This window comes from Labrus mixtus, chromosome 17 (assembly GCF_963584025.1).
Source record: "Labrus mixtus chromosome 17, fLabMix1.1, whole genome shotgun sequence".
NCBI lineage: Eukaryota > Metazoa > Chordata > Actinopteri > Labriformes > Labridae > Labrus > Labrus mixtus.
Genome location: NC_083628.1, coordinates 11,787,949 through 11,932,127, shown reverse-complemented (window position 1 = coordinate 11,932,127; position 144,179 = coordinate 11,787,949). Strand labels below are relative to the sequence as shown.

Genomic DNA, 144,179 nt, shown 5'->3' with positions numbered 1-144,179 from the left:
GTGTACATTATCTTTTTTGCACATTAGCTGATCTGCTACCACTGTTAAGTGTGATTCTCCTTATTTTTCTCACCTCCCCCCCTCGTTTCCTCCCTCATCCTGTCAGCCCACTCTGGCCTGGAGTGGGAGAGGTGAAAAAGGCACTGAATGGACAAATCTGCCCAGGACAGGGATAACACAGACAAGTGCTCATGGTTACAAAAGGCCATTTGACACACACCTCCATACAGAAAACCAACACAGACTCAAGCATATTTATTAACCCTTGTGTGCACATACTCACATGATTGTGCACACAGTAGTGCTAATTAAAGCCCTCAGTGTGAGAAGAGAAATATGTAATCCTGACATTTAGTCAAGGGAGATTTGGGGAGACGAGGAGAAATTCTAGCGCTCGGCTTGAGCTGGGCCTGGGGCAAGCTGGCAGACAAAAGGACAGCGGCAGGCAGAGAGGCTGGGATAGGGAGCGGCGGAAAGGTCATCTCCGTGAAAAGGCTAACGTGTCAGTGCTTTTGTTCCTGGCCCTCGGAACATATGTTTGGCCCTCCTCCACGACTGCCCCTGCTATCAGGATGAAATCTAACCCCCAGCCCCCAAACCCAAGAAAGAAACACACTTACACAGACTGACAACGGAAACACACACACACACAAATACACATACACACAGTGGACAGTGATTCTGCTACTACCACAGTTGTTTTGGAAAAATGGATAAAGTACTTCCGAAGGTGTTGTCTTACCACTCTCAGTGATGGAAAGAAACAACAACCTCGAACACCTGTCTGCCTCTGTGCACAGAAGTCAAGATAAGCAAGAGGTGTCAACGAGAAGAAATCAACAAGTGCATTAGAGACTATTACATTGACAAAGTGGCTTACGGCACTTTCACACAGATTTACAGATGTAAAAACAGAACAAAACAGATGGGCAGTTATTGCACAGATTGATCGATAGATTGACAGATCGACAGGTAAAAATAAAACCGATAAAACCCCTTCGCCATCCAGCTCCACAACAGCTTTAAGGTACACCAGTGTCGTGCACATGTAAACATGAACCTTTAAGATGCAACTGTGCTTATGTCATATTCAAGAAGTTCAACATTTAAGTGTCCAAAAGAAAAAGCTGTCTCTGTGAAAAAGGGGTGTCCCAAGGGGGCTCTGGCTAAAGACCAAGAAGATGGTGGGTGGATGTGGTTGGGTCAGTCGAGTGGTTTCCATGCCAGCTGTCAACCTGCTGATTTCACCCAAATCGCTGTGTTCCTTGCGTGGGGGGAAGGACATGTATAAGAGTATGAGCCTGAATGTCAACAGAAAATTGAAGCGGGCTTTACTGTGCCGGGGTAGCAGCCCATATCTGTTCATGTGCTTTGTGTAAAATAACATAAACATTTCTTAAATATTGTATTCTATTAATTCCTCTCATATGGTAGAAAAAGGTTTTACACTTGGTTGAGGTGACTCTTCTGAAGTGACATTTGAAGCTAAATACAATTCTCTTGAGGGAAGTATTCTTTTGTATATTCAAGTAATCACAATGTCAAGTACCCTTAGATACACTGATGATACACAATTACTTATCTTTGCATCACCGACAATCACCATTCCACATCTGCTTTCTCCAGCATCCTTTCAATTCAGCAACCTGCACCCTGTCCTCCACGGAAGTGATCCCTAAAACAAGGTGGATACATAAACTCTGAGGTCAAATGATACATACAGTGTATACAATTTCCTTGTATGTGCATGCCACATAGATAGGATTAAAGGTAACGTTTGAGGTCACTCATTAGTGAGAGCCACTGTCACTCAATGATTGTCAAATCCTCCCCTTAGCTCCAGTCTCAAGTTGTGCCTCCATAGCATACATATCCCCCTCCCTTGCTGCTTGCTTTGTCATATTGCCCCTTCACACCACTTGCATGTGCCAATGTGCCAAGCATGATGACCTACATTTGCGTAAAGTCTCTGTTGGCAGATTGGATTGGTCAACAAATCATAGCCTGGTGGTCAACAAACACACCTGTCAAAAGAGATCATATTAAGTGGGGCATTTATGGCTAAAGATGTGGTGTGACTACAGACAGGGCTGCCGTTTGTTCTTGAACGTACTCTTGAGTATGTTGCGTTTGTAGGTTTCCATTTTGCATGTCTAAGACCTCACATGTGGTGCCATCTGGGTCCTTTTTCCTCACAAATCGGAAAAAATCAGAGTACTGAAAGGAAAACAACACTGGAAAAAGTATAAATAAATAAATGATGGTGTGGGGACAGAGTGCAAATGCGAATGGCAGCCCTAGATGCTAAAGGGAAAGAGGAGAGAGAAAGACAGTGATTAGGCAACAGCAGCACTGGTGATAGGCCTCTCTTCACAGTCTCTATGGACCCCCGAGATGAGCTTGAGAGGGGGTAGACAGCAGACATGGCAACCTCTCAGCCCACATCAAGCTGTCGCTGACTGTGATGCCCACCCATGAGACCACACTATGCTCTCTGAGAGAGGGAACAAACTCATAAAAGCTATTATTGTGCAGATGGTTTGTGCTTTTTTCTACTCTAAAGCTGTCAGTGAGAAAACTCACCATTTGGTGGCAACTGTGGAGATGATGGTGAAAGACAAAAAAAGGAGGATACATCTCGGGAGTTATGAAGCAGAGAATGTTCAAGTTCAAATCCATTCAGGCTCAACTTGACCGTAACATGTCACACCACTGCCTGAAAGTGTGTACGTGTTTGTTTGTCCTTACGAGGGGTTAGGTATGGTTCTTTGAATGACCAGGAGTGTATACATTAAATCCTTGGGGCAAATTCTCAGGACATTGTGCTCTATGCTGACCAAAGTAGCTGTCTCACAATCAGGGCGTGAAATGCTAAAGAGCTTCCAGCCAACGCGCCTGCATGGTGTTTTTTCCCGACTACTGTTCATTTGACATTTAGTAAATCATTACTGCAGCCATGCCCTAAAGGAAAACAACTCACACACACAAAACACTGCATATAATTAATGGACACGCACCAACACACCCTAGATGATAACTGTTTATTACCAAGTTAGGTGACCTGATTTCATCCTGCTGCCAAAATCACGACACATCCATCCAGAGGTGTGTTGAGCATGTTGTCATTTCATAGAGCTGGTTGTTAAACTTGAGAAGAAAAATCTATATTAAGTCAATTTAATAAAAAATGAGAACGTGTTCTTTTAAGTATATCAAGGGACCAAATGTATTTAATGTTTGATTACATATGAGTCATGCAAGTCTACTTAGTTCCATAAATGTGTCTCAATAAATGTATTAAGTATTTTTTCTTCCATTGCCAGCGCTGGGTCTCGGGGCCTATGTGGACAAGTATGCCCTGTCAGGCTTTCGCACATCCCAGACGTGTGCTAAACTTCCTCCTAGCTGTGTAATCATCACCAGGACGGGGGGTTGAAAGATGATAAAAACCCAAGTCATATAACGGCCACACATCTGTCCACTCGCCTCTCATCTTCTCTTGTCCACACGCTGTCAACGGCTGATGGACAGTTGGTGGCCAGAGAACATTTTGAGAGATTGACAGGTGACCGAGAGAAATGTCTCACATTGTAAATGCCCATTTGAGCCTCATAACAACACTACTTTAGAGAGCATTAAAACATTTACTGATCCTAATTTCCAACCTATTGTGTGGGGACATATTCATTTGTATACTGTAGTAGCACTTTACACTTTACAGCTTCATGCTGTTTGGCCCTTTATCCCTTAGGATATTAAGCTTTGATATTAAGAGAAAAAGATTGTACAGCCATGCAAGCGGCTCTGCAAGGTGGCTACAAGAAAAGTCAGCCATCCACCAAAGTTTTCAGGATTTGTCATCTGGACACTATGAATTTCAAGTGGGTATTTTTTTCTGGGTACAACATTTCAGTGTATTCCAGTAAATAGTTGAAGAGACATTTACAACCAAAAAAATGATGTATCTTATTTGGCACTAGATGAAAATTCTGGCATTCAGCAAAGTTCTTGAGATAATAGTCTGGGGACCCTGAGAATATACAAAAATCCACAGCAATCCTTCAAACATTGCTGAGATGTTTTCTTTGGTTAAAATGTTGAACAGATACTTAAATTAATCAAAACACATGTCAAATTAAACAGTTTCCTTTGACAGTTTGCATGTCTTACCTATTTTGGTTTCAGCTGTATATGGAAGTCATGTCCTTAATCTACCAGATTTTTTTGCACTAATATCATCTGTTTCTTCAAGCCCCACCTTCAGTTTATCAGCAACACCCTTATTTGCTGTAATACAGATCACCACCCTCTTGCCTAGTTGATGCAAATGGCAGGAGATCATTGTTTTTTGCATATAGTCCTCTGCCCTTGTCATGATGTTGTTTCATAGAAGTGCTTTAAGCCCATTGTCTGTGTGATTAGCTAATAAAGAGCTCCTAATGTCTTGTGTTGCACTCATGGAGAACATCCTCCTTTTAATCCATAAGCTCTTAAGGTGGCCGTAACTGTCTTATTCATAAAACCAGTAAGGAGTTTAAAAGCAACCTTTGCAGTCCATACACATTCACACACACTTAATACCATGGAGTGAAGCTGAGGATTGAGTGTGTGAGGGTAAGAGCAATATCCACCATCAATTAAAGATGGAGATAGGAAGCAAGATGTTTAATGTTGGCCTTGAGAGGCTTGAGTGGGCAGATACATGGGATCAATAGCATTAGAAAATAAAATGTATTCTCCACATGAGCATTTCATTTAAATGGCAAAACACGCTCTGAAATGTAATGTGTCAACACTATTGTTTACAAAAAAATATGCAAATGAGCCTTTAATTTTCCCATGATACAAGACACAGAAAGTGAAAAATGCTTAATCCGACATTCAACACTAAGACACGATAAGATATGATACAATATTAAACGATAAAGCACGATACAATACCACACCAAACCACTTGTGAGATACAATGTACAAGCCAATATGATTCCAATGATATTTGTTAAGAAACAATATGACGTAAAACTGTATGAGGAAATATGTTGCTTTATGATAACATATGCTAAGATAAAATAGGAAAAGATGATATAATGGGATACTATATGATGCGATACGATTCACTTTCATGTCCCCATAGGAAAATTGAATTTGATTTTAATACTGTCTCCAATGTATTACTTAAATCTATAGAAAAAAGCAACTATCATGTCCACAAAGTTGAACAAACCAACGACAACCAAAAATGAAAAACATTGCAATAACCCTATCTTGCCTCATAATACACAGATATTTCATTGAGGTAGGCAAATGATCTTGTTTTTGTCCTTATTTTTCTTATGCACTTGGGCTTTTGTTGCCTTGCCTTGAGCGTATCTTAAGTTCCATCAATGAAGATGCGATACATTGGAATGCTCTGCTACCCAGGTCTACCTTGTTTCCAGCCCCAACAAACTGCCCCAACACCTCATCATCACTTTCGCTCAGCGATAAAATCCAAGACAATGCTAGCAGTGGGCAAGCTGCTCATCGTCTTCTCAGTGACAGCAAAAATGCATATTATACCTTGGTTTCCCATTGCCCTGTCCGACACATACGGTTATGTGGACTGCAGAAAAGGGAAAGGGAGCTGTGTCCATATTCGTGCCCCAGAGGCAGGATGAAGAAACACGCTGAGGTGGGGAAACGAGAGGGGAGATGCTACGACTCACGCGCAGAAGGACCTATTGGGTTCACCCTCAGGGTGTGTATGACTGTGTGTGGATAGGGTGTGTTTAGCCGTATCCGTTGTGGTGGAAGTAACCTGGGTTAGAGGACTGCGTGAATGGACGGAGGGAGGGGAGGGGTCAGGGGTGGAGGAAGCGAGGAAATAGGAAAAAGAATAGGGTAGAGGGTCATTAAGATTATTGCTATTGAGTGTGTGGGGGTTTGAGGAGGCAATATTGCTTGTGCCTCAAGCATTAGGTCATTTTTATTTCTGTTATTTTTCTCAAAATACAAGAAAATGTATTGTGGAGCATCACACCACAAAGGGTAGACAATATCTTATTTGAACATTTAAAAACACTGCCACTACCAATGTCTTTGACATATCTTTATTACAATTTACCTTGAGGGCAGAGGGGAAATCCCACTGACCCATACTCCTCTCCATGAAAGAAGTTCAGAGTCCGTGTTTCCCCTCCTGTCCTCCAATCCTTGTTCTCAATCACCTCTGGAGATAACAAGTTCTCTCCAACTAAAGAAAATGATAAAATCATAATCGTATTAAATCAAAACTCTTCAACTGGACTCAATTTTTATTGATCAAGGTGAATGTATAACCCTGTTTACCATTCTGCAAGTTTTATCTGTGGTAGCTGGTTCGAGGGATTATAATGTCAGTGTATCAGTTGTTGGATTTACTCATTCCGTCCAAATTGAAATATCTCAATTACTACTGGATTTGTGGTACAGGCAGCCAATGTGCCGAGCTAATGAATACGTATGATTTTCATGATCTCTCATCTTCTTCTCAAGCATCATGCAACAGCAAGCTGAGATTTATTGATTTTAATGAACTTACTCTGAATTTTGTTGGATGGACCATGAATCTACAATCTGCAACAAAAATGTAACATCTGCGTTACATTTCTAAGGCCAGCTGTGAACACAACATCCTCATCTTTAAACACCCCATGCTATGCTGTGTAAGTCCTTCTTGTTACAATCCATCGGGTCAGGAGTTCACAGTCCATCCATCAATTGTCACAGAGGCTTGGTTACTTTTTTTTAGAAAGACTGTAAAGGAATAGAAATAGAAGAAGCAATGAAACAGGTCTGTTGTCAGCTGGGATATGTATCATTGGATCACTCATGTCACCTGGATCTGGTTTCTAGCCTTTTTTTTTTACTTGACTAAGACTCCATATACTGGTGTCCAATCTAAGGAGTTAAAAAAACTCTCCTGTGAGTTTCAATACCATTCTACATTTCAACTCAGCTGTTTTTGGTCTCAAACATGGAATTATTATTTCACAAGCCACTCACTGCAGATTGTGCAGCACTAGCCGATACTGGGCTTACGCATTATGTCAAAGTAGACACATAATGAAAATAGGTTAGGTGATTCTTAAAAATAAGCAAAATATGCCAAATGAAGTACAAAATCTGAATTCAGTTTGGACCTTACTTTCATCTCGACTTCTGGGGAAAGAATAAAACCTGTCCTGTAAGGATATACACATTACAGCAACATACACACAGATTATACAATGTAATATTTTAAGGGGATTAATGCAGCAAATGAGACCAGCAAATGCTCTCTAACAATCACATGTGGCGGGGAAGGTTGTTTTTTTTATAAAGAAAAAAAGCCATAATCCTCTTCAATATCACAGTGCAGATTTGTACATTTATATTAAGGACTACTGCTCAGTAAATTGGTTTCATGTGCAATCCCTTTTTTAAAAAAAACTATGATTTGTTTTGAAATAATTCCATCATCATTTAAAGAGTACAGGTTGGCTACATTAATTTCCCAAATGAAATGAAATAAAGACGAGATAGAGAGGGTTTTTCTCCTTAAAACAGACATGAGCTCATTTTAATAGACTCTTAGTTATTACTTAGGTTCTTTTTGCAACATGGTAAAGAAACATGATATACTGTTCAGTTTGGAGTGTATAAGACATGACAAAATGTTTCACATAAAATACTGTAAAGCACTTCGATTGTGTGTATTGTTGACGTTGTTTTTAGCTGTTCTTGTTTTTGTGTACATATCAATTTACTTAAAGGTAGTATTTTTCTCCAGGACTGTTTTGCCAATAGTGGAGTCAATACATGCACTAACCTGGGGGGATAAAGAGTCTAATGCAGCAAATGGAAGGAGCTCTGTGCAGTAACTTTTGTCAATAACAGAGATGGGAATCAGGGATTGGCTCTCTGACGAAAGCAAGAGGTTCTCCAGACATGGAAACATCTATCATGACATTGGAGTAATTATCATATTTACCTGAGAAACTCATACACGAATCACATCCATACAACCTAATATATAATACAAGCACATGCATTTTCCAAAGCATAAACAGAGAGTGAGACATGCATTCAAAAGCATGTTATTGCACACAGGGACTCACACAGAGAGAGGCTAAGGAGAGGAAAGCACACTATCCCTGTATTAATTTTTCATAACATCATGCTCAATACAAAATGCAATAAGTGTTTCTTGTAAGACGACTCCCTGGCACTTATAGCACTTGAGCATGCGTCAAGGTTCTCCTCAGAGGTCCGGTCTGCGTGTTTGTCTGACTTACTTTGTCTCTGGCAGGAGGACATTAGATGCTGAAGAGATGCAGTGGGTTGTGGGAGAGGAGAGTTCCTGTATACCAACACAAGAGAAGAGAAACATGTAGTGGACAGTGAAATGAATGCACTATATCCCCTTCACTTAAAGATGCTGAGGACAACTGAGGAGGAAATGTGTCCATCCTTTAGTCCAATACAAATACAGATTCTGTAAGTTTGAGTTCTTTTTACTGCTCCCCCTGCCTCGTTGAGCCTCCTGTTCTCAACACCTGGGCCTGGTCAGCCTGCTTTGACCTCCTGTGAGGATTTGGTGTTCTTATAAACCACGCCGACCTCCCTCGAGAGATGATCTTCACAACAATAATCCCTCCAACTGCCTCTCTCACAAATTAGTCCTACCCATACTTATGTACGGTCATGATATTGCATGATTCAATAACGTTTGGTAATGTTGCTCTGTTTCCAAGGAAGAGAAATGAAAAAATGCATGATAAGGATAATGGATTGATGACAGGCGAAAGGCTGCAGCTTTGAAACAATTTCGGACAATAGTTAGTGGAGCAACAGAATGAGGGTGTAGTAGGAGCGTGTGTGCTGACAATCCGCACCCGGATTTAAACTCTTTGGAATTGTATTTGGAAAATAGCATGTTTTACTGTGATTTGTTCTACGCAGCCTAACATTAATGTCTAATTAGTGTGGATTATTCCTTAGTATGTTATATTTCCAAAACATTTTTAAAACAATAAATTGGGGAAAGTCTTCAACATTTATCCTCTGATGTTGATAAATCCTCTGGGGGCGACGATACATTTTTTAGGGCTTGGGATAAGACTTAAAGGGTACCTGAGTCAAGACTGCTTTTTCCTTGCAACGTACATTGTAAACAGCCTGGCTAAAGGTTTTGATGCAATTATGGGTTTTTCTGGGAGGAACACACATCTACAAATTGAATACAGTCTGCACAGTTGTCCTTTATAGAGTTAGAGAAAATGCTAAATCTTTATAGGATGCTAGATTCCATTGTAACTGATGTGGTCAGCCTCTTTTGCTCTCCTTACAGACTTTTTTTCTGTGCACAACCAAAGCCTGCTGAAATGTAATTGTACAATACCACTTGGGGTACAAACAGCTTGGGACCACCCTCAAGTTGCAACAACAATCTTGTCCCTCACCTGAGGACACTACAGTACATTCTGATGCAGAAATCTTTTATTTTTTTCAGAGTTTACGTAAGATGTAACAGAGGTTTTTCCACATTTCTCCGCATCACTTGAATGTGTCTTTTTTGATGGAGAAAGTTTCCTGTCTATTTTGTTTTGTTGAGTGCAACACTTCTCTCACAATTAACCCTTGTTTCTCTTAGCAATTAGCTTTCTGGCTAATTGGTATTAGTGCAGCGGACTCACACTTATCCCAGGATTTGCATGAGTCAGCTGTATGTTTGGGAAGGCCTTGAGAGTGAAAAAAAGAGACATTGACATGCAAATGATTGTCTTGAACTTTATTGAGCGGGTACATTTAAGTTAATTTGCCGTGGGGAGTGGCTAATGGAAGTAGGCTCCTCCAGTAACTCTTAAGGAGTCAATCCACCTGATTTAGAGGAAGCATGCATATAGATCTTTTGATTGACAGAGCTGTTACTCTGCGTGTGACATAACTGACGGAAACAGAGAAAGGGGGGGGGGGGGGGGGGACGGAGACGGACGTTTGGGGAGGTCCAGCACAGCTCTTGCATTTCCTGCATCATATTAAGACGCCCTGTTGTACAGTATGTTCCAGATGTTTGGCTTAGCCTGGTGGGAGAAGCAGTCAAGTATTGTTTTAAAGCCTTCAGGGTGAATCATAAATGTTGCACGGGGGACCTCATGAAAAATGCAACACATACGACCCCTTAGCTAAAACAGAGCGCTGATGGACCTCTGGGAATGAGGCATGTTAGTGTAGCATCGTGCTATGATTACTATCATGACAAGGAAGGAGCTTTATGGAGATGACAACGGAAATACAGGAAGTTTGTTAACCTCAGAGTAATTAAAGTGGGCCTCGCTGTAAAGGCTTTCACTCTGTAAAATGCATTCAGCATTATGGAACTCAAAAGTAGATTAAGTACGCATGCGGGAAAAAAAAAACATGTGATGCTACTGTGGTTGATACATTGTGACTTTAGGTGAATTGTAACTGTTGTGCATTGTAAAATGAAGATTTAGCTTTTTTTGTTAAATGTTCTTCTCTGTTGATGCTCGTACACTGTTGTTAAAGTATGTGTGTGTGTGTGTGTGCGTGCACGTGTGTGTATGTATGCCCTTTTATAGATGTGTGTGAAGGACCCGGCAGAGGAGCTAAAAGTAAAGCGTCAGGCCATAATTGGGTTATAGGGACCTGTGATGGATTAAAGCACGGCTAGGGAGACGCTGCAGCAACATTAGGGTGTCTGAGATGTCAGGGGCAGAGCGCTCTCATTAATCGCCTCGGCCCTTACATTACTGCATTAGTTGTATTAGCAGCTACGAGTCGGCAAGCACTTTGGGATTTCTCGCTGAGGCAGGCGACATTTCTCTCTTTTCCTTTCTGGTGACTGCAGAGAAATGGCATGGTCTCACACTTGTAGATGGTAAGAAAGAGGTCTCAAAGAAATGTAAAATCAAATGGGAAAGGATCATTATTTCATTTAAAATCTATTTGTCTTTTTTATGCTTCAAAAAGTGTGTCTTGCATTTTGAACATGGTGTCTTGAATACAAATTGTTTGCCAGGTAAAAGTGATTATACGCTTTGCTTACTCTTTTTTTTTTAAACTTGTTAAGTAATATACAGTAAGTACATGTGCACTCACACACACACACACATTCACACACACCCACATGGTACCCAATTCATCATCCCACTTCTCAATAACCTAATAGACCTCCTGTGAAAATTGATTTTTAGGAGCATGTTTCATGACCCCAACCTCCCCACCATCACAATCTCGGTCCTCTTTTTCTTCTTTCAATTCCATCCATCTCCCCTGCTGTACAGTTATTTACACTAGATGTTATTAATAAGCAGAAATTGATTTTGTTGTGTATTCAAAATATTATGTGAGCAGTCGAGGGGGTGTTTGAGATCAGGTCTTGCTGCCTATATGGTAGGAAAGTGTTTTGTCTTTTTTCCCCCCCGTTTCTGCCTGATAGGGATGGGTGGGGCAGAGGTCAGGAGGGAAACCTAGATGAGGATGTATAGACTAACATTAGTGATCGTGAACGTTCAACCCTCTCTGGGAAGTGAGAGCTTCATCACTCATCCCCTCCCTCGCTGCCATTCTCCAGAGGCTGAAGTATGTGACTTAATAACAGCTGAAGTGTCCCTGATTGCCTCAGAGCTGCTGGTGGCCTAAGCAAACCCCATAATGTCCACGCAAGCAGACTGTCTGATCATATTATTAATCAGTCACATTCAGTACAATTACATTACAGTTACTAATCACAGCAAACAGCCACTATGTCAACATCGGGGGGTCGACTTTTTAGCCATCTTTGACAGCTGCCGTGCCAGGAAATTGTGAATACAGCGGTAATGCTGCTTCTCATTTTTGACCATGAAGATCAGAAAAAAACCTCTGTAATACTCTCCAATGCTAAAATATGTGAAAGCACATATTAAAAAGTAAGAACAACAACAACAGCGAAGAATCAAAATCATAGAAAAAGTAACAACTTTTACTAGCTACTGTAGCAGCTGCCTGCTCGCTGTGGCTAACGTTAGCCTGTGGCGCACAGCACATGACAGAACCTTCAGCCAACAATACTAACTTACCATAAAAAATGCAGATCATACAGTCTTCTTTTTCATCCACCTCTTTATACTTGTGTGCTACATATTAACAATTTGTATCCGTATTGCTTGGTGAAACTGGTTAAAAAAAAACGGCTTTAAAGACTCCATTGTACCGCTTGTCTGCTGAGGAAATAGTCCTCCTGAAAGCTGTTGACTGCTGACCAACCATCTGTGTAATCCGTGCCCCTTGTAAAAGAGCATGAAAGACTCATGATATGGATTTACATGGATCACTTTCTCATGTCAGTATGAATGGCGAGGGGGCTGAGGGCAACGTGTGTAAGAAGGTGGGCACAGGAAGGATTGTCATTGGATCACACTCGCATAGAGCACAGTTTCCCATGAGTGTCCTTGGGTACCTGATCTATGCGAGGAAATACTGGACCCCTTTTCTATTGTTCCTCACAACTTTAGTACAAACGCACATTGCACACACACGCACATAGCACACACACACACACACACGTACAGGTATCTGTTTGTCTTGCTGTTCACATGGAAGGGGTTGTCCTCCCACTCTAGGACAAGGTATTAGCTTTCCCCTGAGGGAGAGTTCTAATTAGGTAATTGACTGATGTATAAAGCAGGTGTATGTATCTGTTACAGCCGGCTCGACCTGTTCATTATTAAACAGTGACCCTCTCTGCCACTCGTGCCAGAACCTTCCATGCAGGGGAGAAAGTGGTGGGGAAGAGCTTTCACTGGGATCAGGCATACTCATAATTACATTTGCTGGTTACCTGAGTCTTTAGTGTTGCATGTTGAACCCCGGTGCTCCGTTTCCCACTGATTGAGCTTGTTTCATTTCAGTCCTTGAAAAAGGCTTTATTTGGAGCAAATTGTTTCAGTTTTCTTTGCAGAGAATCGATGAGATTAGGTTATTGTGGAAACTGCATGATCACTGACTTACTGAAAATAGCATCTGATATGACAGGTCACCAAACTTTTCATCCTCACACGTTCGTACATCGACAGGCCAATGAAACTTGAGCTACACTTGGCCAGAGAGGATAGGATGAATTTGCCAAGTGCCAGCAAGCAGCACTTCATTCTGACACTTTGACACGGGTGAAATATATAAAATATTGGGTTGCTGTTAGGCCGATGGCTCGGTTTATTCACATCATGAGGCGCAATGATCGAGATATGGATTGATAGTGGAGACGAGAATTGATTCAAATTGTGTGTGTGTTGTTGTTGTTGCGTGTGTGTGTGTGACAGCAGCCTCTGGATGTGAGTTGGCTGGTCCCATTTTAATTCAGCAAGTTACACATTTCATTTCCGACCGTGCAGGTTACAGAGGCCAACGAGACGGGTGGCAAACAGCTTTTGATCCAACACTTTTCTGATTGAACTGGACCTGGACACTTGCCAGCTTATAAAATGTTAGCATGAAAAGCAGTAAATGACATCACTTTTTCAAATTGACTAGTCAATCTTTTTCAATCATCTTTTTCTGGGTTCTTGAGCAAATAATGATAACCCGATGGAAATGTGCAGTGACAATACAGGACAAGGGGTGCTGAAGCTATTATGTTAGGCTGTCTAATTATTTGTTTTAAATATCGTCCCTGAAACAAGTCTTGACTTTGTATTCCTCTCTGTTGCCAAATGAAAAATAAATGATTAGCATATTATTCACTAAGTTATTTTCCTCTTTAGTCCTTGATATACTTCTCAAATAGCCAGATGTATGAATATCCGAAAAATAGTGGTTGATTTTGTCATTTACTGTGTCCTTCTCAAAAAATATGTTTTTCTTTATCCTTGCCATTTTCACACAGGTTGCTCAGAAAGTTGATGTCAGTATGAAGTCAGTATGATTGGGTGGTTTTCTTCATATACTTTTACAGCCAAAAGAAGAAAAATACAGACTTATTGTCTCAAGCTTGTATTCCCTGTATCTGTTTTTGTTCACATCCTTAATCACAATATTTTGGAAACAACTGCACATGCAGTTATCAATATCACTTTTGAAAAGATAAAAAAGCAATATTTGTTACAATATTTGATCCAAATCCACCTCAGCTTGGTCCTCTGATAAGTAAAAGAAGCAAGATCAAGATTCTACCCATAGTTACAATGTGACCCATGAACCCACATGTTTCACACATATTTATTTTTGCCTTATGTGCAAACATTGTGTGTTATAATACAATATACCCTTTTTGATTTTTAGATTTTAAACTGTTAATTCATTCTTGTATAGTATGGTTTTATCCTCCCTCTAACAAGCTACAATTCAATAATGTAATGATGAAATCCCCATTTCTATAAGCACCCATTTGCCCTACCTGAGCAGTGCAAGGAAATGTGCATTTCTTTAACACAATGGATACAATTATCACCTTTTAAATGGCTCATTAGGTTTGGTGGAATAATAGAAAAACAAACATTTCATGCACCTGATACAATGCAGCATAATCTGATATTTCACCAATCTGGTCCCAGATCGTGTAACTGGAGCTTTTACAAGTGGACACAAGCCCCATTGAATCCCGCTGCTCCCCTACCACTGCTTCAGAAGGAGGTATTTGGATCATACCATCCAAAAGACACATATCCATAACCATCCAAACTGAAGTGAAGAATAAAGACTTACATGGAAGGAAGTACCATTACTCTTTCTATTATGCAGTGAAGTCTAGGAACCTTTATACAAATTCAAATCTTAAACACTTGCCACATCCTGTAGGATGTAAAGATGGGACACTTTGTAGGATGGCATTCCAGCTAAATATGGCCACCCCTCTCATGTCCTCCTCTGCCCACCAACAGATTACAGGGCTCTTGTTCAAAGATTAGTTTCAGAGTCATATTGAATGTTTATTCCCAAACAGCCCCTAATCTGATCTAGCCTAACCTAATCTCATCTACAGTGATCACTGACAGGAGGATCGACTCACTATAACCTCAGCCTGACACTACCTAAGCTTAGGAAGGGATCATTTTTTGACTTTTTATTTTTATTATTGTTTAGCTGAGGTTTGGTCTTAATAGAAAAACAGGAAAAAAATCCAGAATTTAAAAATGTATGGTGCCATTATTAATTTTGTCAGAATAATGTGATATGCAATGTGTTGTAGCACATTCCCCAGTTATCCGTTATTTGTAACATAAATCTACTTCTGATTAAAATGTACACATACATTTTAAATGTCCTCCTAGCAATGCAATAGATTGAAATGCCAATATAATCTAATTTGCACAGATTTGGGGGCAGAAAAGAATGTTGCTTTGATATCAAATCCTTAAATATCCCCAGCAGAAAATGATCATTTTCAGTCCCCTTTGTGCCCTAATCTCCTCTTTCTTCATCTGATACCAAAATCCAATCCGACTTGTACTTTTTGTGTGATACAGTATGTATAGTTGTCGAAGCTGGTGCGCATCGTTTTTGATTCCCAGATCCAATCCAAAAGGCTTAGCAGTTATGAGATGCTATTCATCACAGATGTAGCCACTCCAGGTCACACAGATGATCAACCTGGGATCCTGATATCTGAGACAATCAACTCCCCCTAAAACCCACATTAAAGCAGCGGTACGGCTTGTGGATTTGATTGGATTGGTACTGATCACAATTTCCAAAATAGTAAATAGAAACCTTTCTGAAATAGCAACATTAAGTGTCTTTTAGTTGACAAGCAAGGTATACCTATAATCCATTCAAGCATGTCTGGAGATTTTTCTGGCCAAGATTAAAATGTTATGTGGTTTTGCATCGGCTGGCATTTTATTAATTTAGTCTTTTGATCTTTTTTTTTTCAACAGTGTTTCACTTCTGCCTGGCTTGAGAGATGGCAGTTTGTCCTTCAGTTGCTCAGCCATGGCACTTGATCCTAAAAAATCTCAACAACTACAGGATTAATTGCTATGAAATTCTGTGCAGACATTCATCATTGTTGTAATATTTATAGTTTATTGCTGAAATATCTCGCCAATTAGTTATGGATTGTCTTCAAACTTGGTACAGACATTAATGTCCCCCCTAGGAGGAATTGTGAGAATTTAGGTGACTTCCTGACCTATCTATTTGTTAAACAGGAAATAACTCAACATGCGCTCCATGGATTGGCAGAAAATAGTGCACAGATGTTAACGCTGCCCTTATGTTTCAAGTGACTACTGTGAAAACATAAATTGTCCTGCAGTGCCAACCTAAGGGCCAACATTTGTTTCTCTGAGAGAACTTCTAAGTGTGGCCTAAGTTTGTTCATTTGGATTTGAAACAAACAAGACACGCTAAATCAAAACTGTACTCACTGCACTATTGCTGGTTGTTAACATCAGCAGAATTCAACCAAGTCTAACTTCATTCACTTGTAAGGCTCCTTCATCTACAATGACTTCCACCCCTCTTTTCACCCTCGCCACTATCTCTGTTTCAAACACTAAATAAAAAGAAGTCCTTAAAACTCCAAACAGCCCAACTCCATCCCCTCTGAACCTGATCTTTGACCTTTTGGAAAGTCTGAACTCCCTTGAACTCACTCATAACCCCTTCCTCTTGGAACCTCTGTATCCTCCTATCCCCCATAAGAAAGAGCCTATTTCGCTCCTTCCTGCTGCTTTCAAACGCCTGCCTGTACACGCGGAGACGTCTGTAAAAGAGGAAAAAGTGCATATAAAAATCATTTTTACGAGATGAAAGAAGGAAGAAGAAGCTTTAACGGCCTTGTCATGTATGGATCTGACCTCGTTGTACCCCCTTATTTTCTGCTAAGATGCATTCCTAAGTAAAGAAGACTTGCTCAGAAATCTTATTCCACGCTGTCATTCAGTTTCCAACCACACATGAAGAGTCAAAGTTATAAAGTCATCTGCACCAACAGCAGTAGACACCTCCGCCTATGATTAAAACAATGAATCTGATTAGCCTTCTCCTTCTTCCATTTACAAGTAGTCTACGATGTGTGGGAGTTTTGGGAGCCTGTTTATTTCATTCCCTCCCCCCAGGTGTGCCCGTGCTTAACGTGAAACCTGAGAGTGGATTAAAGTGCCAACCCCAGAGAGCAAAAATGCTTTTAGGAACTTTTAACTGTGTTTAACAGTGTGTTTTTAGTGCCCACTAAAACCAACACGCTGCAGCACATGGCCAAGATGGAGGGATGCAGGCATCCTGAAGCGTGCAAGAGAGGAAGGGAGGGAAATAAAGAAAGGGAGGAGGGACTTTGTTGCTCTTCATCAGGAAATAGCTTCATTCTGGTGCCCTTTTCTTGACACCAGGACTGCGTTGTCTTGGTTTTAATCAAAGAGAAGCACTGCACGACCAGCCCCAATTCTGGCTGGTCATGCTGTCAATGTATTCATCCAAACCTCTGGTCCAGACTCTGACATCTTGATTGGAACAGATCAGATTTATATCATATCTGCACTCTGGTGATGCTTTTGAATGTTTGATGCTTAAAAAATGTATTTATTATTCTTATGACGCTGAGCCTTATGTTACAGTCAGCTTTTTTATTTACCAGAACTTTGGTCCATTTGGGTGCATGTAACCTGAAAACTATTTGCAGTATAATCCTCAACTGTGCTGTGGATGTTCTTGATTTTCAAGTGCCATTATTCAAGCTTTGACTGGTTTTCGAGGAAATCTGTTCATCCGCTTAAGGCTCCAAGGTCACATCAAGCTCTACCTGCAAGTAGCAAGGCATTTCAGTCCTGTTTTTATCTGTTTTAGTGGTGCTTCTTTATTTGTTGTAAAGACAAAAAAAATATTTCAACAACAACAACAACAACAACAACAACAACAAAAAGAAGAAGAACTAGCAAGATGATAAAGACATACTATATGAATCTTAGAGGGAAAATTCTGTTTTTAAATTCTGTTTTCGAACACATGAGTGCCCGAGCTGTTCTGTGGTCTATGTGCCTTGCTCAAGGTCACCTCGGCAGTGCTCGGGAAGTGAGCTGGCATCTCTCCAGCTACTAAACTCAGTTCCACAGTGTGGTACCGACTGGTACTTGAACCATGAAATTGGATTTGGTTTGGAAAGATGGTTATCTAGTTGAATTGATCTATTAAACAACATAACACACTTAAACTAACAGGCTAACTCTACTAATGTGTAAATACACCAGTATGTACTTTAATGTTATTGACATGAAAATGAAAGTCATTAAAAATAGCTTTCAAAATGTAAATATGTATGATTTTTCAAAAGGATGGATCGTGGATTTTGCCTTGCGAGGTTTGTCTCATATGGTTGCATGAACCGCGGCTAAACCCAACACTTCAGTCATTTGTTATCCTTTAAAAATTCCCAAAAATTCAATAGAATATTTTTTTTTTATTTGAGTGGATTGGTAAAGCTGACTTTAATTGATTTCAAAACAAAAAAAAGCTGTCTTCATGTAGGTAAGTGAAAAAACCCACTAGACCACGACTCTAGTAGTTCTAGTATTTTGATTTACTGCAATGAAGAAATTTCATCATATAATGTCTAAGGAACATGTTCATCATAGTCACCTTACTGCCTTATGAGAGTGAAACTGTATCTGGTTTCATTTTGTTATTTGACCTGTAAAAAGTAACTACAAAGAAAAAACGTTATATGAATAATATTGTACTTTTTAGTGCTGGCGGGGGATTTAAGCCTTTATTTTAGACACAGGACAGAGGATAGAGTCAGAAACCGGGGAAAAAAGGGTGTGTGGTGTGACGTGCGGGAAAGGAACCATAGGTTGGATTCGAACCTGGGCCGCCCACAATAACCGCTAGGCTATCGGCATCCTAATAAAGTAATACTTTGACAACTATAAAACACTTGTAACTGCATTACTGTGGGATTTTTCTGGAGTCATCTGATGTTCATTTGAAACCAAAGAGGTTTTGAAATTGCGTAATTTTGAGTAAAGTGATGATTAATTTGGATTTTTCATTGGATTTAAAATGCATTACATCAAGAGTATCCTCTTATCTACTCTCAGTCCAGTCCACTGACAAGGTTTTTGCTCCTGACCTCTTCATACCTGTGCTTGTAAAAGCAGCCACAGGGGGTCCCAACAAGTGAAGAAATGGAAGCCATGTGACACAAGACAGTGCCTATAAATATGGCCAAGATCACAGAGGCACTTAATGCCGGGGTGGGCAGACTGCTTTTTTTACCAGCGCGTCTACAACATCTTAAAAAGGTTCTGTCGTGTCATATGAAACCAATAAAAGCCAAACACTTCCTCCCTGCAGGGAAAGGTCTCCTAACCTACCACAACTCACCGTCGGCTGTCCTGCCAGAATGCCCTTTTGCTTTCACGGCTTGTTCAGTCTTGCATATTGCTTTTTTGTTTTTAATTGTATTTATTTGGTGCAATTGGTCATCATGGCTTTGATGTATTATTTTTATTATTTTCTCTGGGCCCTTTGAATGACATCATTTACTCTTTCTTTCAACCTTACTTCTTTGATTGCAAACAAAGGAGAATATTCTACATTTGTGGCAGGAAATGGGTGTGAATTCTTGACTTGAGAGGATTACAGTAAAAAGGAATGGCCAGCTCTCATTTGAGGAACTACAGGAGAGCCAAAGCAGGAGATATTTTCCTTTGTTTATTTACGGGTTTTTTATGCTTAAGAATTACAGAGTCTGCAAGTCTGCTACCCACAATGAGTTGTGGGCTAATCCTCTATAGCTTACCCAGCACAACTTTCCTATGCTCACACACACTAATCACGCACGCACATGCCTCAACATATGAATATACATTTGTGTGCTAAGAAACATGGTTGTTCAGGCCCAGTGATGTGCATTGAAAAAACAGTGTAGCAGTATGTATTTTTACATTGCTTACATCAAGTATTGATTGTAATGTCTTGCTTGCAATGACTCATGTAACTCTGAACTACTTCCTGTCATATCCAGTAAGAAAAACAAAAAACTAAAGTGATAATAATTTTAAAAAAAGATTAATCAAATGTCATGTTTTCATAATGATATGCCTCCCCATAAACCCCATAAAAGGCATGTAAGTAGAGATATTACTCTATCATAATTATAATTAATTCATTTTCATAAATCAATTCATTTCAAAAAGACCTTCAGATTGTTTGTATTTAAATGTATTACACTGAGAACATTATATATATATATATATATCCTCTAACTGTAAATGCATCAATATAACTGAGGGGAGAGTTTACTGATTGTGGCGTCAAATAAAAACACAAACACTGCTGCTTGCTTTTTAGAATGCATGTTGTGTTATCTGATGAGATCATACTCATTTCTGGATCTGTATTGTCTCACCATTTAGGCCTGACACATGATAACATGCATGTAAAATTAAGATATTTTGACATCTGCAGTTTATGCTAATTATATTCTGTTTGAGTACGTTTGCATTTGAACCATAATACAATCCGAAATACTATCACAAAAAAAATTGTGTACATAAGGATTGAATTAACAATATCGGGCTTGGTTGGTTTGTTGGCACATGCTTATTGCTGTACAAACTTCTCACCTGAAATAAAAACACAGCAGGGCCTGGATTGTGTTGTGTGGACACAAGACGCGCCTGACGAAGCGCTCGATATGAGAGAGGAGGATTAAAGATCTTTTATCATGACCCTTTGGGACAATGAAAATATTTAATCAGACAGCCTTCTAATGACAAGAGGCAAGTTCACGTCCAGAGAGAGGAGATGCAAAGAGGAAAGCAATTTCTGGAAATGATTACAGACTCATTTCCTTGTTTATCCTTCCTTTGAAAAGAGAATGAGAGACCCCCCCCCCCCCCCCCCACCGCTTTAGGTCCTCCACTTATTGAGTCACAACTGTTGACCCCCCTCCCCACCACACCGACCTCTTCCAGCACCAGTCTAAGGCCCTCATTGGTCCGTCCTTAATCACTCTCACTCTGTACTCTTTCACTTTTGCTCCAGTGCTTTGGCAGATTTGTTTCACTCTTTCAATGAACTATTTCCTCCGTTCCTCTTTCCTCTCTCTCCGTCCCTCTTTCTTGTGCTCGGCTCTATTGTGGAATCAAGAGTGCCCACTTGTAAACAATTTCCCCCATACGAGATCAAGCTGGGTCCTGTCCCCCTTTTCATATCCAAGCTCCGGCCTGCCTCGGTCCCCCTTGTCTGCTTCAAGTGGGCGAGCTGGCTCTGGCTGAAGTTAATGGCTGAAAATCTCTAACTACCCTCAACAACAGCTGTCTCCGGAGTACCCTCTTTCTCTTCCTCTTTTTTTTTAACCATGTTTCCCTTGCGTTTTTCCCCTCCCTCGCTCTTTTGCCCTCTACTTCGCTGATTGGGATTAAAAAAGAAACTTGAGGAATTTCTCAGACATTTGCCTTTTCCTCCAACAAGTGGCTCAAGGCCGGAAGGAAACGAAATAGTCAGAGCAGGAGTGAAAATTAGGCTCTAAGGCTGCTTCCCCCCCCCCCCCTCTATATCTCCCTTTCTCTCCATTCCTTTCAAGCAAAAGAAGAAGAAGAAAAGACCCTCCATGGGGCATGTCTTTCATTTTGAAACCGGTTCAAAAGCACAGAGAGTTCTGGGTTCTTTGTGAGGGTTTGAGGGTAATGACGAGAGGGGAGCAACAATGTCCAATTCCAAACAGCTTCCTGGCCTATTCTGCACACAGTCTCTCCAAACCCTCGGCTGCAGAGCAGAGGCCCTAATCCACACAAATCTACACGAGCTGGAGAAAAGCTGTTTCCAGTCTTCAAGTGGCTGAAAGTAAGGCTGGAGTGGAAGCTGCTGGCTGACTGCTGAATCCTGCCTGTTTAGCTTTCAAGCAAACACATAAAAGGAAGGTCAACAGCCCCTTTGGATTTATCAAATAATTTGTATAATCATTAAGGACAACAATGAGTGATAAAAGATGATTAATAGCTGAAGGGATAAGACACAACGGTTTTACATTTTAAAAACAGATTTTGAAAATGCTCTTCAAATGACGAAGTCAGATGAATAATAGTTTATGACTGCTTAATTCCAGAAGAAATTGAGAAAGATGTCTTCGAACAGTAGACATTGGAGAACATTGCCTAACAAAATCAATATAATTCAAAGTAAATTACATATACTGTTTGTATGTTTTTTATCCTCCAAGTTGAATTCAGAACTGGCATTAAATGTCCATCCATTTATCTATTATGTGTAGCGTTTATCCTGTTTCAGGTCAAGAGGGGGTGGAGCTGATCCCAGATGTCATTGTGTGAGTGGTGGTACACACATTGCTGATGTAGAAAGACAAGACTCCAGAGAGAAAGCTCCCCGTCTGTGCAAACAACAGTTCAAACAACTGAGCAGCCCTGAACATGTCAAAGATCCATGATATACGAAAATAATAATAAAATTGCCTTTTTTAATTGAGGAAAATTAGAACTACAGATATACCAGTGACACTATCTTTATCGTTTTCAGTATCAGCATCAGCATTCCTATCAGCCTAATGTATTAATGCAGGGAATATAAAAAAATAATATAAAAAAACTGGGTATCTGTGACTATGCCAGTTCATGCAACAATCCAATACCATTTCCAATAACCCATTATTAATTGGTCCTCTAAAAAATGCACCGGTTTGGTTTCAGGTCAATGATCATGTTAACTAATAACAAACATCAAAAGTGCACTGCTAGCAAAGTGTAATGTCAGCCAAAGCTAGCAACATCAGCAAGCAGTGTTGCTTATGGCTGCTTGTAATTTTTGATATAACCCTAGCACGGCCAATACTGATAACAAACAGGTACTTTTTTCAATATCAAAATCTATAGCAAAAAGAAAAAAAATAATAATCTAAGGCAAAAAAGAAAAAATCAGAACATCTCTAATTTGAACTCAATAAATGCTTAGAGTTATTGATCTAATATTTCTGTTTGGCTAACACTTTTGACATGACAAACAGCAGAAAACAAAACCAATCATATTTTTTTAATGATTTGTTCAATGTATTGATAACATGATAATAACTAATTATGAGCACACCGTTTAAGCTATTCTTCTTAGGGAACTCCGTGTTTCAGGGTGTATGTATTTTGTTTTGTCTTGTTTCTGTTACGAGACTTTTTATTTATTCATCGCCTCGCTGTGTGATGCGAGTGGACTCTGCCATCCTCAGACACACAGATGCCCTAAAGAGACAGGTGACAACCGGCCATCATGCCACATCACGCCCTCTCTGTGCTGGTGACACGCTTAATTTGGCCTGGCAACTAAGCGTTTAACCTAATCTTACTTTAACAAACATTCAGAGTGGGCCAGCTGGCACACAAAGACGACCAAAGCACCCACATGCTGTCAAAGCGGAACACAGAAACAACTAATAGAAATACAGACATAAGGGTAGTGACATAAGATTAAGTCATGGCTCTCCATTCATCATGTAGATTTTTTATTTTCTTCATTCAGAAATATCAAAGGGATAAATGTTTTGGTTCCACTAAGTTCTGCATAGAAAATGCATGTGCAAACACAAGTATCCCACGTGCACATGTTCAAGGCTTCAAGCGTACTGTGGCACCTACCTTAATATCAAGAATAACAAAAAACACCTTCCATTAAAATGTATTAATACATAGACACACAAACACATGCATGCATACTCACACACAACACACACACCCTGTGTCAGAGCAATGGTGGTCACAGGCCATGAGCGCTGATGAGCAAGATCTTGGCCGACATGCCCCGAAAGAAAGGATTTTTTGTCCTCCTTCATCACACCTACCTGTTTTTTTCACACTTGGCTTCCTCAACCTCTCTCTCTCTCGCTCTCTCTCTCTCTCTCTCCGACTCCTTCAATCTTTTTTTTCCCCTTGCAGAGCAGATATTTCTGTGCCACAGGACCCTTAACTACCCCCCCCCCCTTCATCCGTCATCAAACACACGAGCACCAGCTCACAATGCCACCCTCTTCCCACCTGCAAAATAAAAACAAACCCTCCTCCTCCTTCATCTGTCCTCAAACAAAGCCCCCCCCCACTCCCATCTCCCCCCCCCTGCACTGTCAGGGCTGTCCAGCTTTTCACTTACAATTAGCCGCCGCGGCCTTCGTATTCATCAACTGTCGTGAGTTTAGCACCCAGTCATGAGGGGGGCATTGACAGATCAAGCTAAGGCGCCCTGACACCACTGGTGTGAAAGAAGATTCTAATTCTGGATAATTAGCTGACGAGAGCATGTTAGAGGGGAGGGGAGGAGGGGTAATGGGGGAGGGATGGTGGGGGGGGCTGAGGCAAAGTGGCAGTGCGTCGTAAGCACTTTCTGTCAACTTACTGTTGATCTCTATTCTCTCTCGCTGTCTGTCCATTCATTTCCCTGTCCGTCTCCCTCGCTCCTTCACCTGACCTCATTTACACTTCTCTCTCTGGGAGCAAAAGATGAAACACTTTTTCCTAAAAGAAAGCCAACAATGTCTTAACAGCTCAGATATAGGTCATCTTAAATGATATAACTTTTCAAACTACTTGTGTAGTATTACACAATACTACATCCATGTTACAGAACCCATACTTAGCGTGACCTATTTCTTATTACTCTAACGTCTGAGTACTGTTTTGATTATTCTGTTTGCACAACATCATATAGAATTCATCTATATTAAAGAAGAACACAGTAATGTTCACATGAAAGACGTTCAGACAATCAATAAACAAAAGAGGAAAATGGTTAATCATATTGCTAAATCACAAGACAGGACTGCTACAGTTAAGAAACTTACTTGGAATTGAATACCATGGCAGGTTCCTGAAAAAATATCTAAATTCAGGATTTGGATTGCTTCAAATTCTTCTGGTAAAGACTGTGGCTGGTTCCACTGAGCTAAATATTCTAAATAACCATAAAGGGCAGACCTTACAATATATTATGAATGAATTTCAAATGGAACCTCATATTGTAGTATAATTCACAATATATCTTATTGCACTACAATATTGAGTACGCAACTGAAGCAGGGGTCCCGTAGTCCAGCCATTTCTCTGCAGACTTTACATTTGACTTTAATCCAGCAACATTTTTTATTTTACAATGAGTTGGAAAAATGAATTTGTTCTATACGAAAGGGACTAGACGTGTTGGTGTGTATGTGTAATCAAGCACAGCGTAACACTGGATACTCTGTGTACCCTATGTTCATCAAAATATAAGCACTCAACTAATGAATGACCTTTTTATTTGCTTGTGGCATACTGTCACTTGGCAATTCTGCAAGCAGAGGGTGTCATGTGCTGTTTGGATGCCCTAGATTCGCTCGTAAAGCTAACAAATAGAACAGATGATGCTGGTGAAATAGAGTGAGAGAGAGACACCAGCTACTACAAGAAACTTGTCAAAGGGTTGGATCTATGTGTAGGAAATATACAGTGTGGAAGAATAACAGTAGCTTGAATTTAGCCGTGCATGATAGAAACATGCTGCAACGGAGAAGATGGGACCAAACAGACACACAACATTCTTGAATACAGATAATACAGATTGAAAATGTAAAAGTAAAGATGTAAAAAAGCTATACTATATATATATATATATATATAGATACACACACACATACACATACACAGTGGTAGAGTGCCAAGCTGTCTTGGAGGGAGTCTTGACGTAATGACGGCCTAATGCAGAGTGACACTTGTGATGTCAGATTCTTTGCACCACCGGCTTGGTAGTTAATAGCCATTAGTGGCTGAACAGAGGCTCTGATTGGTGGAGGAGGACAGTGTGACCCTGTTTGTGTGTGCATCAATGACACCTCCATGTGCTGGCCTGCCTGAAACAGCGACCCAACAAATCAAGACACGGACCATATAAGATGTCAGTGTGTTTATCCCGAAATCTCCTAAATCTCTTCCACACATGTAAACCCCCCCCCCCCACATGGCAGACCTTGTGCCTGAACATATTCTCAAACATCCACTCAACGCAGCTCTATGGCCATATCAACACATTTACTGAGTTAACCATCCATGAATGTCTACATATCAGACCATGACCCAACAGTTAAGCCCGGCGCCGAGGCCCCTGTGTGCTGCACGCAGAGTACAGGCCCATCCAACCGTGGCCAAGGTGGGCCCCAGCCACTGGCTGGAGCCAGACACAATGGGCAGGACGGATGGTTTTTGAAATGATATCTATTACTGTTAGTGACAGCAGTCCCAGACAAGCGCACTTTGATGCTCCTACAGACTGACAAGCCAAGCAGAGTGACGCTGATGGCTGTGGGCATAAATCAGAATCGCTTTACTGCATCTCCGCTATGCTCTCCCCTAACCCCAGCCCCAAACCTCTGCTCTGCTCTGCTCTGCTCCAATATCCCCCATAAACTGAGGGGGAGAAGGAAAACGGATCAGGAAGCAAGAGAAAGAACCCCAGTCCCAAACCTCTGCTCTGCTCCGCTCCAGTATCCCCCAAAAACTGAGGATGAGAAGGAAGAAGGATCAGGAAGCAAGAGGAAGAAACAGAGTGCTAGGAACAGAAAGTACAGGGAAAAAAATACATATTATTTGTATAATGTTAGGAATAGGAGTGACAAACTTCTCAGCACCCGTCATACTTTTTTTTTGTTTTATCTCTGTCTCCACTTTCAATAAACTTTTACCCAAACCCCCACTCATTTCAACACCCTTTTATTACTGTTAATGTAAGAAACATATTTCTATTATGTTACGTGAGGGATAGAGGTTTAGCAGGAATAAGGCATGTGTTCAGTAGCAAAGGTAACGAAAACAAAATAAAGAAGAAAAAAAAGGCAGAAATTTGTCAAGACGTGGAAATGATCTTTTAATGCCTCAAGAATAAGTACTGTGTGCTACAGGGATGGATTCCTCTGTGGGTAAAAGTTTATCCAGCAACTTTCATTACCAGACTGACTTAAAAACATGTCACAGTGCTGCAAATGACCTGCTGATCTCCGTTACATATCCAGCATCGGTTTTTGAAAGATTCAACAAAAAGTATCCTCACTATTTTTGGAGGGTATGGTTTGCTTAAAGATAAGGCTACAGATTTTTAAAGAACAATAAGCACAATTACATTTTTATGTTTCATCTGAACAACAGCAATGCGTAAAATGTATGAAACAATAATATCAAACAATATCAAACAATCCTGCTCAAGCCACAGATGCATCAGTTGTTTACAAAATGATTCAGCTATGAGCAAGAAAGGCTGAAGCACTCGCTAAAGTTAAATATGGTAAAGCAGATTAATCGTACCTCACTATGGAGAGATCAGCCTTTTTTCACAGATTCCACAACAGCGCTGTGATTAAGCTCCGCCATCACATCATCATTTTACACTGAACAACGCAACATTATTCATTATTTTGTTGCAACACTGGGAGATTTTACACAGTGAAAGAGTGTTGTACAGGTAAGATATGCTAAAGATGTAGACACAGGAGCTTTGATTGCACACACACACACACACACACACACACAGGGTCTGTTTCATCCTGCCAGCACTGCTGTTTAAATGGACGTTGTTACACCTCTGTAATACCTCTGTTACATCTGCTGCCTCTGCTTTCGACACCAGTCCCCCTTCTTATTTTGTATCAAAACAGGAAGGCGAAAAAGTCCCATCTTGAACCGGCTATGTAGGAGGGGCTACTAAAAAAAAACTCTTGCTAGCTAGCAGCTACCTGCTAGCCAAAACTAATGTTTGCCTGAGACATACAGCCTATGACAGAAGTAGCTTACTATCAGCACAAGATGCATATTTGAAGAAGGAATAGGCTTTTTTTTTTCAGAAATTCCTCTTCTTTATTACCATCCTTGTTCTCTTCATAGTCGTACATCTGTGGCAACAAAATGTCTTCACTATGTTAGCGTCCGTTGAAATGCGTTGAAAAGCGTTGAAATGATGTGCTTTATTGTCAGAAATAGTAAAGTGGCCCATATTTGGATAATTATTACAGACCAAATGCGGAAATGGTTCGACGAGGGAAGAAACTGAAACAAGAAACTGTTGAATTAGTGTATGGTTATGTTGTCCCAAATGTCACCATACTTGATAAAGTGTTTTTTTTAATAAATACCAGCTACATAGCTGTTTCCATTTGTGTATTATACAGTTTAAATTTGCATATTCCAAATCCTGTCGCCTTTAAGTTTTCTATTTCTCTCTATGCTGTAGTGCACCTACTTCCAACATACACTCTATATCTATAGCTTTACCAACACACACAAACTGTATATCCTGCCTGTCATGTATCACAGACAGCTTGCCCGCTGGCGCCCTAAGAAATCTCATCAGTTAAGTGAAACTGTGGTCCCAAGATCTAAGCACTGATCTGAGGTAACATAATAAACAATGAAAACACACACGCGCGTAAAGACCACTAATACATAAATATGTATCAGTGATTCAAACACAAGCAGTGGCACACACAGCTGGAGATAAACACGGTGGCAAGTGAATGCAGGCGGCTAGGCCACAGCGGTGTCTGACTGTGTGTATATGTCTACATCCGAGCACCAGCTTGCAGCTCCTAAGAGGGGAGACAAGGAGAGGTGGTTGTGCCCGCTCAGCTGAAAGGCCTCTGGCCACCATGCCAGCACAATCTCTTCAGCACTTCGGGACCCCCGTCGCTCGCTGCGTCTCCTTTTCCCTCTCTGCCTCTCGCCTCTCCCCCAACCCACATTTATTTCTGTCAGCTTCCATATTCTTGTCTTCACAGCGTGTTTGCCCAGACTCACAAGACATTTCTAGTCCGTGCAGACGACTGCGGGGACCCCTGGTAAGATGGTAAACAGGCACACCAGCTTCTGCAGGCAGGCTCCCCAGTTGTGCTCAGGGCCCTGGGGACACATTGGAGTCAGACCTTCCCCTTCTCCTTATTCTCTACAGGGACGATCAGCAGGCCTGTTATGGCCCTGGTGTGACACCGCCTGTCCCATACGATACACCAACACGGGCACCCGACTCTCCCCTGCAGTCGTACGGCCTCCATATGCACACATCACTACAATGAGGGTCCTTCAGTGAAGGCCCCAGCTTTCCCGATATCACGGATATTATCTGAAAGATTGTAGCCATTGGACAGCAACAAAAGGTCAGAGGCTCAACCGCTGATCTTGACCATGATAAACACAATAGAATACAATAAGAGAGAAGCTTTTGTGAGCAGAGAGCAGTAAAGTATTAACGCTGCAATTTAATTCAAATGGATAGGCAGCTCAACCTTTGAAAGGATTCTCGTCAGAAGTATTCTATATGTTATGTTGATGAAGAGGTAGACATACATTAACCTCGAATCATTTGAGACAGAGTAGTTTGTCTTCGCGCTTTACTGGATCCTTTAGAGAATGAAGGGAAAGTAATTCATGCAGTATAGGACAGACACTAACCATACAAATGTATAGTCATCTTTTATGCTTTTATGTTTTTTAAACCACTAACTTGTCATTAACAGGAGAACTAATTCACTCTATTTGAATCAAAGTCTTTGTTTTACTCTCCAAGAAGGAAACCTCTGCTGTCTTGCAGTGTTATATAGAAACTCCAAAACACAAAACCAATGGAATTTGAGCAACCTCAGCTTGTGGTTGTCCCGACCTATTGTGGCTTGCTGTTAATTTCAGGAGAACTGAATTAAATCTATACAACAAATCACTGGGGTCAATGCACTAGCAGACTGTGAGCATCATTAACGTTAAAACCATATGGGACCGATAAGGAGGAAGTACAGTGCAGGTAGAAGGAAAGAGGATCGGGATTAAAGAAAAATAGTGGTGGCCAATGCAAGAAAGTTGGATTGCATGAAAAGGTTAAGAAATTAAAGTGACACATCCACATATTTTTGCAGTACAGTGGGTTTTTTAACCAACCTGACTTCCTGCAGTCTGTGTAGTTTCCTGTTTGTCCCTCTCTGATGGCCATGCAGGAGCCAGCAGGGCCGTTTATCTGCCCTGTAATGAGATGAGCAGGAGGGCGGGATCAGGGATTGATCGCTGACATTCTTGTAGGTCCCCTCCTGTACAACAGTTAGGGGAGGGAAAGACTGTATTTAATGACCAACCCCAGTGTACTGATTTACAGCACTGACCCTTACAGCAGAGACAATCGTCTCTACACAAGGAGATAAAGGAGCACAGAACAGATCCACGCGACTGTTACAAGCGCTCATTAGGCTTAAAGTAGTGAAGTAGCCATGTCTGTGTGATGGCTGAGGAAAGATGCAGACATCAAGAGATGTAACTGGATATTACATCTCTTGAAGTCTTTAAAGGCACATACAATCTGGCTGAATATCTGAAAACTGCCTTCATCTAAATGGAAAATCTGGAAAACGTTGAAATGTTTCCTGAAATGTTTATGCCAACAAAGCCTTGAAATGGTTCAACTATGGAATTATTTAACCTCTTTTAGCTCTTCTTGTATATTTAGTATCTGCATATTGCCAACTTGCACCATATCTCCAAACCACCACACAGACAATACAATAAAGCACAAACAAAGGCATGTGACAAAAACCCAATTGAAGAGGTGTAGAAACCACTCTGCTTTCCTGAGAATATCATACTTAAAAAAAAAAACATTTTTAAACTACATTTGGATGGAAACACTATTGAACAGAGCTGATCCAGAAGATGTGATGAAATCTGAATTCATGTTAGTTCTAAAACTGTTAAATTTAAATTTAAATTAAATCAAATATGTCAATAGTAACTTGTGAATATAAAAGAGGGGGATAACTTTGTTTCACTACAGGGAGTCCACATAGTCACTGCTGAGGCTAACTTTAGGATTAGGTGCAAGAAACAATAAATAAAATAGAAATCAAACACAAAAGCTAAAAAGGTCAAGAAACAAATAGTAATGTCACAGCTTAAGATACTTGTCCAATTGTTTTGTGTTATTCTGCTCCAGCCAGTTGGAGTCACTCAGGAGACAACTTGTGTCCCTCCACTAGATGTGGACCTCCTCAGCCTCCCCACAGCCGGTGTTTTCTGGCAGGTCGTAAAAGATAATTGCGTTGCCTGGGCTTTTTAAGAGTTAGCCAACGAGTGCACCAGGGTGGTCAGGGGGACTTAGTGTGTGTTTACCACAACACAGAGACAGTGAGACTGCACCTAACTGACCGCTAGACGGGAGATAAGACATCAATCTGCCCCACCTCTCCAATTTAGGGAAGAAGGGACGGAGGGAAGGGAGGAGAGGAGGGACTGTTTGAAGGATAAGTGGTGCTCCTTGAAGTAGCCACTAAACTTTTGTGTGAGTGTGTCTATGAGTGTATTTGTGTGTAACCTTATGCATGCATGTGTTCCTGTGTGTGTGTGTGTGTGTGTGTGTGTGTGTGTGTGTGTGGGGCCCAGACCCAGCAATCTGCAGGGAGTCATTGCCCTATAGCCCCAGCCCTGCTATAACTTCATTAGGTGTGTGCAGAGGTAATGGCACCGTGGTCCAGGAGCTCATAATGTGGAGCCAGAGGCCCGCCAGCCTGGCCCACACAGATACTGCACTGCTATGCTTTTATAGAAGCTCCAAAATTAGTGAGGGGCCACTAGAAAATAATATTATACTGTATTAACAAGTGAAAATCATTACAATTTTGCTTTGTAATGTGAATAAAAACTTAAGACAAATATAGACAAAGGAAAGTAATTGATTCCAAACCCCATCAATCCATACCGTTCACACCACTGATGTAATAAAAGTGTTCAAGCGCAGTCCAAATATTGCTGACAGACACATTGTACTTACTGTTTTGTTGGAGTCAATGAGAAAATGAGCAAAAATATTGCTGCATCTTCAAAAATACTATATTAAACTTCCAGATAAAGCAACCTAATCTTAAAATGTTGCACCCTAAGGTGTAACAATCGATTCCAAGTGGAAAGGATTAAATTGCATTATGTCATTGTCTGTAGCACAATGTTTTGTTAGGTGTCACTCAGTGTTGGCAGTGGGCCAGCTGAACACAAAGTCAGAGGAGAAGAAAGTGTTTCTGTACACCAGGGAGGGAGGTATTTATAGAAGGTGTAGCCACGGATACATCCTAGATCAAACTGATATAAAGCTGTTGGTAGCACATTGTATGACGCCTTTTTTTTTACTCATTTAAGGCATCATATGGACAGTAATTCAACAGTGTTGAGCAGAAAATCCAGTATTTGTATTGCACTAAAACATAAGAAACAGTTATGTTTGTTTCTGTTGTTCATTTTTAAATTTCAACTTTAAAATGTCTCTCAACATTTTTTCAGGATATCACCTTTAGTTCAATGGTACTTAAAATTCTGACTTGCTTTTGAACTACTACAGCAACTTAAAAAGAAAAAAAAATCTCATCTAATCTTTTAAGATTTGGGTTGCTTTTAAAATAAAATATTCAGTGTAGGTTGAGGTCTGACGAGGCCCGTTCACCTTGAAATACTTTTGACATTTTTGGTTCCTTTTGTTCAGCTCATTTAAATAATTGTCCTGGTCTTATGCAGACACACTTATACATGCACTGATTGAGTTGCACCTCCCTTTTCTGGAGGAAGCCTGTTCATTTATGTGCGATATGTCTGAACTTGCCTGTACTGATGCTGTTGTGTTGTAAGCCAGTCAGAAAGGGGCCCCATGATTAAATCACTGGGTTCTCCTGCTGCAATGAGACCATCCCACAGATCTGTGGTAACAGAGCCTGGGGGTGGAGGACAATTCCATTAGTGAAGGACTGGGGCTGCATGGAGCTGATGGCGCTGCAGATAGGATCCATCCCTTCCAGCAATAACTCTTGGATGACTAGCTGTCTTCTTGTTTAGCCTGAAGTTTAATAGAGCTGATCACTGCTATTTGCATGATCCTGAATAAACCTAAGATAAAGCTGTACAACAAAATATGATTGTCACGATTTTGGCACATAAAATGAATTGCAAACACGCAGAGATTAATGCAGCACATTAGCTGCTTTTCTATAGTTTAAGACATCAGTCCTATTGATAATAATGACACTGTGCTCAGCAGATTAATTGTTTAGATCTGGAAATGTGGCGATTTTAAACAATCTTTCAATTCAGCTGACCCTACAGGGAAGAGTAAGAAATGGTTGGAGTTTGTGTTATTACCAAGAACACAAATTTGGCCAATGATTATCATGCATTTCAACTAAAAAGAACATACGTTCGAACCCCGACCAACGGAATTGGATATTATACACCTCTCTCTAAACTGACCAAATAAATGCTGTAAACATGATCCAAGAATGATCCAAACAGACCTTGAGCAGTTGTTCCAAATGCCTACATTCATTCAGGAACTTATCCACGAGTTGAACTGTGATGTATGGTATTTTAAATAGTTGTGTGAAAATAGGTAAATCAACCATATTTTTCCTGCTCTACAATTGATTTAATAATGTTATGAAGCTGTTATTGTGGATTTTTGCTTCATTTGACCACTTGTATTTTTTGTGTCTTATTGAACTAAGCAACATTGCCACGTTGTCAGATCAAAGCAGATGTATTGATGAAGGAAATACACCAGAAAATTGGAGCTGAAACAACGACAATAGAGCCCCATAACAGAGTTATTTATAAGTAGTACAGTGTGTAATCAATACTTTATATGTTTTTGGAGACACTACCAGCAAAAAGCTATAATTAGTTGATGTTTTCCCTTCCCTTTCCCTCCCTTCCCAAAGTAAGGCCAAACGAGTGAGCATGAACAGGCCAGGCTTTGGTAAAGCCCGTGATGAAGGCCCACCACTCTTGTTTTTATTGTCCACTCTCCACCAAGCAGAGTGTTGTGGGAACTCTGGAGACCTGTGGCTGCTGTTTGATCACACCACGGGAGTCTGACCTGTCACTAAGTGGTGGCAAACATGGCCCACACACGGAGCACTGAGCCACTATGCATGTACATGTGTGTATGTGTTTCCCACACACGGCGCCACATACCTCACCAGTGGAGGCAGGTCACAACGTGTCAGAGTGTTGAGGATCCATAATGGCCATTTAGCCTTCAACAGCTAATATCAGCACTGCTGATTTACAAGCAATCAGGCTGTTGGGTCGCTGGACTGAGAAGCTGCCTTCATCAAACCTGTTTGAGATTAGCTAGTATGAACACACAGCTGAAAATATATATTTATATATTATACACAATAATACAGACAACAAGCATAAAAAGAGATACTTAAGTAGCTGATTTTATGCCTAACCAGTTCCCAGTACTGGACGCCATACCAGCATGTACCATACATCCATCTATGCTAACCAGCTGTTTCCAGCCAGGCAGAGTGACAGGGGGACCCGAGGGAGCCACAGAAACTCTGCAGGAGTCTGACAGAAGCGTGGTGACAAGTGACGACAACGCCCTCCCTCATGCATGTGCACAGGACAGCACCCTCAGCAACGAGACAAGACGGAGATCACGCACCATGCTAGGCTAATAGCCACGATACGCTCCGCTGAAGTCAACTCAGATCGAGGGCCAGCGCTGTGATCACTGGTGATAGGGGGAACAATGTGACTCGTACATGTCAGATTGCATATATAGAGAGTGCAACTTCACTTGTCTTGTGAAGAGTTCCTGTGTCCAACTTTTGATAATAATTTGAAAAACTACAGAGTTAGATACGTGAGCAAAAGAGCTTGAGAGTGGTGATCTGCAGCATTTGACCTCAGATTCACCTTCGCCTTTAAGTGTTGGGAAATATCACCTCAGTGTTAATGGAGACTGTGTTTGTTGGATCTATTTGTTGCAGAGGCAGGGTGCAAACAACACATGCATGAAGCTTAGACACAATTTGGCTCCTTAAGCTTAGACTCTTTGCACACAAACATACACAAACTCTGTTTACCCCTATGACCAACTGGAGACCAGAGAGACACTGACATGACCCAGATAAAAGGCCTTAAGTCTTGCCTCCACAATTTGATCAATTTGCAGTTTTCTTCACAATCGGAGCCACTGCGCTGTCCCCTGCAGCTAGCTAGCATGTAGCCACCCCCCTTCCTCCTCCTCCACACCCGGGCCATGCAAGACGCTCTGCTCGCCACAGCAAGACGCTCTGCCTTTCACCCCTTTTCCCCCCAAATCATCACTAAGCCTGCCTGATGCCTGCTGCCGGGACACTAACATGCTCTTGCTCCTGTCATCTCTAAGCAAGCACAGACAGGAGGAAAAAAGGCTGACAGTTTGTCTTGTACCATATGCCACGTGGCAGCGAAGCCAAACTGATACGGCCGGAGTTTGGGCCACAGCCAAAGGCTCTTTTTTTTCCTCCTTTTTATTCTCTTCTTGCCTTGCATGTGCCTGAGTCTTGGGCGGAAATGTGAAACAAAATCACTGTCTGGCCTTCACCAGGCTGGATTTACTGTCTGGGCCGAGCCAGAGCAGGGAGCTGCTTTGATCGTTATTTGTGCCATATTTCAGACAGTACTCACGAAAGGTCTCCCCAGCTCATGTGAGATCCGCTGTGCTGACGAGACTCTGAGAATATACAACCCCTTTTTTCCAAAGAGGAAAAAAATTAAGGTGAGGAAGTAACCATTCCCTCCCTCTCTTTGCCTGAAGACATGTTAGTCTTCAGTTAAACCTCTCAATCATGGTTTCACCTGTGGGGTCTTTCCACCGGCACGGTACAGGACTGGAATTCTAGTAAGGTTGTCAATAGCTCAGAATTTACTTGTGTGGTAAGCTTAGTGAAGGCAAATTTGTTGCTGGTGATGTGTTTAACCCTTGAGGTGGTGCCTTGCTTTGATCATTGTACTCGGAGTAGGAAGACAGAGCCCCTCAGGCCACCAACACATTTCAGAGAAATTAGGTGTTTGTTTTCAGCTGACAGGGCTGTGAGGAAAGAGTTATGTGTGAGAAAGTGTTGCTTGGTCTTCTGAAAATTTGGGAAATGATCAGCTTCAACCTTAAATTCTGCTTTGTGATCAGGAAAAAAGAAAACTAATTTAATTATTGTGAAAGGTAATATGAGATTGAAACAGGGTGAGTGAGCAGTGTTTTTAATATTCTCACTTATTATCCTCCTTTTTAACCAGTTTAAATAAGTCTCAGAAAACATGTCTGCGAAGTTTCCTTGAAAAGAAAAACACTTTGATCCTGTATTTTATTAAGACTATAAATCCCTTTATTTCAGCCCTGCTCAGAACAGACTGTTTCTGTGACTATAGCTTTAAATACAATTGAGCTGTGTCTGACCACGCCCGTCTAGAAGGGCTTGGGTGGCTCAGGCTATCTTGCACCACACTCAATTGTTTACAGTGAGAAGGCAGACTCAGAGGGCAGAACAAACACCTAGCTGTGGGAGTGTCACCCACCTGGGGGAGGGTTACTGCCCTCTGTGATGTCACAAAGAGAAAATCTCCAATTGAGAGCAGGGTAGACGTAAAGGATGGACTTTTCTCATAATTGTGGTGTTTTAGATAGGCTTGTGACACATTAATGTTTGATAACCATGGCATAGTGTATTTTGAATATGTGACCTTTAAAGAGCCCATATTATGCCCTTTTTGGGGTTCGTATATTTAATCTATGTACCTACTTTTGTACGTTCACAATAGCTAAAGTCCGAAAAAAGTGTCTGTTTTCATGTACTGCTCCTCCTTGCTCCCTCTACGCTCTGAGTCCGTCAGCTACGCTCTGTTGAGCCCACACTGTTAGACCCCACGTGGGCCAAGTCTGCTCTGATTGGTCTGCCAATCCGCTCTGTCGTTATTGGTCAGTTGCTCAGCACGCTTCTCGGAAATTTCAAAATGAGCTGCAGGGCTTGCCACAATGAGCCAATAGGCTTAGATCAGTGATCTCACACTGACAATGACGTCGGACTGACACATTTTTATCGAGGGGGGCTAGAACCGAGCGTTACATGCGGCTAATGCTACAGCTAACAGGAGGAGGTAGGAGAAGCTGCGTTTCCGCAGAATTTTTGCACATAGATGTGCCTAAACATGCACAGGACACTTGGAAAACACACTAAAGGGCATATAAAACCAGAAAAAGCATAATATGGGACCTTTAATATGAAAATATCTCATCGGGCCATGTGAAAAAAATAGCAATAATAATTGTATTCATAAAGCAAGTTTTTACTGCTATATAACATACATCTTGGAAAATGTGAAATGTTCTTGACTTGTTTGCTTTAGCTTTCTTGACAGTCGGATTTTCAGTACAAAAATGTATCTATTCAGTTTTTGTTTCTGTTTTGTTATTACAGTCTTTCCCAGTTGCTCACAATGAAATATCACATTACAATTGACCTGTAAAAACAATGTTTGATTCTTACCTGTTCACAAAAGAAAGATAATTCAAGATAAGAATTTATCATTCTTTGTTTTAGCATGTTTGGACAAAAGGGAATTTCAACTTAAGGCAACTACAATCCACAATTTGAACATTTTTGTGTCTTTCTTAGCTAATCAGGTTATGCACTTGCACAGTTGAATAGTTTAAATCAAAAATATCTTAGAAACCTTTAAAATAACATGCAGAATAGTCCATCAATTTGTTGAATTTTGTTGTTGTTCTTTTCTCCCGACGTGTTCTGTTGTGACCCATGTTGCCTCGTGGTGCTGCTTAAGTATTTCTATGGCTGCAGCATGGGTGAGGATCCCAAGACGACTTTCTGACCTTGTGCTGACAAATAAAGTTAGTATTTAATCTTGAAAATCTGTTAAAATCCACTGAATTGAATTGATTACAGACATAAAATCATAGTTTGGCAAGAATTAAGATGGTGGTGTTTAGATATACAGTAGGTATATGTCTCTGTAACACTGGTGTACGGGTTACTTGTGTATATTAAATTTGAATTTGCATTCAAGTAGACCGCTCATCTTAATTCAGAATTGTAGAGAATATAAATGTAGACTTCACTACTTTATCTTCAGCTTTCTGTCACACTGTCAGATTCTTCTGGTGTGCAAAGTCTTGAACTCCAAACCGCATTGTCTCCAAAGACAGTGATGGTGCTGTCAGTCAACACCTCCCCGATGTGTCATCCTCTGCACTGGCTAAACCTGGAACTGGGACAAAGTGGTCACCATTTTCGCTTCGATGGTTCTCTTCCCGCCTCGGACATGGCTGCGACAGGAAGCTTTAGAAGGAAGCCAGGAGTTGATGAAAGAAATGACAGGTGAGTGACAGATGCCTAGAGGAACATGAGGTGGGAGGGGTGGGGGAGGGTAAAAGCGTGCGAGCCAACAAGGTGAAGCGTGGTGCCACAGGTAAAGAGATGCCAGGGCGAAAGATTGACGCACCTTGATGGCACTGGCAGGCAGATGTGACACAGGTGAGGGGCAGAGTTGGGGGACCTTCCAGGCTCCTCACAGCTGCTTCTTTGCTCCTCGGAGACAGATGCACATCAAGGTGGCCTCACACCGGAGACAACGCAATCATGTGTGTTCATTTGCACAAACACGCTCACACACTTTTATAACGCAAAGACAACACAACATGGAATGACAAGTCTTAGTTTTGCTTTTCTGCTTGTTCTTCTCTCCAAATACTAATAAAGTGTGTGTCCTGGGATCGAAAAATTAGCAATTTTTGTTCATTTTACAGCTTAATTATGTGATATATTCAATTATACACATTGAATCTTAGACTTTAAACTACTTTATTGGCAATTGACCAGCGCTCAACCCTCTTTTTCCTCTTTACCTCCTCCTTACATCCATCTCCGTTTAGGAGCATCAACAGGTGCCTGATGTTACCATTGACCGTGCAACCCTCCCCTCCCATGCTAAAACTCTATTCGTTTCTCCTTCTACACCCATTTTGATTTCATTTTATGTTAATTTAACTCCAGATAACCCTAACATTAGTAGTGGTTTCTTCCTTCCTACTTCGGTCTTAACTGTATTTACTGTAAATTAACTGGGGAGCCATCAAAACCATTTGTGAGATAATGTCAGTCTGTGTTGTTTGATAAAGTTTTTTCCAGTGGCACCACTAAGTTTTGTCTAATTTTTTTGACCAGTGGAATAAAATAATTTTTCAATTTCCTATTCAATATGAGTCCATTTGCTTCATCATAACACTAAGGCAATTAAAGTGACATTTATTTGGAACTCAAGAACATTAAAATATCGGACAACCAGTAGGGAAACAAAAGTTAATCAATGCAGGAAATTGGATCAACATATTTTGGGAAATACGGGTATTTATTTTGTTGGTGTGTTAAAAAATAAAGCCAAAGCCAGCAGCCATTTAGCTTAGCCTATCATAAAGTCTTGAAATGGAGAAAATGGCAAGCACCTCTGGCAGAAAATGAGATGACCACATTTTGGGAAATATTATATAAATATAAGTATTTGTCTTTTTTGGCAAGCATTAGCTAAGAAGAATGACAACATTTTCTTGTCGGTTGGCTAAAAAAAAGAAGCCAAAGCCATGCTTAGAAGCAAAAATTAGTATCGCATAAAGTCTTGAAATGGGGGAAGAGCCAGGATGTCTGCGTTAAAAGGAAATCCACATAGTTTAGTGTGTAAAAAATCGATTGCAAGAACAACAATTTATTTGTGGTTTCACACAGGTATCAGTGAAAGATTTTTGGAGTCCAGTGGAGTGACTCCCTGCTGTAACAAGCCAACAGTGATTATACTCCATAATGTAACTGCCCCTGGCCAACAAAGTAAGATCACATTTAACTTTCCCCTTAAGATCTAGTTTAGTTGGAAGCCTATGAGCAAATTTCAAAAAATCTTATCTTAAGACAGCATGGTTTCTCATTTCTGCACTTTATGCATCTATATATCTAAAGTATTTATTGGGTGACTGTACCAGCCACAATTGATCAAAAATTATTGATTCAATAATTTATTATTTTAGCACAATTCTCTGAATGACTGAATCAACAACAGATGCCATCTGAGGAACATCTAAAAACAATCATACTTTCTCCCAATGCAGATGATGTATGAATTAATCAGAAGTGTGATATTTTATTCAGAGGGCCTCAGTCGCAAGCGGGGCACCCATCTGTCTCTCATCTCTCTAGTCAGCCATGTCATGTGGGACTGAAGTGAAAGAGAAAAGAGAGCCTCTCTGATTGCTCGCCACCCAGCTCTTTGCTGCTGCTCAGTGTCACTGCCACTCACCCGCTATTCTGATGTGTGCGTTCCTCTCCCCCTCCATTAACATCATTCTTGGTCGACACGCTCGCAAATGGAAAGGCGTACAGGCTTCCAAAATGGGGAAAAGGAAAACACTTCATTTATGTTTCAGGTGTACATGGACACTTGAAAGGCAGAACAAGAGTGATATATCTATTCATTTCCTTAAGTAGGCTTGCATTAAGAAAAAAGTCTTTGAATTTCAGCTCTGAAATGTTATTCTCGTACCCCGAGGAGATGGTCTTCAAAAAGAACCCTCCAGTTGTTATCCTAGCAGGCTAGCTTAGGCCCTGCTGTTGGTGAATGGAGATGTTTCAAGCAGACTGAGTGATGAGGTGCATAAGAGGTCAGCATTCTAAAGGGGCTACCAATTGGATCATGACCCATGAGGGACAGATATGGGCAGAGGATTTAGCCTGAAAGGTCGCACTGGGGTCAAGGAGTGTCTTGCATTCCAGACTCCTAATCCTCTCCCTGCAAGTCTGGAACGCCGGCCTTCGCTGCTGCACACATACATGCCCACACACAAATAAACACGCACGGCTCTTACATACTCCGTGTTTAGGCGCTTACAGCTCTTTGCGCCAACAAGCAGAGGATGTGCTGAAAGATTGGATAAAGAGACTTAAAATAAATGTATGTGTTTTGTGTAGAGAAAGTGTGGACTTCAGGTGCCCTCTCTGCTCAACTCCCTGACCTTCCACTTATCCACCCAACCTCCTACCGAGCCAGCGAGTTCCCCCCATGCTGAGACCCTAGAGTGCCGGGGGATGTGGGTAATTTGTAAAGGCAACCCCCCCCCCCCAACACACACACAAACCCTTTACGTGCTTATGTGTGTGTCAGCATGCAGGCATGTGCATCAACAGGAGCTTTCTCCAGGAATCTCTCAGACTGTGTCGCCAGTCCAGGCAGTCCCAGACGAGTCAGTGTCAGGGCAAGCAAGGCTAATGCTAGTAGTGCTTGCTCTAGAAGCTGGGGCATCCTGGTGACGGCAATCTGAGCCATCCATCAGCCTAAATGGGACGTGCATGCCATCCAACACCATGCAGCATTTGTTGAAGACACGGTATACAATGAGGACTGTACACCCTGGATGATTCTGGAACCTGAACCTTTTGACATTTATGCTGCAAATCCCACCACACACTCAAAACGCACAAACTCTCACAGTGACAAAATGACTCCATCCCAGGCTGGGGCTGCACGTAATACAGCAGCTTCGTGTGCAGCGAAGCACCCCAGGCATCAGCCTCCTACTGTTTGTGTTGGACTGGCCCTCCTGCTGGTCCTTCAATTGTGTCCCCCCCCCCCCCCCCCCCCGCCCCCTCATCCCCCTCACTTCCTATCCCACTACACTATACCAAACAGAGCCAAATAAAACACAGGCTAACATAATGTAGCAGCATGTCAGTGGTCGGCCCTGGAGCAAATCTGAAACATGAACCGCTCTGTACCAGCCATTAGGACAAGAGTAAACTCAGCTACGGTTTCTTGCTAGCTATCCAGCCCTTATGCTGCCCAGTGTTGAGCCTGTATGTGTGTGTGCGTGTGTGTGTGTGTGTGTGTGTGTGTGTGTGTGTGTGTGTGTGCCAGCAGCCGATTGAGTGATGTATCCTGTGTGGTTGTGGTGTGCTCAGTGGGCCAGAGAGAACTCCCAGCAGGGGACTACTTCTCCCTTGGCCCTCGGGGCACTGCACTTCATCAATCCCTCCACTGGGAAGGGCCTGCCACTGGATCGCAGGAGTTTCACACACACAAAAACACACGATTATGCTCACATGGCGAGAGGAAGCATATGCAGACAAACCAGACAGAATCAAGGGGAAATGACAAAGTGTTTAGTGAAAGTTAAGAAAACACTACGGAGGAATTTGTTTTTGTAATTCTAACCTTCATTCTTCCTTCATTTCTTTCATACATATTTCTGATGCATCATCCACCAAGTTGTTGTTTATTCAATGTCTGCCTCTGAGGCTACACCTTATTCAAAATGTTATTTGTAGTATTTTTTCTTAATCAACCTCTCTTTAGATGACCTTGTTTGATTTTTTGTTTCAATTTTGAAAAAAAGAAATTAAAATCCCGTAAAAATTTGAAGACCAGACGTACTTTCACTGTATTACAAATGACACTCATGTCCACAAATAGTCGTCTGCTGGATCATTTGTTCAGTTATTTTTTAATTACTCATCTCAAGACATAAAAATAAAAAATGTGGCAAAAAATGTATAAATAACAGATTGTTCATTTTGTAATTTAAGACACTTTTAGATGAAGTCCACGTCTCATATTTAGACGAACTAACATGACAAAGATCATTTGATTTCACATATATTTTTTTATATGACTGATGAGGTGTAAATTCTCGCTCAGTTGGTCGGTCACCCCGTGTTTATAAAAAGGGTGTGTTCGCGGAGAATCCAGGCTCTGGATGCTATTATTAGCTGTAATGACATTAATGAGGTGAGAGCTAATAGCTGCTGCGTTCAGGCCCAACTCTTTTCATAGTAAGATACACTTCTGTCTACTTGTGGCTCTGACAATGATCCTGCCATGAATTTTAGAGGTTTTATGCCACATGACACAAAACATAGACTCTGGCCTCCGATGAGGGCTTGGTGGACAGATTCAGCAAAGGTGAGAAATAGCTTGGCTCCTCTTGAGTAGATGATTGCTTCAAAACTTGAGAGACATGCAGGGAATTTCTCATGGCTCAGTGGGAAACAGGGATCCCCTCTCACTTGTTCGTGGGGCCTTTTGCATTCTTCACAGATGGATTTAGAAGTGTAGATATACCATCGAAAAACTTCAGAGTCTGAATCTGATTTATAGTTTGGATTTTTTATAGCCTACAGTTGACATGATATGATACTGACATGCAAAAGGGAAAAGGTGGAAATCAAAAATAGAAAGGGAACCTATGGGACTTTTTCAGTCATCCATTCCTGCTGAGCAGCTTTAAAGAGTTGATTTATTGCTTTGTCAAGTTCAGAGGAAGCTGTGGAATGAAAAAAAAAGAAAGTCTGAACGAGCTAAACGGAAAAAGAGCCAGAGCGGGCGAGGAGAGTTGGTTTACAGTGCAATCAGCATTAAGGAAATTGGTTTGCACTAGCACTGTGAGTGGAGAGAGGTGATTGATGCTAAGCTAGGCTAGCAGGAAGGAAGTGGAGAAATTAGCAGCAGGCCAGGGCACCGAAATCTGTCAACTACTTCCTGGTCCATCTGGGGTGTGAAGTGTGCTTTCAGTGCCAGTCCTCATGTACCACTTGTGCACGCACGTACGCAAGCATAAGGAAGGCATTTTGCATTAAGCATGAACTGTGCGTTTAAAGCATAATAGAGCCATGGAATCTGAAACTTGAGAGCTATCTCCTGTGGTGACAACTGTGTGTACAAGCATGCTGGGGGTGTATGCACTACTGTATGTCACAGTTATGCAGTTATATAACAGTTAAAACTCTGAACTTTTACGTGTTTTTGATACTGCTCCAAGTGTAGACAACACAATGTGCAATTTATTTCAGGTTGAAATCCAGTATTCTAAGTTTGGGCCAGTTAGGGACCCGTTTGTCTGAGTAACGACAACTTCCTGTGTAAGATCTGGAAAAAAAATCAACCGTAAGGGCTTTTCTTTACCTTAACCACGTTTAAGTGCATTGGATGAAACGCCTAATAGGCGGTTGGTACTACTGTAAATGAGAAAATATAGTCTTAGGTTGTGTTCAGGGTATTGGTCTTTGAGGCTTTTTTTAAATAAGTCTTGATTTAATACCTTTGCCTACCAAACTCCACATATTTAAGTTACAGCTTCTTCTCTAAAATAATACTTTTCTTCCTTTTTTCTATTGCAACCCATTCCGTGAACTTAGCCCTCTTGCCTCTGCACACAAGCTTTCAACAGCACATCAAAACAACACAGTGCAGTCTCCAGGGCATGGTGTCAAAACTTGGCTCCTTGCATGCCAACAGTGCAGCCACGTCAAGCTCCTGACAATTGTAGTAGTAGTGTACAAGTGTAATTAAGCAAGGCAACAGAGGACAGGCACGGAGGAGGAGAAACAAAGATGCCCTTGATACTCGGGTGTCGACGCTGACAGCATTCCCTCTGACAGCTTCATCTCGTCGGCCAAGACAGAAGCCCCTTACGTCTCCTGACATGTGCTTTACTCATCCCTGCCTCGCTACCCTGATGCCTCAACATGACGGGAAAAGAAGGGATGGTAGGAGGAGTGTTGGAGAAGGATGGAGGGATTATGATGGCTAGTGGATGTTGGTTTCAGCGGTCAAAAGTGAGTCCGTGGATGCACATGTCATTGGACTATAGTGGGTCTAAGAGATGACATTTGCGACTTCTGTGAGTTTGATAAAATATTAGCATAAACCTTTTACTTATTTTTTTCTAAACGTCTGTGTGCCATTTTCTTATGTTTTTAAAAAAAGATAGTATCTTTTTTTTATATGAATAAATCCAGTAAAAGTGAAAACGGAAAATTATGGAATAACAACACAAAATATTATGAGGATTTTTAACTTTTAACAAAACTAAAAAATACAAATCCCACTGTTGCGTCCACCAAAGTGCTCTGTGGATGCAAACAGAAAATGCAATGAAAAATAGAGGAAGGAAAAACAGCTTTTGAAGGTAGCCACTTCCCACAGATCTTCTTAGAGCTAGAGTCATTCCAATACTTATATTGGTATTGGCCTTTGGTAATGTCTAAAATACAGTATTAGGTATCTGCAAATATACAAATTCACTAATCCGAAGCCAACAGTTATAAGCCACATCCAAATAATCAATTATTATGTCACATCAAGAAGAACAGTGCAGTACTGGTTTGTCAAAGCTAGCAAATGTAAGCAATCAGTGTTTTTTCACCCGCCTTATCAAAGGTGCACTCAGTATATGATGATTTCAATCTGAAAGAAAAATTGTATCAACATTTATACTTTGAACTTATGTCTCTTATTTGGGGGAACGTATTTTACAAGAAAGTCTGAGGAGAGAGACAGACTGAGTAGAAGACTGCTTGATCTGAAAAGAGATGGCCATTTTACGGAGGCCCATCCTTTACAAAGCACTTCATTCCTCTCAGCCAGGATTGAGTTAACGTCCCTTCCCTCTCTCTCTCTCATCCCTCCCCCAACCCTCCCGTTTCGCAGTGACTTGCTGTCTTGATTTATCTGATGGAAGGAATTCTGCAGAGGGCTCTGGCTCTGGTGGTATCCCTATACTGTAACCTTTTCCCCCCACCAGATGTTCCCCTCTCAAAACACGGTAATGTTCACCCCCAAAACCCCCGTACAAACATATCAAGTGGTCGCAACATGTTTACATGCACAGGGCCGACAGAAGTGACAGGGACAGTGACACAAGTTTCGGGTGTTTGGAGAGCAGATAAGAAGGATGAGGAAATAGAATACAGACAGACAGACAGAAGTGTCGGACATATGCTGATGACACCAGTATGACCCCGAGGAGTAAAGGTAGACTGGGGGAAGAAAACAGGTTGATAACTCCCACAAATGTTGTAATAGGTGATACGTTGAGTTCAACAGTTTGCCTGGATCTGAGTTTCTGAACTGATTTATTGTTTCCTACCTTTTCTTATTATAAAGAACTTGTGTGCTTTTTTTCAGTCAGATCTGACTGTTCAAGTAGGGGTGAAGATGGCTTTTAATGGAGCTGCTGTAAAACTGTTTATAACAAGGCAAAAACTTGACATACTAAATTTGTAGATATGTAAAATAGAGGGCAATAACATATATATGAAAGTCCCATTTAAGCAAATTTTCGGTTTTGAATATGTGTTACCATTATAATTTAAAAAACATACATCAAATATTTTATCAATATATGTGATCAAATTTCATGTCAATACAACAGGAAAAGGTTCCATGGGATTTTCATTTTAGTGACACAGTTTGTGTAACAACACTTTTATGCAACGAAAACCTCGCTGTGAGAATTCTCTCTTTCAACTACGTCGTCTCCTTCAGTGTCATACAGTGATTATAAAATCCCCAACGGTAGTAGAAAGTTGTTGTGTGTTTAGTTTGCTTAGCACTATAATCATCAGTGTTGGATAAAAACAACAGATTTATATCTTGAGTCTTTCTTTGCTCGTGGCGAGCTGTGCGTCTGACATTCCAAACGTATTCTCATGCATGTATGTGTTTTTATTTTATCTGTGCACTTTTATCAGGTGAGTGGCACGAATTGAGATGAGTTGAAAAGAAATAGAGAAAGAGAAAATGAAGATGATGACAATTTTGAAGATGATGATTGAGAGTAAGCTCTGTCAAGGCCGCTGACAGCTTTGACCGCCTCCGCCAATATTTGTCACTTTCAGCGTGCATGAATTCTTGATTTGATGTGCCTTAATTGATTCAGCTCTGCCTGGCACAGTCTGTCTGTCTGCCTGCTCCCCACCCCCTTCCTCTGTCTTCTGCCATCTACCTTTCTATTTCATTTTCTATTTCTCTATCTCTCCGTCTATTATAGAATGAGGCGTCCGGGGCAGGCTAAGATGAATGTATCGGAGGATTAAGTGCGAGCAAGTCTGCCCTGTCGGTGACCTCCTCCATGACACAAGGAGCCCCAAATGGCAGACATGACGGAGGATCAAGTGCTTCAAAGTAAGCCAGGCAGAGATAAAAACCCAACAGGCCCCCTTTGGATGATGAACGAGGTTTGTAGCAGGAAAGAGCCATCATGTAGCTAGCATGAAACCTGGGCTTTGGCGCACAGGCCCAACACATGTCACATCATGTAGCTTACAGGAGGAGAAGAAAGCAAAGGGTCCTCTCTAAGCTTGGTTAGATGTTAACATTGAAAGCATTGGAGTGTATTGTATAACACATTTGAGTGTACAGGAAGTATTAAGATGCCAACAATACATGTACAATACATGTACTTTACACAATAGTTGTGCAATAAGGATGAGCCTTCACGGGTTGTTCTTTGATTTTTTTCCCCCCCTCATTTAATAACCAATATTCAGGTCCTCGGTTCTCAGATTGGATTTAAAATATCAGTAAGTGCCCTGTTTCCATGGTGTTCTGACCAAGGTTAACCATTCTACATTCTTCTGGTTCATAATGTGTGTCTTTTTTGCAGGCTTGAATTGTTGCTGGGCACATTTACCTTGGTTGTTCTCAAAATAATCCCTGCCCACTACAAAGAGAAGCATGGCCAAAATTGATTTCCTCTTCCTTTATTGTAATGGCTGAAGCATGCAGCGGTTTGAGTGGTTTCCCACTAGAAGTGATGTCCTCCTCCTCTTAGCCTTGGAACAAATTAATGGTGTGTGTTTGTGTGTGTGTCTTGGGGGGGGGGCAAAAAATAATAATTTCATAAACACCTATGGATGTGTGTGTGTGTCATAGACTGTTACAATGACAACCAAGAAAATCTTCAAAAACATCATCATATTGATCATAATAAACTGAATTATTGCACCAAAATACCTTTAAATTCTTGTTAGGATTATTGCAGACACAAGCTACTTCAAGGGGCATTTTGTGTAAGCAGCGTCGATTTAGCATGCTTGTTAAATTTCCCATAGGTCCCTTGTGAACTGACCAAAAAAAAAAACCTCAACCTGCCTAGATGAGAACTGATTAATGTGAAGATGCTCACACGCATTTCACAGAAAACATAATTCTGCTTTATCTCCTGTTTCATGCTGGGTCCATTTAAGTAAAGTGAGATGCCTTTAATCTCAAGCCAGGGTGTCCCGTTTTATGATGAGTTGTGGATAACACTGGAGTGGAGAAACGGAGGGAGCACTGCTTTCTTCACAATAAAAGCACAGAGGGCCTTTGCTGAACCTGTCAGCTTGAAATTTTAACGCACACTTGATTTCTCTTAAAGTGGGTGCCAGCTGATTTCCTGCCACGATGTTGAGGCTTCATTTGACGAGTGGTAAAAGGCTGTGAAAAACTTATTCCAGGCAAACATCAGGAATCAGAAAGAAACAAGTTGTGGTTCTATTAAAAAGAGCATCTTGTGATCCCATCCCGCTCCTCTGCAACCCCCGTGCATTATGTTGCTGTGCTGATGTCACATTGATTATGCTGATCGTAAACTGCCTTTGTTTGTCCCTCGCTCCCTCCCGTCAGTCATCCGTCTGCAGCGATGAGCAGAAGTCACACTAAAAGCCATCTTTTGCATGTTTTCTGCATTTTTTAGGTCGCGCTGCAGATAACGCCGGTCCCACTGGAGGCCTAGGCGACTCTTCTTTCTTTCGCACTCTGGTCATATTAATTGCTTTTTAATGTTTCCCTTCTCTCCTGAAAGTTGTTGCATACTAACAATCAACAACAATAAGGTTCTTTTTAATGTTGCGGGCCACAGCCAGGACTAAAAGGGTGCAGTCACTGAATAATCCATGCAAGGCACACTGGAATGAAGGCTTCAAGCTGGAGTTTGAGCAGGGGGGACATTTGGCTTTTCTTTCTGCTCCGTCCCAAGTGTCCTCCACTCCCAGCTGTGCGAATGTTGCAGCATGAGACTTTGGTGCGAGGACGGGGAGATGTAATACTGATCCAACTTATCCAGCTAACCCGATGAAGCATTGTGACATGCCCCCTCTCTTTTGAGCCACAACTTGGGGAAAAATTAGAGTTTTTAGCATCCATTTTTAATCTGTGCAGTTATAAAGAATAAGCTACTTGTTCTGAAGAGCCTTTTAGATAAAGTGTAACAATATATTATGCTGAATTTCAGGGAAATAGATGGAAGCATATGCTGGTACACATTATATTTTAAAGAGGAGGGGAAATGGCCTTATTTGCAACAGTCACTTTCTGTATCACATGATTCATATGCTTGCTTTAACATTATATATTATTATTGTATATATACACATATATACAGAACAAAGTGCTTTTCTTCAACATGACACATTATATTTTGAAGAGATGGCTAATGTTAACTATTCTGTAATAAAAAGTCGCTCTGCACTGAAATATGTGAGGGTTTGTTTGCTTCATTTTTTTTAAAGAAATACTACAAAAACTTAAGTTTCCATTAGCATACCTTGATTGTATTTGATGGGGCTTTTTTTATTATTTTTTTAAAAAGGGATTTATTCATCATTTTGAAAAATAGTATCAGATAACATTCAGATTTTCTTTACTTTTATGTTTTCCTATGAAGCAATGACACACATCAGCTTTTTCAATAATGCACCAGCTCCCCCTTATATATGGGAAACTCGTGCAAAAATGGGATTACGATTTTTTTTTAAGTCTCAACAAATTACGTGATAAATGAATTTGTCGCAGGCTTAAGCTGCCCTTTGATTTCCCCTTCAGTAGCCTGAAGCAGAAATGAGAGCTCACTCTGTTTAAGCTGCTAAACTACTACTTGCCACTGCCTGTAACATGATTCTTGCTCGTAACATACAAGGGAAGAAAGGCGAAGGTAATCAGGGGTGCTTAGAATTTTGTATTTTAAAAGATCATAATCTAACTACATGCTATACATTAAAAGATATTCATGAAATGCATTTAGCAAATTTCCATTAAACAGCTACTGTGATTGTAATCTATACGTAGGTATCATTTGGGGTGTTTTTTATATTCTTTATTGTTATTTTTCCATGGCAGTAACAGAATATAAAAAAGTAGAAGGATGATTAAAAGAACTAAGTAAACCTATGTGAGATTAACCTTGAAATGAAAAGAAGCTTTTGTCTATGTAAATCAATATGAGAGCTTAACATGATCCTGAGTAGTGCGGCCCACAATTGCTTACTGTCTTTGTGGTACTGTATTATATATGTGACTTTTTCTTTCACTTTTCAGAAAGTATAAACACTGGTAATCTTGAAAATATCAGTTTGGCAGTGCACAACAAAGCAGCAACATTGCATTGAGTGAGGAACGCGCAGGGTGCAAAGGGGGTCATCAGCGAGTGTTTGGAGCTTGAGTTACAGGGCCAGCATCTGCCATCCGGCCATCAGGCCCTCATATCCATCACTGGCCGATGGCGTGGTGCAGCCCGGCGTTTGTAAAAACACCCAGAGGAAATGGAGTCTCTGGGCCAGACAAGAATAAAATTAGCTTGATGACTAAGTTCCTCCTCAGGTCCCAGCGGGAATAGAACTCTGCCATTTGTTTTCATTACTTCCCCTGGCTGTACATGGGAGGACATGTGTGTGTGAGTGTGACTATGTTAGTGTGCATGTTTGTTTAAAGAAGAGAGTCTGTGTGTGTGTGCCTGTTATTAAAAAAAGAAGCACAAAACAGACATTTTGTCATTTCCAGTACTGTATGGGTTTAATCAAACATATTCACTCATAAACACAGCACTTGGATTGCAAACCTCCTTCCATGTATGATATTAACTCGGTCTGTGGAGGTGACATTACTGTTTGGATCTGTTCCACCAACCTTCATGGCACGCAGTATTGGCTTTGGCCACTTTATTGCATTAGCCTCAGAATATCTAATAAACACGCAAAGGTTATAAAAATTGATTTGCTCGCAAATGTGTTTTCATTTCTTCTCAGTGCAATGACCTAAGCCAAGTTTTGCTGAAATAAATGTGCAACCAGTTTGTTTTTGGTGGCTGATATGAATGCCAAACACACAACACACTCTGTAACATCAGGCCAAAGAAATCCTTAAAAAAGAAAAAGAGCAAGAAAGAGCAAAACAAAAAATGTATGATAAAACATAAAGTACGACATGTGACATCTTTAGTCCTGTTGATGCATAAAGTGTATATACACCATGACGTTCATGCAATTTCTGTTGGAAAATACTTTCATTAATTTAATATTTTGCAACCAAAAGCTAACATGCCATTGGTGCAGAATAATTGGCACTTAAAGGCAAACAAATTGCAGCAAAAAACAGATAGAGGATGCCCCAGCTTTCCTATTGTAAAGAAAATGACACATCTTGCAAATTCATCCTCCTGCTCTGAATATCTTTTGTCTTGTTCCTCACCCTCTCTTACACACCCTTAAACACACACACCTCTAAGATTAGTTCCAGCTTTTACCCAGGGTGCCTGTTAGAGCTGAAGTGAAGACATCTTGTACTTCTTGAAAGCATGAAGCATTAACACCTTTGCCCCCTGTGTAAACCCCGAGTAGTGACCCACAGCAGAGAGAGAGAGAGAGAGAGAGAGAGAGAGAGAGAGAGAGAGAGAGAGAAAGGCGCACAGCTCTTTGCAGCAGTAGTGTGTGTGCAAATGTAATCATAGCACAATTCAGTCAAAGCTCTGTAGGGAAGGAAGGAATCAGGAAAGATAATGTTAGAGGTGATGTTCGAAAAAGAAAGTGTGTTTGTGTGTGTGTGTGTGTGTGTGTGTGTGTGTGTGTGTGTGTGTGTGTGTGTGTGTGTGTGTGTGTGTGTGTGTGTGTGTGTGTGTGTGTGTGTGTGTTCTGTGGGAGCCATGCTGACTAAACAAGCCAAGAGGCTGCTGAGGCCTTGAACCAGAGGTGTTAACAGAAAGATCCGCTTCCAACTGCCATAAAACTAGTTAATCTTTGTTTGTTGGTTTTGTCTCCTTCACATGCAATTAGTTTATTCTGAGTAAAACAATTGAAGGTTTGGTTCAGCAGTATTTTCAGAAAAAGAACAGGTGACGTCTTTGTGCCATTAAGCTATATTTCCCATTAACAAGGTTCATTAGACGGATGGATACCCGACCAAAAGACCAACCAAAGTTTACAATGACTGAAAACTATGTAGAAAAATCAAAGGCATGGACGCAGAATCAGGTCAAGCAGAATGACATGGATCTTTGGGCTGCTAGTGACAGGACCACCTCAACCTAAAGCTACTCGCTCTGCAGCATTCTGGCTATCCCAGCTAGCAGCAGAAACAGTAAACATAACTTTAGCGTTGCTGGAAGACGCATCGACCAGAGGATAACAGCGCTGAAGCCATTTACACGGGATGCTATTCTCTTCCCCCGCATCAACTCCAAATAAACCACAATGGTTAGATTCTGTATAAAGTTTGAAGGTTACAGTGGATATAGTTAAGTTCAACAGCTCATGGGGACTAAGAAGGGGACAATCGTCAATGGTAAGACTCAAATATGATTTGAGTATGATTGTAATGTATCATGTTAACAGACGTCTGGTTAGCTATTTATTATAATGATATGTTTGTGTCTTCTGGGGGGGAGGTAAGTTGGATATTATAAACTAATGAATTATGGTAGTAGCTAATGTGCTACTAAGCTAACACCAAGCTAGGTGTTAGTGTTAAACGCAGACGTGCATAGAGTAACTGATGGTGTGTGTAAGGAACAGCTGATCACACATTAAATGTTAGTCTGTTTAATCATTTGTCATACAGCCAAATTAAATACTGACTTAGAAAGGGTTTCATGTGTTGTCTGTGTAAACACGCAAACTGTTACCATGGTAATGACCTCATGACACGGTAACACCAACTCGGTACTCCAGTTTATGTTAACAGTGTAGATCTTGGGTCCGATTCGAAAAAAAAAAAATAGAATGGTTGGTCGGATTTAAAAAATCGTAAAAATCAAAACTTCTGCAATCAGCTGAAATGATAGATCATACTTATATACCCCTTAAATGCAATGATGATCTCCCTTAAAAATGACATAGCTTGATTTCTTTATCTGTATTTTGTATAGGTGTGAGCAGCATAATGACAATGTAATAGAGTAAAATAAAAAAAATGATAGAGGATTGTAACTCAAAAACAGAGAAACAAAAAGTCTAAATAAGTACAAAACAGGCATTTTGTAATTTGCTTTAAAGCCATTTGTCTTTGATGTTCATGTTAAGGGTCTTATCTTTAAAAAAATTAAATAGTATCAAAACTGCAGCTTTCGCAAACTGACACTGCATCTCCATACATGAATAGAAAGCAGACACATTCGCAGACTCACACAGCACAGAGTATGTGGTGATTACACGTAAACCAGCCATAACATAATGAATTTAAATCTGTGTTCATAGGAGGAACAGAGACGGAAGCATTACAAGACTTCCCAGAACCATCGCTTGCTGAGAGGAGGAAGTGATTTCCTCTAATGTATCTCTGTGTTGTGTCCTTTGTCCTCCCACGACTGCTCTGCAAATCAGTTAGGGGGTCCTTCAAAACTAAACGTGGGTCAAGGCCAGTGTGCGTGTGTGTGTGTGTGTGTAACGCCGAACAAGAGAAAGAGAGAGCGAGGGAGGATAGAGAGTTTGCCAGTGACAAGGAAGTCAAATAAAGGGAAGAAAAGCTCCATTTCCCCAGCTAAATGTCCCCCAGGGAGGCGTAAGGGAGGGAAAAGGGAGAGCAAGAAAGAGAGCGAGGTTATGAACCGACAATACTCCTGCAGGGCTCCAGATTTACAGCCACCAAGCCCTGAGAGCTCTGCCATGCTTATTTCTACAGCCAGTTAAAACTAATTGCAGCCATGTTTCAATCACCCACAACTACTTCTTTTGCTCATCCGCTCCGGCTGCTGTATTATTTCTCTCTCAATTGCTTCTAAATAAATACTTTCCCCCTATAGTGAGGCATTCTTCATCCGCTGGAAAGTCCCCACATGCTGCACACACACCCTTAAATCGCTCTCCGCTCCCTTCTTTTCTTCTCAATTTTCTTTTATTTGGAGTGACTTAAGAAGGAAATCCACACTGTTTGGAAAAACTGTCCACACGTCTGATTGTGTTTGGTTACATTTTGTCATCAGTGTACAACATTTATTTTTGGAGACCAACAGTTTGGCATGATCTTTATTGAGTTATCCACTACCAAAAATGAAAGCACCCACCGGAAAACGTGCAAGTGAGAATCCAAACGTACAGAGTCATGGCCAGTAGGGAACGACGTGAATAAATACTCCCCTTTTTTGGTGCGTTTGATTGCAACTTGTGGTAAAGACGATGCGTAACCTGATACGCTGTTTGATTTAGGTTGAAATGAGAGAGAGAGAGAGGGGGAGAGCGAGAGATGTTGGGCAGAAGGAGCGAGGGGAGGGAGAGTCTGGAGGATGGTTGGGGGCAGGTATAGGGTCACAAGAGTGTCTTTTTCATGTTGCAGATTAGAAGCAGATGTCGGTGGGATTACACCGCACAGTGTCATCACTCACTCCACAGCCCAGCCTCCGTCCATCGAGTCGCAGCAGAGTGTGTGTATGGGGGGGGGGGGATGAAAAGTTTTACAGTGGCCTTCAGGGGGAGCATAGAGCATCAATGACTGATATGATGCACTGTGCCATCTGAAAATGTATTTACAGCTCAAACGACACAAACAGCTTTGTATGAAAAAAATATTCAGCATTGATGTCTGATCAAATCCTAAAATGTCTGTCGAATGATTCTATCAAACAAGTAGGAAATCATATATCCAAACACACACACACACACAGTCCTTTACAGTAAGAGAGTACTGGAATGCATTCATGTTGAAAAAGCTGAAGGACTTTGATGTACATGGAAGTGTTTAGCGACTGAATACTGATTGTTTTACTCCAGTAAAGTTAATCTTGTGATTTTCACATTTTTGTTGCGTTTTTGCAAGTTTGAAATATCGCCAGGGAGGAATGTATATTATAACAGCTCCGACAAAGCATCTCAAGGTCAGGGTTTTTCTTTTCTTTATTCAAGTCTTACTTTGGGAGCGTGGCATGGCTGAGGAGAATCTGATTTATGAATGAATGGATCAAATATTGAAACGAGTACTTTTTGGATGATGTTTTGAATGATTTGATGCAACGGAGTCAAACAAAATCATACTTTTTTTCAACTTCAAGATTTGCCTTTAATTATTTTGGCACTGAAAAACTTTCAGAATGTCCCTATTAATATTTGTGTTGCCTTCCAAATGAAAGTCTCTCATCTTGCTGCCTCAAAGGACTTCAAAATGTCATCATTTGTTGACCTCTGATGGCCTTTTCATTTTTCACCAATTATAACAGCAATGCTCTCTTATGTTTCCACATTGTTACTCTCTATGTCCCGGACCAACCACTGACCCCAGCACCATGCAACTCTAAGGGCCTTGAAGTGGTTATGCAAAGGAAAATAAATTATGTGACTGAGGAACGCTGTCTTCAAAGAGCTTATTGGGACCTAATCCTGAGATTTGCGTAACCCTATAATGTCTGAACGTGTGTGTGCCTGTGAACATTTTACAAATGTAAAAAAATAACGATATATCGCCTCTCTGTAAACAAAACCTCGGATTGTAGCTTCAGCAGGCGTGTTTAGCCTCGTCTAAGCTGTCTTGTCAGTAGAGTGCTGTTGTGTAGTGTTGGTACAGACTACAGGAGCCTGGAGGTGCCTCAAGAGATAGCTGTGAGTACAAACTGAAACCCACTGCGCTTATTGTTCCTGACAGTATCCACACTGAGGCTGTGAGTACAGTCACAGCTGCTGAGAACATTACCACATTACAACATGGTTTTGTTATTTTAACTACTGCAACCAGCCAGTGCAGCCTGGCAGCATCTTTCTTGCAGGAGTCATAGGTCAGGACTGGATGTCAGCGGTAAGTGTGGATCAACTGTGACTGTAGGCATTCATAAAAGACATGTTGTTGTATGAATAAGGGAACAGCTTTGCTTATGGGGAGAGAGGGTTAAACAGGTTTTTGTTAGAGGGGATGAAGGCCTTGGGAGAAGGAGAGAAAGTATGACATAAAATAAAAATGAAATAAGAAAAAAATATGTAACCATGGATTAATAGAATCAAGGATGCACTGTATTATCAAAGTAGCCAATAGCTCCAAGTCACTACAAGCATTCCGGACCATTATTATGCCAGATTTGATCTGGGGTGTGAGGCATTTTAAGAGGTTAACTGCTGGAACTGTAGACCTCTATCACAGACAACTTAAGATAGAACATCGCTCCCTTTTGTATGAACAACAATCTTCATAAAATCCCGCAGTGAAAGATTTGCACAATTATTTTCATCTTGTAGTGTGTGCATGCATTTGTATAGGCCTAATGATCCTCAATTTATGCCATGTTGAACCACTGTTCTTCAGAACTATAATGTTTAACTAATACATTCAGGATAATTCTATGTTTTTTAAATACTAGCTGCGTCAATAAAGACACAATACAATTATATGCGTGCGTGTGCGTGTGTGTGCGTGCATGTGTGTTCTGAGGTCAGAGAGTGTGTATAGTTCAGGGTCTTGAGCTGGATGCAGATTTGGAGGTGCTGTTTCTGCAGCAGACAGACTTGTGGAGATGAAATAACTTAAGGACTGCAAATTTACCAGACACAAAAAAAACCCATTCCATTGAGTCTTTTAAATAGTCAGGTTTATTTGCTGCATCATTTCCTTTATAAACTGTTTGATTTCTCTGAGTTATAATTTTGGAAAGCATCTCCTCTGTTGTATGACTGTACTGTCCAATTATTTTGTATCTGCACTCAATGATGAATAAAACTACAAAAATGGAGGAATCTGAAGTGTAAAAATTCCACGCTATTCTCTATTTTCCTACAAAGTGTCTGTGCAGCCATAAGATCATGTTGTACCTCATGCTGTACCTCTTTATCTTTTTGTTTTCAGATGTTAAAACACTTCAACAAACACAAAGTCATGTACCAAGTAATGCTCACAAAACCAGAAGACTAAACAGAACAAAACAGCATGAGACACAAACCTAAATGCTGCTCGTCATGACCTATATTTAGTTCCAAAGGGTAAATGTGTCCCCTCTTATCTCCTCCACTACATGGTGACTGCATGCAGGCCCTGAGTGCTTTCTGAGAACAGCCCTAGAGCCCGAGAGCCTCCTCTTGAGTGACTATCTCCATGCACTTGACCCAGCCAGGCAGCATGCAGACAGCCTTTACCATGGTAACTGATGTACAGTGGCAAAATGTATCCCTTGAAAACTCCTGTTGAAGTTTTCACACAGTTCAGAAAAATGGTTTCAAGTGGTTTGTTTGGGTTGTTGGGGAGAATCAGATGTATTTGCACAAAGACATATGGTAGCATAACATGACGGCCAAGAAAAACCCCAAGAACAAACAGCACATCAAAGTGCTTTATACATGGACACTATTAAAACACTATGTTGCGTAGCACCTCTGGATGATGCTTTTGCATTCATTAAGTTATTTCACGGGTACACAAGACAAGAATGCACAACTCTCTTCTGCACACAATCCAGTCACGTGCATCTGACAACTTATGGAATTATCTTATAATTTTGACTTTTTTATCTCATAATAATGACTTAACGTGGGTAAAAACATTCATCAACAATGCTTAATTTTCATTTTTATTTTTTTTATTAGCTGAAAGGGGCTTCCATAGAAGTTTGTATTTATTTAAATTTCTGTCATTTTTGTCATTCATTATTTATTATTTAGTGTATAGTGTTGTATACAAATCCTTTTGGGTTGATATGAGTTATCTACTCCAGTGGTAACTGTTTGGGCATCAACCATTGCTCTTCCTGTCTTTTGATGCGTCATATTCATACTAGAATTATTATTATTTTTTAATCTCATGTGGTTTGACATTGAGAAATGGTTATGTGGGCAAACCTGCATCCTGCCCTAACAGCATATATTGTTGTAGCAAAGTGCAGATAAATGCAATTTATTCATGTTTAATTCCTCTTCAATGCCTTGACCTGCACCCGTATCAAGGATTTATATCCTAAATCTGCTCCCTCTGACCTACAATTAACCTAAACAAAATCAGAAAGGTCTTTTGTGTTGTATGTCCCCCAAGTGTGCTTGTGCATGCACATGCGTGCATGTATGTTTTCTTTTTGCTCCTCCATGTTACTTTTCAGCAATTGAAATCAAGGTAATGACTGGGCAGGGAAAAAGAATGTTCTTTCAATAGATAATTAGGGAGATTGGTTTACCAGGGCCACTCAAAGCCCTTTCAGAGGCAGGGCTGAGGCTGGGCCTTGTTGTCTGCTGAGCCAAAAAGGCTCCCAGGAGAGGCATTTGCCTTGGCTTCATTTCTCAGAGCAGGTGCCTGGCAGGTAGTCAATGGAGACGGCCAGTTGAGATATATAAGGGACCCATCCCCCTGGACATGGGGTCAACATCACAGGTCAGGGGTCATGAGCAGAGGTCACAAGGTCAATGTTTAGCACACAGGACTGGCCAGATGACTGGAAATGCACTTTGGACAGGCAGCTATCAGTTCTAAGACTGAATGTGTGCCGGAAGGGGAGGTACAGCTAGTGTTGATTGACACTTTTCCGTCATCTCCTCTTATACATCTTACCTGAATGTAAATAACACCATATAAATCTTTAAAAAGCATATTTTAAAGGCTGACCCAAATCTCTCTGACCCAAATTTCTACAGCCAATAAAAACATTCTGGTTGGGACTTTTGATTGAACTTTTTTACGTTTTAACCTCTAAAAACTAACAGTGTATGTCCTTTTTTCAAAACCTGATTACCATGATTGGGTCCTACTTTAAAAATCGTGGAACTTTTAGATAGTTTTTGTTTCTTAAACTTTTTAATATCTTACATTGACTTAATCGCACAGGAAGGCACGGAGTGTAACCATTCTTGACATTCCTATAAGTCTTCATAATGAAATCATTTACAGCTTCATTGGAGCTTTATTTTTTTATACAGTATTTTGAGGTGTCTGCTTCTCAAATATGCTTAGAATTCCTCTTCATAACAAGAGCGCTTGAGGATTAGAGGTCAGAGGTGATGTGCACTCTAATTTGTCATTAAATCCTAGCGTGGAAGATTGATCCGTCATCGCCCATAGGTTGCTATTGACAAGCAGCTCTGCTACCACAGCTTCACACGCAAAGAAATGAAACCACCACCTCCATACCGCAACAGCCACAGCACCCAGGCCTCCATGCCACCTTGGTTTCCCTGGCTGTACCCCAAGGGAAACACTATATAAATGTCAACGTCCCAAACAACTGCCACTGAAGTAGTCATAGCCATTATGGAGTATTTTTTCCTCACTGTCACTCTAGTGGTGGTTCCTGGAAATGCAGCAGTGATTTAGGGTCAGATCTTCTTACATAGCAGTGGACCTGAGCTTCTGTGTATGTAACTGAAACTCTGTTTGGCTGGCAAAATGAGCACACCCAATCTCTGCTGGGTGTGCAAGCACCCATACACATGTAGAGGAATGATTACAGAAGGTATAACAGTATACAAAGAAATCTAAACTCTAACCTTATACTTGTGTACACTGCTCAGATATTCCATTAGCATTTGTGGCTATAAGCATGGCAACATATCCAATATGCATGTCAATTTTTCTCCCTCCAATCAAATAGAAAGCCTGTGAAGTAAATATCTATTTTCTTAAAGCCTGCCTGTTTACAACATGGGGGAGCGGCTATATAACCAGTGTGTGGCAAATGAAGAATTTCTTTTAACATATCGGCCTGACCAGCATATGCTAGATATAGGAAACCCATGGAGTCATTGGCTCCATATCGGCTGCAGAGGTCAAAGGCTAGGGAAGGTCAAAGGTGTCATCCTCCTTTCTCATCATGAAGTGCATTAACATCCTCTCCCAGTCCTGCCTTATCCAGATGGCTGCGCAGGCCACAGGACAGATGCCCCCATTTTAAAATATGTCAGGGATCCAAAATGCACCATCGAGAATAAATATGGCTTCATCTTTAGGACATCATATTTCAAAGGAATATGGAGATGGCTGGATATAGGGTGCATAGGCCCAGGCTGTGTTAAGCAGGCCTGAATTGATTCTTGGCCTATTTGTGACAGCTTGCTCTCTTTGGTTTGTGTCTTAACCATAAAATGTTTCATCTCATGTTTAGGGAGAAATATTTACTCAGCAGAATCTTTTACAGGAATAAACATCCTTTTAAAAAGTGTCAGGACTTTTCCAAAGTCATCACAAAGAAAGCCAATGTTAGACTTTTTTCAACTGCAATACAGCAATACTATTGAAAGCTGCAGACTTATTCACCATATTTTTTCTCTGATGTCAGGCTACAGACGAGAAGCTTAAGCACTCATTATTGCTGTGTTCCGGGTGACAAGTTTTAGAAATTTAGGATTAGACAAACAGTTAACCTGTTAGCTTCCTAATTGATCAGCTATTAAAAAGCCAATGAGCAGTGAAAATCTCAAGATCACAACAGCTAATGCTAGCATGCAGCCTCTTACAAAATAACATAAGCAATAGCTAGGAAGTGACCTAAAGTTAGTAATACTGTTTGATAGTTTCCTAAAAAAAAAAAAAGTGTCCATTCCTAACTAGTATTAACTCTAGCTTGAAATTTACTTCCTTGCTAAGTTCTCAGCAAACTTTAAGTTAGCCTTCAGTGGTTAATAGTTAACCTTAACTTATAAACGCTAGCTTAGTAATTAAAACAAAATTAGATAATAACTGTAAGATGCCTCACATCTATATGACTTAAAATAGCACATTTGCTCCTTGTCCTGATCATAATATCAGAGGAAATGGGCCTTCGGGGTGAACATGGTAAATTAGTATATGTTTTTTGTATGGGCAGCAAACCATGATTCATTTTCAGAAGAAAAAAAGAGGACTTTATCAGGGGGGAAGTGTCATTACATATGTACCTAAGCCGTTAAATTGCAGGTTTGTCGAGTGCTGTATGACATTCTATCACCGTTGCCAGGCCTCATAAAAGCCAAAACCACATGATTGACGTTTCAGAAAGATAAGCCTATTCAGTGCTATAGGACCTACAATGGCCGATATTAAAATATCTATCCAAAATACTTAAAGTGTAATTTGTCATTTACTGTCCCCTCTCCCACAAATCAGCACAGCCAGTAAACAGATGATCCTTCCTGTCAGAGCCTGTCATTATTTTAGCAGCACCAAAACTCTTCCCAGCATGCTCGCAGTCAAACGAATGGAGTCGCTCCAAGCCAAACAGACCACGGCACCCTGCCGGGAGCTTTGGGTTGGCTCACTTGCTGCTTCTCAAACATACACACACATTTATGTTTGCTGAGAGCAACATACTTTCTTACACACACACACACACACACACGCACACACACACACACAAACTAAAATGGCATGCTACCCTGCCCAGAGACCTCTGACTTGAACCTGCTGCTCTCACTCAGCAATACATAAATCACTGGGCTCTCAGCAGCACTGCTGGCCCTCAGTGCCATGCTGAACTTGACTCCACGGGAATAAAAGTCCGTAACTGGATACAAAAACTAATCCAGGCCAGAGACAATTGCTGGCATACGGCAGCCTGAGAGGTGCTGATACCCCAGTGTGACGATATGCAGTGTCTGTCAGGAGAGCTTTGACTTCTGCAGTCAGGCCTGCTGGGTGCAACTGATCAGACAAGGAGAAAATAAGTTAGAACATAATTAAGTGATGAAAATGTCAAATTTAAGTTAGTAATTAAATTCAACTATATTTGATCCTTGAACATTTATTTTACTGCACAGCTCCTAAATTATATTTCAGAGAGACAGTTTAACTATCCTACTGATGGCATTTTGTTTTTATTTATTGTTCTCCACAACGGTACAATGTCAAAACATCTGCTTTACCGAGCTTCAACATTTCATCAATTTGTAATCACAATCAAAAACTTGGCAATTTAAAGGAGGCTTCTCTTTAGATTGACAGTTCATATTTAGAAAAAAAAATGAAACTGATAGTATTCATCAAGTGACTTTCCTTCATTCTTCTTTTTTACTTTATTATTTTTATTTTTACTTCGTTTCTACCATTACTGTTGCATGCTAACTGTGTGTAAACAAATGTAGCTTGATTTGTAGCACGGGGGGCTTAGTTTGTATTTTATTTTTATCTAATCAAACAAAATCGCTGGGAAAAAAATGGTGTCAGTTTTCTCAGCTAGTAAGTAAACAATGAAAGTTACAGTGTGGTAGTAAGGAGTGTTGTCTTTGTTATGGAGAGATTTATGATGCTATGCTGAAATTCAAAACTTCTTTTGACATCCGCTTGTTGCCCTGTTAGTCTACTTAAGCTGGCACAACAAAGCCCTAATAACACCCTGCTGTAAATAATCCAACAACACAGCAATGTGTCAGCCTCACACACCGCTCCCTACGCTCCTTCAGCACTCCGAGGCTCCATCCAGGCTCCTAGACACAGCTACAGGCCTGACGGCAATTCCAGTAGTATAGGAATGCCTCTATGCTCTTCTGCTCTGATAGCGAGGCCACTGTTTCACTGTGATAACATCAGGCACCAGAGCCTGCACGGCCAAGAGGCTCCGAGACACACTTTTATGACTTGAGTATCTCAGACTGATATCTGCAGCTCAATATACCCTCATCACATACTTACAGAGACACTCAGACACTCTCTCTACATCTAAGAGACGATGTGTGTGTGTGTGTGTGTGTGTGTGTGTGTGTGTGTGTGTGTGTGTGTGTGTGTGTGTCTGTGTGTCTGTGTGTTTGTTGTGTCTGTGTGCTAGAATAAATAGCTAGAATGAGGTTGTGTGCACTGTGCACATGTGCATGTTTGCAGGGCATTCTTGGGAGTGGACAGACACACGAACACGCATATAAACACCCACACACACACATACACACACACACACACACACACACACACACACACACACACACACACACACACACACACACACACACACACACACACACACACACACACACACACACACACACACACACACACACAGGAACACAACTGACTTCTTGTTCTTCTGACAAAATTCAATCTGCAGTCAACATGAAACTGGTCCTTATCCTAACCAATAAGACCTAACCCAGTAACTTTAATTCAATTATCAGCCTGACTCTAACCATATTGATGCACTAATACTACACCAATTGCTCTCATTTTCAAACCCAGTAACCCCAAACCTAGAATAAAGAAAACTTTCTTCATGTCAAAAATACAATCTATCTCCATATCAGTACCAATATAAAGATATACACACGTGATGAAGAACAAACTAGAAGAGCAGTCTGAACTGAATGGATTTCAGTGAACAAGAGCCCCTTTCAGTAGAAGAGTAAAAGAGTATGAGGGACTTTTCAGATAAACTGTCTTTATTTAATGTCTATTTGAGTAGAAGGTTTTCTCACTCAAAGTTTTTCAAGACACAATTGCTGAGCTGTGTCCCGTTTAGTTTTCCCTCTTTTATTAATAATACATTCATTACAGTTAGCAGTACACATTGCTCAAATTTTTCTAAATAAAGTTAGCTCATATATGCAGCTATACTACAGCTTCTCTTGTAAATCTGATGCATCCAGGTAATGAAAAATGAAGCCTTAACAACCACTGTCACTTTTGCCCTTACTGTGGAGTCGCCACATACTCCTCATATACACCCTGTACTCCTCTTTGACCCAAAAAAAAAAAGCCTTTTGATTGACAGCACGACTTCACTCCCCCACACTGATGGTCAGTCACACAAACAAAAAGAGGGATGAGATGAGTTTCTCAGGGGAGTGAGGATAATAAAATCAGGGTTTCTGTGTGTTGTGAGTGGGGGCCATATTTGATGCTCTAACAGAATGAAGGTCTTTGGCGGCCTGGCCTTCCAGTCTTTTAGCTAAAGCAAGCACATTTCTTTGAAGCCCAGCCACCTTGGCTGAAGAGTCATTACTCCCGAGTTTTTCTTTACATTAACCACGCTGCAGCAGCACAAGTGCATTACAGGCTGCCGCCCCGCCAGGGCCCAATTGTACTCCCTCTTGTTGAATATTAGCCCAACAGAGCTTTTGATTTTATTGTCATTTTTTTTCTCCCCATACCGCTTATCCTCCTACCCTCTCCCGATCGGATTAGGATCGATTGCTGCATGGCAGAGCCGGCCCAGACATGAGGACCAGAACAACGCTACAGCGCGATTGTGCTCTTCAGGCCCCGCCTTGGAGACTATTCAGGCGACTAAATAGAATGATTTGCCCTTAGATGTCAAATTTCCTCAGAGACAAGAATGTCAATACCAATTAGATTGTCTGCAGTTGCCTTAGTTACGCCAGCCTGCCCCTCACCGCCACTGCTGCCACCGCCACCTCCACCGCCACCCCAACCTCTTTTCCTCTAAAGATACACTCACTCTCTTTTAACATCTCGCTCACATCTCTCTTTTTTTGTAGGCAGAGTGGTGGTCTCGGCACCAAGCCTTTAGCTTCAAATCAGTTTTATGGCTGGCGCTGCGCAGACATTAGGCTAACTCCATTAGCCTCTCTAAAGGAGATGGCCTGAGGGGATACTGAGGGGCCAAGATGTGACTGCTTAGTGTGTGTGTATGTGTATGCGTGTGTGTGTATGGTGAAAGGGTGAAGGGGTAACATTGTCTTACAGAGTCTTTTGGCATCTCCTTAAAGGTCACTGTCTGCTGGTCGGAGGAGGCTAAAGCCCACTGGAGCACGAACATAAACAAGAAAGAGAAGTAGGCAGAAAATGGATTAATGAACAAATGTAATTAGGAGTAAGGGGAGGATGGAGGAGGTGGGAGAAAGGACTCTGTCTCCACTTAGTATCGTGGCTCCTGCAGGCGCTTAAGTGCTAACATGACAAACAGATGTGGCCATGGCTGGCCAGACATGGGGCCACACACTCACACATACGCACACAAGCGAGGGAATATACAGCGATGCATGCACTGTCTTTTCTCCTCAGTGTTCTTAAAATGGACTATAAGCTTGTGAAACACATCATGTAAAAACATACAATGTGGCTTGTATATTTCCAAATTAAGGAAGTAACTGTAGATATACTGTTTTGTTAGGTTAGCTTACAGCATGAAGAGGAGTTACCTAGATGGAAGCTATCAGTATGTAGAAAAGAGGTATACGCACATCACGTAGGTACAGGGCAGTACAAAAACTGCAGAATGAGCAAGATAATAGGCTAGCACACTTCATTACAATCACTACATTTCGATAAGAGATCTTCTTCAGGTGACACATTTTTAACAAAGGAGGGGGGGCACACCCATAAATATATAGAAACATTGTGATAGTTATTAATTAAAACTTTTAGAGGCATTTGAGCAAGTGTGCAGGCCTATGTTCTTCCCCGGATATCAGTATGTATAAAAAAAATAACTTTCTAAACAAAATAATCAAGGTGGGGTCCCACAAGGGTCAGTCCTAGGCCCTAATTTGTTTCTTTTATTGTAATAAAAGGTTATTTTTTAAGCCTATTTGGCATTAACAAACCCTCAAATCAAATAAATATAATGATTAATACACAAGACTAGACTACTTCTACAAGATCAGTAGACAAACACACTTGGCAAATTGCAAACAGGCATAAATCGAACAGGACAACCATGTTGATTTGAGCAATTCAGCTACTGTGTTATACATTTATAAAGGCACAACTGTTCAATTAAACTGTATATGTACAATCAAAAACTACCTTTTATAAACTACTGGGAAATTTACAACCCAGTTTGCCTTCCTTTTGGTCAAAAATAACAATCTGCACATGAGAGCAGGGGTGTGTCTAAGGGGTGACCTGGCGTGGTGTCTCTTTTGCCTCCCTAGGTGCAACACCATAATCCTTATGATTGGCTATATGGCCAGTGAGAGTTGAGAAAGAGAGAGAGTAGGTAGAGTGCAGACAGAAATGGTTAATACGCTATTTGGACCTGTGTAGGTGTGTAGAATCATGCATGCCATCCCTGCATAAGACAGAGCCTGGGCTAGGCCACCTAAAGTCAAAAAAGTCTAGATACCCCTCTGAAAGCAAGACAACAGGCAGAGCTTAAATTGGCTTTAGTTCTTTCAGTATAAAATGCGTCCATTTTCAATGCACAAGAAATGTTTCCAGAAATTTCTAAGAGGATACCCACAAATAGAATCATAGTCATATGCCTTGCTCCACACCAGAGCCCATGACCTTCTGCTTTTTCAGCCTTTGATCTAGCACGTCTCCAGTGATAAGAGCTCTGTGGTCTTTACTCAGCTGTCCACCGGCTCTCACTGTCTGCAGTGTCTCTGTCAGAGCAGCACCTTGTCTGGATTTCAGAGTTAAAGTGCAGTTGGTGTGCTGTTAACAGCAGAACGGGTTCAGGAAGGAACATCCTTGATGTGTTGATGAACCTATTACAGTAAATATTTGCTTAAAGGGCTACATTGAGTGATTAATAACTTACTTCTGTTTAGTTTACATGTCTGGTGCAACCCGATACTTTCTTCAGGTTTCAATTAGCATTTACAGTCATCATTAACTGTTTCAAAGGGCTAAAATCAATATCTTCCCAGAAAGCATTAAAAAGAGCACAAGATAAAGCCACCAGCTCTATTCTCTGCCTATGGTTACAGTTAAACATAATTATAACTGGGCTTTCTTTTTCAGAGAATATGACACCATCATAATCTTATGACAATTAAATGATTAACGACTATCATGTCAATTTACGCATTTTACTTAAACTGGAACCACCGGTTGAATTGTTTAAGAAACACCCAAAAGGTGACATCGCTATTTGTACTGGTGTATAGTATTTTCAACTTTATACTCCCTTTTTCCCCTTTTATAATGTCAGAGAAACACTTCACAACCACCAGACCTCCTTCTTCTTTTCTGAGAGCATACACCATTTCAAAATCAATTCAGCATTGAGGAATAGAAACAGAACTTTGCATTTTTAAGTTGGTGTAACCTTGCAGTGACACCTATCGCGGATGCTTTGAAATGGTTGAGAAGAATTGTTTCCGCATGGGGGGATCTGCAATTAGGCGGCACATCTGCACCAGCGGCAGCACCCTGGCGTCCCCCTCGAAACTCCAAATCTGGCATACTCAGGGGCCCGGTGTTGGTTAGCAGCCAACACAAACATTTTCTCCCTGCATAACAGAGAATAATGTTGTGAGAAGAATTTCAACTGCTCAATTAGATGTTAATATGGAGCATGAGAGACTGAGATTCAAGTCGCAGAACAGGACAAGCAAAGCAAAGTGAGGAAGAAGAGTAAACAGAGGGAATCATGGGAGAATAGGGGGGGAGATAGTGACAGCCATGAGAGTGAAATTTACAACCAGATCATCAATTAACCACTCCAATCACAATGGATCATGCCATTAAATGTGCATTTCTTCTAACCGACGTCCTGACTGACAGGGACTGCAGATCATGATCTCATATTGATGGCTGTTGGAGCACGACACAGTCCCAAAGTCGGAGAAGTTCACTGTTTGTCATTTAATTCAGCACATCGCGGTCAGGAACAAAACAAATGTCTGCCCCCCTCTCAACTTACATACGTCTCATTAAATGCAATCCAGTTATTTCAAGCCGCAAGACTAATGCCTTGTGCTCTCTGGCTGGCATGTTTACCTTGCTCTCGTTTTTCTTGTGCTGAATAAGCACAGAAAGTGACCATTAAATATATTGCTGATGGGGAGACAAGGGGAGAGAAACATCAATATTAAAGTGACCTGGAGTTACTGCCAAACAGGTTGCATGATATGGCTTTCCCTGTTTGACGTCATGTGAAGGTTAGAAAAAGAATATGCGATGAATATACACACTTGTTGAGGAAAATAAATCAAATGTTTTTTGGGGTGTTTTTTCGACATTTGCGACATTTGTTCCTTAGTCTACTCAATATTTAACAACAACCCTCTGATTTTTATTTTAGTTAGCCTCTGTGTAATGAAATAACATGAAAAAACAAAAGGATCTTGTTTGGCATACTCCATAAACTCCAACTTTCAGCACCTCTGAAATTAGACCTAAAGTCCCCCCAGAGGGGCTATTAGACAATAAATCCCCACCGCTGACCAGGTTCTGCCCTTCGCTCGCTCATGACTGACATCCCCGAACTCTTTGAAGTCCCTCATCACGACATCACCAGCACCACTACCTCTCTCGTAGAGAGACTAAATGTGATTCGCCCCTGTTAAGACACCAGAAAAGAGCAAGAGAATGTTTTACAGGGAGGAAAGGAGACCCTCAATGTTCAAAATATGCCAGATGTTTGCATCCCATGCTAACATGTGGAGACATGCGCTCGCCGTGGGCCTGCATTAATGAAGGTTGAGATCTATCTGGGGGGGGATATGGCTCTGGGGGGGGGGGGGGGGGGGGGGGGGTGGCACACACACTCACCCGGTCACATGTGCTAGCAATAAGTTAGCCTGTCTGCCACTCTGGTTGGACAAGCAGATGGAGCTGGACTGAGGCTCTTTCCCCATTTCAGCAACCAAAACAAAAGTCATTCAAAGAATCGTACTCTATCACAATATAGCTGTTGGGTTGCAGAGGTTTTTATGTGCTGATAAAACAGGTATACTGTACCTATAGACATTGTTTTACACTGCTCTAAAATGTTACAGTAGTGAAGGCAACACATGATTTTTTTACATTTTCAAAGTAGCGGCAAAGTAACTTCATCTGTGTATATCTAACTCTCTCTTTACGTTTACTCATGAGAGTTCTTAGTACTTAGTATGATTGACGCACGCTCTTAATCTAATTCACAAACAGAATGAAACAACACCAAATAAAATCAAACCTCTTTTGTCAATAAAGATGTTCTCTTAAAATGGAATAAAGATTTTCCAAGCATGGTATAGTATAATATATTAAACCTGATACTGAAGACAGACGTACATGTCATGGTCCCTGTGTGCTTATCAACAAAGAGCCCTCTGTTAAAACCCACCTACACATTTTCTTATTGTGCATAAAGAACTACAATGGGTAATTCTAGGTTAATATATATGAACTTGATTTTGGATCTTTTTAAAAGAGCTTCATATCGAATCATAATGGTGGGTTTTTCTGAACATTAATTGTGCTACTTTAAAATGTATTGTGCTTTTTGACCAAAAAGTGTGTCATATCAGCTTTTGAGTCTTTTTCACGCCAGCATTTCTATTTTATTGTTTGGTATAAAAACTATTAATATTAATCATATCTCTCTTTTTTGTCTTGTCTTGTCTTTTTTCAAAGAGTAAAAACAAGGATAAAAAATATTATAAAGCCACAACATTTTACAAACAATTAACATGTATTTCCATGCATTCTATATTAATTGCAAACTTACATAAACTTACCAAAAATGACACGCTCTTGTCTGCATATCTGTTTGTTTGTCTGTCCAACTTTCCATGTTCCTTGTGAGGCTTGCGTACAAAATCTGAAGGATTTTTACAGGAAGTTAAACAAACAGGCGTGTTAAGAAGCGGATTAGTGAGCTGCTCTGGTATTGCGTTGGCTGTAAGACATATGTTTTTCTGTATGTTGTGATTAGCTGTGCATTTCGCAGACACTTAAGCGTAATTAGGGATCAGTGCATACACTGTAGTGTGACTCACATCTTTGACATGGCAGTGTAATGCTCCTGGGCATGATCAGGAAAGCATGCAGAATATATGTTGTGGTGCTAAACATTTTGAACTGATATCTGTCAACGCTGAAGACATATATGTTGGTTTATATTAGCATTTTAACATAAAAAACAGAACTGTAAAATACGAGAGGAGTGATGGCAGAGCGAGCGACGGTGAATGGAAATGTAAAGACTGCATGGAATGCTCCAGCGTGAACTGTAAATGAACTCCCTTAACCATGATCTCCACCTGACAAAATGTGTTCCTTACCCTGACATACAACCACACAGGAACGCCATGTTGAGATCATAATTAAATGCCTCCATTTCTGAAGCGTTTGTTGAAACATTTTAAATTTTAGAATCTTTATGCACTTCATATTTCATGCCCTGGCTATTTTTGGTTTTTGGTTCAAACTTTTCAGCAATGATACTTGAAAAAATTCTCAAGAGGGAAGTTTTTACAATTTTAACAAAATAAGAAATAAACAATAAAAGTATTCCTCAAGGTAACAATAAAAATTAGCCTTTTGTGATATCTTTCCCGATTAATAGTTTTTATGTATTTCTAAATTTGGACTAAGTGACTGAAAAAAAAAGGTTCCCACTTCCAACAATTTTGAACCACCTAATATCAACTGTAACACCTCTGACCGCAGCATTGGCTGTGTGATCTCTCTCCAGCTGTCATCTGTGACACACAAACTGTGACTGAGCTGAGGTAATGATAACCACAGTTGCACGTTTAGTATGGTATTTAAGCAGCTTAATGCCCTGTTTGTTTTCCTACGTGCTCTCCCAGTGGTGCTCTCAATCCAACCAGAGTGTGTTGAGTGCTGTGATCGGTGTGTGTGTGTGTGTGTGTGTGTGTGTGTGTGTGTGTGTGTGTGTGTGTGTGTGTGTGTGTGTGTGTGTGTGTGTGTGTGTGTGTGTGTGTGTGCGTGCGTGCTCTGAGACACTCCCTCTCTTATAAGCTGGGCAGGTCTTTCGTTGAGTCTGTCACTCACTTTCCCCTCACTCGCTCTTTTTTCTTCCTCTTTTTACTTCCCCTCTTAATGTCTGCTTGTTTCCTCCTCCTCCTCCTCCTCCTCCTCCTCCTCCTCCTCCTCCTCCTCCTCCTCCTCCTTTCTTCTTCTGCTTCGTCTCTCCTCCCACAGGGGCTGTGTGCATTCCTGCCAGGAGGGGCGGAGGTGTCTGTGATCCGGGGCTCGATAAGGACCAGGCCTCCCCTCCCCGCCCCTCCCCTCCCTGGGAAAATGGGTGCACCCTCCTCCCTGGCAGGGCACCTATATACTCCCCCTTTGAGTTTGCTGCCAGCCATGGCAGCAGAGACTTAGCATGATTTGTTTGTCTGCTGCTGCATGTTTGCAACAAACCCCCCTAGCGCCAACTCCCATTAACTGCTGCCTTAGAGCCAGAGGAGAGGTCTGGTTAGTGGGTACAGATCTGGAGTCAGGAGGCGGGTAGGGGGGAGTGCATGGAGCGGTGTTAAAGATGGGGAGGTGGGTGGAGAAATCGGGGTTAAAATGAGTTTAGAATATGAGCCACAGACTGGAACAACAAGTTTTTAAAAAATTGTCACTTTTGGCTGGATAAGAGACAAGCACACATAAAACTATTCATCCAATCACAAAGTTTGCATTAACAAAGACTGATTTTCTTCCTTTTCTTTCTCTTTTTTTTTGTAATTGGTCCGCTTCCTGGTGGAGCGGTGGACAGCAGGCACAGCAGCAGCTCGGCCCAGTCGGCCCATTGATCTTTCATCAGCCCATAGAGTTAAAGTTGAAGGCACGAGGGGAGAGGCTGGAGAGAGGCGGCCCACTCTTTTTTATGGCAGCCCGCTGGAGCCTGCCGAGGATTGTTCCCTGCTTCCTCAGATTGTTTTTCATTTAGCCAGGGTGCAGCGCTGTGCCGCTCTGAGGAGGTGAGGTGAAGTGTTGCAGACATTTAGAGGAGCACGTAACAGCCACAGTCTGGGTAGGTGGATACAATGGTATACTGGGGTTATTTGCTGAACAGTTTTTGGTGTGTGAAGGTGTGTGTGTGTGGGGGGGGGGGGGGGGGGGGGGAATCAAAAGTTCTAGAATTAAGAAGGGTTTCGTGCCAGTTGAACTCCAGCTTTTAAAATAACCTTTCTAAAAATTTCCATCCAGCTTGAAAAGAGTTTCAAGGTGTTTATCAAACTTTAAGTCAGGGATTGTTGACACAACTGTCCCTTTTTTTTTATGAAAGTGTGTGTGCAGTTTAGGGGGGTTTGGCTGTTCTTTTTAGTGTATCGCTACACTCTCTTAATTTCAGTTAGAAAGCACAAATAAAGTAAACTATAGGCCATGTGACTAGAAAGGTTTTAGTGTCAGTTCAAGTGTAGCTAATGGGTATTTTTTTTACAATTTCTATTCAGCTAATGAAGAGTAATAGATGGTTTAAATTGAGTTTGAAAAAAGATAATTTAAGGGTTGTTCATAAAGTACTTGGCATTCTTTTTCAAAGAGAGCATGCTGAAGAAATCGTCTTTCCTTGCCTTAAAACTGGAATTAAACTCACATGACAAACAGCAGCGCCACTAATTCAGTGGAAGAGATACATTAGACTGCTGCACTTGCTAATATTTCTCCCCGGACTCCCACACTATTAATCAAAACCGATTTACATTAAGAAAAAAAGCAGCAAGAGCTCTTAACGCAAATCAAATTTCACTTAAGGGGCTCAAATTACCGTCATCAATTTGCATGGAAGCCGTGGTAGTGGTCAAGACATCCTCGTGTGATCCAATCAGAAGGTCTGATTAGTGTGTGGGTGTGTTCCTTTGTATCCCCAACAGTGCTCCATTGATCCGGGCTCCAGGACAGAGCTGCAGCAGGCCCTGAACTTGGTCATCTCACTGATATGTGATATTAGGATTCTTCTTGGAGGCTACTCCACTGGGACCTGGAAGGAGAGAGAAAGAGAGAGGAGAGAAAAAAAAAACAGACTTCAGATCAGAAGATCAATTTTCACTGGACTTTCTAAATATTTCATGTAAGGAGTCGTGCAGCAGACACACCAAAGGGCTATAACTATGTCCAGTCTCTCACAAGCATCTGCAAAATCTTAAAAAACACAATTACAGGCCACACTAGAATACGGGTTTGTAGAAAAAATATATATTTTGACGTCTGTATGATTCCAAAACCCCAAAATGAGAGAATCATATTGGCCTAAAGTACACCGATAGTAAAGCCCACCAACCTTTATTCCCCAATCTCAACAAAAGCCAAAATTATGGTCATAACATTTACAAAAACTTCAAATTCATTGTAAAACTACAGTCCAAAATGAAGAGGTAACAGTTTGTTTTAGCGGACAAGAACATTTCTGTGAGAAGATGTTGCACAGACACACACGGCCATTTCACCCACAGGGGAATCATGTCTGGAACATGTTTTTTGTCCGAGGGAACATGTGGTCGATGTAAGGCTGTGATATCGACTCAGGCTCAGTCTAAGAAGTGGACATGTAGGACAACAAGCTAAGAAAGCTTGTTTCTCTACCCACTACAGATACCTTTTTTAAATGTGTCAAGTTATTTGTATATTTTATGTTTTCTTTTCATGTGTCCTTTGTCATTTAATCCCCACTAAATACACTAAAGCGTCATTCTGAAATTACGCCTGGTGTAAAATGGACAGTGAATATGTCCGGAGCATCACCAGTGACGGTGCACTAACCCACACCTGACCCCTAAACCTACACCCACAGAAAGGATGTTGTTTCAGCGACTCTCTTCAAATACTTTCCTCTCAGCTCAGAGAGACATCAGTGAAACCAGAGCCCGTCAGCCTCTGTATTTGTTTATTAAGTATGCTCTCGGACTGGCTTACTCCCAGGACGGCTGTAACTGAGAGATTTGTTCATGTCGGCATCAGGGCAGGCTATCAGTGGTGAATTATTTATTGAAAAAAAAATCTCCCCTTGCTTGACGGATGAAGGAATATGTAGGGTTGCTCACTGACTATGCCAAGATGAAAACACGGTTAACCGATGCACCCTGACAGTGGGGGACAAAACCGTCTTTTTGGAAGATAACGTAAAAATAATTGATCATGGAAGAGAAGTTGAAGAAATATGATAAACATGACCTGCAGGAAAACAGTATAGGCAAGGCTTCTGCTGTGATGCACCAGTTGTAACAACAAAATCTTAATGTTCAAGCATTGATATTATTTTCTGTAGTGTAGCTGGGAAGCACACACATGCCTACCTTAAAATGTATATTTACTATGTTTGTACGGTCAGAAATGTCAGGGATTGCACAGAAGCAGCGGTTGCAAGGATTAGCTGATACCACGGGACCTCCAACTCTTGTTTTGTGCAGTAAAAATATGAAGAGAAAAGAATAAAAATGTTACGAGTAACTTGAATTCAGACTACTACAGTTACCATGGATATCCCTCCCTGCCAGTTTAAAATCACAAATGATTTGTCCATGTCAGAATAAATCACATTTGGTCAATTTTCTCTGCCTCCGCTTTATTATGTTGCTTTTCCAGTCTGCAGCAGTGAAAGAAAGAGAGACAGGCAGAAGGGGCCTGGCTATTGTCATTCAATAGCCAGGCCATTTTGGAAAATCAGCGCTCTCGATTGGCTCCTGCTGCCTTCCTCTATGTATTCCCTTATGTCTGCACTGGATGGAAGGCTTCCTTTTATAATTTCCAAACCCCCCCCCCCCCCTTCAGAATAACGTAGACATGTCAGGGGCTGAGCTCAATGACTGAACGAGTCAATGATGCAAATAAAAAACAATGAGGGATGGACTGTTTGGATTTGTTCATTAACTTACATGGAATCTGCAGCAACAGGATGCATCTATAGTGATGAATCTATTTCACTTGTTTTGAAAATTGTAAAAATAAAAATAAAAGGTTAGGCTCTTTCAGGATGATTTACAGCTGGGAACATCTATATATTGGTGTTTAAGCTAAAAGCTGCTCCATTAGCAGAAGGAACTAATAATTGTGATCTATGCCTGCTCACTCAGCAAACAATCAATCATGTGTATTTAGTGTGTCCAAACGGGGATTTTGCAAAGGATTTAAAGACAAATCACAGCATGTTGTCCAAAAGATATGGACGTGCACCTTTTTAAGCAAGACTTTAGACATGATATGTAGAACATGCTGTTTTGTGGGGTTCAATGCTGGGTTTGACGGCATAGGGGGGCTGTTGCTAACTGCAGATCTCATTTGGACACTCGCACATCGTCACACAAAGAGCCAGTTAAAAGGGGGCCTGTGACACAATTTTTTGTCTTGGCCCATATTTCAAGAATAACTATGAGCCATCAGTGAGTCGGCATCCTCATGAAACAAAACACACCGGGGTACAGAGAAAAAGAGTGCGTTGCACGATAGATTGGCAGAACCAAACAAGCAGAACGAGCCAGAAAACTCTGTGAAATCTCCAGCATAATCACTGAGAGAATGAGCTGCATTCGAAGACTTTGAGAAATCTCCTTTTCAACAGTCAACCTCACTGGCCACATGTGTGCACTTTAAAGGACTTTCACTCCAGTTTTGCATTTAAAACTTAGTTACACAAATGGACAAACATGCAAAAAAATAACAAAAACGGTAGAAAATATAAATTAGAATAATATTTATATAGACAGTGTATTGTTTATTGTGGACAGTATACTACAGTGCAAAGGAAGCTGAAATACATATATTATAGGATATGTAATAGGTGGCTTTACACTAAATACAGGAGGTAGATTGTTTTTCATTCAATATATGTAGTAATTTTATAAACTAGATTGATGTGCAGAAATCTCCACATTATAATTATATTGTCATAGCAAGGGAGTATATTCTCATCAATAGGGCATGAAATCTGCAGGACAACTTGTTTGTTTCCAGGCAAACAAAGTGACCACTGAAGTCCTGTGCCAAGGTCTGTGAGTGTGAATGTAAATTGTGTATGAATGCGAGTGTGTGTGTGTGTGTGTGTGTGTGTGTGTGTGTGTGTGTGTGTGTGTGTGTGTGTGTGTGTGTGTGTGCGCGCGCGCGCGCGAGAGAGAGAGAGGGAGAGAGAGAGAGAGACAGACAGACAGAGACAGATTCAGAGAGAGAGGGGGAGAGAACAAGAGAAAGAAATGGAAGACAAATATGTGTGCTTGTTTAGAAAGAATAAAGGAGCTGTGGTTATTTTCTATCTTTGTGTGTGTGTGTGTGTCCTTGATTCTGAGAAGGATTATAAGGTTTTGCCCTAATGCAAATTTTAACCAGAATTCTCTGATTTATTCATATTTAATTGTGTGTCTTACTTCTCATTCTTCTTATCACTCGTTCTCACACTAAGGCAAGGAATTTATATATTGAATTTTCACAGTTATTCTAATACAGCTACAGGCAGGGGGTACTGTATTATTCTATCTTATATAATAAACCCGACACAAACAAAAATGTAACCTGTTTCCCATCAATAACTTGTTACCTGCATGTGAAGAACCTTCATGTGATGTGCCACATGTGACGACATGACAGAGATCGCCGGAGGACACAGAACTCAAAATCCAGATCTGTATGCTGATTAGCACAAAGCAATGCACTAATGCTGACACTGTGTGCACTCCAATGTGATAAATTGATTTCACCATGTTAGGAGCAGACCTGTACACGCGATTATCTGCTGGGAAATGAGAGAAATCATAGTGTAAGGATACTTCAACATGTTGTAACAGCAATGCTTTAGTGTGTAATCCTGAAGGCGGACAAGAATTAGGAGAGGGATCACTACAATAAAAGGTCAAATATGGTTCAAAATAAGTTGTGCTTGTAGGTCATGTGTAGACATCAGATGTGTTTAAGTGAGGTATTGTTTTAATGAAGCTTTTTAAATTATACAGGTTTTGTAATCAAGCTGTCCTGTCTCGTGTTTAAAAAGGTTTTAATGAGAAATGTAAGACTCCATCTGATAACAAATGTCCCTCTTCTGCCTCCCTAGAGTCTCCATACCTACAGCAGCCATGACATCAAACGCTTGTGAGTATTTACACGAGCTGGAAGTGTTAAGAGAAGTTGGTGTTTAAAAAAAAGAAAAAAAAAGGATGACCAAGCAGGGCTGCAACACGTGGCTGCGTCTTTGCCTTCGGCGCGCAGTTTGTGCGCCAGGCGCCGAGCAGAATAATCTGTTTACAGTGTGCGCGTTGATGGTCATTTTTTATGATGTTGTTTAATCCACAGTGGATGAGGATGAGGGGGGGTCGGGCTGCCTAGCAGAAAAAAGTCCAGACAAGCTGGCTCCAGCGGCCATCTCTGTAGGCTATAGGCTTCTCTATTTGAGCAGAGAGACAGGTGTAAATCTCTCCCTGCGATCTTTACTCTGCACTCTGTGCGACACTCACCTGGAGGTAAATAAATGGTTTATGGCCGAGTAAATGAACCACTTCTCTAGGGTCGTGCGCGGAAAGAAAACAGCCCCGGGGTATTGTTGCAATAGCCATGCACTAAGTTGAAGCCTTAATGTATAGATTTCGGGCGGTTTAAAGTTCAGAAAAAAAAGAAAAACCTTTGATTTTATTCTGTGTAACAAATATAAAATGTTTGATCACATTATTCAAAATGGGAAAACGCGAATTCATTTTTGTATTAGCAGTTAAAGACACTAGAGAATTAGAGACTGTTTTTAAACTAAAGACAGCAAACCCACTCTTCCACTCCGGTTAGAAATAATCTTCGATAAAGCTTTTAAAGATGTTTACTTTGATACTGATAAAATATTTGGGTGCACCGTAGCCTATTACCTGGATGAGTTGTTTGGGTGTATATATTTGTGTGAATACGCGCGCGCAATTCCATTCAAGATGGTTTTTGATACCAAAACAGGGGCTCAATAATCCAGGATCATATTGCTACATTTATCACCCCACGTCACGCAAAGAGTGTGTGCGTTTTTTCTGTATATGAATGAATGTGTGTCTGTGCGTGTGTGTATGTGTTTGCAGTGAGAGAGCAAAAAGAGAGAGAGGGATGGGGGTGGGGGGAGGTGTGTGGGGGGGCCATTATACTAAAGTTCTGCAAAGTAGGTCTGTGCCACTCCTGATTAGGGATTGTTCCCAAAAGATGGTTGCAGACATGAGATAATGAGGTCCTGTGATAACGCGGGTCTCCTTTAAGTTTTTCCCATGAATCGAGACTGTCGCCAGTCCACAAAACGACACTGTGCATCGGCACCACGCTACTCACTTCTCATTTGGCGAGCACAAAAGCTGATCCAGCCCAAATCCGCACTAACAAACCAGGGCCCGGGAGCAAATCATATAATGTTCAATCGCGTTCACTTCGCCACTAATTAACTGGAATCCCACCTTATTCTTAAATACAGTGACCAATTAAAGCTCCATGTATGCCAAAGGTCCCCGGGGCCACCGTCGGTCGCCAGGAGCATTTGTGAAGGTCTGCGGCTTCACTATAGGCAATGGATCTTATTAGGTGGATGACCCCGACGAGGAAAGGTTACAGACTTTTTCACAGCCCTCGGTTGGAAAACTAAGATGTTTCCTAATCGGATTTTAATTGGTTGGTTGGTGCTTGTGTCCTATTGGTGTATACAGTGGGTGTTAGGATTTCAGCGCGGATCCACAAAAATGGTCTGATGTAGTGAAAAAACAGAAGTATATTTTAAAATATTATTTATCAATACATAGGCGTGTGAGCTCTTATTGATGGAAACTCAACAGGTGTTAACTTTTATTCTAGATTTTTCGTGTTGAAAAGGGCTCTCTGGTGCCCATTCAAATTTTAAAATACACTCACATAAAGTTACAAAGGTGGCCATAACATCAGTGCGCATCGTTTCAAGCCCACTGAACGGGCCACAGTCGTATTTTTCCAACGTTAAACGTAATGCAACAGTTGCCCAGATTCAGCCTCTCCCGTGCTTATTCTAAGTCACTGTAAAATCCTTTACGTGATCCAAGCAGGTTCAGCTCACGTTCAAATACCCCTCTCTCATTACCCCCAAAAAACGTCTTTATGCAAAACATGTGTAGGAGCTTCAATAAATGAAAGCACAGACTCCTAACCGCATCCTATACTTATTTCGAAGTTTCATGTGGTTTTCGTGTATTGTCTAACTCGGTAAATACGGCCATGCAGGCTCATATTTCAAATGTCACAAGTCCTCTGACGACTTTTGAACATGAAAAAGCAGCCAAGGCAAACAGCTAGTAAAAAATAAAAAATAAAGGCGAAAAAGTGACTCTGAAACTGTTCAACTTGAGTCATATTTAGGCCTAACTCATAATAGATCTAAAGAAAGAACTACTTTTTATTCTGCATTGGCGGATGTAGCTCAGTGTGGACTTTTTAAAACGAGAACCTGACAGTTTTATATCAAACATAATAGACTATTAGGCTAACTGATATAGCCTACAGGAGGCTTTTCAATCCACATAACCCGTGTAAACCAGCAGCACGCGCCCATATCAGTGTGCACAAAGCCAGATAAACCTGTTGACGCACAGCATCAGTGACAACAATATGCGCAAAGAGACAACTTAATCTGTTTGCAGTGCAAACACACAGGATATTATTTTACACACATTATTAAAATGAGACTTCTCAAATTGTGTGTGTAATCCAGGAGTGAGAAATTGAAGGATTAAAAAGGAACTATCTGAAGACTTTGAGTTTGAAATAAAATCCCTACTTATCTTTGACAAAATGAGCTTAATGAAAACATTTTGTTTTCCTTAATAAATTGTTAAAAAAATATATATATATATATGAATAGAGACGAGGCATTGACATCGTTTATTAAATTGTTTAAAAATCTTTTTATTTAGGTAAAGAAAACAATTCTCAAAACTAAGCGCAAGACTCCATAGGCTACCTAAAGGAATTTTTACGCACACATTTACAAGGCTCTATACAGTGAACAGAGAGATCCATCCATCGCCCACAGCATGTGGGAGATTCAATTGACCGCACTCAACTTTGCCGCCGCTTGAGCTCGCCGCATACACTTCGAATTGTTGTTCTCGCTACTGACAAAACCGTTAATTCACCCAGAAACGGGAGGTCAAGTTTCAGCAGGAGCAGAAGGGGGGGAAAGTAGCCGACAAACTCACAGAAAACGTTTGCGTCAGACCTCATAAACAAAGAGCCCTGTAGACTTACACTATATGAATAACATTATGAACATTTGCTTTTCTTTTAGACACTCAACAAATAAAAGCAACAGGTGTCAAAGTTTGAGTTTTAAAGAAGAACCGGTTGAGATTGTAATGCATGTTTGTCATGAAATACATACTTTTAAAAAGGAGGATCTGACAAAATGAAAAAAAATGAAAATCCAATTTTTTTGAAGAACTCATTTTTGACACAATCAAACAATTGTTTAACCTTAAAAACTAGAGTCCCTGTTGCCTTATCAAATAAAGCTGTATTTTTATGTAATCAGTCAGATAACCTGCAAACTGAGTTTTACATGTTAAGTAGAAATTAAGAAAAAAAAGTCTTCATTCTTTTCTCTTAGAAACTGCAATCCATTTTTAGCTTTTTATTTTTTTTTAAAGGTGCCAAAATATGTTTTAAAAAAGTGCTTGCCGCATAATCTACTGTGTTTCTTTAGCTGCTACTTTAGAACAACAAACTGAAGTGGGACGGGGTGCATGCAGTGAAATCCGCAGTGAAAAGCCGGGATTATGGGCTCAGGCCTGAACACAGCACCTGGAGGGAGTGGCAGCAGAATTCTTCCAGAAATAACCTCCCCAAAAAAAAAAATCATTTCAGCAGGTCTGCAGGAAGGTTCAACAGGCAAAAAAAAAAAAAAAAAAAAAAACAGATATCCTGAAGCATAAATCCAAGAAGATCTGACTTTACCTGGAGGGGAACTGACACCTTTGTGAGTTTTTTACAAGGTCATTTTGGGATGAGGTATACTGCTGTTTATGTAGCAGAATTCCTTTAGAAGCTGCCTTAAAGCCACAGTCTCAGCTTATCATGTGGTATAGCCTATATGTAAGCATAACCTTTTTATTTCCTATTGAATGCCTATCATAGTACTTATGATGGATTTACTTTAAAGATTGCACTTGATCCATTTACCAAAATCGCCATTCTCTATTACAAAATGTCTGATTGTAGGGCAGAAAAGACATAAAAGACATGTATTCAACCATCCCATCAGTGGAAATCACCGCTGGTTTCTTTTACCCGGCCTTTCAGATTGCATGCCACTTGCTTTTCCGCCTATGGTTTTCCATTTCAAAGCCCTATGTCTCCATGTAAATACCAAAACACAGTAATCCAATCTGACCCCATTGCAAATTTTCCAGAAACTATAGGGGGGTAGAGGGGTTGACATGAGCCACACACTTATCCCACTTAACCTCCAGAGAGAGAAGCCACCCTATAACCCTTTAGCCCAAGATTCCCTCGCTTTGAGGAATGTGCTTCTTTATACTGCTCTGCTCTTAAAAGCTCTGGGTCTTGAGGTTCGACTCAATGGCAAAAAAAAAAAAAAAAAAACTTTAGAACTTTCGTGAGAGTGTAAACTCAAAGCAGCACGACACTGGTGCCAACGGTGGCAGGGATAAATAGACAGCAGATACCCACATTAAGGACAGCACCCTTCCCACTGCAAACTGCGAATCCAAATACTTTTTGATTCATAGCCTCTAACTGAAGCCTCTCATGAACAGAACGGGAACATATTTACATTGTGCTAACTTGATGACAAATAACCTGAGGATTGCTCTGCTTCCCATTTACAATTGTTTGTTTTTATAGCATGCACATTTCTCAGGGATGGAAATATATAATAGGAAAGATGCTTATCTGTGACGTTGGCTAGCAGTGGCACGTAAAGGCAAGCAGAAGACTTTTGACACATGGTCTACATGTGAGGCGTTTAGCATCTTGATCACACAGCTTGCAGCTTGCAGAGGGAACGCCTGGTGGCTGTTTATGGGTCTGAGCAGACAAATCCTCTGCATTATGCTCTACAGGTGATGCATGCCACTGGACTGGTTTGTTCTAACATAGCTCTGAACAGTTCTTCCTCTATTGTACAGCAACAGGTGATAATGAGCAAAGCTTGTTTTACGTGAAAAGGAACCATTAAGCAAGTGTTTGGTGGGTTTACTGCCAGATAACGTAATGCAATCTTATTTAGTATCAATAATTAACTTCATATGGGTTTTCAGCTACAGCTTAGTCCACCTCCTAATGTTGATCATTTTAAATATAGTTCAAGTTTTTAGTATGAATTCAGAACACTGACATTGACTAACTGGTTCCAAATCAATCTGTGAGTAAATCCGATTGTTCTTTAAAACGAATGAAGGCTGCTGTTTAAAGACTTTCAGCATTACAATTTTCCTCATTCAGAATAAGGATACCATGCTAAACATGAAACCTTTTTTTCACGTTGTATCGCCCTTTTCTTTACCAAACATGCAGAATTGGGTATAAAAAATTGTCCCCTCTAAAAACGTTGCCCAGAAAATTAAAAACATCCCTCTTCTCTCTCTTCCACTTGATATGGTTTACATGAAAGTACCCAGTGATACTTAACCACATAAATAATGAAGTTTAATTCTCGCTAGAGTATGAACTTCATGCAGGAAGTACCATACATTTACTATTTTAATTTATGAAGCCATTAATAATGTTTTTCTTTGCCAAAATAGAGATTTTTAAACCCAGAAGGGTGCACACAAATGCATCACAATTTTGGAAATAAAGTGTTTGACGCTCTGACTTTCCTCGGGGAGGAACCCCATGCAACAAAGCTTGTCCTTAACAACATGGTATAAACTTAAAGCTCAGGAGCCTGAGTCGCTCTCGATGAACAACCCTTCAACTCACCCTGCGATTTTCCGTGTCAACCTGTAGTCAATGCTCTGCCATCAATAAGTACATCCCCTAATTAACTAAAATTGTTTTTCATCAATAGCTATAGCAGAAATTGATGAGAGCAAGGGTTGACTTGACTAAAAATGCCAGACGGAGACAATCCATCGACAGGTAAGTTGTTTATCATTCCTCGTGCCAATTGACTAAAACATGCGTCTGATTCGACAAAGTGCATTTTCCAATCTGCAACCTTTTTTTTGGTGCAATATTCCCTCAGTGGATCACAGCTCTACCTAAACATTTGGAGGTAAATGGTTTGCATTTAGAAAGTCATTATGATGTCAATTGAACATCTCCCCCTCCACTTTGTGTCAGGATGTCTTATAATGAAGTTTGGAGTCATTATGTTAGTTGAATATACTAATCTTGTGATGTTTCCTTTCCCCTATCACCTTGTGTTAGGCTTGATGACTCTCAGCAAAGACAATCTAGTCCATTCAGGAGCGGTGCCACCAAGTCTGTCCTCGCTTATCATTAACAATCTGCAAATAAACAGGACAGCATACATTACATCACTTGCAGCTCCATGATCAATTCCAGGAATGTCTTTGAAGCTTTGCTTAATGAACCTACACAGTATAGCTGTTGTGTGTGTGTGTGTGTAGTGCAGTCAGGGCTGTGAGGCTTCATAACCCATGACCTTAATGCAGTTTTTCCTTATTGATAATATTGGGAGGGTAGTAGAGGGGGTAACAGGAATATTCAATAAGAACACATATAATTCAATAAGTTGCAGCTGAAATTAAATGCTGCAGAAGCATGTGAAAGGAACTACATTTCTGTAAAGCACATTCTTCAAGGCTAATTCTTGTGCACTAAATGCATGATTCTTAACATATCAGGCAAGTTTAAATTGACCCCCCCCCCCCCCCCCTCCCCCCATAGCCACATGGAGTGAGATATTTTAGAGCCTTTCCTGTCAACTACATTTGATTTTGATACCTCTGAAAAGGGGGGGGGGGGGGGGGGGGGGGGGGGGGAAGAAGCGCTGACAAAGTTCTCTTCATCAATCAGCAATGTCAGCTCAGACCTATTTACAGCCTACTGCAGTCCCTGAGAGCCCTAACCCTGTAAAAGTTTATATAGTGTATTGACCATTCTTCTACTTGCTTAGCTAATGAAGCCAGCTTGGCCGCAGAGACCGAAAAAGGGCTGCAGCCGCAGTGTCAACACTGCTTCCTATTTGATGACACCTTCCACTAAATTGCAATGTGCTGCTAATGAGGGTGAGCGTTTAAAGAAGAGAAAGAAGCTGCAGTAATTGACACAGGGTTGACCTCAGTTGCACAGAGAGTAGCTTGGAAGGCCCCATATGGGCTGCAGAAAAGAAGCATGTTAAATTGGCAGCTAAAGGCTTAGCTTGTGAATTTAGCTTTTGCAGCTAAGTGAGATTTAATGCCATCAGATGCTGCTGTAGCTTTTAAACAGCACTGAAATTCGTTTCCCCCCCCCCCCCCCCCCCAGTAAATCAACACCACACACATGAATACACAGGTGTTAGTGGTTCATCTTGCCAAATGTACACTGAGGAGGGCAATGTGACATGTATAACTCACATCATCACAGGCAACAATTAAGCTGCAAAGAACAAAACATGCCTACAGCAGAGGCTCCACACTAATACTTGCATGCATGAGCAGTGCTGAATGGAAACTCAGTTCGCTTTCAAAAGAGCTCCCAATATGAGCCCTGAGGCATTTACAGACTATCTCCAGACCAACTAAACAAAACGCTTCAAACCAACATCTATTGCGCTGCATGTAATAAATGAATGAATAAGTAAATAAATATAACTAATGAAAAAATATTGACCTGAGCACATTCTATAGGCTTCTTTTGTGAGACTTCGCCCAATGGTCCCCCCTCAAGGACTTTGAGAACCACCACCACAGCTTCAGTCCCCGTGTGGATCCACAGGAGACAGACAATTGACTGATAATTGATGGTCAATGTTTATCCAAGGTGGCTGAGTGGCCACGGCTCTCTCGTTTACTCGTGAATTTGTGGTTAAATAGCATTTTAGTGAGCACTAACGTGGCGTTAGTTAGGGATGCACAGTTCTTCGGACGTTTTGTAATAAGACAATATTATTGCACCCAAAAGTGAGCTCCTGCTGAGGTGTAATTTGGTGGTTCAGTTTTGTATAAAACCTATAAGCTTTATTTATACCTGCGGCTTAAGCGGAGCAAAAAGAAGACCAGGACTATGCGGGCTTCAGTGTTATAACTGATGAAGAAACTGTTATTAGAACTGTGCTATAGTGGACAGAATTGAAATATTTTCGTATGATTAAATTAAAAGATGGTCTCGTATTTTAATAAGACCTATTTTGTGCGAAAGTCACTTTGCAAAATGCGCGTAAGATTCAACTCCTGAAATCATTGTGCCCGGAAAGCGTTCTAAATGTACCAACAGAATTGACTGGAATCACTCTGAGAGGATGTATCATTGATGATACACAATCACCAGTGAACACATCCTCTCATACTCTGCGATTCTGCTTGCATATACGGTTAGACTCACTGTAGCCCAGCTTAAGTTTCAAAATGTTGCTCCAAGTCCAAAGGGAAAATATCATCTTCTCCACATTGCACAGATTCTTAACTGATTTCAATCACAATGACTCAAATACAAATTTAGCCTGGAGAGAAAAAAAATGGGAGCTAATAACAGTGTCCCTAATAATGGAATAAAATGTTACAACAAACATAATAAAACAAATACTACAAATATGAAATTCAATACACCAATGTAAATATTGAATGTTGTTATAAACTATTATTTGGCATTCATGCGTCAGTTATTGACATTACATGAACTTATGATCGCGCGCCTCATCCCGTCACCAGCTATGATCTCAAATGAGGATGTTACAGGAAATGCCGGCTGCTTTTCGGTGCTGTTAAATCTCCGGACATTTAGTGGAGCGTAAAAATGAAATCGTTTAATCATGACATAAACACATCTGTGAATTAATATAATTTCTGCAAGCGACTTTAAAAGAAAAGGAAAAGTGCTTCGCTACAGGACAGAGAAGCGAGTCGACAGCGGAAAACAACATCTCGCCCACAGAGCGTGCCGGCTCCCCGGCTCCGCTTGTCCGCTCTCTTCCCCTCCTCCTGCAGCTCTCGCAGAGCGACCGATAGCGCAACTTTTCTAACGATGTTGGCATATTCACACAACACCGTCCACAGAAGGGTGGTGTTTCACGGCAAAGCCCTTTTCAGTTTCCAAACACCTTTTTATAAGTCTGAAGTCTGTCCCCTCCACCCGACCTGTTAAAACCACGCCTACGCAGCCACACAATTGGTCCGAAAGCGTCAAAGAGCCAATCAAACGGAGCGCTGCTACTCGTAACATGCAACACATCCATACAGTATGAAGCCCTATGGGCCACAGAGGCGCTAGCAAAATCACGGAGCTGGGACCTTACCACCTCTCTCTCTCTCTCTCTCTTTCTCTGGCCGTCAGCGGACTCCTTTCTCTGCACACGTCTTTCCCTGAAATGTGTGTGTGCACGACAGAGAGAGCAGGAATAAAGTGTGTGTGTGCGTGTGAGGGTGCATGTCCGGAGCAAGTAAAGGCAGGGGGATTATTCGGCGCTATCGAAATATTTCAACACGTCGCCCTCGCTGCAGGACTGAAGCCAATAAGAAGGAACGCATTTTAACAGGAATGCCGATATTGTAAACAGCAGCAGAAGAGAAAGAATGCGCCGCAGTCAATTAAGTGACTCACCCGAGTTGCTTTAATTCGACTAATGTCCGCGAGCCAGCGAGACGCAGAGAGGTGTCCGATGCGCGTCAGTCTCTGAAGTAAATCGCTCTCGCAGCACTTGTGAAGAATCATGGAGAACTTTTTTGACATTTCTCTTTGCTGACTTTTGATACAAATTCAACAAACGACTGTAAAGATTTCCCACAGCTTGTGAAAATACTTGGAATCTTATTTCAGCAGCTTTAAGGAGGAATTTCCAAAGCGTTTCAACTTTGTTTTTCCTCTTTTTTTTTTTATTGTTTGCTCCTTTTGAGCGCAGACTTCTCTGACGCTAGAAACACTCTCTCCAAATCAAACCAGTCGCCTCCATTCGTATCCAGCTCTTGGATGAACTTCCTGATGAGAGATCCAGTCATACAGGGATCAAGTATGGCATATCATCCGTTTATACCTCACCGGGGTCCGGAATTTGCCATGAGTGCAATGCTGGGGCACCAGCCTCCGTTCTTCCCGGCCCTGGCTCTGCCTCACGGCGGTTCGCTCTCTCTGCCGGGCGCGCTGGGGAAGCCGATCATGGACCAGCTGATGGGAGCCACGGAGACCGGCCTCCACTTCTCCTCGCTGGGGCACCAGGCTGCTGCCGCCCACCTCAGGCCTCTGAAGACCTTGGAGCCTGAGGAGGAGGTGGAGGACGACCCCAAAGTTCACCTGGAAGCCAAGGAGCTCTGGGAACTGTTCCACAAGAGGGGCACTGAGATGGTGATCACCAAATCCGGAAGGTAATATTTATTTTTATTTGTTCTTATCTAGAAATCTTTATAGCCTATACGATAATATAATATAGCCTAATACGCCTAGGAAGGTTGTCCGTATTTATATCTTTTTAGGAGGGAAATTATTGTTATACTGTGAAAAATATAGACTATAGGCTACTTTACATAGGCCTATGCTACTTGAGTTTTTATATTTCCTTTGGATATTGTTTGAAATCCACGCATCACCTTTAAATATTTTCATTTGTTTAGTTGTGTCAATTAAAAAGACATTGCAGCATGTGTGTCATTCAGTTATCATAAAGATTTGATCCTAATTACGGGTCAATATATTTTCACTACACAGCAAAAAAAAACTGACACTTCAAAAAAATCTATAGATAGATTTCGCTGAGATTTTTTTTTTTTAGCTTAATAAAAACAGAAAAATTCAGAAAGGCCTGCAAATCATGTGAGTTCATATATCATGTAACCGTCCAGCCAGCGCTGAACAAGTTATCAAATATGTCTTTTAAATGTGACATTATAGGCCATTAGTTATAACACTATTTCTGGAAAAATAAATAAAAACAAGAAAAAGAAAAAAAAAACAGAGTTTATGTGCTGGGATATAAAAATCAAGCAGGTAGTAGCAAACAGTGGTCTACATGTAGCCTATATATACATTCCCGGATATAAAATGAGGCTGTGTTATAATCCTATTGTTAGTTTTCACGCCCGGTTTGTCAAAACGTTGCATTGACGGATTACTTCATTGATATGTCAGTTTTGAATGTGTGGAGCTCTGACTAAATTATTCCCGTCATCATCACAGTGACAGTAGGCTACACAAAGATGGCTGCTGTGTGTGTGTGCGTGTGTGTGTGTGTGTGTGTGTGTGTGTGTGTGTGTGTGTGTCAGTGTGTGAGTGTGTGTGTCTTCTAAAGGCATTAAAAATAAATACACAATGCAAACAGCGTTTACGTGATGTCTTAGGCCTGATGTGGAATTAAATATGCAGAGAATAGGCTACATGTTATTTTGTTAATAGACTAATACATTTTCAAGAGTAGGCCAATACTACCTCCCCATAACTACTGGAACACTACTCTTAGTATTAAAGAAATGGGCCTACATTAAGGCTACATTTATTAGGCCTAGCTGCTGTTTTTTGCATTCGTGAACCTAACTATTAACATCATGGTTTTCTCTGAAACTTTGCCAGTGCTCACTATTTGTTTTCCTTTCTCGCAGACGGATGTTCCCCCCCTTTAAAGTAAGGTGCACCGGTCTGGACAAAAAGGCCAAATACATTCTCTTGATGGATATTGTTGCAGCCGACGACTGCAGGTACAAGTTCCACAACTCGCGCTGGATGGTGGCCGGGAAGGCCGACCCCGAAATGCCAAAGAGGATGTACATTCACCCGGACAGTCCGGCTACCGGCGAACAGTGGATGTCAAAAGTCGTCAATTTCCATAAACTCAAGCTGACGAACAACATCTCCGACAAGCATGGATTTGTAAGTTCAACTAATGTATGTCAATTTTCCTATTTACCAAAATACCCTTTTAGTTAGCCAAATGTCTCGCTAATTTGATGTTTTTATTTGTATTTATTTTTAATCCAATCACATAAGATTTAGGAATTATTTGTGTGCACGTGACCTAGATAGCACTTGATTCAAAAATTACAGAATTTGTAAATGTTATTATCTGGCGATAATCCCGACTAAATGCTTAATGTGTAGGCTTTTTATTAGCCTATCACTAAGCAGTACCATTTGGTAACCTATTTATCTTTGTTTGACAAACCTTTTGTATTGAAATTAGTTTTACTGTTGTTGTTTTTGTTATTTTAATGTCTACAAAACAGCACTATGCACACACTCTTATTCATTCTAATTGAGAAGCCTAACATGTGATTTGAATAAATAGCAATTACAAAAAAAAAAACTCAATGACTATTCTGTAACCACGACCGCAAGTGAATCACCAAGAGAGCACTAATCTGCTTTTTTCTGTGACTGTGTTGCAGACCATACTAAACTCCATGCACAAATATCAGCCTCGCTTTCACATCGTGAGGGCCAACGATATCCTCAAACTCCCCTACAGCACCTTCAGGACTTACGTTTTCCCTGAAACGGATTTCATAGCCGTGACTGCTTATCAGAATGACAAGGTAAGACCAATTCCTGCTCGTGGCTTTAGCGCTATGTCCTGCACAGTTTCTCAAATAAAAGCTCGATCGTCCCCCTTACCCTGCCTGGCGCGCTTTGCTCCCCTTGTCCCTCACGCTCTGCACCATTTTGTTGTCATAAAATATGAAGGACGTCATATTTGTTTGAGCCTGAGAGAGCTGTCGGGGGGGGGGGGACACCAGAGAGGGGGGGAAATTGATGCAATATTCAACCGGCTTGTGGTAGTAAAGAAATAATTCTGAGGAATGTTACTCCGTTTGTCTTCCTTACATTTAATCACGTGAAAAGGATTTGGCAAAGACCCAGACTCTCTCTCTCTCTTTCTCTCTCTCTCTCTCTCTCTTCCTTTTCTCTGCATGTGTGTGTGTGTATTAGTGTGTGTTTGTGTGTATGTGAAAGGATTGGGGGTTGAGAAATGAGGAAAAGAAGAGGGGTAACACATGGGGGAAATGAAAGGGAGGGGGGTGCGTTCTGTGTGAGGCTGTTCGGCATATAAACATTTAGTTGTATGTAAGAAATAAAAAATAATGGAAATCGTCTCCTAAACTCTTTGATTTTGTTGGGAGACGCTGGCATCCGCATCCACACACACACTCCCACACACTCACACACACACACACACACACACACACACACACACACACACACACACACACACACACACACACACACACACACACACACACACACACACCCTCCCCTTGTGTGCGGTTGTAACGCTGCTTCAGATTTAGAGGAAGTGGTTTGGGAGTGAAGTTTTGAAAAGTTTACACTTATCTGCAGCATATTTCAACTTGGCAAAACGGACCAATATGAGGACTCGTGCGCTATTTGTGCGCACATGTGTGCTCACGTGTTTTGTTTTATGTCTTTTTTTTGGCCTGTAAAACCAAAATCATGTTGTTACTCTAGCAGTTTTGGCCTGTTGGGAGAGTAATCTCCACGTATTGTAAACTTGCAACAACAAAAAAAATTGCCGCATCTTTCAGTCTTTAAAAGCACGCCAGGATTGTGATGGGAACATTACATTTCAATCACTTTAATTAACACTTAATTGCAATTATTTCAGATAACACAGCTGAAAATTGACCACAATCCATTCGCCAAAGGATTCCGTGACACTGGCAATGGGAGACGGGAAAAGAGGTAAGGCAGAAGGAGAAAGTGTGTTGTGACAACAGGTAGAAAATAATCTCAGATTTAACACATAGAGTCAAGCTGTGATCTCAGTGGATTAATTCCGCGTCAAAGCTTCCACAAGAACCCGCAGGGAGTCTGGATCATCACAGTTTCTGATCACATAGCTTAATAGGCTAGAGATCACAATTATCCATTAGTCTTAAGGAACGGATACTGAAACGTTGTGGCTTTTAATGACGTTTTAATTCATATTTTCTTCTGAATTATTATTGTTTTTTATTCCTATTTATTCTAAATTTTAGAAAAAAATTGACATTTTTAAATTTATTTAAAATAGGCAGGACTCTTAAAGCAACAGCCCTAAAATGTATTTTGTGTTCTCATCTACCGCATAGGTGTGTAACTATTATAATCTGCTTCACTAAACCCTCATCATGTCTGGTGTCAACTCTGCATAATCTTCCACCCTGCTGATGGTGCTGCTGATACCGTTTCTGATCTGAAATCTGTGATTTACACCCACACTAACCGTGCATACGCTTTACGCACAGGAAACAGCTGGCTCTGCAGTCCATTCGTTCATACGAGGAGCAGCAGAAAAAGGAGAACGGCGCTTCAGACGACTCCTCTGGAGAGCAGGCTCCCTTTAAGTGCTTCGGCCAGGCCTCGTCCCCTGCCGTGTCTACTGTGGGCCCCCCACACCTTAAAGGTAGGTCGAGGGACCCCACAGTCAGTCACACATGCGCCGATCACAAGTGGTGTGGAAAGTCGTAAAATACCCACAGTGACAAGAGTTTGTACAGTGTACAGAACAAGAGACGTAAAGTAGTTACGGTTAAAGTTTTTGTTTGAAATGTTGGCTGATCGCTCACATCTGAACACTGGACATGGGGAATGATTGATTGCTCAGTCCTCTGCATTAAAATTAAACTGTGACAACATGAATATGCTCATTGCTTGATGAGACATTTGTTTACTTGCTGCACATTATTTACGATAAATATCCAAAGAAAGATTGGAACATCTGTTCTACATTCTGTTGATATAGGCCTATATCACTTTCCTGCAGGTCTCTGTATAATTCTTACTGCAAATTTGCTCATATAGACAGTGATTTGCAGGATTCACCAATGTGCAAAAAAATTGATTTTTCTACTCTGATGTTTAGATTTCTGTGACAGCGACGAGGACAGCGACGATGAGAGCAAAGATGGACAACTCAAAGATGGTCCGGACTCCAGCAAGATTTCCACGACCACGGAAGACGGGAAGGACCACGAGGCGAGCCCAGTTAAGGGGCATGCCTTCGGCAACAGTGACAGTACCAGCAGGAGCAGGGACAGCAGCGCGAGGACTGAGAAAAGCCAGGCGGACTCGCGGCAGAGCCCCATTACGCTCATCTCAAGCACCACGCGCTCTGGAGATGAGCTGAAGAGCCCGAGCCTGGAGCAGCCCAAAGCGGACGATTGCAGGCCGATAAGCAAAGACAGTTTCATTCCTTTATCTGTGCAGACTGAAAGCGCGCACATAGGCCACGGACACTTGCATAATTTTGGATTTCCAACGGGCCTCACAGGACAGCAGTTTTTCAATCACCTTGGGGGCGCGCACCCGTTTCTCTTGCACCCAAGTCAGTTCAACATGGGAGGTGCGTTCTCAAACATGGCTGCGGGCATGGGGCCACTACTGGCAGCTGTTTCCACGGGAGGGGTGAGCACCATGGACACGACCAGCATGGCATCATCCCCGCAAAGCTTGGCGGGAGCGCCGGGCCTGCCCTTTCATCTGCAGCAACATGTCTTGGCATCACAGGTAAAACCTGTTTTCTTTGGCCTACACGCTCCTTGAGTAAAGCACATGTTGGGTTTTACATTTCAGCAGACTGTGGGCCTTAGAGGCCTGCGTGCTTCATTTAATGTGTCAACAAATGTAATTATCTTAAATGCTGTCATCATCTTATCTCTGTATGAGATTTTCTGTGAGAAAGAGGGTGAGATTGTCTGAGTGCAAGTTTTTGCTCGTGCGCTGTGAGACGCGCGTTTGTTTACTTTGGTCTAGTGCCGAATAGGCTAAAACTCAAAGTAGACTTGTGCAATTGTATTTTGTCTGACTCTGCTATTGGGCAAAGTTTAATATCCTCTCTTATTTCTCTATTATTGTTGTTGTATGTGCTAGCTTAACTAGCATGAATCAGGAGAGACAGAGACCGCCATGCTGCAGTTTCAGGAGTTGAACAATATCTTGATGATAACTCCTTTAATCTGTGACATGATACCGTTTGCAGATTATTTTTTAATTGCTTTATAAATTCTTGAACAAGCACAAGACTCTTTCTACCTGCGATATGATAGAGCTTGAATGCTAAATATTCTTAGACTAGAATCCTGTATGAAGCAAAGCACTGAATGCAACATGCAACAGATTGATTCTGTATTGCATTAAAATCAGATTTGTCATGTCCAAAAGCCAAGCGTCAGACATGGCCCTAAACTTTGAAACCAGGCATAACTAACGCCTTCAAAGGTGAATAGATTATTTAAGATAAGGACACCAAACGAACTTAGTTGAAAGTGATTAGAAATTTGAGTCATGTTTACATGTTTTTATATCGACAATATGCACCAGTCTAATACAAAAAAAAGAAAAATGTTTATCACCATGCACTACCTCCTTTATTGCAATGTTTTGTCCCTTTTTTTTGTAAACAAAAGTGTTTGACAGCAGCTTTGTGGCTCACACTTAGTTTCTCCATTCCTCCGCAGGGCCTTGCCATGTCTCCGTTCGGCAGTCTGTTCCCCTACCCTTACACGTACATGGCAGCAGCTGCAGCCGCTTCCTCCGCAGCCTCCTCTTCGGTGCACCGGCACCCCTTCCTTAACGCAGTGCGACCCCGACTCAGGTACAGCCCTTACTCCCTCCCCATGACGGTACCGGACAGCACCCTGCTCACCATGGTCGGCAGTGGGGTTGATCTAAAGGGGGACGGAATAGTCCCCGCGAGCCCCGTGTCCGGTGTCACCCTGGATTCCACGTCGGAGGTGACCAGTCACTCGTCGACTATTTCCTCCGGCTCCCTTTCATTGTCCCCAAAAACTTGCACCACGGAGAAGGACGCCGCCAACGAGCTGCAGAGCATACAACGCCTGGTCAGTGGACTGGACTCGAACCAGGACAGGCCACGGAGCGGGTCCCCCTAGGCTTTTCTTCTTTTTTTTTCTTTCCTTTTTTTTTTTGTGAACGCACCACCTTCTTGTTTCGTTGTTGTCATGAAAAGTGAAAAGTGTTGACGGTGATGAAGACAAACATTAGGAGGACTCCCTCGTAGATTCATGCAGCTTTTAAAGAGGAAAAAAAATAGAAAAAGATGAACTGTTCGACGTTTTAGTTTCTGAAATGCACTTTGGTTAATACACATCTGATATGTATATTTTTTATTTGATTTTGTTAAATTAAACAACACTTTTATCCTGTCATTTGAATACCGTACAAGTATTGAAACTAAAAAGTTGGCATGGGTGTGACTTAAGAGATTTTTAGGAGAAGTTGCTGCTGTGTCCTATCTCCTAAAACTTTCATTGTACATGGGGAGAAATGTGGTTTAATATGCACTCTAAATTAATAGGACTTCTTTGAATTCACTACCATTGAACCTACCTTGGAAAGACTGCTGTATTTTGTTAACTCATTCTTTGATTGGCCAAAAGATGCATGCCCCCTAAAACCCCAACGAATGTTGTTTTATCACTAAAAACTGACACGAAAAGTATGAAAAATATTCTCTCTTTTCCTTTAAAAATTTTTCTCCTTTACGTTTAAAAAGTTCTTAACATGAACATGTTTTACTTCATGCCTTTTTCAAATCAGAATATAGGCCTGGTGCTGCGTTAAAAAAGAAAGAAACTTTGGCCCAAGCATGCGCAATTCAGCCCAAATGTCCAGCAGGCAAAGGGAAGCAGAAATTTAAATACTGGAAATAATGAATGGTAGTATTGAATAAAAGGTGTACATAGGGATATATACAATATTTATGTAATTATTTCATATTGTAATTGCGTGTAAATACAACGGAGTAGTTTGTTTTTAGGGATTTGTTCTAATTTATTGTCGATATACCTGTGTAAAGATAGTTTGTGGGATATTATCCTTTTGTTGCCATCTACATTACCCCCCACCCCCCTCCCCCACCCCTAAAATATGGACTTTATTCCTCCACCCAAATATCCACTGAGCTAGTTATTCACACTCATGTGCCATTGTATTTTTTTATTTTCATTGTCCCCGTGTGAAGTGCTACTGTTTCAAAACGAATGACAAAGCGACAACGCACTGCACCAATGGCTTGAGATTTTTTTTTTTTTTTTTTTTTTTGGACAAAAGAAAACAGAAGTGTTGTTTAAGTGTGAAAAAAAGTGGACTTTTTTTTTCTGTTAAAATATTTTCGCGTTAAAGTGCCGCATTATCGAAAAGATGAAGGTTTCTTTTTTTTTGTTTTCCTTAAGTTGTCAATGAGTTCTGTTGTATTGGAGTTATGTCTAGTTTACGACATCGACATCGTGTTCTTGAAAGTTTCAATAAAATATTTAAATGCCGATTTTGTAGTGTGTCTCCCTCGCTTCTCTAAATAATGAAAATGAATGACAAAAAAATACCTTTGATAGTTTAATTGGTCTAGCTGATACAAGACATGTAGGGAACGAGGCTTCCTGAGATCCTGCAGTAGGCCTAATTGCTGTTTTTTTTAGTAAGGAGGACTCTTAACACTACGTAAAATGGGGATATATCTGCTTTGAAAGAGTGCCTTTAAGATAAATCAGGTCAAAGCAAAGACCCCCGAAGACGCTCTGAGCTCCAAAGATCATACCTGGGATTCCTACCTGGACAAGAGGCTGTGCACTGTAATTGAGTGTTTTATTGGTGTCATTGTCGTAACCTGCAAAGTTGAACAAAAATATTGTTTTTATTTGTACAGGCTACCGCCTTATCACAACTAAAGGTAGCCCAATGACACACTAGAGGGGGCCGACACCATACTATACAATACAATTAGTATTATTAACAGAAAGCCATGAATCCACCATATACAAACAATAGAAACAACTTCATCTGAACAGGAAGAAACCTGGAACAGAATCAGACATGATGATGGAAGCTATATAGTGTAAGTTGAAGTTGATTATGGTGGGGGGGAATATTAAAAATGTTTTCTGATGTTTCTTCAAATAAGGAAGATGGGCACACATGAATCCGAACAATATTTCCTCTGAAGTCTGTTTTGTTTTTTGTTTTTTTGTTTTTTTCATCACAAAGACCAAACCGTAATTTGAGGTCAACCTAAAGTGATAGCTCCAAAGTTCCCTGAAAGCATCACCGCACTATGTGTTGAAAGTTTGTTGAAACTCCTGAAGGAGGCCAGCATCGCCTACTGAAGAAGTGTCACACAGGCCAGAGGTAAACCTGCTAAGATAATGAAATCCTCCTGATTACCCTCTCTATTGCACCTCCAGTCACGAGTTTATCAACTCCATATCTTTATTTGTATATCGTCGGGTTAATGTGTAGCAGGCCTGGCGCTGGGGAATAGGTGTAAACATGATACTAGCTGTCTCAATTGGCCTCTCTTATTGCTCACCTGGCGCCTTCGATGGCCGTATCTTCCATTTTATTGCACGGAAGGCGACAATGCGTCTGTAATCAAAGCAAGAGACGACGCCCCCAAGCGGCAACAGGGCAGCTTCAATATCAGCAACAGAGCAAAACAAACCGAAGACAAATGCTGAGTGACATCACACTCAGAGTTGGCTACACATATGGGCTCTCTGATCTGCTCACACATTACGAAAATCTCTGCATTATGTGGTACTCTAAAGCTAATAAATGCTCGTGTATAGGCTAATTATTGTTCCACAAAAAACAGCCTTGAGTTCAGATCTCTAGGCCTATATTAAATCACTGTCCCTGTGCGTGTAACCGCCGGAGCCCACATGTTGGACTTCAGATATTACCGGGGGGAAAAAACGATGACATGGAGCCATGAAATCATATGAAAGAAGAGAAAGAAAATGAGACTCAATAACAAAATCCAGTCGTGCCAAACGCGAATATTCTCCAACATATTCTCTAACACATTGATATGATGAAGAGAGCATTCAAATGAACGTGTTTAAAATTAGGGACATGTTTTCAAACAAGACAAATAAGAAAATGATCAAACATTTTGAAATAAATACTTGTATTATGTATTTATTTTCCAATCATTGTTTTTATGGCCTCTGCTTGTTGCAGGTCAGATATTTCGTTGATTATTTTTTGCGTCACAGTTTTGACCTGTTTACCCTTTCAGCCAATCAGGGATCAAACTGATTAAATGATTAAACACTTTGAAGTCCTGCGCGTCAGTATATTTGATTTATTTGTGGCAAGCTTGACTGTACTGAAAGGATGTGTCTTCTGTGTTTTTCACTGCACAAGAGGCTCGAGGTTTTTCTTTTTTAAGGTTGGTCAAACAGGTTGCTTTTACTCATAAAGAAAATACTTCCATTTTATTGGTTTGTGGCGCCATCTAGTGGCTGTGAATCATAGATGACTTGAACACTTTTCTGCTCTCGTACAATTTTCTTTTTCAACTCTTGCTGATGATCTTCTTTAATCCTTGACTGCACTTTCAAGCAGCACTATAGCACTTTATTTATATTGTTATCGTTCCAGTTGAACTTTTAACGGACAGTGACATTTTTTATGTTTCTTGGTTGTGCTCCATCAGGTTGTGTTGCACTGTCCTCTTTTTATCTCTTGTGTTTTTTGTCCAAATTCGATTTTTGCTGTAAATCAAATTTCACTTCCAGGGACAATGAAAGTCTGAACTGAACTGAGGGGAAATGTATCTGTCTATGAATGTTTAGGAATATTCCTGCATGGCTGACTTTTTTTAATGGAATTATTACGCTATGAACGTAAAGTGGGAACACAGAAGAAAAGTCTTTATTATAAAGTGTGGTTTTAATATGAAGGGCAAATTCTCAAAAATGTTTTAATATTTTATTCAGATGAATCTGTTAAATATGTATCATCAGTGAAATCTAAAACTATACATTACAAATGGGCATTTGGGATTACAAATCAATGAAAAAGAAGAACTCTCTAACCTGCACTTCGATCACGGTTACAGAGAACAGACTGCGTGAGAATCTTGCAGAAGCATGAGTATCCATTGCCAGTTATTCAGTTTAAGATGACTGTAGCTTCCCTTTATTAGAAAATGAATGAGTAACTTATGGACAGTGAGTGTATAATGGTTAAATTAGCATCTGATGTTGATGTTCTGCTTGTGTACTTCATCCAGTTGCATTCCATGAATGTGTTTCAACACGATCTCTGATTTGAGAAGTTCTGTAGAATCATAAATTACTTTTGGAATAGAAGGTGCAGGTGTGTGTGTGCGTGTGTGCGTGTGTGTGTGTGTGTCTGTGTGTCTCTGTGTGTGTGTGTGTGTGTGTGTGTGTGTGTGTGTGTGTGTGTGTGTGTGTGTGTGAGTTGAGTAGCAGGTAAGTTTAGCTCTCTGCATGCATGCTATCTGCATTTAAAGAGACAGTAAAGCTGACACAGAGGAGTACTTTAAATGTGTAATATTTACTGTTATCTATTTGTATCATAAAGGTTTAAAACTGCACCACCTTTAAACAAAAAAACACACAGGGTGATAAGAATTAGTTGGACAGTTCAGCAATATAACATCTTTGTAAAATCATAGGTTTCAGCTTTTTAACTTTTGAATTGTAAAATGATAATTGCAGTAATAAGGTTTTCTATTGAAAGTCATAGGTGTGTCTGTGTGTAACAGAAGTCTGTTGACATTGTATTGTCCAACATAATCCTGCTATTGGCAAGAAGGAACAGCCTATTACCGGTAGAATATTTATGCTTTCAACGGGCACAAAACAGAGAAACACCCTTGCACATGTTTTACCTGCATATCCTCGTGATTGCAGGTATAAACAGACGTGCAAACTCAAGTGAATTTAAGACAATGAACTGATGTCATTAAACCGATGAGCTTTTTTTCTTTTGGATATTTTTTAAATAGTTGTTAGAATTTCTAGATTGTATTATTCATTTTATTTTTTGCATCAAAGACTAAACTGTGTCACTGCAGCATTCTGAACAAATCTTAGTGTTGACTTTTTTTTTCCACTGGACATGAAATTTAAACTTGGGTTAACTGTCTTAGTTAGTTGTTTCTGTTTTTACATTAAAATCAAGAGTTTCTACTATTTCTGTACCCATGAGTCATCTTTGTTTCATTGTTTATGTCTTTCAAATGTGCTGCTTAGGCGGATGGCTAAGACACTATGTGTAAACCTTTTTTCTGCAATAAGGTTTAAAATAAAAGAGAATGAAAGCAGTAAAGCTTCATAAATGGAAATCAATGCACTTTGTCTATTTAAAGGTTAAGTGGATTATTGGCATTACCTTGGCAGATTTCTCTTATACAATACTGCAGTACCCTCTAGTGTCCAAAGATAACTACTACAGAAAAATACTTGCGAGCACATTTGACAAAAAAAGGTGAGACAATACATTTGTTGGTCAATGAACAAGAGGGGCAGTCTTTTCCTTTATTATTTATGTTAGCACTTTGGAATTCTGGATTTCTTTAAAAGGAGGGTGAAGAATTTCAGGTTCAAAACACTGCTGGACTTTTTGGGGAAGCACATGTACTATTAGCATTCAGTGTCTACAAGATAGACAAGGTTTAGAAAGTTTTTTTTATTTATTTACTCATGCATGCAGCACTGAATGTGTTATTTATTCTAAAGCAATTCTAAATATACAAAAATAAAAAATAAAGTATTTAGTCCTGAATGCCTCCGTTTGTTTTGTGTTACAATCATAAGTTAAACTTATTTACATGCCTGTTGTTGTGAATGTTAATTATGATACTTAAAATTGTTCAAAACTATTTTTGTCTCATTTCAAAAGTTTAAGTATAAAGTGTGCATGTCATGATTTTTCTTTTTGTTTTTGTCCTAAAACATGAAAAAGAGGACATGGATCTTGTAGTTGAAATCCAGATGGGTTAGATAAAAATTCTAATTGCATGTTAATGAAAGGTGTTTCCAGAATAAAACGTTAAAAAAGAGGCGTGTGTGAGGACTAAAAACAGCATCAAAGAGTGATAAAGAAACCTGAGAGCCTGATCTCTGACTGTCTGTTTGAAAGAGAAAGCCCTGGAGGAGTAAACTTGACTTTGGTGTTGTGAGAAGTTTCAGCTCAAAGTATCACTTCTAAGGATGAAGTTACATTGTTCTGCAGCTCACTGACAAGCCGACCTGTCAGTCAATAAAACTCTCCATTTCTGCTGCTGTCAACCTGACTTCTCCTCAGTCCTGATGTGCTGCCCCGCAGCTGTAGAGGTGTGTTACAGCTCGCTCAGGGACATGATAGTGCACAAAGCCGTTGTTGAATCTGTTGTTCACATCAGTCCATATCTCATAAAGAAATGCAGTAGTGAACATTGTCTGCAGCTGAGCCCATCGTGTGAAATAGAAAATAGATGCCGAGTTATTCCTCTGATTTGTATCCACAAATCTGCTTAGGACACATTTCACAGTTTGATTGTGTCACTTCTTGGGTTCTGCGAAGTTCTCTTTGGCCGTTTTACTTCATACTTCTTTGGGAAATTATCCTCCAAAATATGTTTTCACAAAAGGTCACGCAATAAAAGAAAGTGAATTACAGCAACAAATAAATACAGGCAGCTTGTTTATGTATTTCCCCATTGATCTATCTGACCACTAATAGCATGGTAAATATTAACAAAGGCCTTCTATTTCATGTACAGTATGTGTGTTATAAAAATGTAAACATCTGAAGTTTTATATAAGTAATATGAGAATAAGTCTTATGCCTACAGAAAAGCTGACAAAGGAGAAAATCATATTTCGATAAATATAGAATAAAAAATAGGCTTTTAGTACAATCAAAACAATAATTTTCTACAGTGAGGATGAAATGTATTTATGAAAAAGAGAATATATTTTTCCCTCAATCAGAGGATCTGTAAAAATTCAGAGATGTACCCTTATCAGAGCTGTACATTTTGATTTGTGGAGATGTAAACGGCAAAGAAAAAGTTCTTTATAATTGATATATTTACCAGTTGTAAACAATTGTTAACATGTATTGTCTATATTTACATAAAGGGAGCACTTAGAAGATCATAAAATCGTAAACACTACCAAAACAAGGCCAAACCTTTCCTGAAAACAACTGACAAGACTTACAAAATAACACAGAAATAACATCTTAATGAAATTGTATTCATTAGTTTTAAGAAATCCAATCAAAATACAGTAAATATACCTGACATTTGCAAACCCTGAAAGATCGCCACATGTAAAAGAAAAGCGTGCCACATGTGTGGTATGCCGTGTGAGGCCTGATACATTGTTTGCACACGCAAACCCACTGCCACTCTTTTGTCTTGGGCTAAATGGCTTCTTTACATGCTTCTCACTCATTCAAGTTTCTTAAATAGCAGCCCAAGTGTAGCCGCAGAATCCTTCCTTCTAAGAGACGACGTTTAATCTCGACCATGGGCTGGAAGTTTAAACGAGCTGTGGGGAAAAGGAGAGGACAGTCAGCTCTGCCTTCACAGGCCTAATAGTCTTCACTGTCAGCAGCACTTCATACACAACCAGCGGCTGGCAGATTAGAAGGAAGGCTCACCACAAACACAGGCAGACGCACGCACCACCGTGCAAGAGGAGTCGAGTCTTACGCATGTGCTTCTGCTTAAAGTGGGTATTTAGGAAATGCACAAATTGCACTGTATACAAATATGTTCACACATAATATTCTAATGGGTCGTGTAGCAATTAGCCAACAAACAGACATGAATTTCTTGAGTTGACTGTTTTGAGATGCAAGACAACTCCTTTGGACATACCCTGGTGCTTTCCTTTGAAAATTGATGAAAACATTTCCAACTTCTACTTTCTCTAAAAGCATTCAGGATGCACACTCATCCATTATTGATCGACAGACAGGTCCGAGATTATTGTTTGACCCCTATCACATCTGCTAATCTGAGTATGACCTTTTACCATCTAGCAGATGAAACAAAGATCCAAAAAAAACGTATCTGACCTACCTCAAGTAAAATGTTAAATTCTTGATGGTGTTGGGGTTGTAAAATAGTTTCAAGGTTTTCTAAACTTTTTAACTTGTTTATGTTGTGTATAATGTGGAACACAAGCAATATCGGTAATGTGTAAAATGTTTTGATTGTGGTTATTTCATACTTGGATATCATCAATTGAGATGAATTTAAGTTGATTCTGTGAGTTTGAAGATGTGCCCTTGATGAAGAGCAAGTGGAACCAGATGAGTAAGAATAAGGCGGAGTTAGAATCATCTACAGTCTTACAATGTAATACTTTGTTTGTCTGTGTGGCAGAAATAGGCCATGAGTGAAGCAATTCTGATGATCTGATGCCTGGAATGGATTTGGTCAATTGCAATGTTTTTGTTAAAGTCTATTAATCAAACCAAACATCTATTTGGTCTGAGAATTGACAAACCCTGCCCACTGACAGACAGCCAAAATGTGAGCATTTACTGATGTGAGGACTAAGAAAGAATGGAAAATATTACAAAGTTACCTACATGAAGTATTTCCATTAAAAATGTTTGAAAACACTTTACTTGAGGTACAATGACAAAATCACACATTTCCATTTTAAGAGAATATTTGTCACACACGGTTGAACTTCTTTGGATCACATCAGACCATCCTCAATTTATCATCCTCTGGAAATCATACATCTCCAACATTCTCCCTTCCTGTTAACTTCTTCACTGTCAGGTTATACGGGTGAAGGTTGGTGGTTCATATATGAACCATCAAATTGCCTCCAGCAATAAACACATGTATCTTAAAGTCCTGAACTAACAGGACCAAGCCAAGACTTCTTTCTCTATGGTTGAATACAGCCTTTAATATGACTTCTAGGTGCAACCAGCCAAGCCATGGGCCTTTCAATACCATTTAAAATAAATTTGAATTAACACAGCACCGACTCTACTTTCACATGTTCAAAGTCCTCTGACACTATTTTGAACATTTAACTTGACACTATTCTTTAACAAGTTGGTTAACAATGTTACAGCAAGATTTGGTACAAGCCTCCAATAAATTCCACAAATAACCAGACTGCGCATTATGTGCTCCTTATTCGAGGCACAGGATAATCTGTGCATTTTCTTAGTATGGCTGAATTTGGGCCCAAATGGTGTTCCAAAAGTTTTGTTTCTAAATATTACATTTAATCCTGACATGTTCTGGGTATGAAGGTTTAAAGCAGACAGGATATGAGCAAATAGGGGAACACATTTATGACTTTTTCCTCATTTTAAACAAATAAACAAAAAAAAAACTTGTTTGTCTTTCTGTCTTTTTAAAGACAGAAAAACAAAAAACAATTCTATTAAAACAATTTAAAATCAGGTCTTAAAAATAAGATTGAAAGGCATAACATAGTGTGCCAAGGAAGAACGGTACATCACCACCTCATTAAGGTTGGTTGCAGTGTTATGAAGACAAGCCAACCCTTCGTTCATCAGCGTCGGAAAAGTGGCAGGTGCATTCTTTATTCTAAAGAGGAAAAATAGATATTGATACCAACTCACTTTATACAAATGCTGAAACCCCCCCGAGCTCTCTTTAGCCCTTTTCACACAGGCATTGCACTCCTGAAAATCTCCCTACATCATTCAAACTGGCTGCATAGTGAACTGGAATTTCAGAATCTGTTCCATAGACTTTATTCAGAGTTTTTCCTGCAAGCACATTACTAAAAAAAACTGAAAATAATCAAAAGGACAACAAGGGGAAATCTATAGATTCATTTTAGAGAAAACGCAAAGAGCTTAACACATGAAGAGGAATGCCTCAGTCTTTTTAACCGGGGTAAACACCAAGGCTACAAAGGCTTTATAGGGTGTCCATGTAAAATGCAAAAACAGGGAACCCTTATTTAAAAGCTTGAGCATTTAGTTATACTAGCTGCAAAGGTTATGGCTCACATTGTTTGGGGCAAAAGCATGCAATGAAGTTAACATGGTCCCGCTGTCCAATGACACAGTCCAGCAGCGAATATCACCTATGGCTGAAAATGTTGAAGAGCAGCTGATTAAAAGCTTGCGTCAAAGCCAACTTTTTCTAATTTCAGCTGGACGAGTCTACCGACATTGGAAATGAGGCAAATCTGCTGTGTTTTGTAGGGTACATTTTGCCAGCGGGGTACATGATGAATTTCTTTTTTGTCATCCCCTACTAAACAACACCATAGGAGAAGGAACTTTTGAGTCACTCAGTGATTTAATTGTGAAGAATAATATTGATGGCACAAGAATGTGTTGGTTTTGCACAGACTGTCCAACTGCGATGACTAGAAAACAGAGAGGACTCCGCACGATTACACACACACACACACGGTAGCACCATGGACCACAGCAACACACTGTTGCATTCACAGAGAACAACTGGCTGTGAAAAAAATGCCAAAGTGCCTCAAAACAGTACTGGACAAACCCATAGAAACTGTGAATAAGATGAAACGCAAACCACTGAACACAGATCCTTCTGAAGTGCTGATTGAACAAGTGGGAAGCGAAGACACTAAACATCTATTTCACACTTAAGTTCGCTGGTTGTATTGTGGGAAAGTTCTCACACGGCCTTTTGAACTGTACAAGGATTTACTGTACGACTGACTACATGATTTTCTTTTACTAAAGAAGCATACCTTGCGGATGTTTTCAGTCCAATCAACGCTTTGTATTCAGCACTGCAGGGAAAAGCCGTCACTGTCTTCAGTGAACAGGACAAATTTAAAGCCGTGCATCTAAAGATGTAATGCGGTGCGCCCGTCTTGATAGCCAAGAAGTCGACTGCTTCCTGAATGTTCAAACACATTCTCCTCAAGGAATATATGCAGTGCTTTAATTCACAACTAGCAACATATTTGCCAGAGATAGACACAGGTTTTTAATTGTATCAGAAATCCAATTGGGACAAAACACACAACCATGTTTCTTCCAAGCTTCCAATACAACAATTTGACAGCATTGTGGACATTGAATCATATGGGGACCTAAAGAAAAGACATGGATCCACATCCCAAACAGGAGCATCCTGGCCTGGCTGACTCTGCTTATTTGTATTGATGCCCTTTCCAACCAGCTACAAATGTGAAGTTTGATTTTCCACACTTGTTGGTCTGAAGACAAAAGCAACAGAACCAGATAAATGTGGAGCCTGATATGAGACTAAAACTCTCCAGTTCGGAGACAGACATTGACTTGCTGATGTCCCAGAAATAGTGGCAATGGCATTCATTTGATGGAGTTTGCCTATTGTTTTTCGGATGTTTTGGTGTTAGGTGGTCCACAAGCTTTTTTTGATTGTTTAAGTGGTCCTTGGTTTGAAAAAGTTTGAGAAACATTGGTCTAAGTTTAATCCTCAGTTATTTGAAGAGTAGCCTAAGTTGTCTAGAAACTGATGTGCAATGAATTATTATAGAACGATTTAATCTATGAATGCAGGTAGATGATTCTGGCCCTCCACAAAATACTAAGCACAAAGATCAGATAAAAAGTTTGGTCTACAAAGAATGTTTGAACAATAATCATTTTTTAGATTGCTTATATTTGAGTGGCTATAGTACACAGCTAGCAGAAAAGGCTTCACAAGAAGCCAAATGGGTCAAAGACGTGTTAAACTGTGCATGGACAACTACAGAGAGCATGAGACGAATTCAGGTCACAGTATTAAACGCTGACTTATTAGAGACTATACACAAGAAGTGGAGGTAACCTGTGATTTCAACCACTGTGTTTTTTTACTCCATTTGGCCACAAATATTGCATTTTCGTCTGTTTCCTTCTTTGTTTACTTGTACCAAATGGATACATGAATTGGAAGACAGAGTAACTACACATAATAACTCACAGCCTCTATAGGTCACCGCGGCAACAGCTTCTTCCACCTGTATCTTTGCAGATGGAATGGCCAACGTTCAGAGGCATATATAGTCCTCTGATGAGAGCCAGTAGGTTGTATTTGTTCAGATTACACTGACCTAATGTATTGTTGAATTGATGCTTTCTCCTGTGATTTTTGATGAAGGTTTATTAAGCTTGTTAACTGAGCATATATTTTTTTTATAACTTTCAAAATAAGACTGAAAAATGCAAAATTCCTTGACAGATGGTTTCCATGGCAACATGTGATGGAGGATGTTCAGATACAGATTTGCAAGGGAAAATGTGGTGATATCTTAATTTAATAAAATATATAATGAATAGGGGATGTATGGAAACACTATTTTGTTCACTTTTTTGTTTTGGTCTTTTTTTTGTTTTGGGTTTGTGTGTCTGGGTTTTTTTTTATGCGGGTTGCTTGTTTTTTGTTGTTATATTTTTCAAAAAAATAAAAATAAATGAATGCAAAAACAAATTGAGTACATTTTAGTGTTTTGTTTTAAGCCAATTAACCAATTGTTTTATACACTTTATGTAAATGATACAGAAACATCATTTGACAAGTTGAAGGTGAAACTCTACCTGAATATAAACGCTTTAAGTTGAATCTACGTCTCACTGACCTTAATTATAATGCTTCATGTCCAATATTGTTGTCTCTAAGCTCCAGCCCTATACTCAATTAGGTGACACCTAAAATCAAGCATATTATATATTAGGAGGTGTATCAATATTTATTGTGACATCATGCCTCAGTATCCATTAAAGCTCCTTTGATGCATTTTTAGCTGTTTAGGAAACAAACTGAAATGTTTGCCCTCCGGGAACAAATAACATTTTTTGAATTTGAAATAAAGTCCAAAGCCTTTTTATGACAAAACCATACAAGACCAACAGCGGCAATTTTGAATATTTTTATATTACAATATTTTATGCCTGAAACTGTTGACAGGTGGTGGGTGTCAGATTAACAGCATGCTGAAGAAACAGCCTTTGTTCACAACATACACAGCGTTTAAGTTCAAAAGAATCAGGAATATATATTTTGTCAGAAATTACACACATAAAGGACAAGATCAGAGAGATGAGAGGTACTGCTTTGTCAACAGGGGGCGCCACACACAAACCAGAGGGTCAGTGTTTCCTCTTTTTAGAAGAAATGTAACATTTCTGTCACTATTACACTGTTAAGCTGAATGAATGTTGAAAGTAACAGGTTATTGGCCTAATGTACATTGTTGCTCTGTCTCACAGTCGCTTCCATGTTCCAAGGTATTGTGCTAAGAAAATGCACCTTTTAAACATTTGATGCCCCTCTCATTTGAACCCATTTAGTGGGAAAGAGTCCATTCTTCATAAAGCCTTGTTTGCCCAATACCAACATTGAAACCCTTTTTTTTAAATCATTCAACAACACAAATAAATGGAAATATAGAAACCTAAGTTGATGTACCAGGTGCTTTCAACATGATTTTTAAACCTAAGTTACCTGTAGTATTGTAAGGTTGGTCAGGAGGAGAAAGCTTGATGCATTTCTGATGATGTACAGTCCACTTGTGAAAGAAAGATTTTCTAGCAGAAGAATTGGAGCTTTATGGCAAGTATAGAAGAGAAGGGTAGGCAGCCACTGAGGGTGTGCTAACAGCAGCTATAATCCAGTTTGCCTTTGTGACAATGTCTCGAGAGCACCTTGAAAGTCCTGCTTTTATACCTTATAGCTCCTCCCACTACAGGAAACACCATTTCACAAATCAATTAAGTGACAATTGTCATGATTGTTACTAAATACTTGCATAGCATAGTTTAAAAGTAAAAACATCTCATAAAACATTTCAAACAGATTAAGTTGACCCCTCAGAAACGCTCAAAATTGATAGTTTTATCATAAACCATTTATCATAAACCATTACACCCCTCCACCTGTCCCACACTTGGCACATTCCAACAGGAACACCTCTATAATAGCAAGTCAAATTTTGTCAGTCAGGTTTGGTTGTTCCTACATCTGAGAGTCAATATGAGCAGAGAGGTAAAGGACTCACATAAAATAAAAAAAGTTAAAGCCTAAATGTGTGTCATATTTTCTGAATAATAAGCTAAAACTATCTGATGTTTTGCTAACAACGGGCTACTTCTCAAACTCTACATTAACTGCCTCCAAAGTATCATAAAATAAACATAATGTGAATGGAAATGCTGGCTACATGAGCATGAGTGTGTGAGTGGTGAAACAGCAGAAATCTATTCAAGAAGGCAAGTCACTTTTAAAACTGTGATTTTTTTTTCCCTCCATTTTATTGCATTTGAATTCAGGCTCCTTCTTCTTCCACTTGGTCTTCTGCAGCTTGTGTTCTTGTAGCTGCATTACTGCCACCTACTGGTGATATTAGCAATAAAACTGAAATAATACAGTATTCTACTCTTGCCAGCTTCCTCCACCCTTCAGATTTTAGTCTACTTTTTATTCTGCCATCATATTTATTGTACAAGAGTTTATTTGAATAAAAATGCACATTTTCAATCAGGTATGTTCCCCTGGTTCAGGATATAAATGCCGTTCCCTTGTGTCTTGCAACTGCTTATATAAACTGTTTCTATAGAGAATTGTGTCTTTAGTGTAAAGTTGTCTTCTAAATCTTCATTAACAACCAGCTTGTTTCTAAGCTTTTAATAAAATCTCACAAATAATTCTCATGCATGTTTGTTGTGACATTAAACCAAGAGGTCAAGATGTTATAGAAGTACAACCGTAATGCCAAGTGCATCATCACATTATCACAAACTGCTGTGATACTGAAAATCTTGAGAAGTTTCTCCAAAACGATTAACGATGTGTTTTTTAAGAATTCAAAAAGCTCAATAACTGTGGACCACTTTTTCTTCTCTCTCGTCAGGAATTGCACGTTCTTGTAAACTGATACATTTTCCTTACTACATTGTTTTCTTATTTAAGGCCAGGTTTGGCAAAATTCTGCTTTATCTAGCCATCTTTTATCTACAGATTGTTTCATCTCTTCCGTGAGCCTGAAAGAAACGACCCTGGACTGTTCCTGGACATACCAAAGACTCAAATGAGGTAGGGAAATACCTTACTCATAATTTTGGGAATGACAGAGTCATAAATAGTGCATCTGAACAAGTCATAGTTGAAGGTTGCTTTGACCTCACTGAGGTGAGACATGATGGCCCGCAGGCCTTCACGGTCTGTGAATGTGGCTGTGCTGCAGGAGACCACACCACATGATTCCCATGCTCATTACCACAGCTCTGTAGGTGGCTGGATGTCTGCATCTGTGCTGCAGTCAATGTCAGTGTCCTAGGGTATTTTCTTTCTAGAGTTGTCTTATATGTGGCCTTTTTGATGGTATGTTACGAAGGATTCACGAGTACACAACATGCAGGTTTGAGGGTTAAGTTACAACTCAAGCCACATCACGTAACCAGCTTCTTTTTTATGGCATAGCCAGAACTTTACAAAGCAATGTGGTGAAAATCTCCCCCCTTTTTTTCTCGTTTAGGTTCATTTTATTTGTCGAGTTATTTTGATTTTTAGTTAGTTAGTGATTTGGATCCTCATGATGCTAGAAGAACAAAACCGAATCTGTCTATGGGTGCACAGTAACAAACCAAACCAGAAATAATTAAATGCTATCATGCAAATTTTACTAAAATTAAATTATAGCTTACACATGTTTATCAACAAACATAAATATGAAGACCAAGGTAAGACACTGACATATGAATTCAATAAATTGACAGTTCTGATAGAACGGTTAACAACACTTTGCAATAATAAAAACAATGTACTTTTTTATAGCTCAAGTATAAGCATCAATGAAATACCTTCATAATTCAACACTTTTCACTCATTTTTAGCCAAAATGCAGGGACATATAAATATGTGTAGCAAATTAAAAATGTAGGAAAATTCAAGTTATATGGTTATGTGCAATGTGTTTACTGTTTTTACTCATGTCACAAACTCTCTAAACTGAACAGCTATTGCATCATACTTACATACAATATTGAGTCAAATGTGATTGATAGTTGTGCAGTTGCATGTATTTTATTTATTTTTTCTTATTACATTTGACATCGGTTGTACAACTCTGCAGCTTTGTCATTGGTGAACTGGTCAAACAAATATCACTAGAGGGCAGCAGAGGACTTACTATGCAGTGTTACACGTTCTTCACTTAACTGACTGGATATCATTATCAAAGTGAAGTGGATCAAGATGTGCTGGAATGGTTTTAATTTTAATGAATGCATTTTACAGTATTCTAAATGCTCACTGATTACATGATCTGTCACTCCTAACCTTTTTTGATATACATTTTAAGGTTGACCCGCTTTTTTTAAACCACTTGTGTTTTGCACATCTGTAACATTTTTTCATGAATAATTCATATTTTCTAAGCCCAGAATATTGACCAGCAAAGTATTCCCCGATGCCCGCACAGCTCCAACCTGCTGAGGAAGGAGGAGGACTGGTGTGTGTGTGTGTGTGTGTGTGTGTGTGTGCGTGCGTGCGTGCATGTGTGTGTGTGCATGTGTGTGTGTGTGTGTGTGTGTGTGTGTGTGTTGATCAGGAAGATGGAATGTGGGTCCCTGTGTGTGATGTGATTGTTAGCAGAAACGTGTCAGCCCCAAGCCCCCCCACCAATAACCTACCTCCACCACCAGACCTGAGCCCACAGGCCGGATCAGGTTGTGAAATAGAGCTCTGTACTTGAGTTTGTGTGTGTTTGTGTGTAGGGGGGGGCACACATGATTTACCTCTCAGCCCTGACTGCTAGAGGCTCAGATACCTTATCGTTGCCTTTTCTAGTGGAACAAGGGTAAACTCACTCACGAGGTAGAGGGTGGGGGTGGTGGTTGGGGGCAGACCACAGGCCCATGTGTGGCCATGCAGGGTGAAACCATGCTGGATTAGGAGGGAGTTTACAACTCCTCATCTTTATGTAGAGAGACTGAGAGACGGAGCATCTGAGAGGAGAGTGCTCATGCTTCTCTTAGATAAATGAAGTATCAGTCGGTGTACAGTTGTTAGGATAACTCAAGTTGCATTGTTTTTAATGTTCTCAAGGCTCTAATTTGTCGTTTTTTTGTGCCTCCAGTCTTTCAGGTTAAGTCATTTAATCCTGTTAGTTCAAATGAGACTAGTCATATTTTCAAACACAAAAATCAATGCCAAATGTATTATTGTTCGCTTGAGGTTTGGATACATTTTCATTAAATGTTCAGACATCAGAGATACAGTGTGTGGAAAGAAATTCCATCTTTTTTTGACTGTTGCTTAATGTGCTGAGTAGTTTTAAGTTACAGAACGTATTCTGTTCAAATAGAGGCATCATTTTCCTCCGTTACATTACATACATCATTTTGTACATATTTGAAAAAGAAAGACTTCAAATTCAGACTCGTTTTATGAAATCAATATACTTCAGACCTCCACCTGGAAAATCTTTTGGAATGCAGTATATGCAGCTTTTGTTTTCCTCCTCTCCCTCTCTTGTCTCCTGTCCTCTGGCTCAGCTCCTCAGAGCCAAACCCTGGATGTGTTTTCAGCCACAAACCTCACAGCTGCTCTTCGCTGCCGAGCATCTGGGCAGGTTTCTATACTCTCCCTCCATCCAGGAGTCCTGCCTGCCTGGCTGCTGGCTGGACTGGTGGTTAGCCACACCGGCGCTTTCACCTGCCTGAAGTCTCAGCAGACTTAGAGCAGCTCTAAACAAGCGGTAACATCAGACCACACACTCAATAGTACTGGACAGCCAGGAGGTAGGGAGCGTGCATTTCACCCCTGTGTGTGTGTTTCTGTTTGTGCATGTGCTTGAGTGTGTGTGTGTAGCATTTTGCACTTGATATTCCTGCATTAAAGATCACTGCTCCTAATGTGTTTTAATGTCATCCTGCATTCTTTGTTTTTTTTACAACTTTTTGGCGCTTTGTCTTTTTCTAATGAACGCTGGCATTTTAAGTTCTTCCAGAGAAACTTTTGATGCTTTGTTTACTTTGCTTTTATGGCTTTTTAATGTGATTATTTTCAAGATATAATCCTATTTGACTTCAGACACTTTCTCATCCATTTGTTTGATTTGAATGCCCCAGATATAAAGTGTGTAAAGCAACAGCAGTGGTGATTCAGCTCAGAAGCCACTGGTCAGTATACCCCTCTGACTCTGACTTTCTGCGGTTCATGCATTGTGTGTCTTCCAGGCTACATTTAGATTTTATGTCTCGGAGTAAATACTATTTAGCATGCAGGGTCACGCATATGTAGAGATGTTTTTTTAGAAGCGAGGACAGGTTTAATGTTCTTTACAGTTCACATAAACAGGTTCTTAGAGAGGCTCTCTATATTCCACCACAGAAAGGATTACATTCACTTTTTTCAAATGTAAGGAAAGTTGTCCACATGTAGGTTCCCTCTTTTTTTTCTGTCCAGATTTTTTTGACATTAAAAATTTGAATTTGTTGAACTTCAACTGCATTTAACTTTGAACATAAATGTTCTGCCATGCACAGTAATTCATGAGGTAAATCTGTTCATAATCTGTGATATAACTTTTTTTTTAATTCATCATGTAGATGTATACTGTTGAAACTGCAGAATGTTGCCATTTTTAATCATGGCATTGTCTGTTTTTAAAATCGTCTGCATAGTAAAATGTTTGCACAGATTGTGTAATCTCTGATGGGTGCAAATTAAATGAAAAAAAAAACATGCAGAGTAAAATTAGTAATGATGTGGGTTTTAGGTTGTTAATGTGTGTTGGAATAAGACATGTCCCTAAACTTCTCTCTTTTAAAATGTACCCTCTCTAGTTTTGAGAATCAATTGTTTTCTTTTTGGTTGTTTTTTTCTTTTCATTTGCAGTTTCAGTGACATTCCATGCACGCCCTCGTTATAGGACGTAGGCCCACGCAAACTTTTTACTCATCTACTGTGGTCTCACTATTAACCATCCTGTTTCATTTGACTGTTACACAATAATTTTATGTTTGTGAAATGCCAATATGGTGACATCTTTCCCTTTATTCTTTCATTATTCAATCTAACTTTAACTGACGCAAGTGTCTATTCAGTTTGTTTGACTGAAAAACGCAAAACCAATTTTATTTTAAATCAATTATTGGATTCTTTTTAACTTTTAATTGCGCATGAATCACATTTGGTTTATTTTTCTTTTTTGTAATTTTGTTGCTGATCAATCTTCATTTGCGCATCAGCTGATGAAGTGGATGTAACTCAGAGTACAAGTCGAGCCGTTTAAATTTACCTTGTAGAAAATATCATTTTCAAAATAAAAAAGTAGGTCTGTCCCTGATACAATCTTGCTTTATTTCTCTTATGGACAGATATTATTTACCGTCAAAAAGGATGTTTTTTTATTATTAATGTTAGACGCTTTAAAAGCTCACTAAATGCATTCCAGTTGTGTGTTTTATAGTGGCCGAATTCACGTGATGAAAGTATTTCGTGTTCACTCTTACGTCATTATCTTTTTTTTCTGTTATGTTTGGTCAGTTATCTGTGACGCAGCGTTAACGCGTCTCATCTGAGGCAACAAGTTAATTATAGGCTGATTGAAACTTTCAGGCTGAATTTCTTCATTTACGGCTCATCTGTTTGTGTCGCTTATAAACAAAACCAGTGCCTTCTTTTTTCCTTTTTTAACTTTCTCATTAAGGCCTTCGATCGATGTTCATATGGTAGGCCTACGTTGCTCTTCAACCCTCACTTTAACGAGTTTCCCTTTAACTGTCGAAGTTTATTCGAAGTCTATTTTTTTTTCAAATTAAAACTAGACTGTATAACTGTTTTTCGTGGTAGGTAATTATTATTATTTTGTGTGTGTGTGTGGGGGGGGGGGGGGGGGGGGGGGGGTCGTCTACCCAAAACTAATTTACACGAATACACTGTCCTTTTTTAAATGAGTTTGGATTCTTAATTTCTTTTTGCATGTTACACTGAAGGCGTGCAGAGCGCGTGTCCTTGTGCAACTGGGCTGTATTTATTTTTCACATCATTTGCGGCAATCAAACTGGATTCAATTTGACTTCTGAGTTGTTATAACTGAAATTCTTAGATGAGGGTTTAAGTTTATTACATTGACCTTACAGTGTGAAGTTTAAGTTCGTGGCACGTGAGCTGAATAGAATTATGCAATATCTCTTGACAGACTTTTAAAAATTGTATCACAGGGGAAACTATTCATGATGAAATACTTTTTTTCCCTCCGCCACATCATCTCCTTTTCTGCAGGAAGGCACTTTTTACTCTATTTTTACTTCCCTTGTATTCCTTATACATTTTATAATGAACAACTAGGTTCGTATTATCGCGTGTTCTCTTGATAATATGAGGCTACAATCAAAAACAAATTACAGCTACACCCCATAATGATCGCACTATAAGACCCTGGGCCAGGGGCCTAAATTCATAGTCATTTTTACATTCTGTAAACATTAGTGCAGTCTAAGATTGCTATGTTGCCATTTCAAGCTCTGTAAACTTTTCTTTATTCGTGTTGATTCAGTAATGGAGAAAAACGCCTTTCGGAAATCCCTCCGAGCTCAGTTTGCAGCTGCAGAGAGAGAGAGGGGGGGCAGAGAGGGCAGAGAGAGAGAGAGAGAGAGAGAGAGAGAGACTTTATTCCTCAATAACTGGTTAAATTAGTTACGCTTGACATTTGTTCTTTTTCTTTCAGCCTTTATATGCCAATATAGGCTACAATAGTTTTTTAAAGTGTTGGACCTTTATACCTAAATGTTGTTGGATCCTATCTACTGTATCTAGAGGTTGCGTACTTGATATCTCTAATAGTTATTTTCGATATTTTTTCAATTAAGGCTCTGCTACAGCAATGAACTCCATCTGCTTTCTACGCTGCTTTCCCCACCAGATGCACTTGTGCTACAGATCTATACCAGTGTTCATATTGACAGCATGCTAATGGCCCAACATCCTACACGTGCTGACTCTTTTATCACACTGAATGAAATTTACTTTGTGGGCGCGTGCATTGCGCACACTGCAAAAAAAAAAAAAAAAAAGCAAACTCTTCCTCAATCAAATATTCACTTTTAAAATGCCCCCATCGAATTCAAATAATCCGGTTCTTACCTGTGCGAAGTGTCGATTTTCGGCGCGTGATTCAAATGCAATCATATTTCAATAATCATTGTATTTTCTGTTATAGCATGGATGAGTATGTTTTGCACTGTCACTATATGAGGTGAGCTTTACGCAGCTGTTGCGTGCAGGCTCCGTCAGGGCAAACATGGCCCCTTGCCGTTTGATCTATCTAAGAGAAACTTGCGGTTTGTTGTAATTTTTATATGTTAGAATATAAATCCACTAAACCTGTGTGAAGCCACAGGCCCAAGCACAACCTACAATGGATGCCCCAGCTTTCTGTTTTTTTTTTCCTTCTTCTTTCTCCCCTGTAATTGCTTCTTTTTCCAGCCTTCTCTCAGACGTGGGATTGTTCTTCTTCTGCGTCTTTTTCTGCGAAGGGAACTGATTCGACAGTGCAAAATGTATTCATAACATTTATAGACAAATTGCTTGAGCCAACGCTTCCCCAATTAACTTCGTCTATTGCACGGATTCTGAACTAGAACCACAGGCAAAAAAACAACAACATGGTCGATTACTCAATCAATCGTAGTTATTCCTTAGGCCTTATGAAGACACCATGTTGACCCACAATATCTAATGATGTACTTTAAATTAATATGAAGGTCAATAAGGTTGATCCCTGCATGTCTTGAGGCTGCGACTGTGGAGCAGAAGATGGGCCAGCGCGTAATGGCGCATGAAGCAGCAAATATTAAATGGAGTCCGTCCACCAGTGCTGGATTAGGAAGAGGTTTAGGAGAAAAACTGGGGTGGGGGTATGGAAGGAATTATTATGTGGGGTATAAACCGATTCTTTTCCTACGAAGACTGTTCCCCATCATCCCCACCCCCCTCTGGTCTACATCGCGGACCCAGCTTCCGCTTCGCACGGTTGGTCATTGATGCGCAGAGGAGGGTTGGAGAGGGAGGGAGGGAGAGATCGAGGGGGGAGACGTAGATTTGACAGGGCAGAGAGGCTGTGTGTGAGAGAGAGAGAGAGAGGAGGGAAGAAGGAGGTGACGGAGCTGCTCCTTTGGGACTCGGATACAGCGTACAGTTGGGAGCTATCGACAGTGTCGACTCACAAAAAGGTCTTCGGTTGTAAAATGCCCCAATAAGGCACCGAGTAGCGCCTTGTAGCTGTCACCGAGCTCCGCGAGGATCTCTCTACGGTCGCGGCTGTGCTTGTGGGAAACCGGGACGAAACTGTGAGAGGGAGGAGGGAGAAGCAGGATTCATGGAGATTTTGTAGTAGCTTCATCGAGAAAGACGTCTGGATTATCTGTATTTGGACGAGGGGTTGAACGTTGTAACGACCAGGTGGTGTTTCTCCGATGCGTTATCGCCGAGTCCAACTCTAGCCTCCGACTTGTATTGTATTTTAGGTAAGCTGATCCTGCTTTGATCCGGGTACGGGTATCCATAATACCAATCCATAGCCGTTGACATCGTATTACTTTGCCTTGCAGAAATCGCTGCTCTCTGTAGAAGTTACAGCGTGTAAATGTAGAGGATTATTAACAGACCTTATTATGGTCTGGTTATTAGATTCTGGACAGCAACATGTCGCGACATAACAAATAAAGCTCACGTCTTTTGTTTGGGGAGCATGAATTAGAAACAATGTTTTCTTAACGCGAGGGCAATCTGCTGTGCAGCCTTATTCTTAGCAAAAGGTTCTGGATCATGCGTCTTGTGATAGAACTGCTATCGACACGATGCGTAATTTCTTTTTGTTCTAAGATCTTATTGTCTAATAATTTAAAATGTTATTTTTTCTGACATTTATATTCTGACATGAACTGACCAAACATTCAGCTTGTTTGAAAAGCATAGTATTGGTTCAATTTATAATGCTCTTATTCTGAAAACTTTAACTTTGAAAATGAGACGCAATGGAACTATGTTGTGCTTTTGCTGAAATATTTTCAAACTGATATCACTGAGTTGTAGTTATTACCATGAAGCAGTACAGGTTAACCTGTAGCATACGACACTTCCAAAAAGCAGCAACTTTGTGGTCACTATTTTTCTGTTTTCCGTATAAACTTATTTAAACCTGTTTGTCACTATTTGAATGTGGAGGTTCAGACAGTGCTACACACACACACACACACACACACTGACATCTCTGTCTGGCTCTTGCAGCTGGGACAGTAGTTTTCGGAGCTCTGGCCATGGCGGACCAAGAGGAAACTTTTGGCCTTCCAAACTCTCCTGGTGGCTCGGATTCAAGGGAAGTACCGAGCGAGAATAAATCAGAGAAACAGAACGGGACCTCAAGCAAATCCCCATCATCACAGACAACTTACATTCAACAGGTCAGTATCTGTATGTGTGTCTGCGTGTCTGTGTGTGTGTGAGTGTGTCTGTCTGTAGGCCTCACTTTCACTGAACCTACTACTGTGACGAGTCGAGCCAGATTGAGACTTATGGGGACGCACTGAACGTAAACAAAAAAAATTAAGAAGAAAAAAGTTGAATAATATGCACAATTGTCTGATGACTGTTAAATCATACAGGGAGTCTTTCTGAAAATATTTCAGATATATATTTCTGCTCATTGTAGTTTTTGCAAAGAGTTCTTATGTACGGATATCATTTATATGCATTTAAACTTAACGAAATCTGTATTCTGTCTCTTTGTTTTCACACTGTAAATTAAAGAAACTGACTTTAATGAAGAGAAACATCAGAAGAGTTTCTGTTCATTTTCGCTTAGTTTTTATGCTTTATTTTGACGAATTCACGAGAGTGTAGTGATACTTTAACTGTCAATCGGTCCCTTCTTTGGTATTTTTATGTTGTGTATTTTGTGTATTTTTATGTTTGTGTTTCATTTGTATCCTAAAGGACCAACAGGGTTGAATCTATAGAACGACACACTGATCTTAAATTACTGGATACTCTCACAGAGGCGACATTTTTATTACAGGACCGATATAATTTCTGGTAATACATATGTTTAACCACTCAATGGCCCTTATTGTTTGGTGGTCATTTAACATTTTATATTTTTATAAATTAAACACCTTGCTAATTTTTTTAAGTAGTTTTTGCCACGTAATGCACGTGACAGTAACCTTTTTCACATCTCCCAGGCCTCGACACCCATCTGCACTTAAGCTTGACATACACACATGCGTAACATCTGCGTTACAGCATTGTTTTGAGAACTATATGGGCACTAAGATGTCTTATTTTTGAAGGGAATGGAGGGAATCAAAGTCTACCTGCACGAGAGGGAACTCTGGGTGAAGTTTCACGAGGTGGGAACGGAGATGATCATCACCAAAGCCGGGAGGTAAGTAAAACAACAACAAACAAACACACTCTTTACAATTAATGTGAATGGAAACCGCTAGTCAGTTATTGGCTACTTGGCTGCTTTCTTTCTTGAATTGTTTTGTATTTGTATTATTTGAAAATCTACTCCGTGAGGAACCACAGAGAAAACACAGAGCATCTGGTGGACGCTTTAGCGCTCTGCAACCCTATACAGCTCATATTTTAGTCTGGGTGGCCCTGTTGGGGAAGGCAATACTATCGACAAATGAGCACAAGAGCGCAAACGCATTATATACAGCCCATTCTTTAAACGCAATTAAAAATACACACACATTTTGAACTGCAGGACCCTACATTTGCAATATATCCTCTGTATTTGCTCACTGTGTGTGTGTGTATGTGTGTGTGTGTGCGTAATTTTACGCAGACATTTCTTGCGTGCAACCTGTTACGCAGACACCGTACATGTGTCACGCTGTCTGCTCCACAGTCGCCCTCAGATTGCATCCAGTCAAAATACCGCCCGTCGGCTGAGTGTCAACGTGCACATATGCATGATGGCGGATGGTGTCTGCTGCTTTACGGTGGCTCAGATGTGGGAGTTAAAAGTGTCGAATATTTATGTTTTAACACACAGTTACATTTACGTTGTGAGTGCTGGAGGCTGTTATTTTTTCGTCATTTCACTCCTGTTTATTTTTTTAATTCCCCCCCCCCCCCCCCCCCCCCCCCCCCGCTCCAATTCATTTCGTATTCCTGTCTCTCGTGAGGCTGCTTAACCTTCCTCAGATTGTGCATTATTTTCTCCTCTTTGACAGCTCCAAAATAACCGAATGTTTTACTAAAAGGACCCTGCAAAAAAACCTGACCCACAGTGAAAAACGTTTTTAAAAGCGAAGTCCAGGCGCCCTGCCCTGGAAATAATCGGTACCTCTCCAAAGCAAAGACTCATTTATTTGACATTTAAAACCACCCCCCGTGAGATCACTACGCAATAAAAAAAAATGGTTCGCAAAATGAGATAATTAGAAGAGGGAGACAGTACGCTGTATTCTGAATATAGCCTACACTTGTTAATCACAATTTGGCCATAGTTTGAAATGCAAGTTTGAAAATGCCTAGAATTGGATTTAGGTTTCTCTCACTGAGCAGACAACCATGAAAAACGCACCACAGTCTATTTTCGCTTGCCTACTTTTTTTTCCACAGTTTGACAGAAATACCATATATAGCTCTCTATAAAGCGTCTCTTTGTCCTTTTACAGGCGAATGTTCCCCAGCTTCAAAGTAAAGGTCACAGGATTAAACCCCAAAACTAAATATATCCTCCTGATGGATGTTGTTCCTGCGGATGACCATCGATACAAATTCGCCGATAATAAATGGTAAGAGAAAATGAAACGCAACAACAATAACTTCTGTTAACAAACTTTTCTTTATTTTCACGATATTGGGTGTGACTATTTGAGGGGTCGCAGCAGCCCCTGTCTGTTGACTTTACTCAAACATTCAAATGTATTTTGTTGTCCTGATGGACGAGACTCGGAAGTGGACATATTCATTCCGCGAGAATTATGAACTGTTTGTTTTCTCGTGCGTGCCAAGAAAAGAAGTCAGCTGGGAGAAATGTTTCTGCCGGAGCTGACGTTTCTGCGCTTATTAAATGTTTTTCTACCAGTTTTTGCAACAGGGCTGTCTTTCAGACCAGGCCACAAACAAGGTTATTTGTTTAGTGTCATGTCCATCTCTCTAACATCGGTCAGGAATGTCTTGTTTGGGTCAGCGCCTCTCAATGAGGACTTACTTAAAGAGGATAATCACATGCCAATACTGCCGATAATGACCTGTCCAAAGCATGCCCTGGAACTAATTGTCCATTTGATCCAACGATGTTGTAAAACAATGTCTACCAGCTCTAACCTGACCTCTGACAGGACAAAACCAACATCACAAAGTGTTGTAAACATCACTCAGAGGCACTGGGTGTACTTTTTTCTTTTTTTAAACTTGAATAACTATAAATGAGAAGTTTTACAGGTAAACATTGGTTCTGTTTTTTTTCTTCTTTTTTGTTGAATTTGATTTAATTAATCCCTACCTCACTGCGAGATTACTCTTCAAAATATGCGTCACACGATTCAGACAATCTCGTGCGTAATTTCTACTTTTTTTCTTGAAAACGTTCTGCATCCAGTTCAGAGCATATCTGTGTCATTTTTTTATTTTCAATGAAGCAGTTTGTATTCTCTTCATTTGATCTCTGCGTTATTTTTAGATTTTTCTTTAAAATAAGTAAACTACCATTTACTCACATTGTAAGGGCTCAATTCCCAAATCTTTCAGTTGACATATGTATGTCACAAATGATCAGGTAACTTTCTAATTAATATTTTCACCTCTTAAACGTCCATTTCGTTATAGGTGTTAACAGTAGGACTGTGTTGCTGTGCTTTTAGGTCTGTAACCGGGAAGGCAGAGCCCGCCATGCCCGGCAGGCTCTACGTGCATCCGGACTCTCCCGCCACGGGCGCTCACTGGATGAGGCAGCTCGTGTCCTTCCAGAAACTCAAACTGACAAACAACCACCTGGACCCATTCGGACACGTAGGTGCCTATTGGCCTATCATCTTAACTATTTCACCACGTGTGTGTGGTGTGTTTGAATGCCTTTAAAACCTGCTGCTACATATTTAAAAGTTGTGTGTTGGTCAATGGCACAGGAGGGAGAGTTGTTACTGTTGCGCGGACTCAGCAGTAAAATCTAAAAAAGACAGTATACAATTTAATATTCATAATTACGTATAAGATTATTCTACTTTTAAGAAACTTTGATTAAAGGTATTTAGGTGTCATCTGGAATTGATTAAAACTGGATCCACTTTTCTTTCTAACATTATTTTTTTTTTATATATATATATATAAAAACATACAAGCAACTCCCCCCTCTAAAAAAAAAAAAAAAAAAACCTAGACTTGCATAATTACGCTCCACGTTCAGATCTATCTGTTATATTAACTTAAATCAGTTTAAAAAAAACTTAAAATTGAACATGCCAGCAGCATGCTTCATAAACTCACTGACCACTGCATGAAACCTGTTGAATTATTGTTTTTTCTATGTGTTTTAAAGTTGTAGTCGAACTTCAGAGAATCTTCAGATTTGTGCAATGCTGCGAGTTTCACAAACTGTGTAGCCTTTATACGTAAATAGTCATTTATGTATCGCCACTCTCTAATCTTCACTGCTTTAATACATTTTGAGACTTGAAATATCCTCTTGTGGAATATAAAAAATGTCTAATTTTTCTCAGAATATATTTTAACACTTTATTATCCTGAATTCAAAATTAGAGTTGCTGTTGATGCAAAGTCAGGTATTAATAATATGAAACGTTGAAGTGATTACTTGACTTCCAAAAACAAAACAAAAAATCTAATCATCCGTTTTACTGGAGGTTAAAAGTTAAGCCCAAAAACATCCAGTGAGATGTTTCATTAATTGTATAAATTATCTGTATAAATGTGTCTAAGTTCTTCTCTGAGAAACAAACTAAATAGAAGAGAGATTCATTTAAAGGACAGAGTATTAGTTATCAGTTTTGCTGTGAATGTAAAAAACAACATGTTAACACATTTTAATTATAACAATGATATCATTTTGAAAGACTGTGGGACTTTTGCCCTTTAGTGAGTTTAATCAAAAACAAAGAGAAAAGTTGACGCTCATAATAAATGAATATAGATTTTGATTCTGTGAAATAGTTTATTAGGAGTTAAAACAATGTCATAAAGTGTTTTTCTGATTTGCTTAAACCTCATTTTTTGTTCTGATAATCCTCAGTATAGACATGATTTTGAATTCTAACTCCGCTATGGTTGAATGTGTGGATGAACAGAATGAGATGTTTGGTTTTTTGCAGCCTGGAAACTCTTTGGCACTATGTGTAACCAGGCTTCATTATAGCACCCCCTAGATGCATTAAAAGTTGTCGACCTCCTGGAAGTCAGCCTGCATAAGTAAAGGAGAGCAGTTGGATACTTTTTAGCAAAACGGAAAACTGCAATTGCACCCTCCCATCAACCCACCACCACTGCCATGCCCCCCCCCCCTAAATCATTAGAGACAGTATGGTACCTATTTTCTAACTTTAACTCCTCATTATTGTACATTCACTATCCAGCCCCAGGCCTTTGTGATTCCTTTCTTTACCCAAAAACAAAAACACACAAACATCACTTACTTCATCTACAAATGGGCCTTTGTAAAAATGTGTTTTTTTTAATGAAAATTACAACTGGATTGTAAACCCAGACCAAATTAGATGTAGAAACAAAAGTAGTAACATGAGTTTTTCTTGCTAATAAGCACAGGCTTAAAAGGGAATAACAATGATTGGGTTGGCAGAGGTGCAGGGATAGGTTTTCCGTTTTTAAGGAGCTGGTTAAATGAGGAAAACACGAGGGATTGGATTAAGTTCAAATTGTTCTGTTAATGCTAATCAGAGGTGTTAAAATCATGAAGGAGTGAAATGACATTGTTTTTCGAAAGTTTCACTCAAACATGTTTTATTTAAACAATTTGATTAATCCCATTTATCATGCCTGCTGGGTTTTCTAATTATTCACAAAGGTACTGACATTGGTGGTGAAGCTAAATTTTGATTTTTTTTGTTTATAGCTGTACATATTAAGTAAAATGCATATTCATCTCTACACAAAACAATCCACTATCTTTCTGTCCACATGGCACCTATAGGGACTGTTGCCCTGCAAAAGCCCAGCTGCCGAAATGAAACTGGATCTGAGCAGGAATGTGTGCAGTGTTGTAAATTTCTGGTTTGGAGTTCATTTTTGATTGGTTGCAGCGGTTCTTGGCTCCCCCTGTTTCGTGCTGGGAGACAGCACCCTGGGATTTATAAATGAAATGTGTTCCATCAGCTTGTTGGTCCAGCTGGTTGAAATAAGTTGTCGATGATTTATAATTACTAGAAGGGAGACATTAGACCGAAACATATAGCCGATGTCGATTGGAGCGTTTTGAAAAACAGAGGTTTGAAGAAGTCGTTTTTCTCCAGAACAGTTCAGTAATTAGACACATGTCAGAGGGGTGAGCAGGGCCCAGCTCAGCAGACCTGCACTGTTGTGAAGGAGTGTAAAAGGGGGAGTTGAGCTTTTTGAGGCCTGGGTTGTGTGCAATGCAGCTTCCATTTTTTGTGTCCAAATGATATATTTTTAAACACATAGCAAGTGATGCCCTGCCTCGTCAAATCTTGTTAACCTAGCTAGTTAAATTCTTGCAGAATTAGGTTGTTTTAGTTTTTTTTCCTGTTTTTGAATGATTCTCTGTTTTTATAAAAAAATGTATTTATGATTGTTTTGTTGCTTTTAATCTTAAAGGCACATTAGGAGTATTTTTTAACACTTTTTAAATTCTGATCTTATTGAAGTCCTTTGGTGAAGGTCTCCATAAAGACACATTTTCATACATATTTTATAAAGGCTATGCTAAGCAATTAAATTGAGCTATTCTGCACAAGTGCTTTCATTATAGATACTTCAATATGTTGCAACATTAAGACTTCAGTTCTTAACTTCCAATGCAGGACTTATAATAAAGTTTGTTGCAGGATTGTTCCAAAGGCTGGAAATACTTCTTTGTCCTATGCAATTTGGGCTTGGCTAAAAAAAAAAAAATGCAAAAATTAGAAACACAAAACTTTAAACCAAAAAAACAATTCATTCAATTCAAGCTGCCAATAATTATTTCAGGGGAAAAGTTATATTCCCAAACAACTTCAATGTTAATGCAACTTCAGGTTTACCCTTTGGATTGTTTTCCTCTTTTTTAGATGTACTCATTTTTAATACTTGAGCCCATTTTGCCTTTCATAATTCTGCTCTCTATCTTGAGTAAAACTTCAGTAGATTAAATGCATGTTTAAGTAACTTGTAAAGGATGTTAAAACTTCTTAAAGCAACATATATACTTTTGTCTCACTGGTGTTAATCAATCAAATTGGTGTTGCTCCTGTATTTAAGTTCCTACACTGAATGTGTGTTTTTATGGTGCTCCATGGCAAACTGCACTTATTGCTTCAATCTCCCTCTAAATGTGGAATATTCCTCTGTTATTCGTCTGCCCTCTCTCTCTTCTGCTCCTGCACTCGTCTCCCTGTCTTCCCACACATGTTTTTTTTTCGGGCCGGGCGGTCGGAGTGTGAGGATTGCACTGTTTATATTTGAATGGCAGTGTGCGTTGAGCAATAGATGATGGTGTACAAAGCCTGCTGATCCCGCGGCTCGGGGAAAACTCTCTGATGTGGTGGAACATGAAAGCAAAGGGCAGCGGCTCAAGACCCAAAGTGATCCCTCACTATCATTAAATACTATCATCCAGAGGCTGGAGAAGGAGGGAGGGGGTGCAGAGATACAGGGAGACGAGGCGTGTGCCCCAGTGGGTGGTCTAAATCTACACTGCTGCCCCCACTAACACACGTACTGGACTTCGGGATCCCAGTTTGTAAAAGGCTGTTTTCCAGGGTCAAATGTGCGTTTAGATGTTTCCATGCAGCTCCTAATGTGTCTCATAGGCGGAGGTTTCTAAGTTCTAAAACCCTGTAAATGATGGATTTGTACTGATAGGTTTATTATTGTGGTTTGTCCGGATCTTGGATACATCTTTGCAGACCTCAAAGTAATGTGTGCATGGGAAAATGTTTGATTTGACCTTTTTTTTTTTCTGCACCCATGTGTTTGGAAAGCTTTGAAAACTCTTCCAAAGCCTTATTCTTGAATTGTTATTATCTAATTGATTAACTAAAGGTTTGTGCTGCAGAGCTGCCAGTTGGAAATCAGCAGCAAAATGTGTTTTTTGCAGCCTGAGGCTATTTTTTGGTACACTACTCTCATCTCAAATCTCCAACAAGAACGCAGCTCTTTAACCTTTTCAAGCTAATATTTTAGTTCATGGTAAGACTAGCTAAAGCTGACTCTTCAACAGCCTGCTTTTAAAACCAAAGTGTTAGCATCTTCCAACATGTAGGCCTATCTATATGCAGAAATCTATATATCTATAGATAAGTATGCCGAAGGGAAGCCATGTTGGAACACATGTTTGCCCAGTTTCTGCCCATTACAAAAACCTACTGCACCATGAAATGAGATCAAGTTCAACTGAAAATTGATAAAGGATGACAATGGTGTATGGAAGCCTGTAGGGTTCACATGGCTCTTAGAAAGGACTCAGGGTTATGTCTGTTTCATGCTACAGAAGCCCCCTCAAGTACACAGTGATTTATTGTGTCTTCCTCTGTGGCAGCGAAAGGCAGGTACAAAAACCAGCTTTGAGTTATCAGATAGGAGGAATGCCTGCGGGACAAAAAGGTAGGGTTACAAAGAGGAGTGGGTGCTTGAGGAGAATGGAAGAAATAAAAGAGATTTGTATTTTCAAATCTGCTAAAAATAAAAACCTTTACATTTTCTCAAGGCTGGTGACCAGGACTCCCCGCTCCGTCAAAACAATTAGACTTAAGAGGCACGGATGAGAGGGCCTGAAAAGAGAGGTTCAAGGCTTAAGTTCAGCTGTGTGGAACGCGTCTAAATGTCGCCAAGCTAGCCAATGGCAGTAGTCATCACTTAGCACAAACTAGGTTAGTCAGGTTAGAGGGGCAACAGGAGAGTATAGGCACGCTAATGTTCATACTATATTAGTCCACTATGCTGTAATAACTGTAATACAACGTTAGCCTCTGTTTGGAGTTACATTAAAGCAAGGTTCTGTGTCAGGTTTGGATAGAGAAAAGAAGTATGAGTGGGACCACAACAAAGACAAAATAAGAATGCACTTGGCCTCATTTAAATACAAATATTATAGGGATCAAATGCCATAAGAGTTGTTTTATTATTATTGATTATTTATTTGTCTTCAAATGGCACATTCTTATGCACAGTAGGTTCCCATGAAACACAAGAAAGTGAGATATTTAGAATTTTCCAGACATTTGGGGAGACTTAATTACAGAGGTCACACAACACGGACACAAACATGGATCGACAGTCTACACACCACAGACCGGATTTCTTGTAAAATAAGAGGTTACTTTTGTAGTTTTTTTTTTCTCCTGCAGGAGCAGCAACACTACAAGGAGCCTTAACACAGATATTTTACCTCAATCAACCCTCAGTTAGATCTATTTTAATCAGCCACACTTAGATCTACCTTGAAAAGGGGTCCTAAAAAGGTGAAGCGGTTTTGCCTTAGCAACTACAGCTTAATTCTGCTTTGAGATGGATGAATTGCTGCTTTGTCTTTTCCTTAGCTAATGTCTGAATTTAGCACACATTTTTGCCAATAAAATTGCTCATATTACATTAAACTGCACATTATGCTCATATTACTCTCTGGAAATGTAATGTTGTACATTGTAGCCCAAATAGGCTTTATAGCATGTCTGTATCTTTATCAAGTGTTAAAACTGAAAACTGAAATAAAAACATTTGTTTGGCAACACAAAAGTGAGAATAACCTCCAAACAACAAATTTAATGAAGTTACAATTCAATCTGCCAAACAAATAATATTAAGGGGAAGATTTTGATTAGCCTACTTTCAACAACTTTAAACTACTTTTAAGCCTATATGTGGGAAAAGAAACTTTGGCTTCATCTTTTTAGTTAGTTATTTTTTACTCCAGGGTGTTTCAAAGAAATCTGAAGTTTTAATTTGCATCTAATTCTGTCTTCTGCAAGTTTGTAGAAAGACTGTTAAAACAGACCTTATTAAACAACATGATAACATGCATTACCCTACAAAAGGCCTCTCTAATGCTAGGCTCCGCTTTCTCTTTCTTTTAGATCATCCTAAACTCAATGCACAAGTACCAACCGAGGATCCACATCGTGAAGGCGGATGAAAATAACGGCTTCGGCTCCAAAAACACGGCCTTCTGCACTCACGTTTTCCCGGAGACAGCCTTCATAGCAGTCACGTCCTATCAGAACCATAAGGTAAGTGCTGCATGGGCTATACTTTTGGATTTTTCTTTCCTTTTTATTGCCGCCCATGACTCAGTAAAAAGGCATTTTTAAATTCACGGCGTTTTTTACGAGGCGATTTCATTTTTACAATGTTTCCAACGTGGCAGAAAGTTCCAGAAATACACGCAGAGGCCTGCGCACATTAAAACTCAAGCCAAATGTGGAAATAGGAAAACCTCGTATATGCCTCGCACAAAACAAATTTAAAAAATGTTTCTTAACATGAAGGCCTGCAAGGGTTTTATTATTTTCTGCTCATTTTTCACGGCAGACGGCCGGTGTTGAAGGCTTGATAGAAAATGAAAGGCAGGCTTCTTCGGTGAGGTTAAAGTGAAGCCTTGTCACTGTCAGCTGAAAATCTCTGATATCACACTGAGCCACTGACAGACGAGGGAAAACTTCAGATAGCCGACTAGACGTCTGACCTCAAGAGACTTTTCTAGGTTCCAGGCCTGCAGCTCTTTGTAGCGCGTGAGCAGCGGCAGATAAACCGGATCAGCCTCTGACGTCACTTTCTGTCTTCTTCGGTACAACTAAACCCTTCATTTAATGCTCAGCATATTTTTTTTTAAATGCGTCGAATTTTATTTTATTATTATTATAGGTCACTGTCTATTTTATGTTCTGAAGAGTTTGGAAGCGTAATTGCAAACTTTCATGATTAATATTTTGTAATTGCATTTTTTTTCCTTTTGTTTGCAATGAATACGGTCCCAGATTATTTTGAGCTATACATGATCTAAGTGTTCTTCTTTATAATGAAAGGTGTTTTCGTGGTTACAGAAGATAGTCTATGTGATATAGCCTTACCTGTAAGTAAAACGGAAAATGTTCATTTAAAAATGACATTGCTTAATTTACTTTTAATTTATCTAAGGTTTTGTTTTATTTTGTTTCGTTTTTATTTAGAAATGAAGGCAATTCAAGGGGGTCTTTGTTGGATCTGTAGGCCTAATTATTTTAAAAATGTAATCTGTATTTTTTTGTTCTCTTTTTCTTGATGTTGCCGTCCCAAAGTTAGTTTAGTTTAAAACATTTTTTTTTTTTTAGTTTAAATTAAAATTGTTAAACGCTGTTACAATCTGGAAATCTAGAATACTCTTTTCTGGAAACAGGTAATGGCTGAAAATAGGCCTAGATGCTTGTTAATAAAATATTACGCTTCTTCGCGGCAGGCAGCCTAACAGTTGTTTACTTGCTTGTTAAGACTTGTGTAAAGAAGCAGAAATTTAAACTCAGTATTTACTCTGAGGCGGGGGAAATCTAGGGGCTGCAGATATGTAAACAGCGTCTGTTTAACGTCATTTAACCGTGTGGGCCTGTTACGTTGTATGTTTTTAGTTTGGGGAACAGGGGAGAAAAGGGGCGAAAGCTCATAATGTCCCCGCAGCCAATCAGAAGTCTCGTGCACCTCTGGGAACAGGAAACGTAAATGACCGACTTTCTGTAGAAACCATTCATTATTCTCAAACATCTTATTGGGGTCTGAGATCGTAACCCCGGGCTAATTACTGGGGCTTTGCAGACCTGCCGAAAAACAAGCATTTGTGATTTCAAGGCGCTTTACCACAACTGTCTAATCAAACAGTCTAACATCTGCCAGAGCAATAGGGGCTGAAGGCATGTGTCCAATTCACCTGTTAGACTGGAGGCTAATGAAAATGGTCAACGTTTCTGGTTTCAGGTCTTTCCTGTCACAGTTGCAACTAAAATATTTTTCCGAACTGTGTTTTCTAAAATATTTGTTTCTTCTTTTCTTCATGAATAAAACGTTGGAACTCTAAACCTCATATTTAAGTTGTATTTAATACATCTTTCTTTCTTTCTTTTTTTTTTTTTTACTTAAATGAGCCTAAATTGTCCAGCACATCTGGGAATATGTTGAAATAGGCCTCAGTTATTTTAATGAGCATATTTGGATACATTCTTGTAAAACTGTGCAGTCTTTGAAGTCGTCAATTTTTGCCGGATTGTCTTGAGTCTACACCCACATTTATTTTTAACATCATTCACATCCTCTGTGCCATTATTTAAATCCCTTAGGCCCAGTCAGAAGAAAAACACCACAATGTTTTATTTTGTGCAAAATTCCGTATTCCCTGCTCCTGTAAACTGAACTCAGGCTATCACTAACGAAAAATTATTTGTCTAGTATTTTTTCTTCTTAAACGGCCACGGGGTAAGAGGAGTTCATCAAGGCTCTGAACTTGTTACTCCAAACTTTTTAAAGAGATGAAACAATATATAAAATATGTGCCAGGGTGTGCGTATTAACAAGAAACTATATAGTGAAGTGTCACACAAGAGATTTTACAAGGTTTGGTTGAAGTGTCAGCCAGCTTACAGACTCAAACCTCCAGTCTTGTCAGGAAGCTAGAAGCACAGGAGAGGTGCCAACTAATTACCTGCCAGAAACCGCTTCTCATGAGAGGGATCTCCCCGGATTGTGTAAAACCTCTTTGGGATTAATTTACTCTTTCAGAGTTGCTTGCTGCACTCTATTTTTGCTTGATATTTACAAAGACATTTATTACCAAAATATTAAGTCAGATGATAAATCACATTATTTGCATCTGTCAAGCATGAGCCAACTATCTGTTTCTCCAGATGCTGTCACATTATAAATTATGCAATGAAAATATGTCTTACTGAGAAATGATTTTATTCAGTTTCTTAGTTAAGGAACCGTTAAAACATCTTAGATTTTTGGAAAATCTATTATTTCATTCTCTTGGGTTATTTCTGAGCCGACAGATGTATCCCAAAAACTTTTTTCTAAAGGCGCTAAAATAACATGTTGTAATACTTTCATTGTAACAGCTTCAAGCTGAAAAAATACTTTTATTTAGCCAAATAATTAAATGTTGCAATTTTTAGAACATTTAAAGAGTTCCCTTTGAAAAAAGACGAACATGTGATTTGAGTTTAATTTAGCCCTTATGACTTTTAAGAATAAATGAAGATGTTGTGATGAAGTTGCACAACCATCACAACAAAAGACTTTCATGTCAAAATATGTGACAAATAAAGTGATTTTGTTGTTTCAGATAACCCAGCTGAAGATTGAGAACAACCCATTTGCAAAAGGCTTTCGTGGGAGTGACGACATGGAGCTACACCGGATGTCCAGAATGCAAAGGTAGCTTGAGCTAAAGCTTTATTTTGAAATATATGCACAAATCAATAGATTTTTAAGATCAGCTTAGTTGAAGTGATCTGTGCTCTGATACTCGGAAACACTGACACAAACTAAGTGATGTCGAATGAGTTGGATAAATGTTGTAGGGATTACTGACATCCTGGTCACACTGTCACTTAACAAGCCCCTTAACTTTAATCCTTCAATCATCCAAACGAGAGCCAGTTGTGAGTGTTATTTTCAGTGAGTGTTATTCTCAATGATGTAAGTGTAGCTCTTGATCCACAGCCAGCCTTCATGCTGAAGACTTTTATGGCTGATCTGGCAGAACCTCTGAAACACAACTGTAACATCTCCCGTCCACACGGCTGTTTTTGCAAGGATGTTCCAACTGCTTTAGTATGTCTACTGCGTTCGTGTGTGTGTGTGTGTGTGTGTGTGTGTGTGTGTGTGTGTGTGTGTGTGTGTGTGTGTGTGTGTGTGTGTGTGTGTGTGTGTATTTGGAACCAATGGTATCAATCGGTCCAGCAGCCAATGCAGAACACAACCACATTGCTCTTTTTCTGTTATTCAGACCAGATGAGGGATGGAGCATGCGTCCATGCTGCGTCGAAAACACATTTTCAAAGGAGAAAATCTGGTTTTGAAGAACTCACAGCCCACCCCCACCCCATCCCCCTTTTGCTGCTGATACAAAAGTGTATTCTAACGTAGAAATCCTAAATCAGGAAAATAATTGTGGAATAGCTGTTTGGCTTTTGGACAATGTGCTAAAGTCCTACCTCCTTCACATAACCTTAAAGTCAAAGCCAGAGAATAAAGTTCTATAAAAGAATAAAATTAAAAATTTCAGATTAATGCCATGGGTTTATTATAAGCAAAATCACTGCAAATCATGAGCTGCATTTCCTCCACTTTCACATTCAAAATGGCACATTTGATTGTATCAGACACACGTTAAGTAACTTTAAGTAGGTGCGTGCCACAATTTAATACGACATTTTGAGTGAAATGCATTTCATCTATCAAAACTAGCGAATGTAAAGGACATGGTGAAAGTCCAAACCACACTATCAATCTTACTTGCCTTTGTGCAGTCCTGCAGAGTACTGTATAAGCTACGCACGTCTGCTCCTGGTTACTTTTCTGAAGGGAGGGCTTATTGCAAAACCAGGTCACTGTTTCTAGCGGGGCAATCCTTGAAAGCAAAGACGCAAAAGTAGCGAAATGATCTATTGACGGATGCCGAGGATTAATAGGAGTGAAACATGCTGCCCTGTGTAGTGGAAAGGGTTTTTCCCCCAAGAGGAAGGTTAAAGTACGAGGAGGGTTAAAGTATGAAAATCAAACTTCTAAATTTGTTGTTTTTAAAGAAGTGGTTTATATTCATGGTATTTGGATGTTTTTGTGTCTTTGTTAACTTAGTACCAAGGAGTATCCGGTGGTACCTCGCAGTACGGTGCGTCAAAGGGTGGGCTCCAGCCAGAGCCCCTTCAGCGGGGATGTCCAGGGTATGGCCACCCCAAGCACATTGAGCTCCCAGTATTCCCAGTGTGAGAACGGGGTCACCAGCACCTCGCAGGACATGCTGCCTCAGTCAGGCTCCTACCCACTGCCACATGAGCCAGGCCAGGAGTACCACTGCATCAAGAGAAAAGGTAGGAAAAGCTGCTGAACAGATTAAATGCCATAACTTTTATTATAGCTTACATAAATCATACGAAAATGACAAATAAATTATGCCTGAGTTTACCAAATCTGACTAATTTTCATCTGCAGTCCCCTTTTTCTCTACACAGTTTTATGAATGCTACAAAAAGCTTATTAGTGACTTGCATTGCTGTTGAACCTCTTAAAACATACCAGACTATTTCATGTTGCAACTACTAATTTAACTGGATTTTATTGGGGTTGCAGGTCATTTAACAAGACAAATATTCAATCATTTTGAAGTAATGGACAAATACGACAAGGTTTTCAAAGTTTTTACATTTAAAGATACTGAAAGGTTAGAGTGCTTTGCCAACTGTCAGCCAAGATCCGGTGCAACCAATCAACTTCAGATCAATACTTTTGCGTCCAGCATTTTTTGTTCTGCTTCCAACAGTTTGTGCATCAAAGGGGCTTTACTCATGTCAACAAAAAGTTCAAGTGTACTTATGTACAAAGGATATAAAATTTTAAATTCATTACATTTGTTTTTTGTTATTTTAAATGGAGCAGTAGAATTTTTTTTTTTTTAATTGTCAGTTAATGAACAGATGATAAAGGTTCATCAGAGGATGATAAAATCAAGTAACATTGTAAACGTTTTGCTTAACATAACTGATATATAACCCATCAATAACACTACTCCTTAACTCTCTATTTTCTCCTGCAGTGGAGGACGACTGTCACTCAGGTGAGCACAGCTATAAGAAGTCCTACCTGGAGAGCTCGTCCAGCGAGGAGGACCATTACTACCGTCCTATAGGCTACGCCCAGAGCCTTGGCCTAGCTGGCGGGCCGTACCGCAATGAATCCAGCCAGCGGCAGGCCTGCATGTATGCAAGCGCCTCGCAGGGCGCCGAGCCAGTTCCTAGTTTGGAGGACATCAGCTGCAACACATGGGCCAGCGTCTCACCTTACGGGAGCTGCTCCGTAACCACCATGCAGCCAATGGAGCGGCTGCCGTACCAACACTTCTCTGCACACTTCACCTCAGGGTCTCTGGTGTCCAGACTCGGCGGGGTCGGGGGCCACGCCTCTCCGCAGCTGGCCGACGGCCACCATGCTGCAATGTACCAGAGCTCCATGACCCACCAGACTCTGGGCCGCCAGTGCAGTCCTGGGGCGGGGATCCAGTCACCCACAGCCGGTCTGCAGGGAAACGAGTACCTCTATACACACGGCATACCACGTACACTATCACCACACCAGTACCACACTGTACATAGTGTCAGCATCATGCCGGAGTGGAACGAGAACAGCTAAAGCCGCTTTTCCCATGCTCAATAGATAAAAATATCAAAAGGAAAACCGTAAAGGACCAAGATAAGGCAGGGTTTAGAGGAATCTATATTTATATTTTTAGAGGATGCAGTTTCTGATCATCTTAATAAGATCAGTGTTACTTCGCTGACAGCAGTGGATATTTGTAAGACTGCCGAGTAAGAAAGCAAGCATCTTATCACTTAATCTGTTGTGACAGTATCTGCACTTATATGCAAAACATTAGCATGAACAAAAAGGAGCCGGATCAGAAGATTCGGAAAAGGCTGCTCGAATGCAGAGAAATTGAAGACGATTGGAAAATCAGACACTTAAAGAAGAAAATAAAGTTTTATGGGCTTCGCCAGCAGTCCTCATGTTGATGGTGTCCTTGTGCGGTGGTGTTATTTGGATGTCAGTGTTTCAGAGACGAGTGAAATTGTTTCCATCAAATTTCTTGTTTTGTATCAGTGTCCCAACTTTGTTTAAAAAAAAAGGAAGTTTGCTTTCTGCAGCATATTTTAAGTTCTTGTTTTTTTTTGTTTTTTGTAATTAACAACTTGCTTTAAAAAAATTACTAAGCAAATGGGGCTTTTGTTGTGGCTCTTGGGTGAATTTGTTGCTCTTAAATCTTTAAGAAGGATGACCCTCTGCCCCATGTTTACGGGTATATTCACACGTAGGAAAGCACTTCAATAAAATAGCTTATTCATGCAAATAAAGACATTTATGACAGACACTTTTATTGAGTGTTCAAGTTGGCCCTGATTTACCCAATGACATTAATATGACAAAAATAATAATAACTGGGTTTTAAATCCCAACCTCCCTTTCCATGTCATGTTGAAACAGAACATTAATCATACCCCCAAAGATCCAATAAACATTCTATTTACGATCCCTTAAACACAAGTCAAAATACATTACAAATGTTTTCTTATTCTTTTGGTATCGAGGGAAAAGGCCGAGTGAATGTGTGATCAGGCACCAGGTTGCTTGCACATTGTAATTTTATAAGATGATAAAATGTCAGGGCTTTGGTTTTGTCATCTTGTTGTGGCATTCTTCTGCATTTTACTGGTCAGTTCAGTACTAATGAATTGGCACAAGTAAAGACCAGTGCAAAACTTACATTATTAATCACGCTTGTACAAAATCCAAATGTGATTTTTATGGTGCAACATTTCTTCCATACAATATTATTCATCAATTTTTTTCAAGAATTTCTGGTTTCAAAGGGGGTCCTTTGTCTAAGATATTTATATTCACCCTTCGACCTATTCTCTATTAACTAAGAGATATAATGACACTCTGGTTTCACATACTGCTCGATTAGTTGGAAAGTTCTCATGAATCGTGTCCTTGCAAGCTACAGAAACTGCAAAGATAGGTCGTTGCTCACTAATGCTCGCCACAGTCTTGTGCGTTATCATGTGTATGTGTCCAATGCAGATTATTCTCCCAATTCCAAACCCATGCTGTACTCAGTGAATGTGTGTTCTTTAAAGTACTCTGTATTTATCCCCAAAATGGCACTTCATTCAAACTAATAGGACAATCGAACTAAACAAACATTTTGACGAGCAGTTGAAAATGACATAGAATGTAAATTTTAAAAAGGCAACAAAGTTTACTCAATAAACATTATGAGGTAAAGGTCAGTTTCACCCTACGAGAGAGTTTATGTTAGAGCTTTGTTTTACATGTGGGAAAAGGCTAATCTTTACATGCTTGTAGTTGATAGAATGCTATTGTCAATAGTATTTATTTTTCAACTATGTAAATCTGCTTGATTCAACATGTATCAAAGATAGATGGTCCCATTTCTTTTTATAGCCTGTTTTTGTATGATTGTTAATAGGATTTTCTAATCATTCTTATATAGAAAACAGGAGATTACTATACAGTAGGGATGTAACGATATCAAAATCTTGAGATATAATGACATCGTGATAACAAATCCACGGTTTGATATTTATTGCGATATTTAAAAAAAGAAAAAGACTTGGAAAAATGTCATTTCTTAAACAATAGTTGGACATTGAAACAGGGTGAGATGGATCAAATGACATAAAGTCCCTTTTATAAAGTAAGTAATTGCACTAGCTGGACCTTGTAAACAAAACAAGTCGTATTCTTAGTACAACATCTACTATGTTTTCTAACCCTCTCTATACTACTACCTACCTGGCTTCTTAGTGGCCCTTACAAGTCAGCTGATTGGTCAACAGACCAAAACAAGATGGCACGCCCAGCTCAGTGAGCAAACAACAGAAATTACACTATTTCACTCAAATGGGGGAGGGGGGGGATTGTATCAGGACAGTCTCTGAAAATACACAGCTCTTCTCAGTGGGATAGAAAAGCCCCTGGAAGTTGTAAAAACACACATATCACCAGAAAGCTGCCTGTTGCACAAAGAAAGTGACTTTTACAGTAAGTTGCTATGTCGTACGGCCTTTTTTTTTAGAGCTGATAATTTAAAGACGACAATTTTATGTCGTATACGACAGCATAAAGCGGAGCGTCCACAATTTTTGAATTGTATCTCTGTTCCCCCTCCCCACTAATGCTGGTGTCGCTATTTTCGCTGAACTGAGGCAGCGAGCAGAGCGCAAAGGATGATGGTCTGTGTAATTCCCATTTCCCTCAGGTCTGCTCCACTACGGCTGAAACAAAACAACACTTTTTGCCAGGCAGACCTATTGTTTCATACCATCACAGGTCCACGATGATATCAAGACACTTATGTTCTCGCAAAATTGACGATATCGTTACATCCCTACTATACAGCTGTCAAAAAGTATGAAAATAAGATTGAAAACACATGGGTTACTTTGTAAATAAACATGTACATAACAGAATACCTGCAATAAATTCAAAAACTAAGGTGACTGTTCTTTTGACTGTTCTTGCTTAATTCTTTCTTTTTTGAGACATGGACATCTTATCGACACTCCTATCAACTTTAATACACCTGTCCTTGCAAAACGTATTACACTTCATCAATTTTATGCCATGTTCCAGTGAGAGATTGAATTTGGAATTATTAAAATGGAAGTTTTTTTAATATCAGTTCTCCAAAAGGACAGGGACATTTTAAATGTAAGCAAAATGCATGGATGACTGTCTCAAATCTAGGTTTCATTGACAAGTGAACACAAAATGCAACTCGTATTTTTCCCTTTTTGGGCATTTTATCATTTTCTGTACCTAACTTTTGTGCAGATAGGATGACTTTCTGTGATTATGTGTACATTATCCAGCAAGCACGTAACATTGGGGGGGTTAAAATCAGTTCAATGCACAACTGATATGATAGTACAATGATCGCAACTATTCCTTACACTGCCTTTTGAGTTGTGGTTTACTGTGCAGTTCAAAATGTGGGATCGCATGACTGCTTTCATTGTTGGTTTGGGTCAGACAGCTGTTTTTTTCATGAAGTCTGGGTACATGGAATTTAACTGAGTTTGACGAGGAACTCCAATCTGTAGTTTTCTTTGTCGAAAGCATGACTAATTTTAAATAATTTATATTTCTCTTGATAGCCCTGCCCACCTTCAAATTAAGCAGTGCTGTTATCAGAGCATCTGGGAACACTCGTGTGAGTATGTAGGGCCTTAAAACTCTACAATTTGTGTCCAAATAAAACTTGACTTGACTTTGATGTTGACAACACTGTACATGTGTTAAGATCAGGTTGTTTGTGGATGGTAATTCAACTTCATTGTTCCCAGCATCCCTTTGTCCAGTACATAATCCACGGGATTAAATGTCTGCTGTCTAGACATCCTCCATACCCTGCATTACTTAAGAGCTACAACCTCTGATAAATCTCATGAGTTATAGTGTTAAACAAATGGAGTAAATTCTGCACTGATAGAAGGTTGAACACATATTGCATATCTGGCCTAAACCAAGCTGGTGGTCGATCGGATGGAAACATTATGTTGCCTTTTAACTTTGGTTGAAGCTTAGCAGTGGGAACACACTCATGATGACACAGCAGATAGCACTGTCTTCAGTTCAGTTGTCTTTTCAGTGGATTATATCATTTCACTTTGTTTGGTATAAAACTTGGCCAAAAGCAAACAACTCAACAGCTATATTTGTGATAGTAATGGCATATTGACTTTTAATGTAAAATGCATGCTCTTACGTTAAGTTTAAACAAGAATGTACTGTGTATGACAGCTAAACTGACAGCTGTGCTTTGAGTCAATGGTGAGGAGAATTTCTGGTCAATGCTTAAGACCAGATCACTTAAAGGGTGATCTAGTATTGTGAGTTTTGTTTTAAGATTGTGCATAAACTGATCACTCACTGCTAAAGGTGAGACAAAAAGTACTACAAAGAGCAGCACTTTTCTGCCTTAATGTGTTCTATCTGTTAGGATGTCCAATCTGAAATGTACTCTAGTCCAAAGGCGAGTAACACTGGAAATACACTGAGTAGTGCCATAAACTTAAACTGGTACTTTCTCATCAGCCTTGTAAGATGTAGTACAAACCTTCAGCTTCTTATACAGCCTGTTCCCACTAGGCCAGGGAAACCAAACTAACTCAAGGCTCAGATAATATAGATAGATGCAGCATGCTTTCAGGATGCAGGTGGAATATTGACAGTGTTTTCAAATGGGCCACATAGCAGCTCAACAAACCACAACATGAATCAGCAAACTTTGCAAAATACTTCATTTTAGAATCGTTGTGATTTAGTGACACATTATATTCTTATTTCAAAGTTGTAGGATTCTGTTGCAATATCACAACCTTTGGCTTCTGATACACAAAAAGACGGCACCTTTCAGCGTCTGCATGAAACGTGCACAAATAAAAAAAACTTTTGCAGCAATATAGATCCTCAGCGCGTTAGCTCTTCTTTGCAAACAAAGACAAAATTCAATCGGGGTGATGGGTGGGCCACACCACACAGAACTTTCAGACAGGACCCCTGAGTCCAATGCAAAACAAAAATCAACATTGATGTTAAACCCACCGCATGTTTTTTCTTTCAAATGGATCATTGTTTTTGACTCATCTTAACCAAAACGTGTCACGTTAACCGAAGGCAGAAAAAGAAAGTAAACAGACCATCTATTTGTATGAGATGCAGAAGGGGGGCAAGAAAGCATGTTTATTCATGATCTTAGCTGACAATTCAATTTAGGAACTACATACAGCAAAATAAATCATTTACTTCTTTGCAATATACACCGCTCTGGCATTGTTGTCTTGAGGTTGTAAACATTTTGATTCAGTTAAGTCATTCTGAAGAGAGAAATGAAAGCTACTCGTCGTAATGACCAAGCCAACACAAAAATAAATTCAGTGTATTTTAAAGCTAAATATATATACTTAGGAACACATTCTGTCTCATAGATGTTTGCAAACAATTTCTCTTTGCTGCTTCTTTCGTCTTGAATTTGAAACCATGAAAAATTTGTAGGGCTTTAACCTGCCCAAGCAAGCGAATCTACTGCTGCCATTTTTGCATTGAAATTTCCCTGTTTTAAATGTTATACATATAAAGTTTATACATAAGCATAAACTGCCCAGCATTTGGAGCAATTCATGAATCATGCACTCTAAATTGGTTCCTGTAAACCAGAATTTTTACTCACCTGTGGAATTGAAATGCAAACCCTACAATGTCAACTTCCCATCCCCCAATTGACTTGACCCTCACAGTCTCTTGCTTTCTCTCCTATTCATCTTTGTCTGTCTCTACCCATCCCTCTACCTCTTCATCTCTTTCACTCCCCGTGATCCTGTTCCCAATCCCTCCAACAACCCCTCCACTCTCTCCAACCACCCCATGGCCAAACACAGTGACCTAGACTCCCAGCCTCCTTTGATGTGAGCAATGTGACCCCTGTGCTCCAGATGCCCCTACACCGCCAGTCTTATCCTCTCCGAGAGACGGCATGGCCAAGCGAGTGAGGGCCAGTCATTAACCCCGCACAACCGGGGCCTCCCCTCCACTGCTTAAACACATGATGTATTACAACACCCGCTCCCCATCCCGCAAAGATCCTCACCCACACATGCATGTGTGGGTGAGGACCGATGATGCAACAGGCTCTTTAAACATTTAAAGAACAGGTCAGCTTTTCAAAGGGAGGAGCTGGAACCTTTGGCCACTGCTTCAGTTATCATGGTCAGTGGTTGAAAGTCGGGTGATATGTCAGAAGGAAATAAATGAATGTCTAATAAATGGCAAGCCTGGATGACGGATGAAACATCAAACCAATAAATTGCTAGTTTGTTTAGATTATGAGTGCATATCTTTGCCATACCTGTGCTAATAGGGTCACATAGGATTCAAAGAAACAATGCTTTTATCTAACAGCTGGTTGAGTATGATAAAATGATGGAAAAGTATGCATCTTAGGAGACATGTCGACATTTAAACGAGTACTAGTACACTGCAAGGGCACAGAATAATAGCCTTTCATGAAAGAATCTTTTCTTACTTCTGCAAAGAGTAAGTCATCTTAGAGTAATGATGAGTCATGGCCTCAGTCAACCTTAAATCTGAAACCAAAACAAATCACAGTCTGGGTGCCCCGCACGACAAAAGAGAAGAGTGCAAGAACAAGAGCATTCCTAGGGGTAGAAAAACGAGGGAGGGGATTATTTTATTAAGATGTACTACAACACAGATCACCCCAGATTGATGAGCGCCTCGCACAAAGAGGGTTTTCAGAGAATCAAATCCATCTCGTGAAAATGTTTTACACATCTGTTCAAAAAGTCAAACTGTTGCAACTTTGGGTCTTTCATTAGAGAATGGGAGCCTCCTTTTGAAAAACCTTTGCACACCAAGCTAAGAAGTCAATGTCAGATGGCCCAAAGCTTACAAGGACATAAAGAGAAAGGGACAAAGAAGTGAGTTTGTGTAAGGGTTTGTGCTTCACTATGTGATTCTAATAAAGCTGCTCCAACCTAGCCTTCAATTTGTAGACCATCTGGGCCAACCACTTAAGGAGGCAAAAGCTAATATTGCTCTTACTGGTAGATAAAACAAAGTGTAGCACACTTTTCTTGGCATACTCCCAGGGCAGATGTTTGATGCCTGGCCTCAAGCTTTTAGTGAGATGGCAGTTGAGGTCAGTCTGAAATAAAGAGAAGCCTTCATCAGATAACACATTTTCTGGTTCATGTAAAGATGTCCGGCATATCAACGGAGACATGCATCAACCTGATGTAAAAATCTGTGTCTGGTCACGGAGGTAAAGTTTTGCCTCTGCAGCCGGCCTAGACAAGTCTCAGGACGGGAGCGCTGAAATGGGAGCACAGACCCTTCCATCTCCCACCATTCAGTCTTTCAGCACCACTCCTGGCCAGAGTCCTGGTACAGAGTGGGAGTACGGGGGAAGGAAGGGAGGCAGACATCGATGGTGTTTGGTTGATAGGGTGAGAACCAAGTGTGTATCAGAGCTCGAAAGTAGTGTAAAAGCTGTTAAGCCTTGTCCAGACAGTAGCAAGGATCTTTTGCACATAAATACACTTAAACATCAGTTGATATGATGTCCTGTTAAGATAAATTTGGAAATTCACATTTATATTACTTTTTGTAGTTAAATCCTCTAACCAAAGTAGACTATCTTTATTCCAAGTCATAGCAAAATGCCTTTTAAAAGCGGGTGATATTGTTCTTAACAAAGGCAACATTTTGCAAGACTGTTTTGGGATTTTTCTGAGGCTTTTAAAACTGTTTAAAACTTGATGATTCTGCATGCATAGTTAAATTAAATGGTTCTTAATGTTTTAAACAAAGGTTTAAAATCCAGTCCTGAACTGGATGATAAAGGTGTCCCACAGGGATCAATTTTGGTTCCTTTGCTATTTACTCTATAAATAAAAAATTTGAACAAAATACATTAATACAAACACATTTTTATGTAACTGAGTCAGGTTTTATTGATCTATTCAATTATATTTAAAACATTTTTATTTTCAAAATTAGCATTAGAATATTCCCCTTTATAATGACACCATGTTTGATGTCATTACAGCAACAGCAAACCAAGCTTTTTCCAGTTCACAGTATGATTTTGATTACCCACACACCTTTTTTAATTTAAGGTAATTAGTTACTTTTTGACCAAACTGAATTAATTTCATAATAGCTTTCATTCTTCAACAACTTCATTCCTTCCTGTCATCGGGAAAGTTGACATATGTATTTCCAACTTTAAAGAAGCATTTTCCCTTTAAGAACTGGAAAAACACACAATACCATCTATTATATCTACAGACTGGATAACAGAGATGTCCTTTATGCCCATGCTACCATTACTCTTAAAGCACTGGAAGCCATTTGTTGTAATGCTGTTAGAGTCATTACTCAGGATAACTCCCCTCTGTGAGTAATATGAAAAGGTTGGATGGTCATCACTGACATGTAGAAGGCATCAGCATTCCTGTGTCTCTTTATTATGACCCTAAAACAGTTCAAGTTAACACCGATGACACCCAATTAGAGTAAAGGTAGGTAGGCTTTAAAAGTTTGTTTCATGACCTGGGAAGGACTACAATAGACTGTACGTTGCAACTTACAACGAAAGTAAGATCAAATTTAAATTTTAGCAATTCATTCCTCTTATCAAGATCCTTGAATAAAAAAAGGCATAACAACAAACTACACAAGGACATTAGAAAAAAAGTCTTAATGTGACGGACACAAGAAATTGGGGGGGTTTCTGTGCAATTGGACTTTACAAAACAACAGTACTGTAGTACTGTTGAGAATAATAGTTTTTGTCATTAAACACGAATTCTGAGAAACCTTGAGTGAAATCTGGGCCAAACTCATCTTCAATATCTGACGAGAAGTCTCTCCATGACAGATAAATTATGACTGTGCCACATTTTGTATCCCAAAAGCTTGCTCACTTTGGTGAAATATTGTTCTGTACCAGCCATGCTATCAGGTTTAATGCAAAGAACACACATGTATTCATCACTTATACAAAGACATCTTTGTAGAGACTCTGTTTAATCACAGCCTGCATCAATCAAGATTTGATTTTAACATTTTGACATTATCATCAAACAAAAAGGATTCACCGCCCAGCAATGACAGACCATTTTTAACCAATGGGCTGCTCTCAACTCTGTCTCCCCATGAAAGATAACCAGGAGTGAGTGAAATTAAAGCATTTGCTCAGTAAAGCCATCATATCAGATTTGAATAAATTGTTAACATTGCAGAAGACTCATCCATCTTTGTCATTGGGAGACCAGGCAGGGTAGACCATAAGTGTTTCAATGTCAAAGCTAGGCTTAGATAGAAAATGGCCTCCAGCTGTGCCATCATTAGAGCTGATAAGACACCGCAGCCAGGCTCCGTCCATTCCTGGGAATTACAGGTACAGACTGAAGGTAGAAAATAATCGTTTCTCTCATCCACCTGGGTAGTAATTCCACATGTGGAACAAATTTAGACTTTTGTCAGTCCTTTGAGATCTTAAGCATGCTGGTTTGCTTCAATCTTAACATCCACATCTGCTCTGTCTTGGGATTGGCAAGATATAGATGTGTTGTATTTGTTTTGTTTCACACAAAACAGATGTTAATAGCCTGTGATACAAATCCTCTAATGTTTAATAGAGAATACCGGGGGGAACAATGAATTGATAGCTAGGGCCAGAGCACTGGACATGGTGCGATGAGAAAAAAAAAGTACTTTCTTCTTCATTCTTTTCAACAATGAAGTACATTTTAGGCATCTTGAGCATGCCCAAAATCACCCCTTGACATTTTTAAAAAGGGGTCCCTAGAGATTACTTAGTGCGCAGATTTTAAATTTTGGGGAGTCCAATTTAAATACAAAAATAAGACCCATTTTGAAAAAAAAACTTTTTTTTTACCAATGGAATAGAGAAGGTAGACCCAAAATGCACAACCAGCAGAATGCATGGTAAGTTAAAAGGCAGTGTTTAATATCCAGTCCAAAAAATGTGAGCCAAAAAAAAAAAAGCAAGCCAGCAAGCAAAATACAAAAGGGACCGACTGAAGCGGAATCAAAAAACAGGCAAGTCAATTCAAAGAAAATCCCTCACAAGAACTGAAAACAAGATAGGGAAGACAGGGGGTATTCAATATATACAGTACAAAGACCATCAGGGGAAATTCAGACAGAGTTTATTCCAATAAGGGCGAAGCTGTGACATGATGCAGGAAACACTGGAAGCCGGAATCTAGAAGATACTAGCTGTGTCTCAATTCAGGGGATTCATCCTTTGAAGGATGCATTTGAGGACCATTTGCGGCACAGAGGCATGTCGGCTGTCTAGAGCTCCTTCAAATGCGGCACACAATGGTTCCTACTTTTCCCAGACCTCTCAGTATGGCAACAGGAACCACAATTACTAACGCAAGGATAAGAGTGGGAACAGCTGGTGACGAAAACAGGAAATCCTCTGTCGACCAGACCGTCTCATTTCAGTTTTACCTGAGCGGTCTATACAGGCTACGAAGACTGGGTCTATACTGGGTCCTTTGAAGGATGATATACCCATGATTTTGGTCACAGCTTAAAACACAGGTTAGTTTCAAATAAAACAGGAAATGGTAACAGAAAAACATGCAACAAAGACATGGCCTGGTAACTTGAGTGTGTCACTTTTCGTGTAGTTAGATAGACTTTTACCAATTTCCTCCATTAAAATAAATGCTTATTTTAAAGATCTGCTGTCAATGCCAATGTTTGACCTCTGTGAAATGCCTTTTTGTTGACCACAAAAAACATTGTATCGCCCACAGAGAGCCAATTAAAAAGAAGGAATGAAGAAATAAACGGGTAACAAAAAGGTCATGTTGAAAACATTGAAATTGATTGGAGAGCCTGCTTGAACAAGGATGCGTGAACACTGATCATTTCTTGTCCAAGTAACACAATACAGATGGCGTAAATAATCTGGTCATACAAGGCTGTCAGATGAGCAGCCTTGCCTGCTGCATTTAAGGTGCTGTCTATGGGATACCGTGGCGTGACACCAGCCATGGCTCTATACGAATACTCAGCGGGGAGCTCTGTAACTGCAGAGGGATCAATACCATGCCTACAGAGTAACTGATCCCAAGGGTAGTGAGGAAACAACTCTGACTGACCCCTCTGCGCCCTCAGAGAAAGTGTGCCAACAGAGCAGGTCAATAAGTCTAGAAGCAGTATGGTGCCATCACATTTTGGGAGAGTAAATTGACTTATCATCCGTACCAGAGTCCGACTTCTGAAAATGTTTCGATCCAATTATGTTAAATCAGTCAAACGATTTTAAACCTTGTATTTATAACCTTTAGATCATAAATACCTGTAACATCAGCTGTAGTTATGTCGGCTGGTTAGACAACTCATCTGTTTTGATGCTGATTTTAAAGCAAACCAGCAATAGGGGTAGTGGTGGTAATAGTATTGTTTTTGTTATTTGTATTTTTTATTGGGATTTGCCTGATTGTTTTTTGCAAGGAATCAAAAAGATGTGACAGGGATTT

At 40.1% G+C, this 144,179-nt stretch overlaps 2 protein-coding genes and 1 long non-coding RNA gene across 4 annotated transcripts; 2 read left to right on the top strand and 1 right to left on the bottom strand.

Moving 5' to 3' along the window:
* Positions 1-29,479: 29,479 nt before the first annotated feature.
* On the bottom strand, positions 29,480-72,203 carry LOC132992548 (uncharacterized). The gene is made up of 3 exons (XR_009676345.1): positions 72,076-72,203; positions 29,883-30,028; positions 29,480-29,610 (listed from the first exon to the last, which is right to left on the bottom strand). It is a non-coding gene; the product is annotated as an uncharacterized LOC132992548 (long non-coding RNA).
* A 13,436-nt stretch (positions 72,204-85,639) lies between these two features.
* Positions 85,640-94,660, top strand: tbx3a (T-box transcription factor 3a). 2 transcript variants are annotated; one of them, XM_061061029.1, is made up of 7 exons: positions 85,640-86,755; positions 87,983-88,250; positions 88,766-88,912; positions 90,001-90,077; positions 90,623-90,780; positions 91,240-91,883; positions 92,834-94,660. In XM_061061029.1, exons 1-7 carry the CDS (start codon positions 86,364-86,366, stop codon positions 93,266-93,268), a joined length of 2,121 nt encoding a protein of 706 aa, XP_060917012.1. In that variant the 5' UTR covers positions 85,640-86,363; the 3' UTR covers positions 93,269-94,660. The 2 variants fall into 2 exon arrangements, with proteins under 2 accessions (XP_060917012.1, XP_060917011.1); XM_061061028.1 differs by having other exon boundaries at positions 85,641-86,755; positions 87,983-88,265.
* A 20,536-nt stretch (positions 94,661-115,196) lies between these two features.
* On the top strand, positions 115,197-134,912 carry tbx5a (T-box transcription factor 5a). Its single transcript, XM_061061687.1, has 9 exons — positions 115,197-115,628; positions 116,392-116,564; positions 117,453-117,547; positions 118,797-118,916; positions 119,988-120,135; positions 126,384-126,536; positions 129,614-129,705; positions 131,131-131,363; positions 132,086-134,912. Exons 2-9 carry the CDS (start codon positions 116,421-116,423, stop codon positions 132,676-132,678), a joined length of 1,578 nt encoding a protein of 525 aa, XP_060917670.1. The 5' UTR covers positions 115,197-115,628; positions 116,392-116,420; the 3' UTR covers positions 132,679-134,912.
* Positions 134,913-144,179: the final 9,267 nt, after the last annotated feature.

Coding starts and splice junctions, on each gene's coding strand:
- tbx3a (XM_061061028.1), top strand. CDS start 86,364: ATGAACTTCCTGATGAGAGATCCAGTCATACAGGGATCAAGTATGGCA. Junction 90,078..90,622: donor AATGGGAGACGGGAAAAGAG/GTAAGGCAGAAG, acceptor CTTTACGCACAG/GAAACAGCTGGCTCTGCAGT. Junction 90,781..91,239: donor GGGCCCCCCACACCTTAAAG/GTAGGTCGAGGG, acceptor TCTGATGTTTAG/ATTTCTGTGACAGCGACGAG.
- tbx5a (XM_061061687.1), top strand. CDS start 116,421: ATGGCGGACCAAGAGGAAACTTTTGGCCTTCCAAACTCTCCTGGTGGC. Junction 118,917..119,987: donor AAATTCGCCGATAATAAATG/GTAAGAGAAAAT, acceptor CTGTGCTTTTAG/GTCTGTAACCGGGAAGGCAG. Junction 126,537..129,613: donor CGTCCTATCAGAACCATAAG/GTAAGTGCTGCA, acceptor TTGTTGTTTCAG/ATAACCCAGCTGAAGATTGA.